This window comes from Enhydra lutris, unplaced genomic scaffold (genome assembly GCF_002288905.1).
Source record: "Enhydra lutris kenyoni isolate GAN:26980312 unplaced genomic scaffold, ASM228890v2 scaffoldscaffold66, whole genome shotgun sequence".
Classification (NCBI taxonomy): domain Eukaryota; kingdom Metazoa; phylum Chordata; class Mammalia; order Carnivora; family Mustelidae; genus Enhydra; species Enhydra lutris.
Window position 1 is genome coordinate 9,939,505 of NW_019154150.1, and position 144,179 is coordinate 10,083,683.

The 144,179-nt window shown below is 44.7% G+C and overlaps 1 protein-coding gene across 1 annotated transcript; it reads right to left on the reverse strand.

The window, feature by feature from the left end:
• Positions 1-22,591: 22,591 nt before the first annotated feature.
• On the reverse strand, positions 22,592-120,656 carry LOC111159037 (tetratricopeptide repeat and ankyrin repeat containing 1). The gene is made up of 24 exons (XM_022521406.1): positions 120,609-120,656; positions 100,636-100,767; positions 96,165-96,291; positions 92,754-92,904; positions 89,979-90,097; positions 87,163-87,246; positions 86,783-86,921; positions 83,710-83,844; positions 72,279-72,449; positions 63,895-64,056; positions 61,933-62,187; positions 60,011-60,187; positions 56,666-59,581; positions 51,268-51,467; positions 50,625-50,762; positions 46,139-46,285; positions 44,049-44,205; positions 41,206-41,294; positions 37,806-37,909; positions 37,563-37,695; positions 32,515-32,660; positions 26,300-29,349; positions 25,328-25,426; positions 22,592-23,896 (listed from the first exon to the last, which is right to left on the reverse strand). The coding sequence occupies exons 1-24, from the start codon at positions 120,629-120,631 to the stop codon at positions 23,796-23,798; spliced, it is 8,955 nt and encodes a 2,984-aa protein (XP_022377114.1). The 5' UTR covers positions 120,632-120,656; the 3' UTR covers positions 22,592-23,795.
• Between the last annotated feature and the right edge of the window lie 23,523 nt (positions 120,657-144,179).

Consider the following 144,179-nt stretch of genomic DNA (forward strand, 5'->3'; position numbering starts at 1 on the left):
AACCAAGAGTACTCACACCAAATCTTCATCAGAGTACCTATACCCAAGGACCTAGTTCCACAGATATTTTCTCCTGCTGATCTAAATTTAGAAAAAGAGAAAAACGACTCTTGCACTTTTGGTTCTATCAGACCCATTAGACAGAGATCCAGGAGACAGATGGAGCAAGAATTCTTACCTTCTGCCAGCTTTGTGTCAGAGGACCCAGAATCTCTTTGTCTGCAGCAGTCCTGGAAGTATGCAGCATCTGGTCCTGCCACCTGTACCCGAACTGTCAGGGAAGGGAAATTTTTCTACCCTTCCTTGTTCTTTTCTCTGGTCTAATAATTAAATTTACTGAGACAGATTAATGGGAGGAAAAAAACTAAACACATTCATACAGATGTCTCATATATGTGTGACCCAAAGAAGTGACCAAAGTAGGTAGCTTTTATACTTTTTAGACAATGACACAATAAATTTGTGAAGAATTGACAAGACAAAGAAGTTTGGGCTTGGGGTAGTAAATTAATAAAAAAGTAACTAGCTGTGTTTTATGCCTTCTTGGCCTTGAATTCCCCATCTCTGGCAATAAGGGTGTCTCCTTAGCTCCACGTGGAGATTCATCTCCTGCTTTCAGGTAGAGAAAACAGGGTCTGAGTGTTTTTCCTGCATCACCTCTTTCTGTTAAGTAACTTTAATTTAAAATAATCAATATTCCACTTTGACTGTTTTAGGGGGGACTGACCTGGGCCCCATTATAACTTTTCTATAAGTTCAAATTGTTAAAAATTTTAAAATATTATAAATAAAGCCAGAGTGAGGAAGGTTAGGGAAAAAAATCTTAGCATGCTGACTTACAAAAGAGTAAAGGGGGAACCAGATCTGCTCTCATGGCCACCTCTGTGTTCAGTGGTTTGGCCAAAATAGATGTCCACTTAGATGACATTAATTCATTCATACAATAAATATACACTATGTCTCAATATATTCTATGTCAACATTATGCCCTGGGGATACAAGAGTGAGCAAAATAGGCACAGTCCCCCATCTACAGAAGCCAGTAAGCTAGCTGGGGTTACAGATAAGTAAAAAGGCAATAGCAGCATACTATATGGGCATATAAAACAAGGGCTCAAATCCAGACTTTGGAGATGATGTAGTCTTCCCAAAGGGAGTAAGAGCCAAGGATAGACTAAGCAAAAAGCCAGAAAGGAAGGTGATTTGAAGCATTTGCAAGTATATATTAAAATATGTTTCATATGTTATCTGACCCTAGCGATAGTTAATGCTAAAATCTCAGCCCCTCCTGGAATCAACACTCTGATATGGCAAGCATTTGAGCAGAGCAACAATGTTCCTTTGGAGATGTCTCTCCAGGTACTGTTCAACTCTCAACAAAAGATTCACTCTTTCCCCCATCGCATGGCAGTGGGCATGGCGTTAAACCAAAAACCATCTTCCAAAAGTGACAAAGCAAGGCATTTCTGGAGCTCTGGGGATTTATCTGCAATGCCTTATAAACAGTTCCTATGACAACCACCAAACAAAGCAGTTACCTAATGTATGCCTCTCAGCTGGCTTTTGTTGACCTGCTTACTTGAGCTCATGCTCCCCTAAATGTTGCTCCCATGGAGTCTGTGCTTCAGGGGACATTTAGGGGGTTCTGTGTTGAGATGATGTTACCGAGACTTAGTGTGTGGAATGTGAAAGAACTCTAAAACAAATAGCCAGGGCTATTTGGAAAAGAGACTAATAATATAAAGTGAAAAGCTTTTGTATTAAAATAACAAATTAAATCTTGGTGAATCTGGGGGTTTTGTTGTGCACGAATCTGCATAAACTCAAGATTTGGAGATGTCCTACCTACCTGCTTTTGAAATTGCCATACTCTGTTAGAGCATACCTAGAGGAATCTTGCAGCCAGGGTACAGGACCTTGGTCTCATTTTGCTTGAAGGCACAGAGTCCTGACTCGTGGTTGGTAGAAGAAGATAAGACTGAATCACTTTTTCTACAGCAGCAATGCCATGTGAGTTTTCTTGTTAGGTACAGCATTGGGCTGGACCAACTGGGGCGAGTCTAGAAGCAATTTATACTGGTAGAACTGTATACTGTATATTGGTGGAACTAGTCAAGCAGGATCTACTCCAAGCCCTCAGAGGAGCAGAGCCTATAAAAGAACCTTGAACACCTATAAGTTGGAGGAAGGATGTTCCTCCTTTCTCTCCCAAATGTAAGGAATTGTGTGGGCTGCCTGCCTACAAGGCTATCTTGAAGAAGAGCCTTACAGACACTTCAAGTGTGATACAGCTACAATGCCAGGTACTGCCTAGATAAGATCATGAGAAATCATGCTAATATGTAGGGCCACACTCAGGTTAGCTGTGATAGACCTACAGCCCTAAATGCCCTTGTCTGAAGGGTTCCATTCCAGTGGGCTTGGAAGGTCAGCATGCCAATTATAGGCACTAAATTCTCTATGGGAACTTGTTCGGGAAAAATGTAGAGATGTGTGTGTTCTTGGGGTCTATGCTCAATCTATTCCCATGGAAAGCAACTAGAAGAAGCAGGAAGGGACCAAATATAACTGGGGATTTTAGAAAAGTAAGCTCTCTGAGCAGTTGACACAGAATTATTTGCTGTGAATGTCAACTGCCATGATGGTGACCCTTGTGCCTCATGGTCCTCACGTCCCAGCCAATCCAGACCCCTTGGCCGATCTGGGATGCACTCTTCAGCCCTACCTCCTCTTCCTCCTCTCTTGTTTTGTAGCCTTGACAACCCAGCCTCTCCCCACCCTTGGAAAAGGAGGAAGGGAAGCCTAGACAGGCCGCAGGAGGCCCATCACCCCACCCCACCTTTGCACCTTCAATCATTCATCCTTTCAAGAAATATGTATTAGGGCCTATGGTGCTGAAGAGATAAAAGTGAATAAAGCAGATAATTCCAACTCTCAAGGAAGATAACAGGATAAATTCTAATTGTGGTAAATTCTACAAGGTTAGTAAAGCAGAAAGCGATGACTGAAGGAAGGTGGGCCTCTCAGTGGCTTCTGGGCTAGTATGCTTGTGGCTGCTGAAAGCTTCAGTCCTCATCCTCCAAGGGAAGAAGAGAAGCACCTTGGGGGAGTGGGGGCGGTGTGGGGGTGGATCCCTCTGTCACTTCAGCACACTGTTGGCATCTGAGCCCTTGTTGCCAGGCAACCCAGCCATGCCACAGGCAAACTTGGCCATGAGTTTGGAACCCAAGTAAGCAAAGTCAACTTCTGCTAAGCAAGAAAGCTCTCACCCAAAGCATCTTGGCATCTGGATGCCCTTGTCCTATGAGTCCTTGAAAGAGAGAGAGCAAGAAAAGCAATTTTGAGCGGGCAGAATCAGAGGTCCCAACTCTTGGTTCATGGAAGAGGCAAGATTGAAACATCTTTTCAAAAAGAACAATGTCAACAGCAACAATGTGTAGCAGTAGACTAAGTAAATCTTGGCCAAAAAGATCATCCCCCATCTCTTTTGATTATACCTCTCCTCCTCTCAGCTGATTGACCTTGTGCTGCCCTCCCTGACCCCACCATACCTCTGGCAAATTGACACTCAGTAAGAGAGACACCTAGAAGCAGGGGCTGTCCCTGGATGCCCAAATGGCTCTGAGGTGTGGACACCTGTATTGAGCAGGAGGGATGCCTCTTCTGCCCCCATTCTGACATCCCACCAACCATGAGCATTAGGTACATTTCTTTAGCCCCAGTGGGAGAATGTGCAAACATTCTACTCAGAGAATCTCTTCTTACTGATGATCAATCCACCCTTTGTGATGAGAAATCTACTCTTAAATCTTATTGAGGATCTCTTGTATGTGACCAATTCTCTGTTGCTGTTTTCAAGATTCTCTCATTGGCTTTTGGCTTTTGACAGTTTGAATATGACATTTCTAAGTGTGATTTTTCATTTTCAGTTGTGCTTTGCAACTCCAAAATCCCAATTCATTTCCTTTTTTATAAGTTCTGTCTTTTTATCAATGTTCTCTATGTCATGAAACCTTGTTCTCCTGCTTTTCTTTAGATCTTTGTCCATGGTTTCTTTTAGCTCTTTAAGCATATTTAAGACAGATGGTTTAAATTCTTTGCCTGGTAATTCCAATATCAGGGTTTCTTTGGGGATAATTTCTATCAATTTCTCTTTTCCTATGAATAAACCACATTTAATAGCTTCTTTTCATGTCTTTTAATTTTTATGGAAAGCCATACATTTTTAATATTATAACTGGCAACTCTGGAAATCTGATCCTCTCCCCTCCTCCATATTTTTTGTTACTGCTGTTTACTATAGTTGTTCACTTAGTGAACTAATTTTATAGTCTGTAGTATTTGTCATGTGTGGCCTGAATTCTTCATTCCAGTAGTCCATTAGTGGTTACCTAATGATGAGACAGATTTCCTTAAATTCCCAGAACCACAAAGTCTCTAGTCTTTGCTGAGAAGCTCTCTGTATTGAGGTATATGTTTAACACAGCCACACACTTTACAACCCTACCTTAACCTTCACTTCCTGCTTCTTCAGAGCCTTGAGGTCAGAAGAAGGTGAATCCTTAGGACCCTCTTGAGTGGTTCCTAATAGCATGTGCACACACCTAAGCATGCATGTGGACTTCCATCCTTCCAGAAATATGTCACAACTTTTCACAGTCTTGATAGATATTTCATTACTCAGCCTTTCCTCCTAAGATTTTAGGCTAGTCCATTGTTGGCTCCACCTGTTACCTATCACCTCAAGCAGCACCAACTGAGATGTTAGCCTGTTACCTTGTAAAGGTTTTCAACAAATGCCCTTTGGGAAGCAAATTCAGCACTGGGCCAGGTCCAAGTTAGGCAAAAGAAAAACAAGCTTTTGAACCAGTCTTCCAGGAATCCAGCATACAATCAGAACAAATAATGAATTACAATTCTTTGTGAATGAGGCTGATTATGTTCCCTCTGGTACCAAGAATAGGTACTATTGGAATGGGAAGTAAAGAATGGGGCTGAGATAAGTTAAAACACCAAAAAGTTCATTATTATTACCAAGAATCAGCTGTTTTCCTTGAATAACTGTTCTCTGAGAGGCTATAAGCCTTTGGTTAATTTCCAGTTTCAAAAATGTTGATTCTCACAGATTTTGCCCATTCTGTGTTGCTTTTATAAAAGGATGGAATGTAGAGTTCCTTACTCCACTATTTTGCTGACTTCCTTACCACATTTTTGACAGATATTTTTGCAACATGTAGAATTCCATCCTGGTTTTTTTTCCCAGTACATTAGAGATGTGTCTTCTAGCTTGCATTGTTTCCAACAAGAAATATGTCATAAGTCTTATCTTTGTTCCTTTGTTCACAACGTGCCTTCCCCCCTGCCCCCGGTTATGTTTCAGAGTTTCTCTTTATCACTGATTTTAAGAAATTTCATGATAATGTGCCCTAGTGTAGTTTTCTCTGTGTGTGTGTGTGTGTGTGTGTATGTGTGTGTGTGTGTTGTTGTTGTTTTTGTTGTTGTTGTTGTTGTTGTTGCTGTAGTCGGTTTTCGGTTTAATTTGGTTTGATTTGGGGGTGTGAGTGTATGTGTGTGTGTTTACTTGAGCTGCACTGAACTTCTTGGATTTGTGGACTTATCATCAACTTGAACAATCTACATAGATTGTTCTACATACTATCTATGTAGATAGTTCTACATAGATAGATAGGTAGGTAGATAGACAGAAAGATACGCATTTGACTACTTGAATTTGTGCCAATAAAGGACTCACTGGTGCTCTATTCTTTGTTTTTTGGTATTCTTTTTCCCCTCTATGCATTTTATTTCAGATGGTTTTGATAGTTACACCTTCAGGTTCACTAATCTTTTCTTCTACAGTGTCTAATCTGCTGTTAATCCTATCCAGTGCATTTTTCATCTCACACAATATAGTTTTCATCTCTAGAAGTTCAATTCAGATCTTTTAAAATATATTTTCTGTGTCTCTATTTAATATATTCAATCTTTCCTCTAGATTCCTGTTCATATGGAGAATACCCAAAACCATCTTTTAACGTCCTCATCAACTACATCTGTCATCTGTGTTATTTCTGGGTCAGGAATGATTGATTTTTCTCCCACATGGGCTGCATTTTCCTTTTTCTTTGTCATCTTGATAATTTTTTTATTGAATGCTACATATTATGAATTTAACCTGTTGGATATTTTGCATTCTTACAAATTCTCTCAAACACTGTTTTGGGACACAGTTAAGTAACCTGAAAACAGTTTGATCCTTTCATGGTTTGCTTTTAAACTTTGTTAGGTGGGACTGGATTCATCCAGTCTAGGATTAATTTATCTCACTCCTGAGGCAAGACCTTTCTTAGTATTTTTGGGTTGCCTTATGAATTATGAGTTATTCAAAAACTCCAGTTTTGGGGGGGTTTTTTAAACTCCAGTTTTTGAGAACAGGCATTATTCCAAGCCCTGAGTGAACTTCATGCACCATCCCCTCTAATCCTTTTAACGGTTCTTCCTCTAGCCCCCAGTAGTCTCCTCACATACAGTACTAGGCTGAATACTTGATGGGCACCCTCTGCAGATCCCAAGAGTTCCCTCTCTGTGCAATTCACTTATCTCTGGCACTGTGCCCTGAGACTTCTAGCCATTTTGACTTCACCAGACTCTCAGCTCCCCCAGTTTGGGGAGACTATTTCTCTCTGCCTAGGTTCCCTTTTCATGCATCATGACCTGGGAACATCCTCCAGGAAGTAAGCTGTAGCCATCATTTGTTTCCCATTTGTTTCCCATCTCTCAAGGATCACTTTCCTGATGGCCAGAGTCTTAAGTACCATTGTGTCATTTATTTTTTTACTTTGATTTATTTCATCAGCATTTTATAATTTTCCACATATTAACCAGGCACATGCTTTATTAAATTCATACCAAGGATTTTTTTCATTTTTGATAGTGTAAGATAAACTGTATTATTTTTGTCAAGAAACATTTGTTTTTATCCATTTGTTGTTATTCTTGTTAAAGCAGAAAGGTAAATCCAGTCCCTATTACTTCATCTTTTTTTTCAATTGAAATATTGTTGACGCATAATGTTATACTAGTTTCAGGGGTACAACATACTGATTTAACAATTGTATACATTACAAAATGCTCTCCACAATGAGTATAGTTACCATAGGTCACCATACAAAGTTACTACAGTATGAATAGACACTTCACTGAAAAGTAAACACAAATGGATTTTAGAAGTCTGGAAAAGTTATCATAAACTCACTAATAATATGAGGAATGAATATTACTGGATATAACTGGATTACTGGATATAACTATTCCATTGACAAAGGTCAAAAAGTATAGTAACACATTGGTAAGTTTATAGGAAAATATATTTCTCAGACATTATAAAACGAAGAATAAATTAACCATTAGTTTATGGCAATTTGGCAAAATCTCAAATGCATGCACACTTTAACCCACCAATACCAATAGTTTCTAAGAATCTATCCTAAACACATGCTCTCATATCGTATGCAGAGATGAATGGACAACTTCATCATTGCTTATCATGGTAAGAGATCAGAAACAATCTAAACATTAATTGATATGAGACTTGTTAAGTTATATATGTGGTAATTGTTTTAAAAAAATTTAAAAAGAGGGCTGCGTGGGTGGCTCAATCAGTTAAACATCTGACCTTTGGGGCGCCTGGGTGGCTCAGTGGGTTAAAGCCCCTGCCTTCGGCTCAGGTCATGATCTCAGGGTGTTGGGATCGAGCCCAGCGTTGGGCTCTCTGCTCAGTGGGGACCCTGCTTCTCCTCTGTCTCTGCCTGCTGCTCTGCCTACTTGTGATCTCTCTCTCTGTGTCAAATAAATGGATAAAATCTAAAAAAAAAAAAAAAATCTGACCTTTGATCTCAGCCCAGGTCTTGATCTCAGGGTCGTGAGTTCAAGCCCCACATTGGGCTCCATGCTAGACATAGATCCTCTTTAAAAAAAAAAAAAAAAAAAAAAAAAGGAGGGGAGAGAGAGAGACATGTTATTATGTACTAATATATATAAAGTATGTTATTAAGTGAAAAGAGAAAGGGCAATAGTGTTTGAAGAAAAACTAAAATGTTAGGAGGAAAGAAGACTTAATATTCATAGTATCATCTTGTGCAGTTTTAATGTTTTACCTTATGTGTATAATTGTTATGTTTAGAGGTAAAAACTCAGTCAAAATTAACTAATTTCAAAATATATTATCCAAAATAGCTTTATTCAATTTAATGTTAAGTAATAAAAGAGTTTTATGAGAACCAATCTAACTGTCCAGATGTAGCACTATTTAGGGGAAATTGTGGTAGATTTTCATTAATGACCCCAGTTCTTCACTCCTCCTTATATTCACGCCCTTTGCCTTTCTTAGGTAACTTGTTCAGGGATCTCTCACTGTAGGCAGGACATAATTTCCCACTCCTGACATCCATGTGACTTGTCTTGGCCAATAAAATGACACTGAAGGAATGGGTGTAAGTTCCAAGCCTGGGCTTCAAGAGACTCTTTGTGTTTCAGTTTGTTCCTTGTTCTTCCGCTGCCTTTGTGAAAAGGACATGCCCAGCCTCACCCACTGGTCCCAAGAGGGGAATGAAAGACAGATGGAGCATATCCGTTCCAGCTAAGACTGCCTAAAGCTCAGCATGGAACAGAGACCCCAGATGACCCACAGACACATGAGCAAGCCTAGCTAAGATCAGCCAAGTTCAGCCTCATGACCTGTGAGCTCTAATAATAAATAATTGTCATTCTAAATGTTCTCTTTTTTTTAAGATTTTGTTTATTTATTTGGCAGAGATCACAAGTAGGCAGAGAGGCAGGGGGGTGGGGAGCAGGCTCCCTGTTGAGCAGAAAGCCCTATGGGGGGCCAGATCCCAGGACCCAGGGATCATGACCTGAGCTAAAGGCTTTAACCCACTGAGCCACCCAGGCACCTCTAAATGTCCTAAATATACTAAATTAAGGTGGTTTGTTACACAACGATTTCTAACCAATAGGGCTGGTGTCAAGGTGTTTTAAGTATTACCCTGGGTGATATATGGTGAGACTAGAAGCAAATTGAGAGAGAGAAAGTTGAAAGACTTTTTATGGTTTTGTTACTCACAGTTTCTCTGGGAGAAGACCGCACACCGTACAGGGTCACTCAGAGAAGCACGAAGGTTGGTCAGGAGGCAGAAGGAGAAAGGGAAACTATAGGCAAGTGCCTTTACCGTGGCTTCCAGGGGAAGGAATAGGCAAGCGGGATGACCAGGTTTAGGACTGGCCAATTTGAATAATGTCTGGAGCATCGAGGCTGTCCTTGGTTGTTCGGTTCCTGGCCCTGGGCGATCAGGGCAGCTATGTGGTAGCCCACATGTGTGGTGATCCAGATGTAAAAACCTGATAGAGTGGGGGTGGACTTAACTAATCAGGAAGGAAAACTCACCAGTCTCTAGCTAGGACCTCAAAACTGGATCAGGGAAGTATTTTTTAAAACTACAATGCCCAACGTCATAGTCCCTGTGATCTTAAGGACTTTATCATGCAGTATATGTGCTAAGAAGCAGTCAGAAGCAGCAATCCCAAAGGAAAAAGAATCAGAAAAAGGCTGCATCAATTATTGTTAATTATTGGGACTGAAAGCCCATTGGAAGTAGTCCAGTTACCATGGCTGCAGAACAGACTACCCCAAACATGGTGACTTAAAACAACATTTATTTTGCTTACAGATCTGCAGTTTATGTAGGGTTCAGTGAGATAGCTTATCTACTCCATTAGGCATCATGTAGGGCAGCTCAAAGTTTGCGAGCTGGAATCATCAGACGTGTCTAGTGACTGGGTGTCTCGTGTCGGCTGAGACCTAAGCCTGGGCTGTTGGTTGGAACACCCACAAATGGCATTTCTATATGGCTGCTTAAGCTTCCTTACAGCATGGTGGCTGGACTCTGGGAAAGAGAGCCAGAAGGAAGCCATATCACTTCTTTTGACTTAGCCTTGGAAGTAACAGGTTCTTTCTATCATATTCTTTTCCTTAAGGTAGTAACGAAGTCCCACCAGTTCAAGGGGACGGGAAATCAACCATCTCTTTTTTCTAAAGATTTTATCTATTCATTTGAGAGAGAGAGAGAGCACAAGCAGGAGGAACAGCAGAGGGAGAAGGAGAAGTAGGCTCCCCACTGAGCAGGGAGCCCAACATGGTGCTCCATCCCAGGACTCTGGGATCATGACATGAGCTGAAGGCAGACACTTAACTGCCTGAGCCACCCAGGTGCCCCAAAGTGAACCATCTCTTGGTGAGGAATGTCGAACTGCTGGTAGAGCACATGGGCTAGAAATACTTCTGTGCCCGTTTTTGGAAAACATAATCTGCCATGGGGGTGGGTGGAGAGATAAAAGCCAAAGACAATAGAGGAGTCCAGGAGAGAGAACGTGGGGGTGTCTCTTAGGTGAGAACTTGAGGAGGGTCATGAGGAAGCTGAGCTGCACAGAGCCCAAGAGAGGAAGCAAGCAGTCAGCCCCCCGGCCATGGTGGAAGCAACCGTGGGAGACATGGTAGGGCAGCTAGCAGGTTTCATGTCCCGCCTGACACTGTCCTCTTTCTTTAGAGGCATCTGAGCTAATGATGCAGTGGGGGCGGGGGCAAAGGGTGGGGGCTGATGTTTTAACAGGAGTTGAGGGATTCAGAGGTACCTGATGCTTGATCGGGTCCTGGATGGGGTGCAGGACTCAGCCTGGCTGGCGGGAGAGGGACACGGAATTGCTGCCAAGGACACGGAAGGGACAGCCATAATGTCCTTCACGTTATTCTGCACTAGCAAGGTGTGGAGCCGCACTCAGCGAGCGGGTGAGGGAAAAGCACCAGCAGGCAGCCTCCCCTCCTCACACCTGTGTTTCAACCCTGCCTAATTTTCAAGGTCACCAGGAAGACTAAGCCCACTGACAGCCATGAGGTCCCTGCCAGTCACTGGTTGCTCTGCGCAGAGACCATAATTGCTCTGTTTGGATCGCTCATGAACTTTCTTGAGGGTAAATGACTGAAGTAGCAATTCCTTCACCAGGAATAGACTGATTCCCAGTTGTCAACATGATCTTGTGAGATTAATGCCTGGGCGCACTTAGAGGAAAGGCAACCAAGATTGATAGAGGAGATGGCCCTTTTCTTGATTTGTACCTGATGGAGCTCAGAACCACCCACTCACAGCAGGAAGGCCTGCAGCCTGGGTTTCCCAAAGAAACCAGCTTCCTTTGGGCTGCAAGGGAAGTGCCTCTGTTTGAAGCTAAGACTGACACACAGCCCCAGATTCAGCCTGGAAGATATCCAGGAGCCTTGCTCTTCCCCCTGGGCTTGGGCCTCCCTGCACTCTCTACTGTCCCAGGCCCCTTCTGAGAGGCTAGGCTCAGGATGTTCTGGTTCCTCTGCAAGCTTGCCTGGCTGGCTGGGCTGTGGACAAGGCAGCACAGTGGGACAGAGAACAAAGGAGGCAGCCCTTGAAAATTCTGACAGTCCCAGACACATACGCTCGAATGCGCACTCTTGGCCCCGATTCTGTTTTAAGCTGTGAGCCAAAAATGTGTCTCATCCAGATGGGAAAATGTATCTAGAATAGCAATTGTCTGCACCCACACACCCATACACACACACACACACACACACACACACACACACACACACCATCAGCCCCACCAAATTTGGGGGCTATATATTAGGCAAGTAGTAGGTGCTCAGCTCCCAGGCCTTCCCTTCTGTTCTCCCCATCCTTCTGCCCCTCAGGGGCAACTCTCAGTTCACTATGGAAGACGACAAAGCTGGTTCAAGGACACCAAAGACTCTCTCTCTCTTTTTTTTTTAAATAGTCTTCTGATTCTTTTACTTCCTCCAAAGCATATGTCCAACTTAATTCAACAAACATTTATGGAGCCCTTACCGCAGGCCAGGCACGTGTTTACCCCTAGGACAGGCATCTAGATTCTCAGGATCCAGAGCTGCACCGTCCAATAGAACATTCTGTGGCAATGGCAATGTTTTAGACCTGTGCTGTCCGCTACAGAACCACCAGCCACATGTGGCTACAGAGCACTTGAAATGTGACTGCTGTGACTGAGGAACAGAACTTTCAGTCATATTGAATTTGTCCAATTTTAGTTTATATCACTGTATGTGATCAGTGACCTCTGGTGGACAGTGCAGACTAGGAGGCAGGAATGTACACAAAAGCCCTATTGCACCTCTGCTAAAACGCCACAGTGGAAGTGCAGAGACCCCCTGGAAAAATAGGTGAATTTCCACATGGGCGTTGTGGAAGTCTTCCTGGAGGTGGCAGCCAGGGAGAAGACGATTCAGGGAGGGAAAATAATTTCAACAGGTGAGTCTGGCTGGGAAATGGACTTGCAGGAGAAACCAGCATTGGGCAAAAATGCAGGTGCTGGGAAGTGCAGTATACACTCAGAACATTTAGGAAAGACAGAAACTTCCTTGGGGGCAAAGGAGGCTGGAAAAGCAGGGTGATGAGAGCCTGATTTACAGGCTAGTGTTTGGGTACCTCTGAGCAAGAGAACAATGTGGTCATCACGAGCTTTAGGAAGCGGGTGGTATGGCTAAGACACAAATGAGGTGAAAAGATGAGCAGCCCTGGGTGTGTGTGTGGCCGGGGGACGGGGTTCACAAACTCTCACCAATACCCGAGGGCAGGCACGGAGAGATTGAAGAAAGAGATGGGCCACTCCAGATTGGCAGGTGGCAGTTTTCACAAAGAAGGGAACCTACTTACAGGCTTGTCTTAGGCGGCTGCAAGATGAGTTGATCCCACACCTGCCACCAGAATCTTAGAAGCTTATGTAGGGGCCTTAAAGGGGCTCAGTCGTGTATAGTGTCCAGAGGATTTCAACCACACATTTCTCCCTCAAGGCTGTGTCCTTGAAAACAGCTCCCGCCATGGGAAAGGGGGTTGGAACAGACTTTCCAAGGACAGGAGAAGGGTGAGGAGCCTCCAGTTCCCCAGGTGTGGCTGGCAGGTCATCCTCTCTATGACCTCCTCCAAGAGGGTGCCATGGTCCAACTGAGAGGGAACAAAGACCTGAGTCAGGACAGAGGATGCAGCTGGGGGGTGGGGAAGTGTGAACTTGTCCTTCAATGACACTCCTAGTGCCTCCTGCTCTGTCCTGCCTCCCTAACACCCAGCTACATTTCAGTCCAAGTGGCACCTGGGTGGCTCAATGGGTTAAGCGTCTGCCTTCAGCTCAGGTCATGATCCCAGGGTCCTGGGATTGAACCCCACGTCATACTCCCTGCTCAGCGGGGAGTCTGCTTCTCCCTCTCCCTCTGCCTCTCCACCCCCACCCCATGTTCTCTCTCACTCACTCTGTTTTCTCTCTCAGATAAATATTTAATAATTAGATAAAAAGATAAAAAGATAAATTTTAAGTGGACTGTCAGAGCACGTAGTAGATGTTTAATAAATATTTGCAGAAAGATGGATGAGATTGAGCAAACTCTCAGGCTGGGTGAATGATTATAATTTAGTTTTGGGGATAAAGCCAGGTTAGAGATTCATTCTATCAGTCTCCAGATAGTTACTGTGTGCCCACTAATGGCTGCACACAGAGGCACGGGAGGTGCAGCAGTGAAACAGCCTGAGTCCTGCCCACAGGGAGGTCACAGTCACGTTGAAGGATGCAACCAGCTTCTTCTGAGACTCATGACTGAGGGGGAAGATGGCCCTTAATGGAAATTGAGACATCAGGACAAAAGGTGGTCCAAGGGGGCAGAGCATTTTGGGGGGGGGCACTGGAGTTTAGTGTACCAGTGAGACATCAAGGTGGAAAAGGTCAACACGTCCTTGGAAGAGGTGTTGAGGCAGGAAGACATGCTATGAAGCCATGAGCAAGCCAGGGAAACTGAGGCTGCAGGAATGATGGAGATATCCAAGCAGTAGTATCAGAAAAGACAAAAGGGAAACAGAAGACAGCCTCAAAGGACTGCCTTTAGGCTACCCTTCAGCCGGCCAGTCGTCCACACCTCACTCTCAACATTAAGGTCAACTATCGTTTCTCAGCCTTTTGGCTAAGATCAAAAGTAGTAACATTATGGTCAACCAGATGTCCCCTCTGCTCAGCCTACACTTCCCCATCGCAGGCTCTGCTCTCTGCAGCTGGGCAACGGGGGCTCACGGATCCAACCAAGAGCATTCTGCCTCAGGTGTTGCTCAGAAAAGCTGATGCCTTTACCTGCTGCTACAGGCTGAGTTGTATCCCCTAAAGTTCATAGGTCAAGGTCCTAACTCCCCTTACCTGAGAAGGTAGAGATAGGACCTTTTTAAAACCGGTAATTAAGCTAAATGGGTTTATTAAGGTGGGCCCTCATCTGATATGACCAGTGTCCTTAAGAAGAAATTTGGACGCAGACTCACAAAGAGGGAAGACCTTGTGAAGACACACAGAAAAAAACAGCCATTTCTGAGCCACGGAGAGAGTCTTTTGGAAAAACCAAACCCCTGGCACCTGGATCTCAGACTTCCAGCCTCCAGATCTGTGAGAAAACACATTCTGTTGTTTTAAGCCCCCTAGTCTCTGGCACTTTGTTATGGTGACCCTGTCCCTAATCTGCTGTGGGTGTGGGCTTTTCCCCTCCTGCCAGCTCCCTCCCACATGTAGAGCTTTCCCGCTGCCTCCAGCGCTCTTCGCTCTCCCCGCCCCCACACACCTGCTCCCATCCCTGCAGGAGGAGAAAGGGATTCATAGGCCCTTCACACTCAGGCTCCCACTTCATTATTTTAACTGTCTCCTGTAGAAAGGGTAGACAGAGCAGTGTTTTTCCCTTGGCAAAGACTCCTTCTCGGATACATTTGTAGATGGCAGTCCACTTGAACTACACAGCTGGGACTTAATTGCACCTGGACAACCCACCCCCACTCTGCGCAGCCTGTGCATTTTTTTTTTTCTCCTTTAAATTAAATGCAAAGGAACAGACGGGATGAGAAATTCAACCACATGTACCTTCCTCCTTTATGCCCCAGTCCCCCTACACACACACACACACACACACACACACACACACACACACGTGCTCACATGCAAGCATGCAGGTAGAGATGCTATTCTTTTCTCCTGGCCAATGTCCCTCCTGCCCAAAAGCTGTGCGCCTGGGGCCCAGACCACATTCCTGCTCCTCAGCATAGACAGCCTGACAGCTGAGCATCTCTGGAGTCGACTTGAGTTCTAACTGGACTTCTGCTGCTTTAAAATTTTTACTTGAGGACACAATTGGTTGGAATTTGAGGACACAGTTGGTTAAGAAACCGCCTTCAGCTCAGGTCATGATCCTTGAGTCCCAGGATCAAGTCCCACATCAGGCTCCCTGCTCAAGGGGGAGTCTGCTTCTCCCCACCCCCCACCGACTCTCCCTTCTCTCAGGCTCTCTCTCTCTTGCTCATTCTCTCTCTCACAAATAAATAAGTTAAATCTTAAAAAATAAATAAATAAATAACATTTTTATTGGAAAGCCCTTGATAGGAGGAAGATTAGTGTTCTTCGAGGAAAGCACCACAATTACAAACCCAGATCTCCCTGAAAACTCTGAGTCAAGTTAGATTCTTAAGAATTGAGTTTTAATGAGCCACAAGAAGTGATGATGAGGGTCAGCAATCCCAAGGACTCGGGTGTGACATCAGGCACACAAAATCCAGCACGACCACCTGGATGTCATGTAGCTCTTTTGAAGTCTCAGAGCCCTGCTGGAAGGGCTAAAGTGTTCTTCCCCTCGTTCTGACCCAGAAGCTCTGAAAAAGCTTTTAAAAAGCTGAAAAAGTCTAATCTGTAGTTCTCTTTCATCCCCTGTGAAGTCAGGAGCATTCCATGTGAGGGACTCTTCCCCTTCCTTAGATGTTGTCCCAGGGGTCCCACTCCAAGAATGTCAACATGGTGGAAAGAATCCTTGTCTTGGGGCTCACTGTCTTAACTCTCACCAGAACAACAGACTTTGTGAAGGAACACCAAAACCAGATGCTGCCACCTCCGGATTAAGTTGTCATGAGTGACCTTAAAGGGTCTCTACTATTCACAGCTGGCTGCAGATCCACTCAGCAGAATGGAGATCAGATAGGATGAGAGGCACAGGACAGAGCCAGACCTCTGTGGGATCTCTAGGGTGTCTAGAAGAGCCTCTTTTCCTACTGAATTGTCACCACCATGGGACATAGGACAGTATTGCTTTCTAAACACCTGAGAGGGGGAAGCATGTTCATCTCTTTGAGCAACAAATACTTGTCCACTGCACTTCTCCATTTTGATTTCTAAAAATAACCTTACTGTTTTCTGTGACTACAAATATAATCCAAACTAATTTTTTTTTAAATCTGGCCCTTACAGAGTACTCAGAGTCACCATCACCACCTCCACCTCCTCCATTTTGGAATTCAATTTTTATTTATTTTTACAAAGGTGGATTGAATAGTAGAGCCTCCTTTTCAGCTTGAGTTTTCAGTGAGCAATTGATTTTTGCCGTATTTCCATGCCAGCCCATTTAGCCCTTTTTAAAAACTGAAATGTATTTAGCCATGTTCCTGCTGAATACTGGCGTTGTCTCCAATTTTGCACTGTCCCAGATGCTCCTGATGTTAGGAGGAATGCTGGCAATAAACATATAATTGAATATGTTTCAATCTGAAGAAGGAAGGAAATTCAGACACATGGTATGACATGGGTGAAGCTTGAGGACTTGATTCGAAGTGAAGTAAGCCAATTGCAAAAAGACAAATATTACAGGAATCCACTTATATGCACCACCTAGAGTACTCAAAATTGTAGAGACGGGAAGTGGAATGGTGGCTGCCAGAGGCTGAGGAGACGGGATATAGGGAAGTATGGTTCAATGGGTAGAGAGTTTCAGTTAAATTTCTGAAGATTGGTCATACAACAACGTGAATATAACTTAACACTACTGAGCCGTACACACAAAGGTTTAAGATTGGAAATTGTATGTTAGGTAAATCTTAACCACAATTAAAATAATAATAATAAATAATTTCTTAAATTCCCCCACAAAAAAATGGGAATGCCAAGTCTAAAGGTGATTCCAGTTGTCATTTTAAATAGATATTAGCAAAGTGCCTCTTGAAGGGCTGTACTGGTCTTATTTCCACCGCAGCATGTGAGACACCCATCTCCCACAATCTCTCCGACACAGGCATTGCCAATCTGTTCTCCATCATGATTTGGTAATGGCAGACGGGACAGAAAGAGGGCATAAATTCACACTCCCCTTGAAGTGTAACAAAAGAATGTTCTTCTGTTTAGCCCATCTCAACACTTGAGGGGCCACAAAGTAAATTTGGGTTGCAGCGTTCTACAGGGTAGGTGTAGATCTCGTTGGATGCCTCCGGAATCTCCGGAGTTATTCTAGTTCTTCCCCATCCCATCCCACTCCCTCACCTTAAAATCATGACTCCAAATATCACGGACTGGCCTACATATTTTCCTGAAACAGCTGTCCCACAGAATCACTAAAACTTGGGTTAAAAATAGCCTCAGTCTCTAAAAGAAGGTTGAGTCCCTGGAAACAAAGCCCACTTAGAAATGTCCCCACCTCCGTAAAAGGCACACAAAAGCTGACCCACCTGTGTCCCTAGAGCTAGTCTCTACTCGTGACCACCCCTTCCTGCCCTGGACACAAATCCCTGCCTAAAATCTTTTCCCATTCTTGGTCCGTCTATGGAAGAAAAACAGGGAACAAGGGAGGATAGTGCAATTATAAACAAGCTACAAGCTCATGTCCTTATTTCCATATTATAAATGCCCAAATGGGCTCAGAGACTTTAAATAACATGTCTGAATTCCCACAACAAGTATAAGAAGCCAAATTTCAATCTTATGTATCACTTCAAAGATACTGCAGTAACAATACCCTGCTTCCCCAGTGCAACCAATCCCCCTAAAAGGTCCTATCAGGCATTCAGGTCCCATCACCACTGAAGAGGATCAGATGATGTGTCCTAGGAAGAAAACAGAGAATTCTGAATAGGGCTAGAATTCTGTAGCACCAGGAGACATTTTGAGACAACAACCCACCTAAAGAACGCCCGGTACCTTGTTGATGGCCTCTCCCTCCCCCTTAGCAAGTGGGGAGACACATTTTCCTAGGTGGTGGGTGGGAGTGAGGATCAGCTGTCTACTTTTGTTGGCAGATCTGGTTTCTCTGCTGTGGTAAGGACTGGAAGTTTATCAGGTTAAACAGGAAAGCTTCCCATGGGCTCTTAACCTCTGAGCTGTTATGGAGGTTGCCAGGTGCGGAGATGGCCTCTGGCTGCCCACTTGACCTTGCACTCTAAGGTCACAATCTCCAAAGCATATTTAGAATGACAAGATCAGACAAAGCCATCCTCAGTTGCTCAGGAAAGATATTTGTGGGGGAAGGAAGGGTAGCTACTTGCTGCCTTGGTTTACCCATCCTCTGAATCATAAACTTAAAGATGATCCCCAGGACACACATGTCTAGCAATTAAACGGTATTGATCCAGGAGGGCTGTCAGGGCATCCCAGACCCCAGATCAGCCAGGTGGAGAAGGCCAGGGATAATTCAGTGTGTGTGTGTGTGTGCATGTGTATGTGTGAGAGAGAGAGAGAGACAGAGATTGAGATGTTAAGCATTAAGATAGTTATTATGGCAGGAGAATCTGTGGATCCTGGATTCCTATCCTGCAAGGACCCTGCAAAGACAGATGCATGAGGAGAAAAGCAGAGGCTGCCAGATCTCTTAAAGGCCAGACCCAGATCAGACAATGCCACTTCTGCTGTAATCTATTGGCCAAAGCAAGTCACAAGGGGAAGGGAAACAGACTCCACCTCTTGATGGGCAGAATGACACATGCATGCAAGGACAGGAAGAAATAGGCAATAGCCATCTTTGAAATCTACCTACCATACTCCCCAACTCTTAGCTGTGAATTTGTGACTGTTCTCTCCATATATTCCACCCCCTTTTCCAAGGGAGTAGCTAGGACTCCTCAGTTCAGGAGTGACACAGGGGCCAGGGGATGCCTTGACCAGTAGGGACCTATACTCACATTCATCACAATACAATGGGGAGGTGGGAAAACTTCAGGGATGATGGTTGAGTATTTCATCTACAGATCCTGCACCAGATGTCCCAGAGCTCCTACCCTCACCAAGCTCAGCTCGGAAGAAGAAAAGTCACCCATCAACACAGAACCCCTGCCAGCTTGGAAAGAGTGTGTCAGTGGTGGCCACTATGAACTGAAGGAGAAAGGGCTCTCATCCTTTCACCCATGCCATGTAGACCTCCCAAGATTTGAGACCTCAAGGAAGCAAAAGGTCCCCCAGTAATGACTGGGTTGAATTTCCCACCAAAAACGGCTCGGAGTAGGATTTTAATTACTTTAAATAAAATGTGACATTTCTTGTATAACTGAAATTCATGTGTACTGCATTATTGCTAAATCATGAAATCCCAGGATTACCAAAGCCATACTAAAATCAGCTGGAAACACAGGAGACTCATGTTCAATGTCATTTGCATTCAAATATCCAAGTGAAATACCTCTCATATACATATTGGGCAAAACCTGGAAGTTGCTTTGCTAGGATTCTAACATTGAGTGTTTATAGCCTTGGTCTTTTTCCTATGTCCTGGGAGTGATCTCCCCATCCAAGCCTGGAAAATCCTTTATGTAAGCTCCAGAGAGAGGGCAGAGTGTAAGACTTGTCCATCTCTTGGCCTCATCCCTCTCACATCCCCACAAGCCATGTGTCCATCAGGCAAGCACTGGCTCAACCCCTTGAGAGAAGCCCAGGAGACCTCAAGTCATGAAATCAGAGAAATGAACAGCTGACACACTCCAGCTAGCAGGAGACCTTAATGACAGCCAGGACCTTAAGCACTACTATGCCTTCCTCCTGTGCTGAGAGCGGGTGTGACATAAGCTGTAAATTGTATGAGTAATTACATGAGTTCCATGAGCAGGTGCTCTTGCTATGATCAGTGCTGGCCAGAATGCTCAGCGAACCTGGAGCTCATTTTGAGCTACAAGTGACCACTCTGAGGAAACTGAGGCAGGCCAGCAAGGGAAAGGTAGACACGATATCTATAGCCCTTGGTTTGGAGGTAGGGGATGAAATGGGATTCAGTATATGAATTTCAGTACTCAGGGTGAAGGACAGGTGCACTCAGAAGAGAGTAAAGCCAGCAGCTTTGGGGGCTGTGCTGAGCTTTGCTACCCTCTGGGAATGACTTTGGGCAGCTGCTCTGTCCTGTTCTTAGCGGTCAGAGGCCAGGCTTCCCTGAGTGGCGGCAGGAGAAGACACATTGGTTTCTTGGCCAGACATTCCACTTTCCTATAGGAAGACCCCAGTGCCAGAAACCAAGTGAGAAGTTGAAGTGGGTGAGCTGTGTCAATGCCCAGGGGCCAATCAGCACACTCTATGTCCTGATACTGGGCAGGGGTGATGGGCTCCAGAAAGAACCGCTGATGTTTGCTATTGATCCCAGTGCCTGAGTCCTCCATGGAGAGATGGCTGGCTGGCCTCCAAAAACCCAGTCCAGGTCTCAGCCCTGCCTCAGACAGGCTCTTTGACCTGGGGTAAGGTACATCACCTGGACCTGTTTCTCCACCAACCATCTGAGGTGTCGGCTTCCATATCAGGGCCATTCCTTCTTCCAACCATTGGAAAACTGAACCCATGTCCCCAGAGAGAATCTGAGGAGAACAAGGGCTCTCAACTAAGAACAGTCAGGCCAAATCTTGTGTGTGTTGGGAGGAGCCAACCAGCCCTTCCCTCAGCAGTCCTCCAGGGCCCTAAATACCATTCTGAATGGTTAATGCTGCCTACAAAGAAGTGGAATTAATGTCTGACACAGGTCAGAAAGCAGCTGATCCTTCACAATGAGGTTTTGGGAGGTGGAAATTCCCTGAGAATTCACCCTCTTGATGGGGGAGAGAGACACTAGCTATGTACATGCTTGTCCAGCAGCTGGGTACCTGGGTGTCAGCAGCGGGGGTGGGTGGTAGATAGGGTGGACCACAAGGCAGGCCGGTGGGGGTGATCATGACAAAGCTCCAGCCTGGGGGAACTCCTCGTGCAGGAGAGAGTTAACACAGCCGGCCTGACTGCTCTCTTATGAAAGGCCTGCTTACGAGGCTGCCCCTTGGCTGGTGTCTGGGAACTTGAATTTCTGGAGGGTTCTTGCCATCTCCAGAAGTAATAACCATGGCTCAAAGTACTCATACTGTTTGTACAAACAATGTAGTTTATGCCAAACACCTGCTTTCCTTCTGTGATGCTATGACTCTGATATATTCTAGGCAGAAGATGCCTACATGACCAGCCCCCATTAAAAACCTGAGCGCTGAGTCTCTAATAATTTTTGATTGGAAACAATTCATGTGCATTGTCACACTCATCGATGGAGGAACTAAGTGTGTCCTGTGTGAGTCCACTAGGAGAGGACCCTCAGATGCCTGTACCTGGTATCTGCCCCCAGACTCGGCCCACATGCCTTTTCCCTTTGTGGATGGTGCTTGGCATGCTTTGGCTATAATAAATCAGAGCCATGAATACAGCCCCATACTGAGGCCTGTGAGCCTTCCTTCGGAATTACCAAACCTGAAAGTAGTCTTGGGGGTCATACAGCCCCTGTCCTGGATTTCCAGGCAAGGCCAGGACACCAAAGCCCCTGCTACTGGGATGGCCTGCAGATTGAGGTCATTGGTGGGAATTAATGACCCTGTTGCTGATTCCCATTCCTCCCAAACTCCACACCCACACGATAAGCTGCACTACAAATTGAGGAGATGGATTCTTAGAAGTGGTTCTCTCCAAGGAGTTCTATCAGACAGTGTTGGTATAGAAGATAGCAGACTTATCTGGCCCAGTTATAAGCCTCCTGGACCTTGAAGTATAGGATCAGAGGACACTTTGTTTCCTGAGACTTGGCTGTCCTGCTCACTCAACATAAGCAAACCCCGATATCACAAAACCAAGACCTGAAGGTGCGCAAACCCATGGCAACAACCTACAGAACCACTGGGCATTGGGGCACAAAGGGCTCTTGGACCATTTGACTCCCCCAAAGAGGAAACTGAGGCCCACGGGGCTATATAAATGCAGCTGCCACCCCATACAATATGCATTGCTATCACGGCTGCTTTTCCACATCTACATCTCCCTCTCACAGCAGACTCTGAGCCCACATATAGGCGCCCACATATAGGCACTCAGTGATCTGACCCACCCCAGGTTACACTGCTCAGTAAGGGTGGGAGAGGATTCAGCTCTGGGCCTCCGGCCTCCCTGGGCTATGTTCTTGTTGGTGGCAGTCCCAAGAGGCAACCCTGAAGAAACTCCTTACAGTCCACATCCCAAATGTTCAGGAGGCACAGGCAAGCCCTCAAGAGACACCGAAACCAGCCATGAGTCCCCGTGGAGAGAGAGGACTGCATTTCAGAAGGCACAGCAAGCTTCCACCGGGGTCGGCATCAACCAGCTGACCAGAGAGAACCAGTGCCGGGGTTTACCCTTCACTCTCTAAGTGGAGATCAGAAATAAGTAAATGGCTCCAGGTAAGAGAAACAATTTAACTTTATAAAAATGTGATAATACAGTAAGAGTTGATTGGGTTTTTTTCCTTTTTTTTCTGGCAAGTGAAGTTTATAAAAAAACACCTGGAATAAAAATTAGAAACATAACCTAATAAAAATTAGAAACAAGGAAATAGAGTCATTTAGAAAGACAATAAAGAGAAAACAATAAGCAGCAAAAGCAGCAGCAAAATGGGGAGAAGGTTGGCTCCGTTGTGCAGACAGAGCAATGAAGGACCAACATAACCCAAGCTGTCCCAGCAGGCTGAGCTGGGGGGCAGGGGAGGGGTGGCAGTGACCAGGAGCGGCATAAAGGCCTCCAGAATGGGACCACACTGATGGCCGCTGGCTCAGTGGGGGCTGGGGCTGAAGCAGTAGCCTCCTTCACTCAAGAAAAAGAGACACACGTAGGGCCACATACAAATACTTTTTGGAATGTCTGCACCATAGCCAAGGCAGAGTTAGGACCACCTTGGAGAGGCAGGCTGAGAAACCCCCCCACCCCCGCAACATTCCCCAGGCTTGCCTCCTAGGGCAGAAGTCCCGAGGCTCCCACCCACAGGATGCGGGAGGAGCTCTGGACTACATTCTGAGGTAGTCTAACCGTGACTTGCACAGGGAGCTGAAAATGATCACCAAAAAATGGGGAGAAGGAGGGCAGAAAAGACGCACAGACAGAAGGGGCTAATACACATAACAGAAGGGACCTTGCTCTTGCTACAAGTAGGTTCACAGATGACCAGAGGGTGTGGCAGGGGTCACAAGTGGCCAGCGTTGGGCCCACAGGGACCCTGGGCACACGCAGCTCTTAAACTACTTGACGCTGCAGCTGTGTCCCGAGGAGGGATCTCCCAGCCCAGAGCAGCGCCAACTCTGAGGTGAGGGGTGTCCCTTGCTGATGACTCACATCACAATGGTGATGCACCAGAGAACCTCAGAACTTTGGGGTGAGGCATCCCAAGGTGATTTCCACTATGACTCCTCTCATCTGAACAAATTCTAGGGAGAACACTGCTAGACTTACAGGAGAGAGAGTGATCAGATCAAAGCCACCAGTGAGAGAAATAACGAGAACAAAAAATCAAAAGTGTTGCTAGACACCCCTACTTTTTTAAACTAATTTACATTCCTTTTCTCATCTGCCCCAGCACTCAGAATTCTAAGTCAAGATGGAATGTTCTGAAGGCTTAAGAGGCAGCAACTGTGCAGACGTTAGTATTTTCTCTGCTTTCCACATTTCCGCGGACGCCTTCGAGGACGGAGCTCACCAAAGTCTTCCACTTCATTTTCATAATCATCTTCCTGAACAATACCTGTTTCAAAAGGAAAAAATATGTGTTGTGATGAGCACTGAGTGTTATACACAACTAATGAATCGTAGAACACTACATCAAAAACTAATGATGTTGGCTAACTGAACATAAAAAAAAATGGAAACAAAGTACAGAATAGTGATTTCTTTTTTCACTCCACTATTAAATATAACATACTAGGAAAACCTGACATCTCTGTAATCGTTTTAAAATTAAATTGGGAAAAAAGCCTGATTCAGAGCCCAAGTGAACACCCTTCTCTAGAATTAAGTTCTTACACAGGCTGGTTCCTCTGCCCTCACTTCAGAGACCCTTTAAATGGCAAAGAAATCAAATAAAACCTAAAGACAACCACAAACTTGAGTTGCTATACCAGTTGTCTTCCTTATGAAACAATCATAAAGGGCGCCTGGGTGGTTCAGTAGGTTAGGCCTCTGCCTTCGGCTCAGGTTCCTGGGATCAAGCCCTACATCGGGCTCTCTGCTCAGGGGAGAGCCTGCTCTCCCACCCCACCATCTCTCTGCCTATCTCTGCCTACTTGTGATCTCTCTCTCTGTCAAATAAATAAATAAACTGCCTACTTGTGATCTCTCTCTCTGTCAAATAAATAAATAAAATCTTTAAAAAAAAAAACAATCATAAAAATCATAGTCCTGGTAGGCGCTATATTCTAAAGATTTTTTACTGCCATAGATATTTGTGCTACGTCCCTTCTAGTTTTTCCCAGCTCTGGGGTCAGGATTTTCCAGTAGTATAACGGATTAGGAGGACCCAGAGAAGAGAATTTTGGGACACATGAAATACATAGAGTAAGAAGAAATAAAACCCGGCCAGGAGCAGGCAACAATTGGGATGGGCAAGAGGTAAGACCTCCTAGTTGATAAAGAATTTGTCAAGATAATTCTCACTGTCAGGAGAGAAACTTGACTCACTCCATATAAGCCCTTAACCCTCTATGGGAAGATGAATGCAAGTTTCTCTAATAATTTTGTTTGCTTTGTTCACAAATGTATTTGTTTTATAACCCCATGTCCCAAACAGTGCTGATACATACTAGATAGTCAATAAATATTCACTGTCCTACATGAATGATTGACACAGGCAGGCATATGTACCAAGAGAAGACTTTTCAATACTTTGTCTATCCTTGGGAGTCACTGTACTGCACGTGAGTAGTGACTGAATGTCATCGATAACAGCTCACGAGTGGCAAGAGGTTGTCGAAAAAGCAAATAAAGGGACACCTCACAGTCAGATGGGGACACTCGGATTCTATGTTGCTAATAATCTGACTGACTGGGGGCAATGCTCCTGGACAGTGACTGGCCACCACTGACATCATAGGCAAGCCCATGGCATACTGACCCGGGAGTCAGCAGAATCAAGAATTACAACACCCAGAGCATCACCCTGGGATAAAGGGCTGCTTACCTTCCTCCTTTAAGCGGAGTTCTGTCTTCATCAGCCACTCCCGTGCATCCCTGACTGAAGGAATCAGAACATCGACCAGCCGAGCCATCACTTCCTCTGCTACAGGAACCAAAGAACAAGGGCTCTGAGTGATGGGGCTACGGCAGAGACCAGACTATTCAGTACTAGAGCCAAGGCCCCCACCTCCCAAGAGCCTGTCTCTGTGTTTCCCCAGAGGGGCGCAATGGGATAAGGACCCACAGCCACCTCCTGCTGGCACAAACATAAACTACAATTAAATGCTAGCCTGACACCATCACCTGTGTGCCTATAGAGATTCCCAAGAACAAACCTCTTAAGGAGGCTTTGTTCAACATGTCACTAAACCTTAAACTGGAGTGTCTGGATTATAGAATAAGTTTTAAACATCTAATTTCACTAGTTTTATACACAATGTGACTTCCACTCAGTGTTGCTAAGAAATAGCTAATAAGGAAGTTAGAGGAAATCTGATTCAAAGGCCACACAAGAATTCTTATTGTTAAAGATTCATACTGGTATGGTTTAAGAACCCTCCTAAAAGGAAGACACTAGCTACACACCTCCGGATCTTAGTCAAGGGTTCAGCACAGAGTAGGTGTTCAAGAAACAGTCACTGATGAACAGATCGAAAGCTTACAGAGTTTCCTCAAGACTGAACGCTCTCCCTATATCCTTGCCACAGAACTAGTTAGCCAGCCCTTTTTCTTGTCTGTAGTGCCGAGGAAACCATCCTGGCCCAAGATAATCACAGTGTTTTAACTGGGGGCCAGGGGGCTCAAAGAATGGGGTTTTGCTGTAATTTGAAAACACGTGTTCCTCACTTGCGTCTCTGCCAACGCCAAGTTCTGTCATCCCCGGGACAGACCTCGCCAAAGGACTTGACTCTGACCTGTGTTCTCAAAGCCTGGGTTCTACCAGCACCTGGGCCCCCATTTCTGAAGACCCCCTTACCGCCAGCCCAGGCCTTGCGCCTGTAGAGGTCCTCCACCGTATCGGAAACCTTCTTGATGTTCTCCTGGACCTTCCTCTGCAGCATGTGGCTCTGCTCTTTGGAGCCCAAGTGACTGCGGATCCACATGCTCTGCTCAATGTCCTGTACCACCAGCTTGCCTTCAACAATGGCCGGGTCCACCTTCTCCCGGAAAAATTCGGAATACTTCTGGTAGGCCACCTGCTGCCTCTGATGACCTTCTAGGTGGATGTGCTGCTCGTAAGACTCACTATTCCTCTCCCGACCCTCCGGGTCTCCCAGCTCGGCCCCGGAAATGGCCACCACCTCTGAAGCCTCTCCCTCAAATGCCTTCCCAGGGCTGAAATAGTTGTCGGGACCTCGGGTGAACTTCACCCCACACAGGTCGCACTGGGTCCTGTCGACGTCGGCCTTCTTGAAGTTCCCGGCCCCAGGCTCCCTGGTCTCCTCCCGGAAGCACTCGGCCTGTGCACTCACCCTTCTCCTCCAGCTGATGCACAGGGACACCACAAGGCAGGCCCTCCTCAGCTTCCGCTGGATGGAAGCCTTCCGCTGCTTCTGGGAAAGGATGGCAGCAAGGAGGGGGTCCCGGTCTTCCAAGGCCAGCTCATCCGTCTCATCCTGACCGAACTCACACTCTGGCTCAGCAAAGTAGTCCACGGAGTCCACACAGAGCAGGCGGCTCAGTTTCACCTCCTCGTGATAGAGGCCGCGTACCATGGACCCCTTGGCATGCACGCTGTCCCACCGCCAGTGGCAGTCCATGAGGTACTCTTCGTCCCGTTCAGAGAGCAGGTCCTGCAGCGCCTCAGCCACAGACTTCACGTTGACTGACGTTAGCACCCGCTTGACCACCTTCAGGAGCCTCTCAGGAACCTGGTCCGGGCGGTCCATGCTCATCAGCTGCAGCCTCTTCTGGATCTCCTGGAAGTGGCGGTACAGAAGAGGTTTGCAGTACGGCTGCAGAAGCTCCTCGGCATTCACCAGCATCACCAGGCACAGCACCAGGGTCCGCTCTGCCTCTCCAGACACCACATAGTCTATCTCACCAAAGGCATCAAGCAAGACATTGAAGTTCACATTCTCATAGCCACAGAGCACCTTGACGAGGTAGGAGAGGTGGAACCGGAAATCCTGAATGGCTCTTGTCACGTCCTTGGGTTTGTATTCCTGAATGATGGAGAACACGTCCCCGAGCTCCCTTTCCTTCTTGCTGAACAGGAACTCCCAGTAGTGCAAGAGTGCAATGTAGCTCTTGGGGAGGCACAGGATGGCATTCTTCCAGAGGCGGGCCAGGACCACCGCACAGTGGACAAATTGGAACTCTAACAGGGCCACCGTGTTCCCGATGCTGGGGATGAGCGGTTCTTTGCACCTCTTGACCAGGACATTCATGAAGCGGAAAAAGAGCCTCTTGTAGTCTTCTGGGTTCCTGTATACATAGAACTGGTCAATGCAGTTCTCCAGCAGCCGGATGAAGCAAAGGTGGGTCTTCTCAGTATTCTCATCATACTTGTTGGGTGCCAACATGCCGAATTTTCCTTCTATTCCCTTCATCTTGCTGCCTCTCCCCCTGCCCCTTTCCTCTTTTTCAGCCTCTAGAGCTTTGAGTTCCCTGTTGTAGTTGTCCTCCTCCTGGTGGAGAAGCTTTTCAAACTCCTCCGGATAGTTGGAGGAGACAAGGAAAGCCTGCATGGCACTCAGCCACAAGTCTGTGGACTCCCGGCGGCTTCGTGCCCTTTCATTTTGAAACAGGAAATGGATGTACTCTTTCAGAGCAGATCTGCAGGATCGAAAGGATTTGTAATTTGGTTTGAGGATTTCTTTGCATGCCATGGGGTTTTCTGACAACACTCTCTGATGGAAATGTTTAGGGAAGATGACATTCAGGAAGGATTTACAAAGGCCATACATATCTGTAGGCAAAATATAACTAATTTCTTCAAGTTCTTCTGCTAAGATTTTAGGGAATACTTTTTTGGCTTCCAAAAACAACCCACTGATGGCCACCAGGTGCATTTTTGACTGAACCAAACACTTGGCCTCACAACGCCGCAGAGGCCTGTGGAAATCTTTACAGTTTTCATCCTCACATTTCAAGCCTACAATAAACCTCATGCAGACCCCTGGGTAGGTCTTCCCAAGCAGGCTCTGTGTGATCTGACACAGCCTGCCCAAAAGGTGTTTGTTGAGGGCTAATTTCACTTGGTCAGTCATTATCAAGAAATAGTCTTTAGTTTTCTTTTCCCTCAAGTTCAAATCCAGGTCAAAAATTATTTTTAATATGGGTCCAGGGTCGTTCTGAGCTATCTGGCAATACTTGGCATCCACCTGAGAAATTCCAAAAAACTCAAAGCAAGACTTGACCATCTCCTTCTCCGCATTGTTGGTCACTCTTTTGAGGGCCCTGACAAGATTGAGGAGGACTTCTAGGCCTCCCGGAGCCAGGGCCAGGACCTTCTCAGCCTCGGCCTCACACTGGCTGGCAGCTTCGTAGAGCGCCTCTACCACTCCAGCTGAGTGATTGAGTGTGTCAAACTTGAAGAAGGCATCCTTGAGCTTTTGAAAGTCTCTCAGGATTACACCCTGGAGGAACTGGGCCTCAGCGATGCCAGACAACTGATTGGTTTGATAGCAGAGGTCAAGGGCTTCTCTCAGAATGGCCTTGGTGTGCTCTACATCTGAATCCCTGGCCACATTGAGGCGGGCAGCCCCCAGCAGACAGGAGGCCTGGAAGTCCTTGTCGGCAGTGAGCCTGGCGGCCTCCAACAGGCAGCCATGTTGTTTCATCAGCAAGGCAGCCTCTTCTCTCCGACCCTCCCTGTTCAGCAGGTCTGCAGCTTCTGCCAGCCGTCCGCGAGACTTCAGGAACACCAGCTGGTCTTCTGTGTCTAGCTTCGAGAGGACAGCCATCATCTCCTTGATCTTATTTGCACTCAGGTACTTTGCTGCCGCTTCCAGGTAAAACTGACTGGCAGAATAAGACAGCTTGGATATGGGAAGGGTCTTGGCCCTTAGCATTTCTTCATACCTACAATGACAGACAACACAAATGTCAACTCATTACCACCCAATAGAAAGTGTTCTCCAAAATACAGCAGTCAGTTAACTACAATTCCCACATATAGATATAAATTACAAAATAGGACCTAAACCAAACAGCATCTTTACAAAGCTTCATTTCACACGGATAGAATTAATTCTTTATTCTCCAAAGGAACCAAGCATTAGTATACTTAATTAATGAAACATAATAAAGTTGCAACCTAAACAAATGGAAGTTAGGTCTCAAAGTCAATTTGAGGGACAACAATTATGCATAATCAAAATTATCCCTAAAAAAAAAAAAAACCTTAAACTTTCATAAAAACATGATAATCATTTTGGGTCTACAAATTCCATTGAGTCTGAGACAGGACTAATGAGAAAGAATGAAGACAGAGACTGCACACATTCCAGCAGGACATTAACCTTCCTCTTATTACCCAAACTGTGATTTTTCTCTTCTACAGGTATGCATGTGGTTGAGTTAGAGTGAGATTAATGAGGCTCTGAATGCTCCCCTTTATTCTGCTGATCAAAGTCAATATATCCCACTCTACAGTCCCACAGTTTTCAAGGCACTGGAACAATCCAATAAAACATGTTTGCTTTTGAACTCTCATTAGATAAAATCCATCTCATCACAACCAGGAAAGTGCCCGGGTGCCTTATGATGCCCCAGAGTTATGCTATAAACATGAGATTTCCTAGTAGAACAGGTTTCCCATGAGGGGTGTAAATAAAGATGAAGAAAGGGAGTATACTTTACATGTGAGCATTGGCTGATGGAGTAAGGAGTAGTTTTAGCAAGTATAAAGAACTACCCAGGTATTTTCTTTTCAAATTTAAAGTGTCCTTAAAACACTTTGAGTCAGGCCAGGTAGCAATTGAATTCTACACCCAGTATGCATGGTGGTCAAAAGACACTCAAATAGATCTAGTGTGAGGCTTCAATTAATACTCAGATTACACTTAGATCTCAACTCAACACATCATTAGAAACTCTCTGTTGTATACCTCAATAAAGCTGAAAAAAATAAAGAAAAAAGATGTTTCTAGGGAAAATCTGTGACTATTTAAGGTTCTTCTGGAAAACTGAGGACAGAAGGTTAAATAACTAATTAAAAGTTTCTTTTCGCTTTAAAAAAAAAAAAAGCTCTCAGTCGGTTTTGTCACGTCATATGATCTCACAAGGGAATTGGCCTGGTCAATTACTCCCACCACCACTGCATAGCCCCCTGATAACTGGGTACCCAATAAATGTCACAGCTGGCATCCTATTATGGACTGATAGTTTGTGTCCCTTAAAATTCATACATTCAGGCCCCAACTCCCAGTATGGTTGTATTTGGAGATGGAATCTCTAAGGAAGTAGCTAAGGTTATATGAGGTTACAGGGGTGGTGCCCTGATTCAACAGAAGTAGTGTCCTTAGAAGAAGACTCCAGAGAGGGTCACCTGGGTGGCTAAGTTGTTTGGGCATCTGACTCTTGGTTTAGGCTTGGGTCATCTTAGGGTCATGGGATCCAGCCCCACATCAGGCTCCGTGCTCAGCAGGGGGGCCTGCTTGAAGATTCTCTCTCTCCCTCTGCCCCTCCCCTCACCCATGCACACAAAAATAAATTAATTTTTTTTTAAAAGAAGACGATACCAGAGAGTGAGTTCTCTTGTGTTCTCGTCTCTTCAAGAGCCAAGGAAAGGCTGCATGGGGACACAGGGAGAAGTCAGCAATCTGCAAGCCAGGGAAAGAGCTCTTAGCAGTAGCCCAGCTGGTCAGAGCCTTGATCTGAGACTTCTAGCCTCCAAAAGTAGAAGAAAATAAATTTCTGTCGTTTAAACCACCCAATGTATGGCATTTCATTACAGTAGCCTGAGCTGACTAATACACAGCCATTACATATATCCCATATATAATGGTACCAAAGACCTGGATAGAAGAATATGCTCATTTACCAGCCATGGCCCTGAACGCTTACTTTCCATTTCCAAAAATTAAAAAAAAAAAAAAACTCAAGGTACTGAGTACCTTTATTGAGGTACTGGTTGCACAAGTATATTAATTTTGTGAGAATTATGTGTACCTTTTTGAATATATATTATACTTTAATAAAAGCTGACTTAGAAAATAAAAATCTGAAGTTTTGAACATCTAGGTCAGATATGTTCATTTTGTCATGTGTATAATTTGGTAGAAAGCAAAAAAAAAAAAAAAAAAAAAAACCAACCCACACCCTATTTTCCCAGGAGCTGAGAGAGGACTCAAACTCCTGCTCAACAGAAATGCAGACTAGCAGACTCTGATTCTAGCCGTCCCATACACCAGGAAGACCTCCTAGGGGGCATCAACAGCATGCTGTTTCTATATTCCTTGTCAACCATGAACCCCACCATCTCCACTTCACCTTTGGAATATGAACTGGGCTAAAGGCTCAAGAAGGCCTCGGGTGGGTCAAGTATAAAACTTATGAGGGTATGTGTTCACACATTTCATACACATAGGTATGAGTGCATGGCTGAGGATCTGCCAGTAGATTGTAGTGAAGCAAAATCCTGACGGCCCACTAGTGCTCTTACCTTTATCTATCCAGTCAGCAAAACTGTGAACTCAGCAGGTAAAGGTGGAGAGGACAGAACCATCATTAAGCACCATGTGTGTTATGTACACACCTGTAACAAACCGTTCATCTTCTTCTACCCCCTCTCCTCATCACACAGTGTCGAAGCTTATGAAAAGAGTAGAGTATAGGAAATATACATATACTAAGAGTGCATATACTAAATTCACTGCAATGGCTGTCAATGAGGAGAGAACCAGAATGAAGACTGGCCATGAAGAGAAAGAGGATAAACAAACTAAAACCAATGATGGGTTTGCTGTGAAAAGAAGATTATATTCCACTCTTTTTCCTCCCACACTTCCCATTCAGCTCCTCGGTTAATCCTTTAGGCTTGGCTCTTGCCTTCAAGGAGCTCTAGCTCCGATTGATGCTCTCCAAGGAGCATCCAGTACTGATGCCACCACTCAAGTGGAAGAAGGACGATTTTGGCAAGCCACTTGAGAAGAGCAGGATAACACCATTCAGGGCAGGCTGACCCAGTGGGGCAGTGGGAGGGAGGGAGCAGGGTGGAGGAAGGGAGAGAATAAAACTACCTACTTTTCCACTGCGATAGCAGCTTCTTCAAAGAGCTCCTCTTGGCAGTACATTTTAAGTGCTAGATCGAATTCCTGAATCTGCTCAAAGCATCTGAAAGCATCTTTGTAGCACTGGCTTCGCTTATAGAAGCAGGCAGCATCTCTTATCTAGGACAGAGTAAAACATACTCTTAGAGTATTCATAGCATAACTTTTTATCTTAAAAATAAGCCAACATCATGAATAATAATTTCTGCAGTTTGTTAGGATCCAGCGAAAACACTAAGACATAGATAATATTAGGAAAACAAATCTGATACAGAGAGAAAAACAAAGTTAAATCCCAACCTCACACCACACACAAATTTAACCTTCAGATAGGTCAAAGATCTAAATATGAGAGCTATTAGAAGAAAATGTATGAGAATATCTTTGTGACCCTGAGGTAAAGAAAGTCTTCAACAAAACCCAAAACACTCAAACTTCAGGGGAAAAACTGATGGATTCAATTACATCACACCTGTTGAACAAAGGGCATCTGAAATAAAGTTAACAGAGAAAAGGCAAACACCAACACCTAGATCAGCATTGTCAAATAAATCTTGCCATGAAGATGGAAATGTTCTACATCTATGCTAGCCAATATGGTAGCCACTAGCCACATGTGAATAGTGAGCACATGAAATGTGGATAGCATAACTGAGGAACCAAATTTTTTATTTCATTTCATTTTCATCAGTTTTAACCTTATTTTTCACCTGTGGCTAATGGCTACTATATTACACTGGACAGGTGTAGAACATTAAATGAATTCCTACAACCACAAGAAAAAGACTCCTGGAAACCCAAAAGAAAACTAGGTAAAGGATATAAAGTGGCAGGTCATGGTGGGGGGAAACTTGAATGACTAACAAATCAATAAAGATGCTCAACCACACTAATAAAGAAATGCAAATTGAAACCACAGTGAGATCCACCCATGAAGTTTGCCAAAATTAGAAAAATCAGAACCCACTGAATGTGGTCAAGAAGGTGGGACACCTGGAATCCCAATGCACAAACTGGCACAACTGTTCTAGAAAGAAAAGTGGCTTCCACCTTCACTTAGTGAAATTAAGTACATGCATACTCTAGGGCCAGCAAGGCCCATTCAAGCTGTACCCAGGACCAGAAGGAGGTGCAGTGCTGTATGTGGCAGCCAGAAGTTGGTGGCAACTTGGACGTTCACCACTAGGGAAATGTATAAGTCAAATGCAGGGATGTCCATTGAAGAAAACTATCAGGGTTCCAAAACCTGGCCAGACCTTAACACTAAAGTAGGGCATGGAAAATGTAAAAAAACAAAACAAAGCAAAACAAAGCAGAAAAATATGCCATTTAAACAAGCTTAAAATATGTATGTGTAGAAAAATTACTATCTGCTCTTCAATTATGCATGCAAATGGGGGTTCCACATTAAATGCACTGGAATGGCTGCCAGTGAGGAGAGAATGGGAACGGACACCAGCCATGAAGAGGAAGAGGATGAACAGAAAAAAACCACCAGTGGGTTTGCTGTGGACACAAAATTATATCCCACTCTTCCTCCCACAGTTCCACCAGCCCCTCGGACAATCCTTTATGCTTGGCTCTCCCAATGTTTCTCCAAATTCCCTTCCCATCACCTCTACCACCCTCATGGCAATCCAAGCCATATCCTTCAGCCTCAGCCACTGCTCCCCACTGGCCTGTCCACTTCTACTCTTGCTGCCTACAGACCTCTACCCAGAGCATCCAAACAATGAGCTCCATGTTGCTCCTGCAGTCAGAAACTTCCACTGGCTCCTTGTCACATATGAACAAAATCCAGTCCCTACCACGGATGTTGAGGCCCTACCTGATTTGCTCCTGCCACCCTCTCTGGCTCATTTTACCACTTCTACCCACTCACTCTGCTCTGCCCAACCAGCTGTTCCCTGCTGTTCTTCAAGCTCTCCCACATGTTCCCACCTTGGTGGGCTCTTGCCTGCAAGGATGCTTTGGCCTGCGATGCCCTGAAGCAGTTCTCCCAGTCTCTGCTCAAAAGGCAGCTCCCTTAACTACAGAGAACAAACTGAGGATTGCTGGAAGGAGGTTGGTGGGGGATGGGCTTGATGGGGGATGGCTATTAAGGAGGGCACTTGTGATGATGGGCACTGGGTGTTATACGTAAATAACGAACCAGTGAACTCATCTCCTAAAACCAATATTGAATTGCATGTCAACTAACTAGAATTTAAATTTTAAAAAAAGAACAAAAAAAGGCAGCTCTCTGCCCTCCCCCTGCCTAAAACAGCAGCACCTGACACCTCTGTCCCCTCACCTAGTTACCTAGCCTCATCAGCCCTGGCATCTCCTATGCTAGTCTGTCAAGTCTGTCATCCCTCTACCCCACAAGGAAGGAAGGGAAGCTCTCTCAAGGCAGGGGCCCCTCTGCTGCCACCTGCTGGCCACTGAGCACCCACAGTGCCCGGCACCCAGTAAGGGCCCATCTCTTTGTTGAATATTTCATTTCGTAATTCTAACTAGCGGTACCTGACGTCCAAAGAGAAAACAAAATCCAAGTGAAACAAGACAAAACACATATACCAGGCCCTTTAATAAATCTTAGCTGGCTTTTATTTTTCTAGACAATCTACACCAAGTGCCAAAATACAAAGAAGATTCAGGTATGAGGTTCTTTTGTGTCCAGAGACCTAACAGAGCAGGGAGCATCTAGGCCCATCTCAGCCACAAGAATACAATCCCAGAACCAGAGCACCTACCACCCCATCTCTCGTCCTCTCCTGACAATGCTGATTACTCAGAAGGAAAACCCCAAGTGGGAATGCACGCCCTTGTAGGTGCCAAGAATATGCCCAACCAGAGAGAGAGCCCCGGGATGGCTCAAAGAAATTCCCCTGCTCTGCACACTCTGCTCCCGAAGGGAGGGGTCCCCACCTGCCATCCTGAGCAAGGGCCTTAGGAGGTTTCCAGGGAAACCATGTTACTCTCAGGAGAGAGGCAAGAAGCAGGTGACACAAAGGAATCCCTGGGGGGGAAAAAAAGGCTTGCACCTCCAGGGCCCCGTCACAAAACATTTGTTTGTGGGGGTAGCACACATGTGGGAGCTGGGAATACGGAGGAGATTTGGTCTGAGGATGTTGATAAAGGCTGCTGCCAAACTGATCAACTTGAACCATGCTGGTTAGTTTGGTGGGAGGACCGCATGACGCTGGCTCAGGTTGGACCCCCTTCCAGGGAGGAGCCTAGGCAAAGAAAGGAATGAGACCGTCCCCTGGGTGGGGCTTGAAGCTGTTAGAACACATGGGGGAGAGGAAAGAGAAGTCCTGCCACCAGAGGTTAAGCCCGTGGAAAGGGAAGGAAACAAGGAAGCTGTGTTTCCAGGAGCAGGATGGCCTCCACATTTTGAAGGCACTGAAGTCCCTAGGAAAGGAACATAAGCTGTACTTATGGCCTCTTGGTCCCCATGCCTCCTACTTTCTGAGGAAGAGCTTGCCAGGCTGGGGGAGGCAGGTGGGCAGTGTGAGTAAGGAGGAAATCTCTGACTCAGTCATGGCAGGTGCTGGTGGGTAAAAAGGGGAAGAAAAGGCTTAGGCTGCTTCCTTGTAGCTGTCACCACTTGGGGTCCAGGTGGTGGCATGGGAGACGGAAGGGTTGGCAGCTAGGGAATGTGGTAAGGTTGGAGGCAACCCTAGTTTCTAGAATCTTGGGACCCAAACTCCCACCCACCCTGAAATCCCTATATCCCATCCCCATCTCCCACAGCCTAACAAGTCACATCCCCTTATAAACATGGGGCAGGGCAGGCAGTACCAGGAGGGCCTTATGGTCTTTAAACAGACTTGGGGCCACACTTCAAAGTCCTCAGCAGGTGTCACCCCCACTCCACCCAGTATCCAGGGTGCTCTGAGGATCCAGGAGCTAATACATTTCACAGAGAGATGTGGAAACCTACCCGCTCCTAGAGAGACATAAAGCCCCTACAGCAGGGGGGTGGGGGGAATGCAGCAGCCCCAGCTGGGCTTTCTAGAGCACAGGTTTTCAAGCCACCAAGCTCTACACCTCCAGTCCCTCACAACTGGTACACTGGAAATTAATCCTGTGGGGTATAGCATGGTGGCTATAGATAACACTGTCTTGTCTGTTTGAAAGTTACTAAGAGAATAGATCTTAAAAGATCTCATCACAAGAAAAAAAAACTTTGTAATTCTGTATAGTGATGAATGTTAAAGAAACTTACTACAGTGATCATCTCACAAAACATCCATATATCAAATCACTGTGTTGTACCCCTCTCACCGATAGCATTTTACATGCCAATTATAGCTCAACGATAAAAAAGACAAAGGAATCGCTTAAAAAAATCATCACCACTTGCACGTTATGGCAATGCCAAAGTGCTGTAACAGTCTCTCACTGGTTACTTTCATCTTCAGTGTTAATCTCATTGCAGACAAATAAAAATTTGTGGCCTGCCACCAGCCTGCCAGCCACTCCGTGAGTAGCTATGTTTTAGACTGTGCTTTCTGCAATGATGGAAATATTCTGTAACAATGAGCACTTGAAGTGTGGCTAGTGAGACTGAGGAACTGTATTTGTAATTTTATTACATTCTAATTAACTTAAATTATAAATTAAATAGTGACACGTAGCTAGTGGCTGCCAGATTGGTTGGCACAGATCTAGAGCAACTGCTGAGAACACGGAAAAACCGCCATGTCCATGCCAGGCCATTCACGCAGGCAGACTCCAGACCGAACGTGGAGGACAGGAAGGCAGGAATATCCCAAAACCCACCTCCCCTCTGATTTGAAGAGCTGGCCTCTCTGTGATTAATATCAGGTGGAAACATCCACACAGGTGTGGACATGCATGCGCACACACATCTTTGGAGCTATGTAAATGCTCCGGCAAGTGGAGAGAGAATGGCTGCCCTACAGTCCTCAGAGCCGACCTTTCCCTCTTGCGAGGCCTGGAGCCCTTCCCTGACACAAGCAGGGGCTGAGGGAGCCCAGTTCTCCCAGCGGCAGCACGGGGCTGGGTCCATACCTTCCCCAGCCTCTCACACAGCTGGGCGGACAGCTGGAACTCCTTGGCGTAGCTCAGGCACTTAAGAGACAGCTTTGGCTCCTTGCATTCCAGATAGGTCTTGGCCAGTTCCAAGTACTCCACCTGCTTCTCCCTGAAGGAGGGAGAGAAAACAGAGTACCACCGAATGGTGACCTAGCCCCAGCAGATCCCACCAGCTGATCTCACCAGAGCAGCCCTGAGATGACCCCCGGGGACTCTTACTTGGGGCTGACTTTCTTGGATTTCATGTTCAGGGCAGTGTTGTGGGCCAGCGCCAGCTTCTCCTTCTCAAATGCACCTCCTTTTTGGTAACACTTGGCTGCGACCTAAAACGGGCAAAAAGTCTTGATTCCCAGCAAGGGAATGGAGGTGACATACAGAACAAGGGTTAAAGCATATGTGCCATGTTTGCGCTGACAAGGCAATGAGTCTCACTCCAGCCATGCCTGAGGCAGAGGAGCAGGAATGTGCTGATGAGCTTAAAAAAAAAAAAAAGAAAAGAAAAAAAAGGCCCCACAGGCTAAAACCCAGTAATGTTACCAGCAAATACTTTCCACTCAAAGGTTCCTTTTGAACACGCCCAGAGAGGTTCCTGGGTGGCTCAGTCGATTAAGCATCTGCCTTTGCCTCAGGTCATGATCTCAGGGTCCTGGGATGGAGTCCGGCATTGGGCTCCCTATTCAGCAGGAATCCTGCTTCTCTTCCTCCCTCTGTCCCTCCATCCCCACTCACGTGCACATGCGTGCACTCTCTCTCTCAGATAAATAAAATCTTGAAAGTGCCCAGAATCCATGGAAAAGCAATACGGGATATATTTTTATAAGCTGCCATAATTAACACCCTCACTTAATCTTCCAGTATCCATGTGTGAGAAGTTTCATCCTTCTCATTGTATACATGGAGCCATGGGCCTAAAGTCACCCAGTGGCTCTTCTGGGCCCCACACAGGTTTTCTCTAGTCAGTAACTACAATGGCTAACCAACCGTGTTGGTAGAACAGCCGCAGCACAGAAATGGGGGTAGAGATGGGGACAGAGATGATGTCACCACACATTCCAGAAGATAACTGGCTAGATCCCTGGCTCATGCAGGTCTGTGTTGAGCAAGTAGAAGGTGGGCAGACGGGCATCACAGGAATGTTGACTGGACCCCCATTCCTGCCAGCAGAAAGCTGTTCTTCTAAAGCAGGAATACTGACGCCATGTCTCAAAGCACAGGCTGGAGGACAGAAAGTCACACTTGGTCCAGCATGTAAAGATTAGGTCTCAGTGTGGGCAGGGGAAAGATTAAGTAGAGAATATGACATCTTGTTCCCTTGGGCTCTTTGCTTCAGCTTCCCCAGCCTCATGGACCTCCTTACATTCCCATGACCTGTGCCACACTCTTTCCCACCACAGGACCTTAGCACATGCTAGTCCTTCTGACTGAAATGCTCTTCCACTCCTTCTCTGCCCAGTTAACTTCATCCATCCTATAGGCCTCAGTTCTAGGCTCCTACTTAGAGCAACCTTCCCTGGCCTCCCTGTCCAGAACAGGTGGTTCTAGAGGCAGCTAGTCTCTCCCATGTGATACCTACAACAACTAGAGCTGGACACCCTTCTGAGTGTCTGTCCGGCTCACCATCACATCCCTGCAACCTAAACACAATGTTTGGCCCACAGTTCAACAGGAATTTATTGAATGAATCTCAAGTGATTGCCATTTGTATGGTGGTTCTGGAATGTTCACTGACAGGCAGCCAAAAACTCAATAAATCCCCTGAGTCCTGAAGTCCCTTACTGGAGTCAAAATAAAATCAGGTGAGGAGAAGGCTTTTTATAACATTCTCATCTGTGCCAACTCCCATAGAAAGATTTTAGACTCAAACCTTCAAAAGGCTTTTTTAAAGAGATAAAGAATTGGAAACCCATGCAACATGTCTGGGTTAACACCAACAGTGTTCTGAAGGGAATAAAGGGAAAGGCTATCTAGTTTTCCAATTTCATATCCATACCTGCTGCCATTCTATCCCCCCCCTTCCCTCCCCAAAAAGGATCTTGGTTTTATAACAGCAGCCAAGTTATAACAGCAGCCAAGATGGGCAGTGAATAAAGTTTCAGAGCTCTGTCAACCTCCAGCCCGTAAATACTACAGACTTATGGAAATAATTTGCCGACACATTCAAACACACAACAACGTGCATTCTGTTTTCTCACCCCTTGGGACTGGTTGCAAGGTGGCGACAGTCCTTCTGTCCTCCCTGTATCCACCCACGCCCCTTTACTGTGTAATTCTGCAGCTTCTCCCAACAAGACTGCTGCCTATGTCCCCTCCCTTCAGATCTGGGCTGTGACTTGCTCTGGCCAACAGAACGTAGCAGAAGCGACACAGGGCCAGCTCCGAGGCCAGGTGTCAGGGGGCCCCCTGTGCTCCTCTGCCCTTTGAACGCTGCTGGGGCATCAGGTGAACAAGCCCAGGCTCGCCCGCTGGAGGAGGAATCACGTGAATCAGGAGCCCCATTCACCCCCATCATCTGAGCCAAGAGCCCACCAAGCCCCGGAAGTAGACCTACTTGCTGACTGGTTACAGAGTTCAGACATGAGTCCCCTGGCTGAGACTACAGAAGCCATTCCGCTAAACTCAGCTGTTGGTTAACCACCTGCAGCACTCTCTCCTCCCTCCCTTGCATGATGGCAGGACCTCCCTCCCATGAAGGGCTGAAACTGCAGGATGGGACTGCTCTCCCAGACAGCCTCACAACAGGCATGGCATGTGACCCAGTACCAAGCAGTGAGATGTAAAGAGAAGTCCACAGGGGACTTCATGATCAAGAAAAGAGACCTACGAGAAGAAAAGCCCTGCCTGGGATGCTGCCCAGGGGAACGGGCAGCTTGGCACTGCGTCAGTCATTAGGTTATCAGACGAGCCGCAGGTGACACAAGGAAGAACTGGAAGGAGACAGGGCTCATGATGAGTTTGTTGAGCTGGAATGTCTGTGCCTGGCAGGTAGAGACTTCGTCACCACCGTGTCCTGGGAAACACACATGCCATGGAACTGTGGGATGTGTAGGGATGCGGATGGTTGGGAGAGGGATGGGGCTCTTCGCACTGGTTTCACTATTTCCAGAGGACCGGCAGAGGGAACGCTGGCTGGAAGAAGGCTGTGCAAGCTCACTAGGGTGGCCTGTGGCTGAGACTGGTCAACTCAGTCTAGAGTTAAGGCTTAATCCCTGCTCACCAGACTCAGCTTGGGAGTCAAGTCCATGTCGAATCAATTTGAAAAACAAATGACCAATCTGTGACTATTTTTAAAATGCAGTGGGATGGCAGCAAAAATGTTTAAACACAGAGCACAGGAGGGAAAGAAAATAAGCAGAAGGCTCTGTCAACGGGCCAGAGGCCGTGACCCTCCATTTTCGTGGCAGTCCAGCTGGCGCTCCGCCACAGTGAAGGGTTATCACGCTTGCCCTGCAGAAGGAGCTGGACAGGGAGCTCTCCTCATCGCAGGGTGGCCAGATGTTTCTGAAGAAGCAGCACAAGCACCACAGCCTTCACCCTCTCCTGGTGACAAGCATGATGGTAGAAAACCAGCCTGTGAGGCCAGATGAGGTCACCAGTCACAAAGACTTCCCTCTCCCCTTACCTTCCAGCACTGGTGCTTCGCGTAATACTCTCCTTGCGCGATCCACTCCTCAGGTGTGGATGTCTTAACAAACATGCTGTCATCCAAGTCTAAAATGAAAAAAGAAGAGTGGGTTTGCTTCTCTGAGTGTTTATTCCCTTAAACTTGTCATTATGGACTGAAGTTTGCCCCCTTCCCCCACCAAAAAAATGTGTACATTGAAGCCCTACACCTCAATGTTTCAGAATGGCTTTAAAATTGTGATGATGTTATAACAAAGCCATTCAAGTGAATCCTAGTCCAATCTATGTTCTTACGAGACGAGGAGATTAACACACTCAGAAAGAAACACCAGGGGCTCACACGGAAGAAAAGCCGTCTACAAGCCAAGGAGAGGGGCCTCAGAAGAAACCAAATCTGCTGACACCTTGATCATGGCCGTCTTGCCTCCAGTACTGTAAGACAATACGCTTTATTACAGCAGCCCAGGCAAACAAATACCTGTATTGTCTTGCCAGGATTCATTTTAAGATGGATTTTAGCTTACCAAGCCAGGTCGCTGTGGGCTTTGGAAGGAGGAGTCAGGGATAAGAAAGGACATTGCTCAGTTTTTGAACTTCTGTCTACCTTCCTCTCCTATGGTGACAGATTAGAAGACAAAATATTCTAATTCCTCCTAGAAAATCCAAAGCCATGTGGCTCTTAGCAAACTCCCACCAGGGGTTTTAGCAAGGAACAAGGTGATAGGGTTCTGCAGTATTTTCAAACGTGCAGACTTTGCCCTCAGGGTAAGCAATGTGACACATCCCCATTGGTGGACACAGACTGTCACAACCACCAGCTGTCAGGCCCTTCTGTTGTCCCACTAGCCTGTTGGCGACTAGACCAGTCACCCCTCCTGCAGCTCCCCTGAGCATCTAAAGCTGTGGTCAGCCCTCTCTGCAGTTTCTCAGCCTCGGCTGCAAGAAGGACGTGGAAATCTGACTACCAGCATGAAATTCAGTCAAATCTGGGCTGAAGGGGTCCAGGATACCCCGGCCCATGGATATCAAGGTAGGCAACCAGGCAGAAACGCCAGCTTCCTTTGGAGGGCGCAAAACCCTCCTTGTCGGCCATCTGCCGTGCACTGTGTGCAAAGATGACTTTGCAGCGTCTTGTCCTGACTCTGTGCGTGCTATCTGTGCTGGTGACATTCTGTCCTCACAGGGAGCTCCCCAGTATCTCCGCATAGGGCAGGTGAATGCTACCAGCATGATGATAAAGATACCCAAGTTACACAGTTGCAATGCTCATCCCCAGCTCCCCCTGCACAGCGGTAACAGATTTTCTCACAGACTTTATCATGTGCAACTTATAACCCACCTAAGACTCTCCTTTTTCTGGTGTTCTTAACACTACCAAGACAGAAAATAAATTGTGACCTTGTTTCATTCGGAATCTTTAAATGCAAGAAAATTGTCTATTTTGATGATCTCTTATAACAGGTACCAGAACCTACTTTGGGGATGGAAGGAGTAGGCACCACAGGGAAGATTAAGAATGACCACAGCAAGCCAGCACCACGCCCCCCACCCCAAAGCTTTTTGTTGAAGAAGTGAAGGCCCAGGGTGAGGAAGTAGGCCTGGACAAGGTCACATGGCTGCACAGGTGGAAAGTTCTAATAAGAAGCTAGGGTTTCTCCATTCCAAGACTTCAAATTTCCCCCTTACACCTAACAGGGCCGAGGAACAGAACAGCTAAGCCTGGACCCAGGCTGAGCCATTGGCTGCAACCAGAAATAGTCTCCATAAAATTGGCCAGAAAATGCTCAGGAAAACAGCAGACCTCTGCACAGTGGCTGAGCCCTGCACTTTCCCCCATCCACAGAGAAATTAAGTGCGGCCTGGAGGAGCCAACTTAACAGCTAACTCATAAAGACAACAATTTTCTCCTTTATGAAGGGCTGATGACTTCTGTGCGAGTTATCCTATCAGGAGATCTTCACTCCATTTTTTAATTAGCCAGTCTCTGGAAGTGATCAACACAACACACAATATTGGTTTGGCTTTTTAAACATTGCAAACAGCACAGAAGGGCAAAAGGGGAAAAGTAAAAGTGTCCCTATATCCTCAACAACCCGCACTCACCAGTCCTAGGACCAGAGCAGCCACCGTGAACAGTTCCTCACTAATGGACACTTAGGTCGTTTTAATTGCTTATAATTACAAGTACGGCTGTGAGGAACACTCAATGTGCATGTATCTTTGAGATTTTACACAAGAACATCTCTAGGATAGGTTCCTGGAAACAGGAATTGCTGGGTCACTTTTAACCCAGCACAATTTTCTTTGATAGATATTGCCAGTCAACTCTCCAAAGACTGTAGCAATTTGTGTTCCCCCAACAAAGCCTATTTCCTCTCAACCTCGCCCAGGACCCTCACTTTTTTTTTTTTTTTTTTTTTTTTTTTTTTTTTTTAAAGGAGGCTCCACACACAACATGGAGCTTGAACTTATGACCCTAAGATCAAGAGTCAAGATGCACTACTGACTAAGCCAGCCAGGCCCCCGCCATGACCCTCATTTTTAAAAGGCCAATAAAAGATCTTCCCTGAAGGAGTTAACCTCCCCCCCATCCCATTACAGCCACACTGTCCCACACACCTTAGCAGTAAATACAAGCTCTCATATCTCCAAAGAATGTGGGAAGAAAAGAAAGCACTTTCCAAAACCTATATCCTTTATACCTCACCATAAGAAGTTGAGAGTAACATGTCTTGTTTTATTTTGTTTTGTTTTGTTTTGTCTGGGGGTGGGGAGGTTATTATTTAAATGAGAGTAACATGCTTTGTATCCAAAATCCAGAATAGCTTAATGAGATCTTACCTTTATTTTCATCTGTCTTTACAACTTGGACAAAATTTCTTCTCATGAAATATTTGAAAGCGGGAGCCCGCTTCTCTGGGTTTTCATCAAAGATCCAGAGGTTAACCCGGGCCCGTGTAATAGCAGTATACAGCTGCTTCAGCTCTCCATTGAGGAGCTAAATTGAGGACAAAGACAGAGAGCATTTGTCTACAGCTTCAATGTGATACACTTCAATGGGCTTACTCATTTTGGTGAAATACAGAAACCAAATTTAAGTATAGCAGAAGCATGAGCGGGACAGGAGGCTCACTGTGGCCACAGCAAAGATAAGCAAAGCTCCAGCAAGGGAGGTACAACATTAGCACAGGACTGCCCTTATCTGCTGTAATTTTATATTTTGAAATAATCATAGGTTCATAGGAAGGTAATATAGAATGGTCCCATGTGCCTTTTACTCAATTTATCCCAATGGCTACATCTTACACAATTACTGTAACTTATTTTTACAAATTAAGCCCGTCATATACTTCTATGACCACTATCATTAGTACAAAATTACTCATGACCTATGCCATGATTGAGGGCTGCAGATATCAGGGGGTTATGACTTGAACACGGGGAAGCCCTACTCGATTAAGTAATGCACATTTCAAAACAACAGTGGGTTTGTGGCTACCTAGAGGTTTGCATAGCTAGGCAGTGATTTTAACATTTATTTCTGTAGAGCCTTCTAGGCATTTACTGAAATAACCTGATAACTGCTATTCTGTTTGTTTTGCACTTTGTAAAAGACATAAAACCAGGGCAGTAATTTCTCCCCAAAGTTTTTCATTTTACTCGTTCAGTTTTCACTCTCTCAAGGTTCCAACAACCTCCATCAGTTAAGAACTCTAAAGAACTGCTCAGTTTTGGCCTTCTTCTCAGTGAGGCAGCTGCAATGTGAAGGGAAAGGAAGCTGGGTCCCTTCACAGTGTAGTGGAGAAAAATCTGTCACCCCAAAATGTGGACTGCCATCTCTTTGGCATGCGGATTATCTTAGGCTGACTATTTTTAAGAAACAAAAGGTTCACAAAGAACCTCTGACCTTCCCCCTGACTGCCTAAGAGAATTTAGACAGAGAACCTGCTCCAGTAAGGGAGCAATCACCCTAGATAACTGTCGTATGCATGAACTAGTGGTACTAAACAGGAAGCACCATAGCAAAATCTGTTTGTGTGAACTCCTCTCTGGGTCCCATTGTTTCTGGAGGCCCAGCAAACATTTGCTTACCAAACATTCATCTTTTTCATATTCTTGTGAATTGCTTTCTTTCCCTTTGAAGCCCTAGATCCCTGGCCCCTTCTCCTTGGTTCGGGATGACATAAATACCTCATTTTGCCTGTTTTTGGAATCTCATGTTTAAGTTGATTCCCTGTACATACATAATTAAACTTCATTTTCCCTTCTTAACCTTTTTAAAAGATTTTATGTATTTATTTGAGAGAGAGACACCATGAGTGAGAGAGCAGAAGCAGTGGGCACAGCAGAGGGAGAGAGAAGCAGACTCCCTGCTGAGCAGGGAACCAGATGCAGGGCTCGATCCCAAGACATGACCTGAGCCAAAAGCAGATGTTTCACCAAATGAGCCATCCAGGTGCCCCTAAATTTTATTTCCTTCTGTGAATCTGTTTCATATCAATTTAATTTTCAGACCAGCTAAAGGAATCTTAAAAGATAGAGAAAAATTTTTTCCTCCCCAACAACAGTCAAGCCTGGTATACAAGTCTCCATGAACTACTATCCTGGACTTCACAGCTGAGTTCCCTGTCAGCAACTTCAAAATTTCTGGAGAGTTGAGTTCCAGAGGTCAATAGTAGGTACAACCCTCCCTCTTTCACTTTCAGATAGTGCCCCACCCATCAAGCCCCACTCTGCTAAGAAAACAGAGACTGAGATCCCTGCCATGCCTACTACCATCCTCCACTCCCTGGTGCTGATGCACAAGAAAGCCAGGCAAGTACCAGGCTCTATTTTTAACCTCGTTTTCTCATCCAAACCTTGTTTTCTGACCACCCTCCCACCCCAACAACCCTGTCAAATAAGCACATAGACAAATGGCAGAAAATCACCTTGTACATTTCTGGATTCACCATGAGAGACCGACCCTGGGAGGAGCTCGGTTTATCCAAGGGCACTTCAATCAGTGGTCGGTTTTCCTGTCTGGAGTCAGATGATGAAGGCGTAAAAGAAGAAATGATCTTCCACTCCTTGTAAGCCTGAACAACAATGACAAATTAAAAACCAATAGAATATGCCCTTCAGCTGTACACATAGCCTCATGGTGAATTAAACCCCTTTTCCTGGCTTGGGGGTCCCCAGCCCAGCTGTAAGGAGGGGGCCATCCTATAGCCTCAGTTGAGGGGACCTCAGGTGGCACAGGGAGGGAAAGGGGAAGCTACCACGGAAACTCTCCCAGACACCTGGCCAAGATGGCTGAGAAGCCAGGCACACACACCCACTTCCAAGAGGAATGCTATAACACCCAGAAAGTTTCTTGCTTAAAGAATTTCAGCAAGCAGTATGGAGGGAAGAACCCAGTGTCCTTCACCCCTTTCACAATGTGTGAGAGATGCCACTTAGTGTGAGCTGTTAAGACATATATATGACAAAACTTTCTAACTAAATTATTTACTCAAGGATGGAACAAAATTCAGGATCTATGAAGTACAGTGTGCATAGGAGACTGAGAACAGACAGAACACATTTTTATCTCTGTTCTTTCACTCCTTAGCTATGTGATCCCAAACAAATTGTTTATTTATTTCCTCCGCATCTCCTTTTCTTGCTCTCTAAAATGGGGATGACAAAACTATCCAAGTTTGTTTGGAAATAAAAGGAGATAATCAATGTCAAGTGTCTAATATAAACCTTGACAAATAGTTGGTATTTTAGCCATGTGTCCCTTTATCTAAACTCAACCACAAAACTACAGTGACTATGTAGACCAGAAGTTAGCAAGTTTTTTTTCCAAAAAGGTCAGAGGATAAAAATTTCAGGTTTCATGGGCCATGTGGTCTCTCTCACAACTACTCAACTCTGTTATTATCATGCAAAAGAAGCCATTGTCAATTATGTAGATGAATGGGCATGTGTGTCCCAGTAAAATGTTATTTTTCAACACCAAAACTGAATTTAATGTAACTTTCATGTGTCGTGTAACATTATTTTCCCTCAATTTTTTTTAACCATTTAAAAATGTAAAAACCACTGTTAGCCCACGGGCCATACAAAAGTAGGCAGTGGGCTGGATTTGGCTCGGGACCATGGTTGGCAGACCCTGGGAAAGCTAAAATGCTCAGAAAACATGCAGTATTTAGAAGGCAGAATTCCTATGAAATTTCAGATTTCATACTTAATTATATCCTGTGAGAGTAGCTAGTTAACTCCCCTCAGCCTTTACTTTTCCACATATAAAATGGTGCTCCTTGCCACCCATGTATCTTCTCAAGAATAATGAAAACATGGAGTGAATACAGTTCATGACCTCCTTTAAGTCACCCCATAACTTAAACTAATAAGTATCAGGTTAAATGCTTTAAGCACTAATTTGTTTAATATTAATGAAATTATTATTACATTAAAATTATTTTGATATTAAAAATATAAACACTGTCTATTAAATAAGGATGGTTATGCTACTAACCAATTATGGAATTAATCACCGTATTCTGAAAAGAGATGGGAATCATGTAATCATTGAAGTAGTTGGGAGTTTAAAAAAAAAAAAAAAAGCTTTCAGGACACATTTATGACTGCCCTCTTTGTAAAGCCGTTCACACCCTGAATTTCTGGCCAAGGAAGGCAGGCAAAAGACAGAAGCATTTTGATATTTGCAAGGCTCTCCTGGCAGACAGCATGAGGTGCAGACCAGCCAACCTTGGGAGGGCTAGTAAAGCACACACAATGTATTTTAAAACTGCTGAATGAGAAGGAAAAACCACTCGTACGGCCCAGGACTAACCTGTTTCCAGGAATAAAACACACTGTACTTTGAAGACAGAGCCTCTGAGGAGTGAGTATGTGTATTTGTAGCAAGAATACAGGCCTACGGCACCTGACAATAAACGCATGTAAGTCTTCCAGCTTCTTCTACTGGGACTGATCATTGTGCAGGTCACCTTGGTGGGGCCTGTTCTCTAAGTGATTAACCCATAAAAGCTGTGGTTTTCCAAGTCCCTCCTATCCATTTCACACAGGAGTATGAAGGAAAGGACTCCCCCCTGGGAGTCCTTACACTGGGATTGAGTGTAAATGGCAAGAACCCTTCTAAGTCCCCACAGGAGGAATGTTTGGGGGTGACTGGAAGAAAGACTGCTGCTCCCCCAAATGAAGCCAAATGCTAGAAGAGAAGGATCTGGTGTAACCATTCCTTGGTCCCTTCCCCATCTCAGGAGATGGCCCTGGCAACTATGTAGTTGAAAGGGAGCAACAAATCCTCTGAAGAGAAGAATCACACACCAAGGCAACAAGAACACCCCCACACACATGTGCAGAGAGTGTCTGCCAGAAACATAAGCCGAGGGTGGAAGAAGAGGCCAGGGGTGGGGAGAAGAGATCTCCACTGTCCCCCGTGTCAAATACAATTATTATGCAGCAGCCTACAGCCAGTCACCCCAAAGGAAACCCCACATGAGGAGCTAGACCTCAGGTGACTGAAGACTTAGGTGATCCCTGTCTCTCCTCTGCTTTAATTAAAGCACTTCCTCTCATTTAGAAATGAGATGTCTTTTGGTCTTGACTCTGTTGATGATAAAGGCAGGGTGTACTTTGTGTCGGGGAAAATGCATAATGACATTCCTCAGGAATGGAGAAGCACCACACAAGGAGTCTTTTTGGAAGTCTTATTGTGCACGTGGGATGAAGTGGATGTTACTGAAAGATTCCACTTGTGATTATTTTAATTTTATGCAACAAACTGAGCCATTGGTTGGGAGCACAGGGTCAAGATATCTGGGTCTTCGCCATTTCCATGATCAGGGTGAGACAAATAACTGTATTTTTCTTTCACAAACAGAATCGACCACAAGTTACAGATCCGTAAGTCCAGAGTTCCTCGGGCTTCTTACTGGCACAAGCATACAACTGGCAGTTAATAAAGGACAGGAACAACAAAGTCTTACCCCTTCCTCTTTCAGCACAGCCTCGGTCCAACCATGACCAATGGATGTATTATGAGAAAAAAGAGTTAGTTCTCAGAGAATAAAAATGGTTCCAGGATTAATGAAAGTGCATCTGATTTCATTAGCAAAAGTCAATAGAAAAGGAATGCACTTAAGGTATGGCAATAATATACTCATCGTGGAAGGTTCTGGAAGCCAGTTTGCATGCGGGGCTTTAAAAGGAAATGAGTACAGAAGGAAGATCACGAAACTGAGAAATCAGAGCATCTGAGTTGGTCTCCAGGCTCTGGCATCTACACTATGACTATGGGCAAATTACTTAATTTCCATGCCCTCAGCTTTATCTGTAGAATGAGGGTAACGGAAATATATACAATCTCAGAGGGTTAGTAGAGGATGAAGGGAAACAAAGCATTGGAAGAGGACTTTATAAACCATGAAGTACCCATAGGAATACTAGTCAGAGGTATCATCAGGGTAATCCTATTTTTTGAAAGACCAGAAAAAAAAAAAATCAGGACTCCATTTAAAATAGTCAGTTCTGGGCAGGTTTTAAGGGGTCAAAGCTAACGGTGCTTCTCACCTAAGTATGAACCACAGCCCCTTCAAGCATGCACCATGTGCAGTGGGAAGTCTGCAACAGGAACCAGGACACAGTCAGCTAAGTGCCCAGAGGAGACCTCCCAGCACAGTCAGCAGCCAGCCTGAGCCCCCACCTAAAGACAGTGGTGAAAAAGGAACCAGTGGCTCGAGTTGGTGACTCTATCCATAATGTACTGAGCTTGGGAAGAAAGACCATCCCAAGGACTCAGGAGCCAAGTCAAAGCGGTGGGCTGGCACGGAGGTCCTGGGGGTCGATCCAGGGATGCTTTCACTGCCATGGTCTGCATGGGCCGCAAGCAGTGGTGAAGCCATGCCAGAAGGGAGCTCCCAGGTGGGGCAGCTGTCCTCATCCCCCACATTACCTGATCCAGTGGCCAGGAACCAAGCCTCATTTGTCTTCCCGGAGTTTTCTCTTTCTATGAACTGAACTTGCCCAGTTCTGTCCTCATAGGATGGACACTGCTAACCTTGCCTTCATTTGCAAAGCTCTCCTTAGAGCTCACTCCAACTGGAGCATCCTTGGGAGTCAAGGATAACAGAGCTAGTGAACACTGGCAGCTGGCACTCGGGTACCAGGCATTTAGAAGAAAGAGAGAGCAGGGCAGGGCATGGGAGAACCAGCCCATGACACACTGGGAAACCACCCACCGCCACTGACAAAACCCATATCCAAGCACACAAAGCCCCCACCGAATGGATGATGCTCCAGAACGGAAACAGGTACCTGTGACAAACTCACTTCTACTCAGCTCCACGTTCTCTTTCCCAGAGCGGAAGTGTAGCTCATACATATATGCATGCACAGCGTGGAAAAGAATTCAGCATAACATACCTCAGAGTCAGTGAAAAAGTTGTAAAGGAGGACATCGTCAAATTCTAAACCTTTTGCTTCATACACGGTTAGCACAAGGGCTAACCCCAGCTCTTCTGGAATTTTCTCTTTTGCCATTTCATTAGCTACAAGGATTACCTGGGGGGAAAGAAAGAAGAAGAAAGTAGGAAAGAGAAAACATCATGTTCTACAACGAGGGATCTGGAAAAGCTCAGCCAACTTCTGTGGGAGGCAAATAACATCTTTTTTTTTTTTAAGATTTTATTTATTTATTTGACAGACAGAGATCACAAGTAGGCAGAGGGCAGGCAGAGAGAGAGGGGGAGGAAGGCTCCCCGCCAAGCAGAGGGTCTGACACGGGGCTGGATCCAGAACTCCAGGATCATGACCCGAGCCGAAGGCAGAGGCTTTAACCCACTGAGTCACCCAGGCGCCCCAGGTAACAGCTTTAAAAAGAAGTGGCTGGCCTGGATTTGGTCCACCAGCTGAAATATTAACAATTGCTCCCTCACTGGGGCTGAAATTTACCCATTCTGGCAGAGGCCCTACTGAACTCTACACCGCGGAATAATTCAGCCTCCCAAGTCTTTTTTCAACCACAAACTGCCTTTTATTTCACAACACGCAATCCCAAGAAGCTCACCTGGTGGGCTCCGAATTCAATAGGCTGGGTTTTCCTTTTGTTCCCTCGTAGCAAAATTGCCAAGTCACTAACACTGCAAGACTCCAGGACTGTTGGTTTGGGACCATCAAAGAGGCCAGAATCCCTGGGGAGGCGATCAAAAGATTCCGGGAAATAAAACTGAAGTAAATCCACCACCCCAGATGCCAGATTGAGGATTCCTGAGATAAAACAGAAAACACAGGTCAGATATGGAGCAACACGATGACAACATGGCTGGGGGGTTTCTGGGTGCTTTTGTGTTTTTTTTTTTTAATTTTATTTTTTATAAAAATATATTTTTATCCCCAGGGGTACAGGTCTGTGAATCGCCCAGTTTACACACTTCATAGCACTCACCATAGCACATACCCTCCCCAATGTCCATAACCCCAACCCCCCTCTCCCAACCCCCTCCCCCCAGCAGCCCTCAGTTTGTTTTGTGAGATTAAGAGTCACCTATGGTTTGTCTCCCTCCCAATCCCATCTTGTTTCATTTACTCTTCTCCTACCCCCTTAACCCCCCATGTTGCATCTCCTCTCCCTCATATCAGGGAGATCATATGATAGTTGTCTTTCTCCGATTGACTTATTTCGCTAAGCATGATACCCTCTAGTTCCATCCACGTCGTCGCAAATGGCAAGATTTCATTTCTTTTGATGGCTGGCTTTTGTGCTTTTTTTGTGGGGTTTTTTTTTAATTTGGGCTTTTTTTTTTCTTGAGAAACAATATTGGTCCTGATAGTATGGATAATTGCAAGTCAGTTTCTAGTTCCCATTAGATTATCACTTTGGCTCTGGTTAGTATTACTCCAGGTACAGGGCATGAAGGCAGAGATATGTTGCTATGGTTTTGTTGGACCTCGCTCCCGACCTACACTCATTTTAGAAAAAATTACTTCATAAAGAAAAATCAAGGCAGAAATATAATTTAAATAATTAGAGCTGTTAGAATGCTAATACAAGGGGCTGGCATAGATGGTAAGAAAACAAAAATTATTAGGACCCTTTCGTTGGAGCTTGGAGCCGGAGAGACATTGCCATGGTAACAGCAGTGCTGAATGTTAGGTGGGGGCCGAAGGCAAGGCCTCCATCACTCTCGCACTGGGTTTATATGCAGCTGAGAGATCTAGCCTGAGAAAAATGGTGGAGCTGGAGAAAGGATTTTGTGAAGAGTTTTCTCCCTGGATCCTGTTGCTTATCTAAGCTCTGAGTAACGTGGCCAGTCACATAGACTGAACACTACCACCATGAGACAGGCACCTTCATAAAAATATCCCATTTAATCATCAGGACTGCTCAGCGATATAGATCAGACAATCCCACCTTTACAAGCAGAGACTCCAACATCTAAGAAGTTAGTAAAAACCTCCAAGTGATAGGATTTGAAGTTGAACTGAGCACAGAGCATCCTGGGTCTCTCTCCATGGTTCACTTTGTGCCATGTGCCCTTTGCATGATGGCAGGTAGAACATCGTGTTCTTGGTAGAACCCCATGAAATGGGCCTATGTGTCCCCACTGCTATAACCAAACAATAAGGAGAAATTTTACTTCCCAGTAGTAATATTATTAGATGTATACAGTTGGGAGCACAAGTGGAATTTGCTTAACTGAAGCAAATCAGCTGCCACTGAGGTTCCCTCCTCTTTAAAAGCTAGCAAAGGCCAGAGGTATATATTAGTGGGAGAATCAGAAAAAGGCACAGAAGTATTGACTACAGTGATGAATGGGAATCCACAGAAATGCCCTTCCCGAGAAACTAGATGAATAATTTTTAAATGAGCCTACCCAAAGAATAAAAGATGGTCCCACCATAAAAAGGATTGAAACTCTGACGCCTCCTACAACGTGGAGGAGCCCTAAAAACTTTATGTTAATCACTTAGCCAGACACAAAAGGCCACATATTGTATGATTCCTGTTACATGAAATGTTGTATTTCATGACAATGGGCAAATCCACAGAGACAGAAAGTAGGGGATGAGGGGGAATGAGGAGTGACTGCTAATGGTATAGGGTTTCTTTTTGGAGTGATGAAAATTCTGGAATTGGGTAATGGTAACGGTTGCACAGCCTTGTGAACATATTAAAACCACTAAACTGCATATTTTAAGCAGGTAGTTGTTATGTTATGTGAATCTTAATTTTAAAAAAAGAAAAAAAAGGGGAAATATTCCCTAAACATAGTACATATTCACTACATAATCAATAAATACATGTGTGTGATAAAAGCATTTAATGTATATAAAGAAAAAAGATCAAAAGGAAATGAAAAAAAAAAATGTTAGCCACAAATGGCCCTACATGTAGCTTGTACATTTTTTTTTTTTTAACACTTTAGGTGTTCTATGAAGTCTCTAAAATCTAGTACATACGATTTGGGCTTTTTCTGGTTCTATACACAGAAGTATATATACATAGTTTTCCCTCCATTCCAAGATGGGGTTTATGTAGTCATTGTCCTAATGGGTTACTTAGCAAAAACATCAAAAATCCCCAAATCCCAGGAACAACTCTTTCTGCCATGCTCTTTCTTGCCTATCAGAAAGGCCGCTGGCCCCAGACCAGTGGCACTGAACCAAGAGGTCAGTCGGAAAGAGGGGCTCATTCAACTTCTCATGCCAAATCCTTCTACTGGATCCAACAACAGAAAAGGGGGTGCCACTGGAGCCACGTCCTGAGGACAGAAAGAGTGAGTTATGTGCCTCAGTCACCCGGCCCACACACAGTGCCAGGCAAGGGAGCTCAATAAACGTCTTAACAGATGAACAAGGGCCAGGGTTCTATTTCCTATTAAGAGAATCATTACTTTGTGCCAACTCTTGCTACACAATCCAAGTCCCACGTATAAGAGCAAGGAAGAACAACAAGTTGAACTGTTCAGATGCAGCGAGATCCTGTGGGGTTTTTTTCCTTTGTTTTCTTTTTTTTTTTTTCAAATGCACCATCAGTGAGGAATTCCAGAGACCTGGAAAGCTGGGCTGAGTTGTAGGATATAGCTACACTCTGGGGGGCCACCTGCCTTCTAATCATTTTCTGACTCCTGAGCTAAACAAATCAGAGTTTTAATCTCATGTTACAATGTGTGTGGGGAGAGGGTGCTTTGCATGTATTTTCTCTTTCCACCAAACCAAAGCCTACCTGAGCCGTATCTAGAAAAAGAGCATCTATCAAAAGCCTACAATAAACATCAGACTTAAATGGCAAAATGGTAAAAATAGTCCCATTAACTGCAGAAATAACACACAGATGCCTGTTAAAGCTTGTGTTTAAGGTCCCGGAAAATTAAATAGAACAGGAAACAATGAATGATAAATATAGAAAAGAAGATAAAGACTGACCCTATCTGCAGAAAAATGCCATAATCTAAAAGTTAGAATGTTCAACATGATTGTTAGATTGACCAGATCAACATATAAAAACCAATAGCATTCCTCTATACCAGTAATAACCGATAAAAAATGTAAAAAAAAGAGGGGGGGCAGCCATGATAGTTACAGAAAGTATAAGATCCCCAGTACAAATATAACAGCTGTGTAAAATGTCTGGGGAAAATTATAAAATAGTACTGAAAGCACTAAAAGAAGACCTGAATAGAGAAATACACTAACGTCATGGTTCAGAAATCCCAAAGATGTAAAGATGTGAATTCTTCCCAAAGAGCAATAAATTCAATGAAATTCCAATTAAAAGTACAAAGAGTCAGAGAATCTGATAACTATGGCAAATGTGACATCATGCTAACAGTGCAAGAAGAGACAAATGAGACAAATCAAGGGAAAAAGTAAGCCCAGAAACAGAGTCCAAAATATAAAAGAAAAGCACCTTACAAATCAGAGGCAAGGATGCGCCAAGCAGTGAATGGCATCAGCACAACTGATTCTCCATATGGAAAAAAGTAAAATTAGATCTGAGAAGGGTTAGTTTAATAAAGACAATGTCACACCACACATACACTTTAAATAGATTAAATTTAGTTATTTAAATTTACCTAAATTTAAATACCTGCCTACATATAAAAAGCAAAACTGAAAAACATTAGAAAATTATTAAGGAGACTCTCTTAATAACTCCAGATCAGAAAAATTTCTTAAGACACCAAAGAGCAAATCGTAAAAGTAAACATTCGTAAGTTAAAATTTAAAGTATCTTCCTACTAAAGAACACCATTATTTATATGCCATTTTACTTTAACAAAGAAAAACAAGCCCTGCAATTTTTTATAATCAACAAAGGATAAGAAGGCAAAAATTCATAGGGAATTCTTAAAAAATCAGTAAGAAAAACAACTCATTAAAAAGGTAGGCAAAGGAGAACAGGCAATTCACGGAATACAGAATCGCCGGTAAACACATAAAAAGACACCACATCTCAAGAAAATGGAAATTCAAACTACACCAGATGTCATTTCACACCCATCCCAAGAGCAAAGTAAGAGGATATAACATAGATCCGAAGAGATTTGCTCAGGAAGGTTCGCTCCAGCATTATATGTCACAGTGAAAAACTGTCGGGAGCCTACCCTTCATTACTGGAAAATGAGTAACAAACTGGTACAGCCCTAAAATGGAATGCTAACGCTAATTAGAAATGCAGGGTCTCGAGTACCAAATCATCAATATGCAGAAATCCCAACATGTAACATGAAGCAAAAATACAAAGTGGCAGAAAGATATGTCTGGCATGATCCCATTAAATAAAGTTTCTAAGCATGTAAAATGGTACTCTTATTGCTCATGGACACATGCAGGACACAGGAGGTGAATGGGTGAGCATTATAAACCTAAAGGAAGGATTCTGGCATGGCTGTTCTGTTTTTCAAACACTGCGTGCCTCAGTGTCCTCTGTAAAATGGGAAGGCTGCCTACCCAGCAGGGTCATTGTGAAGATGAAGTAGGGGGGGTCTACATAGGCTGCCTAGCATCTCGCTTGGCACAGAGAAGGGGCACAACTGAGGTTCATGTTAAAAGCCTTTGCATATGTGCCATCTCCCACCATGCTCTAGCCCTTTTTTTTTTTTTTTGGCTTCTCCTTGGGAGAAAAGCTGCTTTGGGAATTAATCTAATCAACATATCGCTTTATGTGCCACAAGACCGTGCTTCCGAAGTGCTTTACCATAAGTTCCCAAGCACTTTAAATGTTCCCCTGTAATGTTTTCATGTCATGGCAAGCTCCCTAAGATGTAATTTCCACTTGACCACAGCTTGAATTATCAACCTCCGAATGAGGAGCAGCAGAAACCATAAGACTTCTTGTTCGTGGGTGCATTTCCCACAAACTCCGAGATACTCTCCTTACTTCAGCTACAAAAGCCTAACAAAATAGTGCCAGATGGTGCCCAAGCACCTTCCTCGCAGGGAAGCACAAAGCCCGAACATACCCGAATGGGACCTGTAATTCTGGTACAGCTGGTGGATCTTCTTGGGCTTCCGGACGGCACACTGCTTGTCCACGGTGTTTCGGCTGGCGTAGTGGAACAGAGAGCGCAGGTCGCTGAAGCGGAAGGCCACGCCCTTCATGATGCTCTGGGCCGTGTCTCCCGTGAGGAACATGGCATTGGGGTCATTGATACATTTCATTAGCAGTGTCAGCTCGGCTTGGGTGAAGTCCTGAATCTCATCGCCATAGAGTTCATGGATGGACCACGGGAGCACCTTGAGCTTCGAAAGCCTCCGGGACAGGTTATACAGAACATCTTCTTCATCGAAATAACCTTTCTGAGACCTGATCTGCTGGTACAGGCAGAAGAGACTGTAGATCTCGCTCCGGTCTTCCTTGAAATTGGGGGACCGCTTCCTCCCTAATTTCTTATACGCTTCTTCTGTGAGCCACCCCTGGGGGCAGCTGAGGGCCTCAAAAGACCCCTTCAGAAAAGATTTTATTTCTTTCCAAATCAGTGCAGGGTTGTAGGAGGTTTTCCCTTTGATCATTTTCGGCCATATTTCATTGGCAAATACCTCAAATGTCACATACACCCGGGGGTCACTCTCACACATACGTGTTTCTGGAGCTTTATCCTCCTCACCATTGTCCCCATCAGCCTCGGCTTCCTCCTCATCCTCCTGCCAGTTGGGAATGGTCAACTCTTCCTGTGTGGACCACCCCACGATGGCTCTTTTCAAGCTGCCATCTTCATTTCTCAGAAAAAATGGTTTGGGCAGAGAAGCATCAAGCAGGAGAAGCAGCTGCTTGGAAGTGATGAAGAGAGGAAAGTTCTCGTCCCTTAAGTCCTGAAGTTTGTGGACATTGGGTTCCAGTGGTTTGTAGTGACTGGTGGCCTTGGTAGACTTGGAAAGCTCGATGAAATTCCTCTGCACCTCCTGACACAGGACGTGGTTCTTGGTCACGAAGATCTGATGTAAATGCTCCAGCTGGTGGGGTTGCTCCGCAGCACACACTTCGGCTGCCTGCCCGGGCTCCCCCGGCTCTCCACTGGGTCCTCCTGCACAGGCTTCACTATCCTGATCCTCATCTATGCTGTCCACTGTTTCCACTTCCATGGAACCTTCCTCTTCCTCCTCCTCCACTTCCTCCTCCTTGTCCACTTCTTCCGTACGGGGACCTTCCTTTCCGGACTCCACTTCCAGCCTTCTCTTCAGCCATATCTGCTTGGCCAGCAGCGGGCTTCCAGCCTGCTCGGCCTTCTCCCAGTAACTGTGGAATTTCTTCCACAGCCTGTACAAGCAGCAGGTGGTCTTCCCAGTGCCACTCCGCCCAATGAGGATGATGGGCTCCAGCGGCCTGGGGTTGAGGTCAATCACGGCATACTCTAGCTCACCCACCCTAAAGGGGTACTCCACCGTCACTGTTGTGTCGTTGAGGATGTTGGAAGCCATGCTATTACTGAAGCTGTGGAACTTCATGATGTTGTATTCCGTCTCCACTGCGCTGGCCGGAGGGAAATACTCCGGGTTCGCATGCTCCCGGTTCTTCTCAGCCTCCGTGTCCTCCACATAGAAGCGAGGTATGCGCTTTTGGATCTTCACGTTGGCTGACAGCTGGCCTTGGTGGATGCCCTTCAGCTTCTTCCGCAGGACACAGGACAGGCCCCGGTTGTAGGCACTACAGATGGCCCTGATGGAGTCCGACAGCTTACAGTGGTCCAAGACGATGTCCCAGATCCGGATGATTTCTGTATAGACCCGACCCGACTTCTCCGGGCTGTGCAGGTTCCGCTCTGCGGCAGCGATGATCTTCTCTGGGTTCTCACTGCACCGAGGGGAGAAGTCAATGGCCAGCTCCCACAGCATGCGGGCCCCCTTGTCCAGCTTGGCCTCGAAGAGCTGGATGCTTCCCTTCAGGTGCTTCAGCCGCTTCTGCAGCCCCTGCGTCCACTCGCCATTCCCCAGCTGCTGAATAGCTAGGATGATTTTTTTCTTCATGACCTTTGTCATGACCTTACTAGACAGCTTTTTCAGCATTTCTGAGGTGCACTCAATCTCCCACGTCATGTTCTCGAAGTCCTGGAGGCAGTCCTCGATATCCTGCGTGTTCCAGCTGTCCGGATCATCTCTGCCCTCGCTCCCTCTGTGGCCAGCAGGAATGAACTGTGAGGCCTCGAGGCCTGCCTGCGCACGTGCCCCCCCTGCCTCAAGGACACTGTGCTGGTTCCCACTTGAGTCAGAGCCTTGAGCCCCCAGGGCTCGCTGGAGCTCATCTTTCTTTACTTCGGTTCCAACACCCGTCTGAAGAGGCTCAGAGTCCTGAGGACAGTCCTTGGGGAGGGATGTATCCAATTCAACCTGCTGAATTAAATCCGTGATGTCCTGTACCAGGCGGTCTCTCAGAGAGCAGGGCCTGACAGCTCCAGGCTCCTCCCTCATCTCCTGCACATCCGGGAGAGCCTCCCAGCTGTCGGGGACCACGGCTCCTTCAGGCAGGGCCCTGGCAGGGATGCTGCACGGCAGTGACTTGGATGAACCCTGGGACTTGAGCTGAGATGTGTGGCCAGGGGCAGTGGGCCTCGGGAGCTTCCCTGGGTGGGCAGCAGGGTCCTGCCGGTTCCTCCGTTTGCTCTCCATCAGAGCTTTGTTCCAGGCCAAGAGCAGAGCGTCATTCTTCTTGATCCGGTGCCTTGCGTCTTTGCCTTCTTTGTTCTTCAAGTTGAAGTTGATGTCGAACTTCACCAGCAGGTCTATCAGCTTCTTCATGCGCCTCAGCTTGCCCTTCTGGAAGATGATATGCATCAGCGTGTTCCCGTTGCTGTCCTGGCTGTTGGGGTTGAGGTAGCAAAATTCAGTGGGGTTGGACCAGAAGAGATCCAACAGGTGGCTGAGGAAGTTAAAACCGATGTCAGCTGGAAGACACAAACAAAACACTGTGAGTCCTAAGCCGCTCTTTCCAGGGAACAGAGACCTCTGGGTTTGGAGAGATGCCAGCCAGGGGCATCTCAGAACACCACACCTCCCCAAGTACTCAATAACCCTGTGGTTGAAAATCAGGGACAATTTGCTCCCAAGGGGTATGTGGCCACATCTGGGGGACAGCCAACTTTGAAACTTAAGACTCCTCCTAAGTCAACCCACCCAGACCATTCACTGTGATGGCTGCTCCTTCTCACCCAGCTACGGGTCGGAGGCCAGGGGATAATGGGTGGACCTGACCAAGAAACAGCCCTTTTTCAGATCGTTGGTTTTCCCAATAAGAAAGATGAAAAAGCATAGCATTGGTTCTACTATCCAGCTTCCTCTTCAAGGAACAGACTGCTTAAAAAATAAAGGCTTACCTTTAATGTCCAAAAAGATGTGGAGTGCTGCATGCAAAGGAGTATCACCTTCTGTGAGGGAGATTCTGCGGGGGTCTGCACCCTTGGTCAAAAGAAGAAACGCCAGCTCGAAGTCTTCATGTTTCAGGCACGTGACAATTGGCGTCTCCTGACTGTCGTGGAGACCCTCAGGCAAGGCTGAGAAGACAGAGGAAAAGGGCACAACCCCGTGAGGGATGTACCCTGTGACAAGGGACTGCCTGGCTCACCTGAGGAAGAGAGGATGACTTCTGCCATGTGCTCCGAGAGAAGAGCTGATGCCGACCCGACTTCCGAGGTGAAGGCTTCCTAGAGCCCTCAGAGTGAAAGCCCAACTGTTTCCGGTGTCCCGTTCATGGGCCGGACCTTTCCACTCTCCTGCTCCCCTCTGTGTCCCCAGGCCCCATCTTCAGCACTGCCCGGGAGTGGGGACAGGGCCCTGGAACAATAGAAACCCCAGTCCCTGTCCAACACCCTACCAGACACATAGTGAGTGATCAGGATATAAGCATGGCTTCCTACATCCTTTGCCCACCTACCCTCAAATGGCATCTTCCCTAACACCTCTCCACCCCCAACATCAGCTTCCCTTTAGCTCAGTCCATGCCTCCCCTCTACGCTGCAGTCTCCCAGACCTGCATCTCTGCAATCCACACACCCCCGCACAGCAGCTGCACATTCACTCTGTCCCTGGTCCCCGGCACCCGACTGCAGGCAGGCGCTTCATAAGTGCCAGCCGACACAGCAATAAAACAGGAAGTCCATGACAGCCACAGTTTCCAGCCAAAGGTAGTAACATTTCCCTCGAGGAATGGTTTTGAAGAAATATACTACAGGAGGCATTCCATCTACCTCTTGGAACCTGTGGGAACAGTCAATGCCCAAAGGCTTTGTATGGCCCTTTGAGAGCTAAGGACCAAGAAAGGGCATTCCCTCTTAAACAGCCGAACAAGCAGAAAACCACACCGCCACAGTGCTCTTCCAAGAACCTGCATGCATGAGCTCATTTAACATTCAAAACATCCCTGAAAGAAACGGACTGTTATTCCCATTTTATAAACAAGGAGATGCCTGAGACCACACAACTAGTAGTGGCATGAGTAGGGGGGTGGGAAATGGGGGCAGGAGGTAGTTGGGGTTTCCAAATCAGTTATAAAATAAAACCCAGTCCAGGGCACCTGGGTGGCTCAGTCGGTTAAGAATCTGCCTTCAGCTCAGGTCATGATCTTGTATTCCTGGGATCGAATCCCGCATGGGGCTCCCCCGCTGGAGTATGCTTCTCCCTCTCCCTCTGCCCTTCCCTCCTCTCATGATCTCTCTCTGTCTCTCTCAAACAAGTAATAAAATCTTTACAAACTAAATTTTTTAAAAAATAAATAAATAATACCCAATCGGGCAAGGCGCTGGCTCTTTCCAGACATACCTCCAGCCAAATGTGATTGCGCTGATCACAGCGGCAAATGTTTCTGCCAAACCAATTATTTAGCGGTTTCTTTACAAAGAAGCACCTCAAATCCTAATCCGCTGATTAGAAAAGAATGCTGGAGAGTTAATAGGGACACACGAAGCATACTGAGTACAGGGAAAAGTCTAGCTGGCAGTCACAGTTGAGAGGAAAGGATCCTGTGTGCCACATCCAGGGCCAAGGGCCACCCCCCACACACACACCTGAGGTTTCTCACACAAGGCAGAAGAAAAGACAATGATGACTAGTGTTCCCAAGGACGCAGAACTACAGGGCCAGCACCCACTGACAGGGCACTAACCTGTCGCTGTGCAAAATGAGAAGCTGTGGAAGAAGACAATGGGCCAGAATTTAAAGCAGTCTCCAAAGTCAAGTGAAAGACCCAGGACCAGTGGCACCCAAGGGACAAGTCTCCAGGGCTCCCTGCAAGCATTCTCACCTCCACTGTCAATGAGGCAGCCCATGAGCTGCATCCTCCGAGGGTCCCAGGTGCTGAGGCGGGGGATGACGGTGCAGAGGTCAAGGTCTGAGAAGTTGCAGCCTTTGATGAGGCAGTCTCCCAGCGGTGGCTCCCCACTTACTTTGCGGGTCAGCAACAGAAGCACTTCCGGCCATTTCTGTTTCTCCAGTAAAAACTTGATGAAGGTGTTGGCGCAATCACGGTTAATGTCACAGACCAGGTCAGGAGGAATTTCTTTTAAAAATAAGAATACACCACACTCCCAAAAAGGTTCATATGATTCCTGTCCCCAGATACCACCCAACACCTTTAGGCATAATTAACAAGAATTGTCGGTCAGTATGTTAAACCTCTGGGGAAAATACAAGCAAGTAAGTACCTTGGACAGCTACTCAACCACTGGTAAATGTCAGTATAAGCTCTGGCCATGTGACCTTCTGGGAGGGTCAGAAATACTTTAAGGAGAGTAGAGACTGGCCCGGGAAAAGAGCAGAATTGACTGTGTCTTGGAAGAATACGTGAGTTCAGAGCATTCTACTGAGATCAGAAGGACAAGAACCTGGCTTAAGTTTTGCACAATACTAATGGAGAGTGTGCACTGAAATACAGGGAGACACTATAGAATAATTAAAAAGTTGAGAGTCATCAGGTAGTGGTGAGAGGATGGTCTAATCCTAATTCTTAAGTTCATATCATAATATGCTAGGTATTTCCATCTGATATCTAATGTACACAGACAGGATCATCGTTATCCCTGTTCATGATGCTGGTATATCCTATAGATGAAAAACTTCTAGAAGAGGTCCTCAGTAAGTAAATTGCCAGATTTGGCAAATAAAAATAGATGTCAGTTAAATTTGAATTTCACGTAAACAACAAATAAAATTTTAGTATAGCTCATGCAATAATTGGGACATACTTATACTATATTCACTGTTTATTCGAAGTTATAATGCAACCAGCATTCTATAATTTGTCTGGCAACCCTACCAGTAAGAAAGCAGGAAGGAAGAGAAGGGAAGAAATCAAGAGTTAACCTATATAAGAGCAATTTTATTTGCCTTTGCTGGTTTTTGCTTTCCACCATGTTCTAGGATTTCTAACAAGAATATTCATTTTGATGTTTAATATTTAATGTGAAAACCAGAAAAACAATTTTGTGTGAAGGACCCTGGATTAAGTGCTCCACACCCAACATCTCAGCAGATAAGTACCCTAGCTAATGCAAGAGTGAAGGAACTAAAGCTTAAGAAGTTAAATAATTGGCCCATCGTCCCAGATCTGCCAAGTGGTAGAATTAAGATGAAAATGTAAAACTCCAAGCCTTAAACACTAAGATCTGCTGCATCCCCTGAAGAGCACTTTTGTTCCACTGGCCACTCCTTCCAGCATTCTCTGGAAAATCAAGAAATCTCAGCTCTTTGAATGGTCCCAGTGAGTACGTTACAGCCCATACTATGGCCAATTTGAAAATACCAAAATACCAAATTTCACCTACTTAGGGTTTCTAGAATCTTCCCTAAGTATTATCTAAAATGTGTCATCTTAAGTTCTTTTCTAGAAAACTTTCCTCATTTCCCCATAGTGGAAAAAAAAATTAACATCCAGTTCCACAAGAACTTCATATACCAACATTAGCCAAGATCTATGGAAGAGAGAAATATCCAGGGTATTTTAAAAAGGACTGTATGTGCAAAAGTAATTCTAGCAGAATACATGAAAAACCAGGCACAGAGACAGACACTAGGGGTGGGATTTAGGTACTCCCGTTCAGGGTGGATGATCCAGACTTTCCACTGAATAACGTTTGGTGCTGTTGAATGTTTTACACATAGCTCATCACTTTTACTTGTTTGTTTAACTGTTTTTCAAGATATTAGCAAAGGGTTCTAATGGGCATAAATCATCTTCGGCACACTTGAATGTTGGGAGAAAAGTTACCTTGCAGAGAAGAAAGAAGGCGCAAGAACCTCTGAACTACTTCTTGCTTCAGAAAGTTTTTATGCAGTAGCCGGTTTCCTGAGTTCATGTACTTCACCAGCTGCTCAGAGGCCTTCCGGAAAATGTCGGTCTCACTAACAGGTCCATCACCATTGTTCAGTCCTGCAAAGCAAGCAGGTGATGCTTCTGAAGACAAAGACCACAGCCGTGGGAGATTGCAAAAATCACCTTGGTTCTCCACCCTCTCTGTGGATACCCTTGCTTTGCCCAGTGACTTTGGGTCTCCTTCCATTGAGAAGTGAAACCTATTTTCTTCCTCCCCCTGCCCCAGCTTCCAGACTTGGTATGACGGATAGAAGAGAGTCATGAGATTTCTGTCCTTGTTCTGAGGTGGGACCTCAAGAGGGCTGGCTTAGTTCTACTCCCTCTCTTGAGACCCTGGCCTATGCCATGTGCACTGGTCCAGTTTCAACTTCAGGGGGACAAGAAACCGCATAGAACAAACAGGAATCGGTCCGCTTGTCCAAACTGAGGGTGCATAGATATGACAGAGCCTGGCCAAGATCAGCAAGGCCACAGCCACTGGGAGGAATTCAGTTAAAGCTATGAAAACAGCCCAGCCTAAACAGCTGGTCTGCAGATCGGGAGCGGAAGAAATGCTTGTTGTTTAAAGTGACTAAATTCTGGGAGCAGTCTGTCATACAGCAATAGACAACTGACAGAAGCATCGAAGGAAGTGACAGCAAGAGGAGAGCTTAGCACCACAGTGACATCCAACCACATGCCAGCCACCTATATGTCCTAGGGGCTAGCAGGAAAACCCAAGAGGAAAGAGCCACCTCTCTGGCCGAAGAAGGGAAGACAATATCCCCTTGGTTCAGTTAATTTGAGAAAGTAGTCATGATTAGAAAAAAAAAAAAACCTGATAGAATGTTGAAATGGGCAGATATTTTCTTTGGTATCAGGTGATACACTCAAAAAGCACTGTTGCTCAAAACAAAATCTTACTGAGCACAATAGGGGAGCAAAAATTGAAAAATAGATAAATAAATAAAATAAAAGAGATGGACTATTTGAAAATGAGGAAAAAGTGAAAAGCATCCTATCTTCATCGGGGTTTCCAGCAGTGATTGTGTGGAAGTGGTTTCCCAAGGAAGTGACAGGTAGGAAGCAGACTGGGGGGAAAGGGAGGAAGCCAGGTAGCCTCGCCTGATCCCACAGGGGAGCTCTGGAGAGAGTGCCCCTCCCAGCTGTCCCCACCCAAGGACTTTCAAACTCTCGATCTATCACTGGCTACAGGCTATCCTTGGAGGACGTGAGTTCTCAGGTGCTTCTAGCTTAGAAGGTCCCCAGCAAAACTGGCCCTATATGATGTTCCCTGTGAGAGGAAGCCTTAGGTGCTGGCTTCCCAAAGTGAAGGCACCCCCATGTTGGGCACACACAACAGTGGTGAAAGGGATCTAGGGGATTCAAGCAGAGCTCCAGCATCATCTGCTGTGCCTTCTCACACACACCTGCCTCACCTTTCAACAATTCAAGTCAGAACACCAGACTCTCTCTCTCTCTCTCACACACACACACACACACACACACTGACGTCAGGGACAAATGCTCATTGCCCTCTACTCAAGAGACCTTGAGGTGTCAGAGAGAAGCAAGACCCACTTTAGCACCATCCTCCAGAGAAAAAGAAAGGGAAGCCACCTAGCAAAAGAAGACCTACGTCACCTCAGCTAGAAGCCCAGAAAATGTCTATGCGCTCTGACAGTGACTCGGCCCTCCCACCTTCTTCCTAAAATACCTACGAACACACAGTAATGGTGAAAACTCACAGTACAGAGAAATACGACCCTTGGAAAAGGAGCAACTTCCTTCACTAGCATGTGTTACTTGTCCCCCACCCTCATGCCATTAAAATCTTTTCTAGAACATCATTCTTCAACTAGGAAAATTATAAGTCACTTGACACTGAACAGAAACAGACTAAGCTGACCAATGCAGATCATTATATGCAGTTGTATAATAAACGCATGGTTATGTGGTTCAGAATAGTTAAGCAATGGGTCAGAGAAAGTTCCACATGTCAGGAAAGAAACCAGAGAGTGATATAAACAATGTAAAGACATATAAAAGGAAAGGTGCTGGCGATGGTATCCCTCGGTAGATGTGGGCGACTTATTTATTACTCTGAGTTTGTCTGGTTTTCTTCTAAGTTTCCTATAAGCTTAGTAAGAGACAAAAAAAAAAGTCAGAGGGGCGCCTGGGTGGCTCAGTTGGTTAGGCGGCTGCCTTCAGCTCAGGTCACGATCCCAGGGTCCTGGAATCGAGCCCTGCATCAGGTTCTTTGCTCAGTGAGCGGCCTGTTTCTCCCCTGCCTCCCATTCCCCCTGCTGTGCTTGCATGCTCTCTCTCTCTCTCTCTCTCTCTCTCTGTGTCAAATAAATAAATAAATAAAAGAAACATCAGAATATAAAGTCGCTTATGTATTATAATCACAGATTGCTTTTTTTTTAATTTTTTTTAAAGATTTTATTTAATCATTTGAGAGAGAGAGCATGAGAGGATGAGAGAGAGGATGAGAGGAGAGAGGTCAGTGGGAGAAGCAGACTCCCTGCTGAGCAGGGAGCCCGATGCGGGACTCGATCCCGGGACTCCAGAATCATGACCTGAGCTGAAGGCAGTTGCCCAACCAACTGAGCCACCCAGGCGCCCCTATCACAGATTGTTTTTTAAAAGATGACTTTGTAAGTGCTAAACGCCACCAACAAAAAGACTGCATAAAATGTGCTAAAGTATAATTACAATAAATTTTTGTTTTTACATAAAACTATGCTTTTACAAATTTTCTACAATAATATTCCTTTCCTATATTTTGTAATTTTTTTAAAGAAAACGTTGCTTTTATAATAAGGAAAAAGTATCATGAGCATCCTTTAGGTGGATTCTGGACGCCTGTATTTGCTGAAAACAAGGCACCGTTTCGGTGCTGAGGGATGGTAAAATGACAAATCAGGGCCTCTGAGTCCCAGGCTCTGTGGGGAAAATCAACACAGACGGAAGGTTCCAGTGTCCTCCGAGTGCTGTGTCTGAGGTGCCTGCATGAGTACAAAGCAGAAAGCAGCCGGGTCCCACTGGAGCTTGAGAGACAAGGCCTCAGAGGCCTGGAATGGTCCTCACCCTGAGTGATCAGAGATTATGAACCCTGAGAAGGAAGGCTCCAATCCCGTTCTTGAACCGGAGAACGGAGAAACAGCAGCCAGAGAGGGGGACATGCTGCCACCTAGTGGTGGCCATGAGAAGCAGGTAAAAGCAGCTAAGAGTTTTCACTTTCCACCCAACTGCAGTCCAGAAGCAGATGATCCTCCTTATGACAAATCCTCAGAAGGTCAGTAGTAGGGACACCTCGGTGGCTCAGCCGGTTAAGCATCCAACTCTTGGTTTCAGCTCAGGTCATGGTCTCAGGGTTGTGGGATCAAGATCTGCGCCGGGCTCTGCACTCAGCACAGAATCTGCTTGAGAGTCTCTCTCCCTCTCTCTCCACCCCTCCCCCCATGCTCTCTCTAAAATAATAAATAAATAAATCTTTAAAAAAAAAATGGTCAGTAGTAGCCTAATGCTCTATCACAGATCTTATGTCATTCTCATTTCACCTTATCAGGGAGGCATTTTCTCATCCCATATCCTCACAAGAAGGGTGAGTACAGTACAATCAAGTGTTTTGAGAAAGAGAGAGATGATATTCACATAACTTTTATTACTGTAGATTGTTATAATTGTTCTATTTTATTCTACTATTTATACTGTTGTTAATCTCCCACTGGGCATGATTTATAAATCAAACCTTATGGGATGTACGCATAGGAAAAACAGTACATACAGGGTTTGGCACCATCTGCAGTTTCAGGCGTCCACAGGGAGGCTTGGAAGTATCCCCTGCAGATAAGGGGGACTGCTGTATATAGTCCTGACTGCTTAGGGGTAAAGCCTTGCTCCTTCAAGTGGGCTCGGCCTTCCCCAGGTACTCTGCAAGAGCCGCAGAATCTCAGATCCCGCCCTGAACCTGCTAACTCAAAACCTCCATTTTAACAGGCTCCCAAATGGTTCCTGTTAACATTGGGAAGCTCTGGTTTAGAGAACAACGGAAATCTTCAGCAAGACCCTTCATTTCTCACCTCGGTGCAAAAGCCACCTTCTCCAAAGTCATCGCCACCATAATCATCAAAATGTTGCACGGCAACACTCAGGATGAGCCAGGGGTGAGAGCATCCTTTATCCTAGTCTTTAAGTTAGAATGCTGTTTGTCTGGGTACAAAAAGCTAACATCTTTATGGTGCTTTACCTGGGGCCACAGATGTAAAAAACAAAATCATTCAGTCCATGGACTCAGGTCAGGAACAAGGGTACCCAACTCCCCAATAGTAACTCTTCCCAAAGACAGTGTGCTTCCATCAAGCCCATTAATGCGTGAGGATGGGGAGGGATTAAAGTCTGTAAAATCTTCATTTTTATGACTGGAAATCTATCTTTATGCCCATGGCTCCTGGTCCTCCCTTTGCCTGTCTTCTCAATTGCTACACTGGTTAAAAAGACCACGCTAGGGTCTCCTGGGTGGCTCAGTCAGTTAAGTGTGTGCCTTCAGCTCAGGTCATGATCCCAGGGTCCTGGGATCGAGCCCCCATCGGGCTCCCTGCTCGGTGGGAAACCTGCTTCTTCCTCTCCCACTCCCCCTGCTTGTGTTCCCTCTCTTGCTGTCTCTCTCTCTGTCAAATAAATAAAATCTTTAAAAAAAAAAAAAAAGAAAGAAAGAAAAAGAAAAAGGGACCGTGCTAGGGCTAAAGTCTAAAACTACACTATCCATTACAGTGGCCACTAACTTAATTATGTAAAATTAAAATGAATTAAGTAAAATTAGAATTTCAATTCTCCTGTTGCATGAGTCCTACCCTTTTCAAGTGCTCAAAAATAGGTGACCAGAGGCTACCCTATGAGACAGAGTAGATATAGAATATTTACATCAGTACTGAAAATTTTATTGCATGGTCCTCGTTTACAAAGATTCCCCAGCTCCATCTCACGTTTTAAAGTTTGTACCACTGGCAAAAATCTTAGAAACAAAATGTACATATACAACTCTATGTCCGTATGGATACACAAAGTGACCGTGATATTAAGCACAGATGTCATATTCCAATACTGGTGTCTATAAGGGTACCATGACTAGGAGTCTTTGGGAAATGCACTACCAGAAGATGCCAACTTGCTAGCCCTGCCTGATAACTGGTCATCCTCCACTTGTTCAATTTTTATCAGTTTCTTTTGCTTTTTTTGACTCCGTGTTTCCCTACAGTCTTTCAATATTCTTCTAGCATGGCAAGGAAAAATTCACAGTCGATGGTCTGGAAAACTTTAATCAAATTTCCAATAAGCTTACCAATGAGTATCAGGGGCTGTGGGCTTCACTGCATTCACTGCCATCACAAACTACCCAGTGAGCCAAAAGACAGGCTTGGAATGAGGCACATTCCTCTTGAATGTGCCTTTCTTCCCAAGTGAGCATAACTGAATTCTAGTAAGGAGAAAGGGAACCAGATACTTTTCTACTGAGTCTCTTCTTCTGGTTTCACCACAAATATAGTTAGTGAAGGTAGAGAGAGAGGAAAGGAGAGTGGGACCCTGTCTCAGAAACTGAGCTGTTTTTAGGATTAGCAGATATCCAAAGATTCTATTATGTCCCCCCAAAAAAATAAAAATAAAATAAAGAAAAACTTTAAAAACTAAACAAATGCATGACTTATGTTAAAGCCTATTAACATTAGACATAGCATACACAAAACACATATACAGTATTCTAAGAATTAAGGTTAGAACTAATTGCAAACAAAAAAATTAAATGTAAGAGAAAAACCTGCAAACAAGTCAGCCATTTCCCACCATTAACTGATGGTCCTTTTTTGTTGTTACACTAAAACCTGGAAATTCACTGGCAAAGAAATCTGTTCAGTTAGTTTCAATTTCTCAAACAGTAGAACCCAATCTGAAGCTGAGATTACAGGCATAAACTCTCAGAAAGCATTTCACAGTGATTTATTAATTATACTACCTCACAGAAGAAATCGCAAGTCCTTGATATAGTGGTCTTTTAAAAACTAAATATGATATGTCACGGCTTTTTAAAAAAAATCCATGAAAAACAGAGGACTCTACAAATACACTTTGTTCCCCTCATTTCAGTGATCTCATGGAAACAACAAACGATATTTTAAATAAGTAAATGAAAATGAAAACATAGATGGGGCAATGAGGGGGTCAGGGACGTTAAATGAAAAGCAGCATCTCCCCCATATGAAACTCTCCTGAGCAAGGCAACTGCGATGATCCCCACCTGTCCAACTGCCTCCCACTCCAACACACACACCCAATGGGCTGCCTTCACCTTGCCACCGGTTTACCCACTCCAGGGGCGGGGGAGTGTTTCTGGGGAAATGCATCCAAGTAACTTCAATAAACACCCTAATTGTCTATTAAGTATTAATCAGTGCAGTCCTTCACACATGCACATAAACCATCCGAAGGTCAGAAGATAATTAAAGAAAAGCAATAGTACAAAAGAGAAACAAGAAAACGAAACTACTCACCCCCAAAGGAAAATATAATTCAGGGAAGAGAGGAGAACATTCTTTTAGGAAAAAAAAAATACTCAATATTCTTAAATGCCATTCAAGAAGAGGTGGCAAATATAAAACAAGCAAAAGCTGCCATAGATTAGGAAAAAAATCAGAAAACAAGAGTTCTTAGAAATTAAAACTGAGTTTCCAAATTTAAAAATGCAATGGGCAAGCTGAGTTGTAAAAGGAAAAGCTGTAGACCAAGTTAAAGACCTGAAAAGAAAAAGAACCTAGAAAACAGTAGGGAAAAGTAGAGAGACATGTTAAAAATTCAGGAAGCTCTCCCATTTAATCCTTGCAGCGGAAGAGAACAAAATGATGGGAGATAAATTTCCCTGAGATAAGAAAGTTAGATTGAGAGGGGCCAGGAAGAGCCAAGCGAAAAGAATGTGTAAGGACCCACACCGAGAAACTTCCCAGGGACATTTCAAAGCTCGAAGGACAGAGAAAACCTTAGAAGGGAAAATAAATGAGACTGACATCAGACTTCTAACCAGTAGCAAATGGAGGTTAGAATACAAAGACACAGTGTCCTCATGGTTGTGAGGAACGAGGCTTTACAGCATATTTCATAAGTCTAAGATCCCGTGCATTGTCTGACACATCAGGAACGGCTGCACCAAAGTAACCCATCACCAATGGTGAAACACATTCCAGTTTTAAACATGTGAAAATGTGGGGAGAGACTGCAATTTAGAATCAATGAAATACAATGCCTAAATTCGAAAATAAAATGCCTCTAATCAAGGACAATGTAAAGACATCTTCGAAAACTCTGTAAGTCCATGCCTCTTCCAGTAAAAACTTTCTTGAGTAGGTATGCTAACAGATCAAGAGAGAGTCTGAACAGACAACAACAGCCGCACAGTCCTACATGAGTAGCATTTACACACACACACACACACACACACACACACACACTGGGGCTGAAGTCTAAATAAAAAGTCTAAATAAGGTCCAAACAGTATATATGCGTACATACGTGTATACACACACGGTCCGTTAAACTGGGATGCTTAAATGGTATCACATTGAAATAGCAAAGTTATCAGGACGTCTGCTGGTTCTTTCCCATGGGTTCTGCTATGCTACCAGTTGTAGAACACAATTTACATAACCATTTACATAATTATACCACTGCCACGTAACTACCATTTACTGGTTTTTCCTTTCTACAATTCATCTATGGATGAGGCCCAGAAAACTTAGAGCTAAGAAACAGATGTACATGACACAAATGACATTACTGGGCACAATCCAACAATTGGCGTGAACTTGTTGCATTTCACCCTATACAGCAGCCAGTCAATAGATGCTGTCCCCAAGTGATAAACCATATCTATTCCAGACATATGAATGTATTTTAAATTATTGGTTGTAATTGCTTCTTGAGGAGTAGGCTCGATTTTTGGGAGCCCCTCTTCCATATGACTTTTTTCCTTTTTTCACCAACCATGTGCACGCATGGAAAAAAAATCACCGAAACCGCCCAAAGGCAGACCTAGCAACTTTATCAGGATGTCACAGACACTCTCTAAATAAGAGTTTTCTTTGTCTTTCAAAAAAAAAAAAAAAAAAAGCAAACAAGTTTTCCAAAGACTAGGGATTTCACTTCCATCCTCATAGACTAAGAAAGTATAAACTGATTTGTGTCTAATGCCACAGGACCGTTTTACCACCCCCCCCCCAAAAAAAAAGTTATTTCACAAGAAGCTGTACCTGATAGGTCCTTAGAACATGCGGCCAGCTTTGCCAAGTGACTGTTGATTTTCTCAAGGGCTTTGAAGTTCTTATTCCTCTTGAGGACATCCATGGCAGAGCGGGACTGTCTATCCAGCAGGGTAGGGTCGGCCCCAAAGCGCAGAAGCATCTGCACATCCTCTGTTTGTCCTAGAGTGGGCCAGAAGGAGAAAGGGGGGCTGTCATGGTTCCTTCCATAAGGAGACGTCCCCATGAGTGCTCTTCCTCCCAGTTCCCTGCCCAAGCAGCCTGGGGCAAGGGAATCAGTGTCCCACTGCTCGTAGAATCTAAACCGCTGGTTTTGGGCAACCCACCCAACTCCCGGAAGCAAGGAGTCCTGTGTGGAGTGGGTAGGACAATAGCTTTGAAGAGGTTCAGAAGTGCGCTCCTCTCTACCTTTCTCCCCTCTCCCTGGCAACAAGCAAGGAGAGGGGGAATCTAGTTACTAGGCAACAGTTACAGCTGTAAGGATAACAGCAAGCTGTGACTTCAGATTTCTTTATTCCCTAGAGAGGAAACAGAATATTCTTCCAGAAGGAAAAAAAAAAAAAGCCTGTCTGGGGCTCGGAGAAGAAAGTGGCAATTGCTTTCGCATCAGGGTCTTTTTGTTGTCACTGTTTGTACCCTCCCAGGCCCAACCCTCTGGCTGCCAGCTCCATTTGCTGCTTTGATGGATCTATTTGCCAAGCATCAAGGTGTCTCCATGATCACAGATGCAACAGCCTTCCAAATGGAACAGGTGTATCCCTGGGGGTACAAAGACTGATGTGGGCACAGAGAGTTCAGCAAATCAATGCCTGATCCCCAACTTCCTACCCATGCTTTCCTAAAATCCACCGCCCAGACGGCGCATCTCTACTCCAGGTATCATCCTGTTCGTGGCACTCTCCTTTCCCATCTCCCTAGTCACAACTGCCCTTCTCTCATTTTAAAAAAACGAAACAAAATCAGAAAGCCAAAGTTTTAACCCACAGAGTATCTGACTGAGGCAGGCAGAATTCTAAGGCGATCCCCAAGATTCCCAACCCCTAGTGCACAAACACCTTTTCCCCAGTTACTCAATCAAATATGAATCTAAATGTGATGAGACTTTGCAAATGTAATCAAGGTCCCTAAGCAGTTGACCTTAGGATAGGGAGAGTCCCCTGACCTCATCACATGAACCATAAAGGTCAGAGGTCTAGAGGTCAGGAAGAGGGCAAAGATTTAAAATATAAGAGGGAATTGATGCCTAAGAAATTCTCCCCTGCTGGCTTTGAAGAGAGAGGGAGCCACATGACAAGGAATGTGTGTGGCCTGGAGAAGCCGAGAGCAGTCTCCGGCTGACAGCCAGCAGGAAACCAGGGCCTCATTCCTACAACCGGACGGAACGAGATTCTGCCACGACCATGTGAGCTTGAAAGAAGGTCCACCACTCCAGATGAGAACACAGCCTCTATCAGGACCTTTGATTTCAGCCACAGGAGACACTGAGCACAAAACTCTGTCACATCATTTCAGACTACTGACCTAGAGAACTGTGAGCTGGTAAATGGGTGTGGTTTTGAGCCGCTAAGTTTATGGTGATTTGCCAAGGATCACAGAGAACTAATTACTAATTAATGTATTGCCCCAAAGGTGGTGGAAATTCCTGACTTCCAGAGTATCCACTGAAGGGAAAATTAGGTGCCTGCCAAGCCCCTTTTAAAAGGCACGACAGGGGCACCTGGGTGACTCCGTCAGTTAAGCGTCCAACTCTTGATCTCCAGCTCTGGTCATGATCTCAGTGTCTTGGGATCAAGGCTCCCTGCTCAGCAAGGAGTCTGCTTCTCCCTCTCCTTCTGCCCCTCCCCTTACTCTAGTGCTCTCCTCCCTCTCTCTCTCTCTCAAATAAATAAATCTCTAAAAAATAGAACAACAAAATAAAAGGTACTATAATCTACCCTCCTTTCACTGCCCTCCAAAATTATTATTTTCATCTTTAATAATTAATTACAGAAGATTTTAATATATTTCTGTTGCTTTGATATCTGTAGTAATAATTTTTTTAAGATTTTATTTATTTATTTGACAGACAGAGATCACAAGTAGGCAGAGAGGCAGTCAGAGAGAGAGAGGAGGAAGCAGTCTCCCTGCTGACCAGAGAGCCTGATGAGGGACTCGATCCCAGGACCCTGAGATGACGACCCAAGTCAAAGGCAGAGGCTCAACCCACTGAGCTACCCAGGCGCCCCTGTAGTAATAATTTTGTAATAATTAAATCTAAAAAAATTTAAACCCTAAAGTCTTAAATCACAGAATTTTTTTTAATTTAAAGCTATACAAACACTTTTGTTCCAGAAGAAGTTTACTAGATGACTAATAAGACTTTCAAGCATAAACTATGAGAGTAAACTTCTTTCTGAGAAGTAAACTAGAAATAAGATCCCCAAAACAGCAAGGTACAATTTGATATTTTTGGCTATTAAAGAGCTCGTCCATAGTTTTTTAAATAGATGTTAGAGATTATCAAGTTGCTGTAGTATGTATTTTCTATTATATGCCACTAAAGGATATAACAGTTTTATTTTAAAATATCTGTGTACACAATTCTGAAAATTACCTTTTCTTACATATTTTGACTCACAGGTAAAAAAAATTCTACATGTCAATGTTAAAACATGTAAAGAGGTATACAGGTTTTCAAAATTCTTGAAGATAAGGAAGCAACATTGAAAACCATACTAGACTTTTTTTTTTAATTTACTAGCATCCATTATGCCTTTTCCTGATAACAACACCTCAGTTTTCCTTTAAGAAAGCACCTTTCCCCCCCACTTGCCAGCCTACCTGATTTGATGGGCAGAAACACATTCAATCACCATGACATCCTCCACCACTGCCCCAGCCAGAGCTCAGGGGAACTGGGACGGGATAAACATCTGACCAGAACCTGACCAATCAGATCATTCCATTCTCTCGCTCTGCCCCAGCCCCAAATCCAGGGGTGAGCACCTGATCAGGATCTAGCCAATTAGATCATCCCATCCTTCTGGTGTTACTGATTGGTTCACCGAGGGCATGTGACCAAAATCAAGTCACAGAGACTCATTCCTAGGACTTTAACTGAAATTCTGAGTAGAGATATTCTCTTTGGCTGTGACTGACAAACAGGCATAAGATAAACCTAATATCAGATGGCTTCCACTGCAAAAGAGCCTGCCTAAGAATGAACCTAACACAGAAGAAAGCAGAGCTGGAAGACAGGGCAGATTCTTGAAGACGCCTCAAGAGCACCTGGAGCAAACTCTGGACCGTTGAGTCACATGAGCCAATAAATGCCCTATTTTGCTTAAACCAGTTTGAGTGTCTGTCGCTTGTACCAAGTTAGATGCAACCACCGACCTGGCCTCATGTCAGTTCCAGAAGGTGATTATTTCTAGGCTTTGGGTCCTGTTGCTGGGCTCTGGTAATTCCCTAAGACTGAACCCCCGGGCCTCCCAAAGCACACGGATCCGGAACCAGGAGGACCATCATAACAACCTCCGCCCACCAAAACTCCAACAGAATGGATGATTTCAGAGGCTCTATGATGCTGCAATTATTTTAAACGATGGATTTGGAATTCGAGCCACATTAAAGTATCTGGAGAGTTCCTGACTCTCCATATATCAGAAAAGTATTCAAGATGGAGATAATCTCATACACTGTTGGGGCAACCTTTATGGGGTTCAAATTAAAAATAGTTCCAAAAGTCAAATACGCCCCAATATGCTAACAACATCCTAAAACTGTACATAAATTTTTACTTATACATTATGGAATATTTGTGGGGGAAAAATCATAAGATATGGGTAAATTGGTTTCTCAGGTGAAAGGACAGAGACTATCAATGTATAGTTTTTGTGTATGTGAATTTGTGATTTGTGATTTTGTGAATGTAATCTGTTTAAATTTTAAATAAAATGAGATTATCCAAACAAATAAAATGTGTAATTTTTTGAACAAGCAATCTCTCAACTAGGAAATAATCCTATAGATACATTCCCATCAGTTCACAAAGATGTATATAGGAAAATATTCTCTGAGCATTGTTTTTGGTAGCAAAATAACTGAAACCAATTAATCATCCATCAGTGCGGTATAGTCAAGTCAGAGAATACTGTGAGCTGTTTAAAAAAATGAAATAGTTATGCAGGTAGTATTAGGGAAAGATGGCCAAGATTATTGCTCAAGGGAAAAGCAAGTTGCTGAATAGAATGCAGAGTATGTGCACATTCATATTTAAAAGAGGAATAGAAAAATTGGCAAGACTCACCAAAAAATGCTTGGTAGACTTTGTGAAAGAGAATTTACTTTTTATCACGTATCTTTTTAAAGTTTTTGAATACTTTCTTTTTTTACTAAGATCATGGCTTTCAAATTCTTTTTATTTTTTTGGCTTTAAACTTTTTTTGATAGAATAAATTCATAAATGCATAAAATTCATTCTTTTAAAGTGTACAATTTAGTGGGTTTCAGTATATTTATGAAGTCGTGTAATCATCACCACTATCTAATTCCAGAACATTTTATCACTCCAAAAAGAAACCTTATATGCACTGGCAGTCGCTCCACATTTCCTCCTGCCCCACCTCCAGGGCAACCAGTGATCTGATTCTCTAAATGAGATCATACAATATGTGACCTTGATGACCAGTTTCTTTCCCTCAGCATAACACTTCAAGGTGCATCCATGTTGTAGCGTGTGTCAGTATTTTGTTCTTTTTTATGGCTGAATGATATTGTATTATCTGGATGACCCGTGTTTTGTTTGTCCATTCAGCAGCTGGAGATTTGGGTTGTCTGCACGGTTTTAGTTGTTACGAGTAATACTGCTATGAACATTCATGTACAAGTTTTTGATTGAGTATGTTTTCATTTCTGTGAGGCATGTACCTAGGAATAACATTGCTGAATCGTATAGTACCTATTTGAATTCCTGCCAGACTTTTTTCCAAAACAGATGCACCATTTTTTCATTCCCACCAGCAATAGGTCCCAAATTTTCCACATCCTTGTCAATACTTGCTGCTGTCCATCTTTTTTTTTTTTTATTTCAGCCATTTTGGTGTGGAGTGTATTTCTGATTTTTAAACTAGTTTTTGAAAAGTGATTCAAAGAAGTTTATATGAAAGGGTGCCTGAGTGGCTCAGTCAGTTAAGCATCTGCCTTAGGCTCAGGTCATGATCCTAGGGTCCTGGGATCTAACCCTGCATCGGGCTCCCACCTCAGCAGGGAGCCTGCTTCTCTCTCTCCCACTCTCCCTGCTTATGCTCCCTCCCTCTCTCTCAAATGAATAAATAAAATCTTAAAAAAAAAAAAAAAAAAAAACTTATACGAACAATGAGACCAGTAGAATAGAACAGAAAGTGCCTATATAAGCACCAGAAAAAAAATACAACTCTTTAACTTGGATGTTCAGAAGGTTTTTTTAAACTCTGACTCCAAATACAGGAGCAATAAATCAATAGATTGACAAATTTGACTACATAAAAAGAAAATATTTGCATGACAAAAAAGCCCAACATCAGAAGACAAGTGAATAAACGGGGGTGGGGGAGAGATTCATGACTTACACCACAGACAAAGAGCTAATGAACAAAGAATTCTTAAAAATTGAAGACAAAGGATCAAAAACTCTATAGAAAAATGAGGAACAGACATGAACAAATAACTTAGCAAAAAATAGATATGAAAATGGTTCTCAAATATATTTTTAAAAGGCCAAATTCACACATAAAGTAATTAGAGAAATGCAATTAAAACAAACTTGAGATACCAATTCATTCCTCTCAGACCAGAAGAAACTTAGAAATATAACAAAATTCTTTTGGTGAGACTGTGGGCAAAGAGGCACTCTTCTATATTACAGGTAGTTGTACAAATTGGTACCATCCTTCTGGATGAAGATTTGACAACATCTAACAGAACTACATATGCATTCATGCATATGAACTAATATCGAGTGATTTCCAGAGCATACTGTTAATGAAAAAGATTCTGTGTCAAGCAGAATCTATAGAATGGGACCCTCCACGTAAAAAAGGAGGTGTAAGAAAACACACATGTGTCTGCTCATTACTACAAAAGGAATCCAGGAAGAAAAGCCTAAAAAAAAAGAAAAGGGGCGCCTGGGTGGCTCAGTGGGTTAAACCCTCTGCCTTCGGCTCAGGTCATGATCTCAGGTTCCTGAAAAGGGGCACCTGGGTGGCTCAGTGGGTTAAAGCCTCTGCCTTCGGCTCAGGTCATGATCTCAGGGTCCTGAAAAGGGGCACCTGGGTGGCTCAGTGGGTTAAAGCCTCTGCCTTCGGCTCAGGTCATGATCTCAGGGTCCTGCTCTGCCTTCGGCTCAGGTCATGATCTCAGGTTCCTGAAAAGGGGCACCTGGGTGGCTCAGTGGGTTAAAGCCTCTGCCTTCGGCTCAGGTCATGATCTCAGGGTCCTGAAAAGGGGCACCTGGGTGGCTCAGTGGGTTAAAGCCTCTGCCTTCGGCTCAGGTCATGATCTCAGGGTCCTGGGGATCAAGCCCCTCATTGGGCTCTCTGCTCAGCAGGGAGCCTGCTTCTCTTCCTCTCTCTCTGCCTGCCTCTCTGCCTACTTGTGATCTCTGTCAAATAAATAAATAAAATCTTAATTAAAAAAAAAGGAAAAGAAAAGAAAGAAAGAAGGAAACTGATCACCTACAGAGGATTAATGAGAAAGGGGCAGAAAAAGGGGGGAAATGGGAAATGGGAACTCAGGGGGTCAAGGAGGAGGAAGAAGTGACACTTCTCTGAGTATATCTTTCTGCAAAGTTCAGAACCCTAGAACCATAGTAATGTTTCACATATGTGCCTTTCAATTACCAAAATAAAAACAAAACCAAACAGGATGTGAGGAGAACTCTAAAATGGAATGCAAAGCCTGAAAAAAATATACCTGAGTGTACTACAAATGAGCAAAATAACCATATTAAATAGGGTGGGGAGGAAAAGAACTTAGTGTCTTGACTAGATCCTATAAAACTGAAGACAAAAAGAACTGAACACAAACATAAAATGAACATAAAACAAACATACATCTAATTAGTAGATGTGTTTCTCAAAGGGACATGGGTTAGTAAGTCTGAAACTCATAAAACTGAACAAGGAAGTAAATATATTATAGATGAGAGATGTTACACATTCTAAAAGGCTAAATGACCGTGGTGTTGGACCAGAATCAGAGGTATCAGCATAAACTCATGGTTTTTAATACAGAGACACAGTAATACAATGTGTGTATCCAGGGGTTAGTATATGAACATATATTTCCTACCTCCGTCTGCTGAGAAGGCACAGAAATAATGACACTCCAGTAATAATGATCCCTCCAAGTAGTAGACCTTGTTTTCTACACCATTCTCTAACCAAAGGAAATGGGGGTCCTTGGAGAAATAGTTGATTCGAGAGGACACAGAAAATTCAAGATGAGCCTGAAGCAACTTGTGATGTCTGAAAGTAAGGAAGCGCTCAAAAAAAAAAAAAAAAAAAAAAAGATGGGGCTTGTCAAAGGATCACAGGAGCCAATCAGAAGAAAGGAGTGCCTAATGGCCAAAGATGGAGCAATTCCAGCAACCAGAGATTTTATCCCATAGGATACATATCCATGAGTCCATACATACATACATACAGAGAAGGGACAGCTCTTCATTACAACTGAATTCCAAGTAATAAATGTAGAAGGAAAGGAGAAAATAAAAATCAACATTAATCAAAGATCACGGTGATAGCTGATGCTAAGATCCACCAATAAATATAAAATTAGTGTGCAAAATTTTGAAGAGAAGCAGGGTATTTAAATAGCCTCAAAGTATCTCCTCCAAGATAATTAACCACTAGAAAGGAAAGATGGTAACTTTACAATAGAGAAATCCCATAGATCCCACCTTAACCAACTAATCGAGGTTAACATCACAGGACATACTGGCATGATGAACTCCTCAATATAATGTGGAGAAGACCACAAACTCATTTCGGTTGTATCCTTAGTAAAAATGCTTAATTTTATTCCAGTCACGAGAAAGGCATCAAACAAACTCAAACTGATAGGCCACCTACAACAAAACTGATACTCTTCAAAAGGGTCAAATGTATGGAAAACTAAGGAACTGTCAAAGACTGGAGCGGACTTGGGAGCCCTGACAAGTAAATGCTGTGTGGGTCTCCTAACCGACAAATAACATTAGTGAAAACAAGGACGAAATTCACAAGACGTCTGTGTGTTCGTTGGTAGCATTTTGTCAATGTTAATTTCTGGATTTTTTAAGGGGAGTGGGGTGAGGATATACAGAAACTCTTTGAACTATTTTTGCATCTTTTCTGTATGTCTAAAATTAGTTCAAATCGAAGATTTAAAAAAAAAAAAAAAAAGGTGAGCTTCCCTGATGAAAGAGAGGCAGAGGACGTGGGTAGTGAGAGAGAGGTGGAATTCAAAGGAGGGGAATCAGCCTATAAGGGTCTATAAGAAGGCTCGTCTGGCAGCAGCTGCGGTGGAGGAGAGCAGCCCATGTTACACCTGCATGAAGAAAGGGCCATCTCTTGACTTCTCAGGTTCATTCTCCCATGTTTCAGAAAGTCAGGAAGGTTTCTGCATTTGTAAGAAACAGTATTAAGGTGTGCTGTCCAGTATGGCAGCCACGAGGCACAGAGGTGCTACTGAGCACTTGAGATGTGGCTAGTCCACATGGAGATATGCTAGCAGAGTATAACACATGCTGGATTTCAAAGACTTAGCACAAAACCAAAACACAGAATGTAAAATGTCTCCATACTTTTTAAGTTAATTACACAGGGCAATGATAATATGTTGACTAGAGGGATTAAATAAAATATACTGCTAAAATTAATTTCACCTATTTTGCTTTCCTTTTTCATAGGACTACCAGAAAATTTTAAATGTTGTATGTTGCTCTCATGATACTTGTACTGGAAAACTCTTGTTTAAGTCCCAGGAAATGGATGCTTGCCAAGTTATTGATGCGTAGGTTTAGAATCCAAGGCTTTGCATGCATCTACTATACACAAATACTGCTCAAACCACCTGAATTTCAGGAGACTTGGAATTGTGTTTCTTTGCAAACTGAAGAGTTTTGTCTGGAAATTGTTTTTCTTGGACATTTTTGGGCTGGGGATGTGTAAAGAGAGCACAGTGATTGGAGGCACAGATTTTAACCATAAATTACGAGGCCAATGATAGCTTTATCAATGATAGCTTTATCAATAGCTAAATGATAGCTACTATCATTTAGCACTGAGGTGTGCTGGAACCGGCTCACACCAGTCCATGAGGGCCAACTGTTAAATATCCAGAAATGTTACAAGATGGTTGGTAAACACTGCCATCATTAACAACTAACTTATTCAAACTTACAAGAAACAAATCACGTTAAAAACAAAACTCATCACTTCTTAATTATTTTACTATGCTTTGCTATTGTCTATGATGAAGTTTCTTTACATCTACTTTAACGTGGATCTGTATGGTAAAAATACAATATAATGCTATGCTACTGCACCTGTCCCAGCCCCATGTTCAATGACATCACATTAATAGCTTGAAATCAACCATGGTGGGAGTATTTACACCAAGGAAACTGGGAAACCTCACACTTTAGGGCTTTTTGAAGACCCAGTTGTCAAACATTTGCCAGGATACCACAGTCTCTCAGAGGGTACTAAAATTCAAGGGATATCAGAAAGACAGACAGTAACAAGTGTTGACAAGGATTTAGGAAAATTAGAACCTTTGTGCTTTGCCAGTGGGAGTATAAAATGGTGCAGCCACTTTGGAAAACAGTCTGGCTGTTTCTCAAGAGTTTAAATATAGAATTACCATGAGATCCAGCAATACCACTCCTAAGTATCTACCTGAGAAAAATGAAAATATATTCATATATGCAAAAGTTCACAGCAGTGTTATTCTTAAAAGCTGAACAAATGTCCACCCACTGGTGAATCGATAAATAAATGTGGTTTATCTATACACTGGGATATTATTTGGTAGTAATAAGAAAGGAAGCACTGACACACGCTACAGTGAGGTTGAAACTTGAAAGCATGCTCAGTGAAAGAAGCCAGTCACAAGACTGTATGATTCCATTTATACGCAATGTCCAGAAAAGGCAAGTCCATGGACACAGAAGACAGATTAGTGGTTGCTTAGGGCTGGAGAGAGTGGGGAAATGGGGAGTGACTGCTAGTGGAGACGAGGTTTCTTTTGAAGATGATGAAAATGTTTTAAAAATTGATTGTGGTGATGGTTGCATAACTCTACAAATGTACTAAAAACATGCAATTGGATGCTTTAAACAGGTGAATTATATGGCATACGAATTATATTTCAATAAAGCTCAAAGCAGTATCTGTAGCTCACCCTTTCTCTGTTTGCCCAAATGTGAATTCTGGGACCCAGTCCAGTAGGGAATGACATTAGAGAAACACACCTCACTGCACTCCTCTGGACATGCTGAGGACACAAAACTCTAAGTTCCCAGGACCAGCAGGCCAGGGGGCCCCAACCAGACACCTCTGGGCTCTGTCTAGTCCACAAGTGTGTTTAATTTTGGCAGATATTTTATAATCATGAGTTGTCTTCTTTTTTAAAAAAATCCATCTTTCGAACGTCTTCTGCCATCAGAAGATGGTGGCAAGGCCTAGTTCCCATGATGGGCAGGAGTCTGTGGCCATACTGAGCCAAATTCCCCAGCCCTCCTTTTTATCTCCCTTCCCCCAGGGCTGGGAGTCCGCTACTATTCATCATCACCACAGATACCCTAACATTTTTATACAACAAAATGTGCTATCTCTACGGGTTTCCAGAAAGGTGAGAAGCATCAGAGAGCCTGGTGGGTGGGAGGACACACAGCCTTCCTGTTTCATAGGCTAGCAAGGTATGTCTGGGTCAAAAGAACCAGCTTGTCCTCGTACATGCGAGCTTCACTCTTCCGCGTGGCCTCCCTGGCCCTGATAAGTACGCAAGATGAAATCCTTGCGTTAGATTCTACCGTGGCCAAGAAACAGGACCACGTCTGTGGTCTGGTTCAGTGTCTCTCTGGTAACTAGCACAGATCTGGCCTAAACTAAAGCACTTAGTAGCTGCATGATGAGGAAGGGAACAAGTGCAGCCAGAAGCCCCTGTCCTTGAGACATCCAATCCCATGGAAGCCACCGAAGTGGAAAGAGCATGTGGAACCCCGCCATCCTTCCTTCTCTTGTCCCCCATCCTTCCTGCAAACAGCCTGCCCTCCCTGTGATGCTTCGTTCGAGGTAAGGTTTAGCCCTGAGCCTGTCCCAGGATGGATGGGTAATACGTGTGCTCGATTGCGTGGGCTCTCTAATGCCTGAGGTCATCCAGCCCACAGCACACCCTCCAGCTTGGGGCTGCTCCTTACGTTTGATGAGGTATCCAGGGTAGGGGGCCGCGGCGACGACGTGGAGGACTGTGCAGCCATCCTCGTCCTTCTGGTTGATGCGGCCTTTCCACTCGGGCTTGTGGTCCATTAACCACCTAAAAAGATGGTTTTCCTCTGCAGGGAATTAAAATGAGTGACTGATGTTATTTTCTGCAGACAGAAAATCAGTAAAGCACATTGATGTGTAGTACCCTGAGGGAACCAAACGGGGAATCCCACACACATTTGGCACTCATCACAAATAGGTTCTGGAGACACAGAGTTTGTAAACTAAAAGGATGGGTTATAGAAAGTTATTCATAATTAACTTTAGTCAGGTTCCCTAGGAGCAGAGCCTGAGGCAGGGATTCTTGTACATGTGAGTTGTTGACAGGTAGCTCAGGAAAAAGAGAGTGAGGGAAGCAGGACAGAGCAGAGGCAGGAGGCAAGCAGAGATGTGGTCTCAGCTGAGTCGGCCTCAGCCTGATCCCACAGGGAGCTCTGGAGTATGAACCACCCACAGTGTTGACACACCATGAGGCAGGGCCTTTTGTATTGCATGGAAGTCAAGAGCTACAAACACCTCTAGGGAGGGGGGTGAGGTTGAGGGAGAACCTCTGTAGGAAGTGGTTCTTATTGGCAAAAAGCAGTGCTCTGGCGAAGGAGGTAGCTATGAAGCAGCAGGTGGGGAGGGGTTACTGGTGGTAAAGAGGCTCTAGGCCGGGCACCAACGGCACCCATGTCAGGAATCAGGTCAATATCTGAAAAGATTACCCTGCTCATTACTCTCAATAGGACATATATTTAAAAATTATTTTCTCAGGGGCGCCTGGGTGGCTCAGTAGGTTAAGCCTCTGCCTTCAGCTCAGGTCATGATCCCAGGGTCCTGGGATCAAGCCCCGCATCGGGCTCTCTGCTCAGCAGGGAGCCTGCCTCCCCCTCTCTCTCTGCCTGCCTCTCTGCCTACTTGTGATCTCTGTCCGTCAGATAAATAAATAAAATCTTTTAAAAAAAATTTTTTTAAATAAAAAAAACAAAAAATAAATAAAAAAATTATTTTCCCAGGCTCCTTCCTTGTAGGTCCTGGGCTCAAGGAAAGTGTCACGTTTCTGCCAACTCTGTGGATGCCATTTGTCACTATGTCAGAGTTTTCCTCTGAGAAAAAAATCAGGGATAAAGTTAAACACCTGATCCCACTGATTCCTGCCTGTACCCCCAGAGCTAAGGTAAAGAGCAGACACAGTAGGGAATCATGACTTTCACAACTAGAGACACACTGCTCTGGGTTCATGATTCCTACTTGAAAACTGGGAGCATTGGCTCGGATTCCTTTTAATCAGACTTTACTTTTAAATCTTTAATCCACCAATCGCTGTGTGAGAATAAAATGTCTTATTGACTCCCCAGTAGGAAATAGATAACAGCAGGACAAAAGTGGTTAAAGTGAAGCCTCTGCCCAGGGCTTGAAGCCCCTGGCCATGCCCCTCACTCCTTCATTCCTGAGAAGGCAATCCAGCCCAATGGTTAAGAGGAAGACAGTCTAGGGGCGCCTGGGTGGCTCAGTGGGTTAAGCCTCTGCCTTCAACTCAGGCCATGATCTCAGGGTCCTGGGATTGAGCCATGCATCAGGCTGTCTGCTCAGCAGGGAGCCTGCTTCCCCCTCTCTCTCTGCCTGCCTCTCTGCCTACTTGTGATCTCTCTCTGTCAAATAAATAAATAAAATCTTAAAAAAAAAAAAAAAAAGAGGAAGACTGTCTAGAAAATTCTCTTGGCCCCTTCTGGCTCTAAAACAGTATGGGTACATGTCCAACACTTATGCTATACATGCTTGGAAAAGAAAAACAAGCTTTTTTACCTAACATGCATATGTGTTAATGAAAAAATTTTAATATTTTAAAATTTAAATCTTATTGCCAGGTGGTGAACCCTTAAAAAAGAAAAAAGAATTTTATGAACATCAGCGTCCTTTAGAAGAACCACAAGCAGTATGTCTTGGCAAGAACCGGGGGTTCCCTTGGTATCAGCACCCAGCACCAGCACTAGCACCACGCCAGTTAGCCTTCTGGTTAGAGAGAAAATGAACTTGAACAAGCGGGAAGGAGCACCTGTGCCTTCATTAGCAGGAAGAAACTCCACAGCCTCAGGGAGCTCTGCCCAGCCAAGGCTGTCTGTCCCAAGTCCCCTGCTTGGGTCTCAGGGCTCGTCTGCTGCCAGCATCTGTCTAGGAACACAGAATCCTTTCAACTTGGGCCCTGTAGCTTACCAGGTCCCAGACAAAATGAAAACAATGTTGTTGAAGGACATCTTGGCTCTTTCCACAGTTTGGTTATTGTGGCCATTGCTGCTATGAACATTGGGGTACATATGGCCCTTCTTTTCACCACATCTGTATCTTTAGGGTAAATACCCAGTAGTGCAATAAACCCTTCAACGGATAAAGGGATAAAGAAGATGTGGTCCGTATACACAATGGAATAGTATGCCTCCATCAGAAAGGATGAATACCCAACTTTTGTATCAACATGGACGGGACTGAAAGAGATTATGCTGAGTGAAATAAGTCAAGCAGAGAGAGTCTATGATCATACGGTTTCACTTACTTGTGGAGTATAAGGAATAACACAGAGGACACGGGGAGATGGAGAGAAGTGAGTTGGGGGAAATCGGCAGGGGAGACAAACCATGAGAGACTATGGACTCTGAGAAACAAACTGAGGGTTTCAGAGGGGAAGGGGCCAGGGGCATGGGTGAGCCTGGTGGTAGGTATTAAGGAGGGCACAGATTGTATGGAGCACTGGGTGTGGTGCATAAACAATGAATCTTGGAACACTGCATCAAACACTAATGGTGCATTTTATAGTGACTTACATAACTACAATAAAAATTTTAAAAAGATAATGCTGCTTCCCTGCTGTCTTCATGCATTTGAATAATCAGACTATTTGTGTATTCAAATCATATGAATATTCCACCTTCCGGTGGCTGAATTCTGGTTTCTCATGAGCTCAGCAGAGCACAGGAGCTCAGGGCTGGGAGGGCGGCCTGGGCAGTGCATTACTGGGAGAATACTCACTTGCTTGGATACAGAGTCTCATGAGGGCGTGGAGAGGGTATGGTCCTATCGTCTCAATACTTGCACCAATGCAAATCAGCCACTGTACTAACTTGGGCACCTGTTCCATCTTCTCATAAAGTCCCATGAAGACGTATTTCTAGAGGAGAAAAACACACAGGAAGAATCCTGGAAGTCACTCCGTCAATATGAGACGTCAAACTCCTTCATTCATAAAGTTCAGGGTCAGTAAAACCTGGGTAGCCGAAACCCAAGCCTGAGATGATTATAAATAATAAATTTGTGGTGAGACAGCTGAGGTCCCCTTAGACAAGGTGAGGTCCCAAATACAAGCCTGAGTGGCTGGACTTGAAGCCGTACAATTTCAGAAGCCACCGTACCTCAAACAGACTCTTCAGTGATAACTCTGGGACCTGGATATTTCTTGGTAGCCGGTCTTTTCTCGCCGACAAAAGTAGGAATGACTGATGAGAAGGGAGAAAAAAGAAAAAGCTGGAATAATCATGTTCTCCACATAGGTTATTAGAGCAAAAGTTATCTTTGGGGTTAAAATAAACAAACCAAAAAACAAAGCAAAATCCCCTCCTGCCCCACCTCTCTTTTTAAGCTGCCTGCCAAGCTTTACAGCCTGATCTATACTCGAAGTCCCTCTGCCCAGCCAGTGCCCTGTTCCTATTGAGAACTCAGCTCTCTCCACATTTCCTCACAGCCTGCTGAGGATGGCACATTGTGCAGCATTGCTCAGAGTACAGTGTGTTTAAAAAAAAAAAAAAATAGTGATTCCCTGCAAAGTTCTTAAAGCTTACTTAGCAAGCAAAAGAATCCAATCCTTTACACATAGCTCATTCCAGCTGATTCTTCAGCGCTTTGGTGTCTCATAAGCACCAAGGGTTTGGGGTCCGTTAGACTCCTGTGTGCTCGTGAGAGCCAACTGCAATTCAAAATTCCCAATGCTATGACTTGTAGCTCTATTAGTGACTTCAAATTGGTCATGGAGACAGTATTGACACTACAGAAATTGACAAACTTTTTTTTTTTTTTCTCAGAAAACCAGTTGTTAAACCACGGACGCTATCTAACATCACTGAAGAAACTGACTCCCGCAATGTCTAAGTGATTTTTCCAAGTCACACAGACAGCCTGTCCTACTGAGATCATCCAGGTGTGCCAACAGGTCTCAGGGCTCCAGACTCTGGTATGGCCACGATGGGAGACCCAGACTCAGCCTCAGCCTCTGCCATGTATGCGCCTGCTAGTGGACGTGGGACCACAGGAACCGAGCCTTTGGCCACATCTGGATTCCAGGTTTTCAGCCTGATGATCACTCTTTACTGCTCACCCTGAGTAGACGGCAGTATCAAAAGGAGGTGCTCTTGGGGCTCCTGGGTGGCTCAGTCGTTAAGAGTCTGCCTTCGGCTCGGGTCATGATCCAGGGTCTTGGGTTCAAGGTCCCCATCAGGCTCCCTACTCAGCAGGAAGCCTGCTTCTCCCTCTCCCGCTCCCCCTGCTTGTGTTCCCTCTCTCACTCTCTCTCTCTGTCAAATAAATAAATAAAATGTTTTCAAAAAAATTACATGCTCAGGGTTCTGACAATTCTGATTGCTGACCTGTTTTGTTGTTGTTGTTGTTGTGTTGTTGTTGTTGTTATAAGATGTCTCTAATTCCAGTCTGTGAAAAAATGATTGGGGCCCCACAGCTGGAATACTGGGCCAAGTGGACCTGCCACTGGGCTGTATTCTTGGGTCTCTCCTTGCCTGCCTTCTTTCTCTAGACCTTTTAATATAGGAGTGAGCTTCAGGGAACTCATTGTTGGACTTTAGGGGATTTCCCACGAACCTCCTGAAACTCTACCCATAACTGTGTGTGCATACGAAGAGAACCCCATTGATTTCATTAGATTTGCAATGGAATCCACGAGCTTTTTAAAAGTTGAAGACTTCTATATTCTAAAATCCTTTGCCCTGCCTGGCTCTAGAGGCCTTTTGGGTTGCCCTTGCTTTTGGTGACTTTTCAGGACTGCCCAGCTTCAGAAAGCCCAGCAGGCCTTTCCTGACTGAACTGCCTCGCTTGGCCAGCCCTTTCCATGCGCTCTGAGAGCCCAGCATCATGACAGCTACTATTCAGTGGGCATGGAGCACACGCCAGCTATGGTAACACTCCGTTAGCTCAGTGCCTGGCTCATGGTAAGCCCTTGATAAACATTAGCTAATATTATTATTAGGTGTTCTTGGTCCATTAGTTCTCATCCTCACCAAAACCCTGAGGGAGTAGGTTTATATCTTGCAAGTTACAGATGAGGAAATGAGGCTCAGAAGGGAAGTAATTAGCTCAAAATAGAAAGTGGAAGATTATGACTTGAGGAGGCATCTGTGTGATACTGAAGCCCAGGATTTCAGTCCACTCTGCTCCTCCAGTCCCTGGATTCCCAGCCCTGGTGTGGCTCCTGTGGCCTCACTGTTATCTATGGGCAGCAGTCCCTTAAAGGTACACAGAAGCAAGGCACCTGGGTGGCTCAGTCGGTTAAGCGCCTCTCTTCGACTCAGGTCATGATCCCAGGGTCCTGGGACTGAACCCCACATGGGGCTCTCTGCTCAGCTGGGAGCCTGCTTCTCCCTCTCCTTCTGCTCCTCCTCGCCCCCACCCCACCCTACCCCCTACTCACACACACTCCTGCGAGCTCGCTCTCTCTCTCTCTCTCTCATTCTCTCATGCATGAACATGCTCTCTCTCAAATAAATAAATAAATCTTTAAAAAAAAATTTTTTAATTGAAAAAAAAAGCCACACAGAAGTGCTCAGAGCAACACAGGCAGGTCTTCTGGGCCAATACTAGCAAATGCAGTATAAAAAAGATGATGCAGATAAAAGGAAATTGTTCATTTTCCTCATTCCACATTATCATTAGCACCTGAACTTGACACTTCTGTGATGACAGTGAAGACACAGAACATGGTGTGAGGGCAATAAACATTAGGTGTTCTAATATGTTTCCTATTTAAAAAAAAAAAAAAAAACAGAAACTGGCTAATTAATATCCCTCAGTGACTTTCCATCTTTAACGATGGTGCAGCTAAAAGTTATTTGGGCATCAAAATAAATGGATAATAAATTACAATCCCCTCCCCAATGCAGGCAAAAAGAATCCATTTAACTAAGAATGTACTTTTCCCACAAGAGAGCCATCTTCTTTTACTTACATGCCATAATCCTTTCTTTGCCAACTTTTCTATTACAGATTGCCACACTTGTGTTGAGAATCCAGTAGTAAAAATATGATCAAAACAGGGCAAGAAACTTTGCAAAACAATGGGGTCACCTGAAAGAAAATTCCATAGTTTAGGAATTTTAACCCTGGCAGAGTCTAGAACATTTGGGAAAAGGTCCTCCAATTAAGACCACAAATAGACAAACAGAAAATTTAAAATATCAGAAAGAGAGGCATTTTCAAAGTTAAAGTCCTCTATAATGGAACAAAGTGGCAATCCCTTTAGGTTCATCTATAAAGTCAATGCCCCAAGAGTCAGGTGGTGTGATGTGAGCTAACAGTCACTTAGCTCTTCCATATACCAAGCCCAGTGATATGTGTTAATATTTAATCCCTCAAACAACCAACAAGGCATTGGCCTATGATCTCTGATTATAGAGGAGGAAATAGAAACTCCAAAGAAGTTAAAAAAATAAAAAAATGAAACGCCTCACGTCCTTTAAGAAAGATGTGATAAATATTATTTTCACCCAACCGATGAGAAATGATGACAAATGAGGTCAGGCTTCATGGCATATCACGCAGCTAGTTAATGACAAAAACAAAGACGGGGACCCAGATCTATCAACTCTCTTAGTCAATACACATTCTTCTAACCTAGTGGCCCATTGCATCTCATGATCCCCCAAAACACATCTCTCAAACTCATGAATGAGGTCATCCAAGGAGCAAGGGCAGGTCCCAGAAAAACACAGCACCTCCTCTAGGATCATCAACAAAAATAAGTAAATAACAAAACAAATAGATGTTGCACAAAAAGATACAGAATTTCCATAAATATATTTTTCAAACTTTAGAAATTGGGCATACATTTACATTCCAAATAGTAATACTTTGGTATAAAATTATGGGATGCATTACCCTTAGAAGTCCTATGAAGTACCCCCTCTCAAGATGGCGGCAGAGCGGAAACTATCCAGATTTCTTAAGGGAGCAGTCACCCAGAAATAAGCAGTGACTTTACAAAGATGCAGAGAAAACATGAGGGATGGTAGGGAACAGGCCTATCCATCAGACTCAGAGGAAAGGGAAGCAAGCTTGGTCACTGCCAGCAAAAGGCTGACTGGAAAGCTGGGACCCATCAGCATTTGTCCGGGATCTTCTACTTCTCTGACCAAGGGACTCAGCTGTGCCCCACCTCCAACCCCTTCCCACTGCCTGCCTGATATGGCTCTCACCACCCCCCACCCCATCTCCCAAACTTGCCCAAATTTAGAATACTGGCCACAGACCACAATAGCTGCTTTCCCACAATCACAGTGGGAACAGTTGAATCTCTAACAGCTGAATCAATTTCCCCACCTCTGAAAGCCGAGGCCATTTTTCCTGCAATTCTAACATGTGCTGTTTTTCACATTCTAACATCTCTAGAATCGGGACATGTGTGACAATTGATTTTGTCTCTCAGTGGGCACTGGTACAATTTTAAACACAATCGAACACCATATTTGAAAACAATGGCCTACATTGGCAGGACTTTAGACCATAAAAGATAAGCAGGAGAGAGCTCCTTTGTCACTGGCAAGGAGTATATTACACTGTGTTCTATGGTTTTCTGTTTTTGCCTAACCCAACCCGCTGACAAAGCCAGCTCACCCACCAGGTCATTAGAGTAATAACTCAAGGCAGTGGCACGAAAGGCCCCCAGTGCAGCTCTCCTACACTGAGTGCCCAGGTCCTCCATGGCCGTGAGCATGGCAGGTGAGACCCTGAGCACCACGTCCACTTCCACAGGACCCTCTGTTAGCAGTTGGTTGGACAGTGAGGTATTCCGGCCCAGCGTCTCTAACAAGACAACACAAAGTCAGGACAGCACTGACATCCTGTTCTGCAACTTAGACAGGACACAGTGACATTCTTGCTTTGCAGCCTTTGCAGAAATGACTTCTGCAAAACGTTCTAAAAGAAGACAATTATCCGCAATGCACTTGTCACTATGACGGGTAAGGAGCGGTTAAAACATAAGCCCTTAGATGTCAGCAAAAAAAGACCATCTGTGCTTGATATTAACTTAATAGGTAGATACATGACCAAAGTCCTGATCGGCACAACTCAGCACACACTGATTGCTTAAGATTTGTGGGACTATCTTTTTGTGGAAAAAAAAGAGCTCATAAAAACTCCTAAACTTAGAAACTCCAGAGCAACCCACTCGGGCCCCTCCCCCCAAGGAGCTTTGTACAATCCCTCAGTGAACTCTGCTCTGCTGCCCATCACTCTTCGTCTGGTCTCCCTCTTCATTCTTCCAAGTGTTGTGACCAAGAACCGCAGCACTAAAGGCAGAGAATTCCTGAAAATAACTCCATCAGCTCTTCCACGGTATTTTTATAGCAAAGAGGAATATTTCTCGGTGTATTGGAGAAACACATGCAAATATCACAGAAAAGAGCACAAATCACATGAAATCAGTAGCGTAGAGAGGGAAAGATCTGTAAGTAGCAATATGGAAGACTGAGGTCTGATCAGCAGCGCTTTAAGTGGTTTCTGCAAAAGGATTTTATTGCTTTTACAAGGACATGAGCCGCCAAAGCTTCCAAAATGCTTTCTAATGTGAAAATCAGTTCCATTCAAATGACATAAATCAGCTACAAAGAAACAGCCTAGAATTATCTCCCCAGGATCCATTCGAATAAAATAACAAAGATTTAAAAAAAAAAAAAAAAAGGAAAGAAAGAACAAACAAAGTCTCCCCCCAGTTCCGACTTACTGCCCATGGTGGTGAAGACTCCCACAAGGAAATCAGCAACCTGAATCTGGTCCGGAGTGCCTTGCAGAAGTCGCAGACCCTCGAAAAACATGCGAGCTGCTTCGTAAGGTTGGAGCAAACGCAGCAAGGCGTAACCAGCTCGGTAGTATCCCTGGGACAGAAGAAAAGCAAAATCATAACTTGCCCATCTCTTCCAACCAGCTACTAAACGGAAAGGCAAGATCGATGACCTGGGGAAATGGACTGTAGAGGTTTCACTTCTATGTAAACACAGATTTCTAACAAGCACTAGACACAGCATTCCCACGTTACGTTGCGTGCCACATTTTTCCTGTCATTTTTTAACTGCCAAGAAAATAATGACTTTCAAATCCATGACTTATACAGCATCTAATACATGACATGGAGCGAAGGAAGCAGGCCTGGTTCCAATTACATGTGTGGCTTATTTATTCATGCCTCAAATCACAGTCCAGGCAAGAAGAGAATGAAAAAAATCCTGTGATGACAGTGTTCCAGAAAAGAATGAGATTGTCATGTAAACACAGAAGTTGTTCCCTGCTTCTTTCAATCAAAGTAAACACAATTTCCACTGGGTATGTAGCCAGGGGGGAAAAAAAAATGAAAATGCTAATGACAAGCATTGAGATGTGTTGAGCTCCCCATTGTAGGCAATGTACACCAAAGCAAACATTTTTTTCTCTCTGGAGAGGAAAATTACAATGAGTTAACAGAGGAAAACGGTTTAGTTTTGCCTCATACAACTGAGTACTTCGAGTAGGAACAAAGTGATACTGCCTTTCCCCTCTTAGATTCTCTAAAGGAATCCACACCAGGACCTACCAAGACAAATTCTAAGATAACGAAAGGTGTTCACCAACCGGCTTCATTAAAAAAAAGCAAGCACTTAAAAACCTCACTTAACACCAAATCTCTGATTATTTATCGATTTGCTTTCACCTTCATTTGAAAGTCTAAAACCTTAGATAACAACCAGAAAAAAGGGGTGGGAGAAGGTGGGGCTTTTTTCCCCCATCTGGTAAGCTGGATACAGAATTCCCCACTTCCTTACCCTCCTCAGATTTAAGTTTCTTTCATCTTTTATTTTGGTGGGGGGATGAAGGGGATCAGAATATGCCATTCCAAAATATGACGCTTTGGCATAAGGGTTATCTTGAGCCCAGGGCATTTGAGATTCAACAGATGTAGAGAAAGAAGCCTTCCTGGAGCTTCCCTTATCTGACTAAAAGCAGAAGGTCTAGGAAACAAGGATTGCCATAAATCCCCTCTCCCAGGAAATTTTTATGGCCATGAAGAAGACGGAAATTGGCACTGAGCGGGACCAGCACAGCTAAGTGCTAAGATAGCCCTGATCTCCCTCCCATTAGGTTCCCCCATGTGGTGTATTCCCACAGTCCACAGCCCCAGAAGTCTAAACCCCTTTCCTTTGTCCTACCCAACTCCACAGTTTTTTTGCTCTTTAGTAAAAGAGCTCTAGGAGCACAGCTCTGTCAGTTTTAAGCCCCTGACTCTTGATTTCGGCTCAGCTTATTAACTCAGAGTCATGGGATCGAGCCTCTAGTAGGGCTCCACGGTCAGTGCCAAGTCTGCTTATCCCTCTCTCTCTGCTCCTCCCCTCTCCCGTCCCTCTCTGTCTCTCTTTACCCCTAAAATAAATAAATAAAATCTTTTTTTTAAATGTATATGAGCTCTCAGGCCTACCTGCTTCTCTTGGGGTCTTTCCTAGAAAGACCCCTGTGTCATGTAAAAATTAACAGGAAATAAAATTTGTATGTTTTTCTCTTGTTAATTTATCTCTTGTCAGTCATATTTGCAGGGTCCCAGCCACCGAATCAAAAGAAGGTAGACAGAAAGCACTCTTCCTCCCCTACAGAGACATCTTGGGGAAGATAGGAGGTGGGAAAGAATGGGAAAAGAAGGAGACACCCAGGAGTAAGAATGGGGGGTGGGTCCTGGTCACTGTGCTGCTGGGGACTGCTGCAGGTCTGGCCCCTCAAGGAAGTCTGTCCACCACTTGAGGGATGTGCGCATGCCCCAACTCTTCTCCCCAACCAGTTGGGGGATGGGGAAAATCCTAAAACGCCTCTGGGGAGATTTCCTCAGGAATGCTTTCCCATTTTCAAAATTACTCAATAATTCCTAAAGTATCCACCCTCCAATAGAAGACGCTTAAGGTAAAATAGACAAATCCCTCCCTCGAGGATGTAGAATCCAGAATCTGTAGGTCAAAGCCCCTCACCACTTCCCACTGTTCTGCTTCTAGCAACAGTTCACAAAATGCAGACCCCTGAGAAAATAATGCAAACTCCTATTTACCGAGTGCCAACAACTTGAACCAAGGTCTCCTAATCCTTGAAGCAACTCTAGGATTCAGGTAGCATCTCCCTCAACAATTGGGAGAAGGAAGCCTTAAAGAGGGAAAAGGAGCTCCTCCCAGCTGCAGAAACCAGTCCCCAGCAGAGCGCTAGGGAGAAAGGGCTGTGCTCTTCCCACCTTGGGGCCTGACTATAAATGGTCTATATCACTAATGTGATATTTAGTTGTATGGGCCTCCAGCGGCTTCTGAATGACAACTCTGTTATGGTCTCTGATTCTGCTTTCCGTCCTCTCCCCAACTGGAAAATGAGTTACTTAAGAACTGGGATGGTGTCATCCTGTCCTTTTGTTTGCCTCGAGGTGCAAAGAACGGGGAGGCGCCTTGCAGAGTGGGCAGGGACAGCATTCCAGCTGAGAACAAACTATCAAATAGCCATTCATTGACCTTTGCTAACTAACACCACAGAGGGGCTGACTGGCCTCCCAAACCTCCTCGGTCCCTCCAACAGGGCTGATTTCCACGTAAGAAGTTCTTCCTGAAGAATCCAGAAAGCTGTGTCCCCCCAGCAACAAAGCATTGCTAAATCGAAACTTGCAAATATCGAAGATCACTTCAGCCTCCAAGCCATGATGTAACTACATCAGAACACCACAAGCTCCCCCGACAAGGGCATTTCCACACGTGGCCACCAGCATTGCTAGTCTTCTCCAGATGGGCTTCCCATGCCCTATGGGCATCTGTCTACAGTGCAAAGAGTTGAATGCAAAGCTCTTCTCACGTTTCCGTTTTATTATTTTATTGTTTTTTAAGGATTTTTTTATATTTGTTTGACAGAGACACAGCGAGAGAGGGAACACAGGCAGGGGGAGTGGGAGAGGGAGAAGCAGGCTTCCTGCTGAGCAGGGACCCTGAGGCAGGGCTCCATCCCAGGACCCTGGGACCAGGACCTGAGCCAAAGGCAGACACTTAACAACAGAGCCACCCAGGTGCCCCTCACGTTCACATTTGAAAAAGAAGGGAGGAGAGAAGGTGGGTGAGAGGAAGATAGGCAGGGCTCCCAGCTGTCACCATACCTTCACATAGGTTGGATCCCACTGGAGACATTCCTTGGCTGCCACAAAGGCCTCATTCCATTTCCCAAGGCTATAAAATGCATTGGATTTGTTGCAAAGCAGCACAGCCAGCTCCCTGGGGGGAACCCTGTCAGAAAGAACAGACCGGCGGTCAGTAAAGCTACCTTTCCGCAAAGACAGAAAACCACCCTTGAAGGCCACAATGCGGGGCCTGGCTGCCACCATCGCCAGTTAATGTCCCAATTTACACTTACTATGCCTGGTCCCCCAGCCCCCTCGAAAACCCAGGGCATTTGCAAAGTGTAAGTCTATCCTTCCTCCCTCCCACATCCTCTGCTCCTTTTCAGGACAAATGTTCTCTCAACACCTCGGTTCTACCTCTGCCTGATCTCCACAGATTTTTTCATTGTTTTAGAGACCACTTTGGTGAAGATACCATGAAAATAGGAACCATCCTAAGGATGGAGAGGATGGGAGTTCCCACAGAGCATCAGCAGAGTCCAAACATGGACTGGGGCAGTGTAGGGTGAGCTCCTCCACATGCATGTCCATGCTGGATGGATGCAGATCTTCTCACGGGAAAGGCCTTTCAGAACATGGGACTGCACCGTCCGCACGGACCTACCGTGACATGTGCAGAATGAGCAACCATTGTAGTGAAGGACCAGAGTGCAAAAGGGGATCTTACACCCTGGGTCTAATCCACACTGTCCAATATGGTAGCCACTGACCATGTGTAGCTATTCATGTTTAATCTAATTTAATTTAAATGAAATTTAAAATTCAGTCCTTTAGCTGTATTAGCCACATTCCAAGTACTTGATAGCCACATTCTATATTACAGAACATCTTCATCATCAGAGAAGGTCCTATCAGATGGGGCTAGCCAAGTATTTGAAGGTCATAAATCAAGTTCCCAAAGTGTTCCATAAAATATGTTCTATCTTCCTACTCCACAATAACTGGTTCAAATTTAGAACTATAGGAAGTGTGTCAGGGAAGAGTGAGCCAGGACAGCATCCCTGCCCACTCCTACCTCAGCATTCATCCCGTGCCGTAAGAGGCATGATTCCAAGTCGAGTCCGCACCCCTGAACTTGGTCAGCCCTCAGAAGAATGGGCTGCAGGTAGGAGGTCTGTGAAGGCCCTGGGAGCAGAGTCCATGGGCAGGAACTCCAGGGTCCTGGTACCCACGGAGTGGACCAAAGGGGAGGGAAAGACTCTGGGTGGGTAAAGCCCGTGACCCCACAGACTCCTGTCTGGGTGGTGGGCGCAGATGGAGGGGAGCCACAGGACGGCCCTCTAAAGCATATCATGGCAGGTCCTTCTTTCCTGGGTCTAGGCATAATATGATCATGTTGGTACCAAACCACATCAAAATTTGAAGACAAATGCAAAGTGTACCATGCTGTGTTAAAGCCCAGGTGTCATTGAATTCAAGCCACGTGTGTGGGGAAAAAAACAGGTTTATACTTCTTTTTTATTGACTATTTTAATTGCAAAAGCACTACAAATCACTATAGAAAAGTTAGGTGATGCAGGTAAGCATAAATAAAAAGCAAACTAAAAATCAGCTCTACTACGGCCTCATCTTCAGTGTTTTGCGTTTCCAGTTTCTATCAATAGCCATCTTTCCCTCTAGGTGAAGGGACGAGGGCCCATAAGCACAGGAAGGAGCAGTGGGGCAGCCAGGGGTGACTGGCAAGGAAACTATCCCTGTAGGTGTCCAGCCCACAGACCCTGAGGCCCGGACTGCCATCCCCAGCTGCAGTGAGCACCGTCTGCCACTAGGGGCTCCCAGTGCCCTGTTCTCCAGATTTGCCCTCAGCTTAATGGGAGCTGCCCTCTCCCCAGGAAGTTATGACCCTGTTGTGGACTCAATTGTACCCCTCCATCCGTATGTTGAAGCCCTGCCAGCCAGTGTGATGGTATTTGGAAATGGGGCCTTTGGGGAGGTAATTAGGTTTAGTTGAGGTCATGAAGAGGGGCCCTTGTAATAATATTAGTGCCCTTATATGAAGAGACCCCAGAGAACCTCCTCTCTCCCTCTTTCTCTCTCTCTCTCTCTCCACCCTGTGAGGAAACAGTGAGAAGGTAGCCATCTGCAAGCCAGGAAGAGAGCTCTCACCAGAATCTCAATTGGCCGGCACCTTGATTTCAGACTTACCAGCCTCCAGAACTTCGAGAAATAACTTCCTGTTGTTGACTCTGCCCAGTCAATGGCATTTTGTTATGGCAGCCTAAGATGACTAATACAACTCCACTCCTTAGGACAACTCCTAAGGGCCAGACAGCCTACAACAGATGGCTGACTGACATAAGAAACAAAAGGTCAGCTCCCTTGCCCCAAAGTGGGACCAGTTGTGCAGTACAGCTCATGTTCCAGAATGCCGCAGGGCATCAGGCTGAAGCTGCCCCCAGGTGACACATCATCCCTACCTGGAGCCTTCCCCTGCCCCATCCTGCTTCCCTCTGTCCCCTCCTCCTGAGAGCACTTGCACCTAAATCCCTATGTCATCTGTCAGGTGCAGGAAAGCAGACAGCAGCTGTGTCAGGAAGGTCATGAAAGACAATATACAAGGGTCCAGACAGAAGTCCCATTAGCGGCCCCACAGTGAGGGGTCAGTCCACAGCCATAACCACTGCGCAGCATATCCTCTTTAAGAAAGGCAGATGCTATTGGCGCCTGGGTGGCTCAATCGGTTAAGCATCTGCCTTTGGCTCAGGTCATGATCCTGGGGTCCTGGAATCAAGCCCCATGTGGGGTTCTCTGCTCAGACAGGAATCTGTTTCTCCCTCCACCCCTCCCCACTCGTGCTCTTTCACTCACTCTCTCAAATAAATAAATTCTTTTTAAAAAAAAGAAAGAAAGAAAGTCAGATGCCTTGCACTCTAGGCCCAGCCTTGACACAGTTCTGATCTGAGCCAGGAGAGGCAGAATTACAGGCCCAAACCAATGACACTCAACTCTCACATCAGCTAGAGTGTAGACACCAAGGTGATAGAAGGTAAGAAGTAGAAGGAGTGATTCTGTGATTCCATTCAGTGGCATTTCCTAGCACAAGTTCAGGCTGCATGCCCCCCACAAATGACAACCTCTATTGCAGCTGTTCCCAAAGCATGGTGTGGGAACCCCTGGGGTTTCCTAAGACCATTTCAGGTGGTCTACAAGGTCAAAGACTTTCACCATAGTACAGGCTGAATCATGGTTCCTAAATATTATTACCTTTTATTGGCAAAAACAAAAACAAAAACCCTTTGCAGATGTGATCAATTTCTAGATCTTGGGGGGAGACTATCCTGGATTAGGATTCAGTCACAAGGGTCCCTGTCAGAGCGAGACAGGGGGAGACAGGATACAGAACAGGAGACCATGATACAACACAAAAGCCCACTGGAAGGATGCACTTTGAACATGAAGGAAGGTGCCACAAGCCAAGGCGTGCAGACAGCCACCCAAAGCAGAAAGAGGCAAGGAAATGGATTTTCCTCTGCACAAGACCAGCCCTGCCAACACCTCACTTTTAGCTTTGCAAGACTCATTTCAGACTTTCAACCTCCAAAACTGTAAGATAATAGATATATACTATGTTAAGCCACTACATTGTAGTAATTGGGTACAGTGGTAACAATGAATAAAGACATTATGTGCCTTTTCCACACATTCTCTCACATGTATTCCAGGAATCTTCCAGGGGCTACACGATGTGTGATATCCCAAAGAACTGAACGTGAAGCAGATAGGAGACGTCAGATGTCTTCTATTGAGAAAGAGCTCGGCAAAAAGGAAAAATGCGCCACTCTTCTCACGAAGCTTCTGGTTTTGGAAAACCTACTTATTTTTCATCAAAATACATGACTGAGTTTGACATGAAATGAGTTTCTTATTGAAATTTTAAGTAGGTGATTGAATACATATTTTAAACTTATCTCAGGTTTAAGTTCAAATCCAGGCTATACTGATAGCTTCAGCTTACATAAACAAAAGGTCTTAAGGGTCCCCCATAATTGTTAAGCATGTCATGGTACTAAAATGTTTGGGTACAGGCGACTTGAAGCTGAAGGGCAGGGGAAGAGATGAGCCTGAGCTCCCCGGAGGTATGCACTGTTGGGGGAGGGGGGACGGCTCAGAGAACCAGGAAAACAAAATAAATGACAGAAGGGGAGGTTGGGGCCTCGAATCATCCCAGGAACGCTGATTCCCATCACCAGACAAAAGGCGAAGTTGTGCAACTGCCCCCTGTGTTTCACTTTCTATTTCCCCATTACTTAGTATTCTCCGTGCAGTTTCTGAGCTCCCAGTACGGAGCAGATACATAGGAAGCGGGAGGGGGAGGGGGGAGAAGAAAACAGAAACTAGGCGGTGTGATAAGGAACAGGAAGAAAACCTAAGTGACAGAGGGAGTTTCTTTTTACTGAAAAAACACAAACAAAACCCAGAACCAAAGGTGGGCGTGAATCCCAGCACTTACCCCCACTGGTATAACTGTAGGAGGATCTGGATGGCTTCATCGTACTTTCTGATGGCCAGGGAGAAGTTGCCGTTCTTCAGGACCTGGTTGCCAGACTCTTTCAGCAGCTGGGCATAAGCTGTGGGGTCCATCCTGCGAGGAGACGGAGGTAAGGCTCACTGCCTGCCCCGGCTTGGGGCCGTCTCCCTTCACATCTGCATTGCTAGGAGTCTACAGAGGCCGTCTGTGTGCTCTGGCCCCACCCACCTGCCGAGAGCACATCCTGACAACGCCCCTCACCACCAGGGGACCAGACAGGGCTTCTGATGAGACCATTTCTTCCTCAGTTCTTTTCTGACCTGGGAGGCAGCGGCCAGAGCCGTCCCGTGGACTCTGTGTTAATGATCAGCCAGGCCCTGAGGGGAGAGGAGGCTGCCAAGCAGGAGACAAGTCGCACTTCGCCGGTAGCGTGCTCCCCAGAAGCGGCAGCCATCCCCCAAACGGGCACTATTGCTCCTTTCTCATTTACCCATACAGCCAGGAGGAGACATCGTCCCCGTGGTTCAGATGAGGAAACTGAGGCTCGCAGAGCGTCAGTCACTCTGCCCAAGCATCTATCTGCTAATGGCATTCCCCGGTTCTGACCTCACGTCCAAGTTTCTGCTCGTGACACCTGCATCACATCACCCACCAGTACCAAAACTCAGTGGGTGGTCCTTCCATTCCCTTGGGAAGGGGAAAAGAGAGGGGAAGGACAGTTCTAAAGACCTCCATATTCGAGGGGCTAGGACACAAGGCTAGGACACAATCGCTGTCTCTCCTGTTCTCCTTCCTTCCTAAAACACTATAAAATAAGCCTCAGAGTATTTGTCCCTCAGATTGCTTCTTGCAGGTCATGACTTCTTGTCTTACTCATTCTGTAGCCTCACAGACTAGCATATAACAGGCACTTAAATATTTGTGGCATAACAGGGGTGCCTGGGTGGCTCAGTGGATTAAGCCTTTGCCTTCGGCTCAGGTCCATGATCCCAGGGTCCTGGGATGGAGCCCCACATCAGGCTCTCTGCTCAGCAGGGAGCCTGCTTCTCCCTCTCTATCTGCCTGTCTCTCTGCCTACTTGTGATTTCTCTCTGTGTCAAATAAATAAATAAATAAAATCTTTAAAAATAATATTTGTGGCGTAACAGATGTGAAGGCAGGACCCAGAAGGTTGACTGTTCCTGATTCTCTCTGGGATGGCCTGGAGAGTCGGAGACAAGTGCCCAGGGCCCTACCTGCCCGTGGAGCCCAGGAGTGTTTGCTGGGCAAAGGTAGTAGAAAGGAGGGTATCTAGGGAAGCCTTGAGAAGCAGCGCCAAGCAGAGGAAATCTGGACTCAGAAGAGATGCCCCTTGGGATCTCCTCCTCCCAGGGTGGGCAGTGGGGAAGGGGAGTCTGAAATATGAATGAGGACAATTCAGGGGTTTACATGGGCCATATACCTGGGAGTGAGGGGTCATACAATCTATAGGGGGGGTATTATTGACTTTAGGTAATGACTCTTTTTATTTTTATCACTTTAAATCTTGGTGAGGGGTTTTGGGACAGGGAAAGCAGATCCAACGAGATGTAAGTGGTGGCCTATTTTAAACCCATATGAGCTTATCAAGGATGGGGTTTTGGAACGGCATTACGTCCCTCAGCCAGAACTGAATCTGAATGAGGCTCATGGTTCCTAAACAAGTCAGAGTACAAAATTCCACCTATACCTGCCATTAAATCACCTCTCAATTTCATGACTCGAATTTACATAAGATGACTGAGTTGAACATGAAAAAATGTTCAAGAGTTGATTGGCTACAGATAAAAATATGTTTCTCTTCTGAGTGTTGTCAGCTGTCTGTCCAGTTTTTTACACTGGCCATGACCAAACAACTAGGAAAAAGAAATCACCATTAACAACTAACAAAGATTAGTGTGCCTCTTTTGGGCCCCCTGCTCAGCGGGGAGCCTGCTTCTCCCTCTCCCTCTGCCACTTCCCCTTCTTGTGCTCTCCTACTCTCTCCCTCCCTCTCTCTCTCAAATAAATTTATAAATAAAATCTTTTAAAAAATAATATGCCTCTTTTAATTTTTTTATAACGTAATCTCTATGCTCAAGGTAGAGCTCGAACTCATGAGCCCAAGGTCAAGATTTGCATACTCTACCATCTGAAGCAGACTAACACCCCAATATGCCTCTTTTAGAAATACTTTTCCACTGCAAGAAAAGGCTGAATTTGTCCTAAATGTGTAAGGCCCTAAACACAAAATCCACACAGAAATACAAGTAATTTCTAAGTATGTGGAGAGTGGATAAGCAGGGTCTGCCTCACTGGTGAGCAAAGAAATGAAGAATTACAACAGCAACGTATCACTGGAAAATACTTCCAAAAATGACCCCTAATTTTGGGGGCTGTTATATGCTGCTTACAGGGGAAATATACCACATCGTGGATAGATTTAGACTCCTGGATGTTTGCCACAGTGAAAAAGTGGAAATAACCCTAAATATCCTATAACTCATAATGGATTTGAATTGGTTATAGAATAGCCATGTGGTAGAACACCACAGAGCTATTTCAAAAATCATGTTGTAAAAGAATATTTAATGATTGGCTAAGTTAGTAAATGAAAAGTACATAATTAGGTGTATAATCCCAAATTGAAATTTTTTAAGGATTTTATTTATTTAGTTGAGAGAACATGAGAGAGAGAGAGCCCAAGCAGGGGCAGAGGGAGAGGGAAAAGCAGATTCCCCACTGAGCAGGGAGCCCAATGCAGGGCTTGATCCCAGGACCCCCAGATCATGACCTGAGCCAAAGGCAGACACTTAACCAACTGAACCATCCAAGCACCCCCCAAATTGAATTTTAAACACATATAATATATTGAAAATATGCCAAAATGTTAACTAACAGCCACACCATTGGGATTAGGCAGGTTTTTAATTTTCTTTCTTATGCTTTTCTGAATTTTCAGCTGTTTGACAATGGACAACATTAATAATCAGAACATAAATGTTATTAAAGTGAGGGTTTAATTGAAGAACTCAATTAAAGAACTCTTTAAGGGCTTAACTGAAGAACTCAAACACAAAACATTTCCACTGTATTTACAAATACAATAAAAACTATCCAAGTCAGAATTTGGGGCTTTTTCATACTCCTCTAGACACCAAGAGTGAGTTCTTAATGTTAGGTGAGCAAACATCAAAGGCATTCCTTCACTTGTTTCTGCTTTTTCTTGGTAAAATCACGTCACAGGAAATAGGGGGATTGCCAACCACCCAGAAGGCTTTTTGTTTCTTAATAGGAATTATTGGCAGTCACATTCTCATTATAGGAAAGAATGCTTTACATCTCTTCCTTAGAACACAGAGGACTCAGTTGTCAAAACTTTTCTTTTTTTAACAACTGGTCCATCTATTTATAAGATGAAATTGTTGAATACAAGTGGTAATGACAATGTGCTTGACGGCCAATAGGTACTGAGCACCTACTATGCGCTTTATGTCAATCATCCCACTCTATTCTTACAAGAAAGCCCATGAAGTAGTCATGATTGTCCCTTCTTGACATACAGGAAAACTGGGGCTACTTGCCACAGAAGGTGGTGGCGCTAAAATTCAAACCCAGGTGGTGTGACTTTAAACTATACCCTGGGAGCACTTGGGTGGCTCCATCTGTTATGCGTCTGCCTTCCGCTCAGGTCATGATCCCATGGTCCTGGGATGGAGCCCCATATCGGGCTCTCGGGCTCCCTGCTCGGTGGGAAGCCTGCTTCTCCCTCTCCCAATTTCCCTGCTTGTGTTGCCTCTCTCGCGTTCTCTGTCAAATAAATAAAATCTTTAAAAAAAAAAAAATAAATAAACAAAAAAACTATACTCTGAAAGGCCAAGACAGAGGCTCACAGGTCAGCACCCAGTCAGTCCCCAAGGCATGTGATGATTTGGCCGGTACCCAGCACTCACTTCCAGTTTTGTCAGTGGTATGAAAGCTAAGAGTAGATATGGTTTTACAGCTGTGTTGCTGGCTTTCAGTCACTTTCGCTGTGTCCCTATCAGAATTAGGGGTCTGGTTGGGGGGAGGCCTCATGCCCAAGGAAGTCAGAAGCAAGAAAAACACAAATGCACCCATTAGATTTCGAAACAAGAGACACAAACTGAGCAGACTCAGGTTGTTCAGTTTCAGATTGTTGTGGCTTTTATTGCTTGTGTATAAACACATGAAATTCTGTAACTGACTTATAGGAAAAGAGTGAAACCTGCAAACAGGGATGGGGTTGAGGCCACTAAAATGGACAAGGGAGGCTTCACCTTCATACATGATCTGAGTGCTACTCGAAATCTTCATAGAAAATTCACTTTCCTTGTTTTGAGGGGTTTTTTCTCCTTTTTTATTAAAATCCTTTCAAAAGACCCCAAAAGCTGTCAATGATCTAAGATGAACTCTGGAATCCTGAGGATAGAGATAGTTCCAAACTGAGACCAGGGAAAACAGTTCTGATAACTGACTCCTTCTTACTCCCCACAGGGGAGAAGGCAGCCACAGATGGTATGGGATAAAAATCCAAAGTCAGAAGGCACCTGGTGGCTCAGTTAAGCACCTGACTCTTGGTTTCAGCTTAGGTCTTGATCTCAGGGTTGTGAGTTCAAGCCCCATGTCAGGTTCTGTGCTGAGCAGGGAGCCTACTTAAAGAAAGAAAAAAGAAAAGAAAAGAAAAAAGAAAAGAAAGGAAAGGAAAGGAAAGGAAAGGAAAGGAAAGGAAAGGAAAGGAAAGGAAAGGAAAAGAAAAGAAAAGAAAAGAGAAATCCAAAGTCAGAACTCATTCTGGGGACTCCAAATTGTTTTCTTTGCCTTTCTTTTTTCCTGAGGGAATGGGTGTAAATGTGGAAGAAGCATAGAGGTTTTCTTAAGAAACTCACATTTTTTTTCAAAAGACCTGTGGAAAAGCATGAAGTGTTGGGCCCAAGCTTTTCCTACTTGGGTGTTTTAAATAGAACAAGAAAGACCAGACCATTGTGTTGCCTCCCCTCCCCCAATCTAAGCTGTCTCACCAGCCTGCCCTAACCGACCAAAGCCCAGCTCAGTGGCCTGCCATAAACCCTGGGTTGTACCAATCTAGCCAGTCCCCTTAATCTACCAACTTTAAATTATTCCACCTCAATTTATAGCCTCATTTACCCCCAACTACATGTACACCCAAGTCAAGACGGTGATCTGAAAACCAGTTGACTAGTCCAGCTCCAAACTGCCCTTGTAAAATTTATATCCTAAAAGCCATATTCCCAAAAAAAAGTAAACACCATAAGTAACTATCTTCCTAATATGTAGGGTCTCTTGATTGCTTTTAAATCTATGCCCCTTTTGATGAAATTTTCACTTACTCACCCAACATATTTCTGCCTCTCAAGAGGATCTAGAACTTTCAAAATATTCCAACTTTAATAGTGACAGAGAATTTACCCTGTGCTAGGCACTGTCCTGGGCATCGGGGGTTTGATGGTGAAAGGACCACCACTATCCCACCCTCAAGAAGTGTATTGTCTGTGAGGGAGATGAACATTAAATAAATAATCACACAAATATTATAGCTGATGGAATTTTCTTCTGGAGCAGAAAAAGTAGAGAGTATAAGAAAGCACATAAAAGGAGCATATAACTTTAGAACGTGGGGGCAAACAGGTCTCACTTGAAAGTGACATTTAAGCCAAGATCCAAAAAATGAGTAGTTGGCCCAGTGAAGAGTAGGGCAAGGGGAACGGTATATGCAAAGTCCCTGAGCTTCACAGTTCAAGAAGTGCCACGGGGTAGGGAACAGAAGTAAGGCTGGGGAGGCGGTAATGGCTGCCAGGAGATGGACAACCTGGGACCATGAAGGCCATCCGAGGGCTCTAGAATTCATCTTAAATGCAACTGGGAAAGCAGCACTGTCCATTACAACTTTCTATGATGACAGGAATCTTCTGCTCTATACTATCCAATACAGTAGCCACTAGCCACGTGCGGCTATTACACCTTTGAAATGTGGCTGGTCCAACTGAAGAACTGAATTGTTTATTTAATTTTCACCAACTTTAATGAATACAGCCACAGGTGACCCGTGGCTGCCATGTTGGACAGTACAGAGGTAGAGGGTTGTGAGCGGGGGATTAATAAAAACTAACTGCCTCATGCTGGCTGCAGGCAAGATGGAGAGAAACGGGCCACTGTAAGACACAGTCAGGAGGCAGACAGACTCCATGGGAGGAAATCACCGGGAACGTCAACACCAAAGTTTTAGTCAAATCTGACCTTGCATTACAGAAATAGAAGCTCCGGTTTCAAACATAAATACATGTAATGTTGAATTATCTTCTACACACACACAGCCTAGCCCCTGAGGAGAGCCATTCTGAGGACACTGAATCAGATGGTATCTGATCTGTGAAGCACACAATTTAGGGAAATACACAAAAGCCTAAAGATGGGTCATCTGTGACAATCAGGGTTGTACCACGTAGAAATATATTCTGTAGTGGAAAAAAAGAAGTACCTAGAGAAAATTTTCTCTACCACTTTAAAATGTTTTTATACGGGCATCTGAGTGGCTCAGTAGGTTAAGCATCTGCTTCGGCTCAGATTAGAATCCCAGAGTCCTGGGATCGAGCCTCGAGTCAGGTTCCTTGCTCAGTGGAGAGATTGCTTCTCCGTCTCCTTCTGCCACTCCCCCTGTTTGTGCTCTTTCGCTCCCTCTAATAAATAAATAAATTTTTAAAAAAATAAATAAAATGTTTTTATAAAACTTACTAATTTTTAAAGGATGATACTAATGTGAGAGCAGGCAGGCCAGCAGAACAAAACAGAATACCCAGAAACAAATACATTCTATGAAAAAATTCCACATGTGATAAAGATGACTTTTTAATGGATAGGAAAAGAATGAATCGGTTTGGTACAACGGGCTATATATCTGGAACGTAGTAGCCCAAACAGGAAACACACACACCCCTCGCAAAAATGTCTGTGCCCCAAAGCCCAGAACCTGTGAATGCAAAAGGGGCTCTGTAGATGTAATTAAGATTACAGGCCTTTGGATAAGGATATCATCCTGGATTCCCTGGGAGAACACAGCCTGATCATATGAACACTGAAAAGCAGACAACCTTCTCTGGCTGGAGTCAAGAAGATGCTGGAAGAAGGCAAGAGAGATGCAGCAGAAAATGTGAAACTTGAGAACCTCCAGACTCATCACTGACTGCCTCGACGATGGAGAGGCAATTTCAAGAGGAAGGCAGGTGGCCCTGGAACCTGAGAGAGGCCCTTGCGTGACAGTCAATGAGGGCCCAGGGCCCTCAACGCTACTGCTGCGAGGAGCTGGGTGCCGCCAACAATGTGAATGAGCCTAGAAGGTACTTCTTCGCAGATCCATCCAGGAAGAGCCCAGCCAGCCAACACCTTGACTTCAGCCTTGTGGAACCTGCCCAGTTAACCCAGACTTCTGACCTCCCAACTGTGACCTAATTCATTTATGTGGCCACTAAGACTGTGGTCATTTGTTATGGCAGCAACAGAAAACCAATACAGATTGTGTAATAAACGGCACAGCAACATACAGAAACTTAAAAATAGTATGATGAGCAAAAGAAGCCAGACTCCAAAGAATGTCTACTGTGTGGTTCCACTTGGATGAAGTTCTAGAACTGGCAAATCTCAGAAAGCAGAACAGTGTTGCCTAGGGAGGGAAGGCTATTGACTGGAAAGGGGCATGATTGCACTTTTATGGAGAATGAGAATGTTCTATATTAAAGCTCACTGAACAGTACACGTAAAATCGGTACCTTTCATTACTTGCAAATATCTCACTTTTTTAAAAACCATTGAGAGAAGGAAACCATAAAGGCAGTGAGAGAAAATGTAGGTACAAATTTTAGATCATCTGCAACAACTTTAGGAGGAAATTTGAGAATACTGAACCAAGTGACACATACATACAGCCTCTGACCCAGCAATTCCATTTATTGAAACCAATCTTACAGACGGATTGCACACACCGGAAAGGGAAAATGTACAAGATTATTGACTTGCCAAGTTGTAATTATAAAAACTAGGACCAACATAAATGCCCATTAGCAGGAGATTGGTTTCATAAATTGTAGCGTAGCCCCCACAACAAAGTCTTACAAAAGTGAAAAATAAAAATAGAAAAAAAAAAACAAAGAATGAAGATGTTTTCTATGTACTGATCTGGGATAATCTCCAAAATATATTTGAAAAAAAAAATGCAGAATAGCATGTATACCACCTTACCTTTTGTACAAGTTTAAAAAAAAAATAGAGGGAAGAGTTGAATAAGAATTTATATTCGCATTTGCCTACATGTGCATAAAGAAGTTCCAGAAGGAAAAAAAGTTCTGGAAGGATCCACCAGAAATAAAATTATTTACCTTTATTGGGAGATGGGGCAGAGGGCTGAGTAGGGAGACCTACTCTCTCCTTTCCATGGAAACCTTTTATATTTTTGGATTCTTGAATTTGATAAATTAAAAAAAGTTTTAATGCAATGAAAAACACTGTATGTAATCTTCACACTCAAGAAGGCCATTCTAATGATAGCAAAAGCAGAAACCATAGACAAGAATTCATTAAAAATTAAAAGCTCTCAGGCGCCTGGGTGGCTCAGTGGGTTAAAGCCTCTGCCTTCGGCTCAGGTCATGATCCCAGAATCCTGGGATCAAGCCCTGCATCGGGCTCTCTGTGCCGCAGGGAGCCTGCTTCCCTTCCTCTCTCTCTCTCTGTGCTTCTCTGCCTACTTGTGATCTCTGTCTATCAAATAAATAAATAAAATCTTTAAAAAAAAATTAAAAGCTCTTGTACATCAAAAAGCCCCCAAAACACCCAGAGTCAGTGAGATGATGGGTGGAGAGTCACACATAGAGCTGATGGCCAGGTAAAGTGGGGGTCGTCTGTCTAGGGGGAAAAATGCACATACTTCCCCGCTAGTTCACTAAATGGGTGTGTATTCTACAAACATGTTTCTTTCACGTACCTGAGAATATTAACTGCCTTTCCCTTTGTGAAAGCAGAACTGCGATACTGATCCAAAAGTCTGATAAGTGGAGACCTTTATACAAAGAAAGGTATGGCTGACTGCAGACCACGATACAGTTGTTAAAACCATGAAGCTGATCCAAGTAAGAGGAAGCCATGTCAAGATGCACAACAAATGTGGATAAAGCAACCTGGAGACCAATTTGTAGAGGTACTTGGGGAGCTTAAGGGTGTGTGTGTGGGGGGGGGGGGGGTATGTGGGTGTGGGAGTGTGTGTATGTGTGTACACACTTGACCTACTGAAAGAATTTCTGGAAGGCCTTAAGAAGCAAACAAGAGCGGGAGAGCAGGTCTCCCCATTCCCCAACAATGACAGAATGAACTTCTGTTGAGGTAAGTCACCCAGGACGTGGTCATTTGTTCTTGTAGCCCTAGGAAATGAAGGTGACACCTCTCTGAATATGCTCAGAGAACCATATGCATAGAAAGGACTTAATAAAGTGAGGCCTTTATTATCAGAAAGACCTCACTTTATTAAGAACTAAAATTTCTGGAGCAAGGAAGCCAAGGCTCAAAGGTTCAGGGGCCTGACCACAGTCCCACTGTAGTGAGCACCAGAGCTGAAACCCAGGCTGACTTCCCAGCCTCCACCTTGGCCCCACGGTCCACAGCACTGTTCGTGGGCAGGAAAGCAGAAACCAAAAGCCAAGTCTTGCCCCTGGTCTGCGAAGGTTCTGGTTAATGGTACTGGCCGTGACGACCTCTGTAGGTTATTTGAGTGTAATTCCTGCAACATTTACAGAACCTTTGCTTTGTTTACCCAGCAAAGAGAAAATATTTGGTCAAAAACACAGGCCTAGTATTGGCCTGTTTTGACAGGGGTTCCCTGAAATTAAGAGTCAGTTAAACCGCTACAGCTGAGAAAATCTGAGCTTCCGGGCCTTCCTTGGATGAGAAGTGGGAAAGGGTCAGCACTGTAGCATCTGAAAATGGCCCCAAGCTTCCCCTACTGTGATGGTTCCTTTGAAAAGGAGGGCCCGCCTCCTGCTTACAGGCCCTCATAAACCCTTACCAGCTGGGCAGTCATCAGGGTGAGCACGCTCTGGGACGGCTGCTCTGCTCAGCTCTCCACAGAGGCCTGAGGGGAGGTGTGAGGTGCACAGAGGTAGGCCCCAGGGCACCCCCCACATGCTCTCTGTGCCAGACCTGCGGGCCAGAGTTTCCTGACAGAACACTTCCCTGGGACTTTTGAGTCAGAACTTTGGGAAGAGCCTCCTCTGGTAGTGGCAGCTGACGTAAGAGGCTCCAGAGGGGTACAGACTTACCCCCCACCCTCAGAAGAAGCCACTCTGGACTGAGAACATATAATACCTATACCCAGAGAGAGCAGAAGAGGGATTCCCTCCACATTCCCCTGCCTCTGAGCCCCAGCTACTTCCCTATCCCTTCCCTAGTTACTAAAGATATCAGCAACCTTCTAGAACTTTCCTCCTTTTACCTAAACAATTTGAGTTTTTATTTGCATCACTGGAAAGAAGGAAATGAGAGCGGCTTGCCCATTTCATCCTTCTCTGCAGGTTCACATTAGACAAAGGTCTATATCAGGGGTGTCCTACGCCCGCCCCACCCCAGACATCTCCACTCAGAGTAATCCTTCCTGCAGGGCCTAACAAGGCCTCAGACTCCTCCCCCCAGCATTCACTCTAGGTGGCTCACATCCATGCCCTAAATGAATCCTACGTGCCATTCCCAGTTGCACACCAAAGATTTGGGCCAAAAATCAACTTGTCCATCCAAACACAAACCCCGGAAGTGCGGTAACTAGGAAACAACAAGCTGAAGACCAGGCAACTGGTCCCCACCTCTCCTTCACCTTCATCATCCCTAAGAAGCACCCAGGCCCCAGAACAGCCGTCTCCAAGTCTGATTTGCACACACCCTCTAGAGACAGCTTCCCCATTGGTCTGGGTTACTACAGTGTTTGCCTTGTGATCTTCCCCCAGCCTCCCCCAGCTCCAGCTCAGCCTCCTCACCACCATTGGCGAGATGGTCCCCAAATCCATCCAGGAGCTCCCATCCCACCTCCTCTCGGGCATCATTCCCATGAAAGTTCCCAAAGGTTTCAGACCCTGTGTGCAGCTTTTATAAGGTTTAAAACTGTGAGTTATGGTCTACTGCCCTCGACATACATCTCCCACATAGCCTTTATGCTTCGCACCCAGTGCTAGGTTTTTCTGCTTTCCCCTGCAGACCAGACTCTTCAGGCAGAAACTAAGTCTTACCAAGTCTTATTATGCCTGCAATCAAGGGCTCAGCATTGTTAAATGAATAAATGACTTTCTGGCTATTTCTTTACTCATCAGATTAAGCTGGAGGAATGGGAAAGGAAGAAAGGTTCTGGAGTTTAATTTGAACTAGACAATTTCACTCCTGGTTTCAGATTTCTGACCATCTCCTAGAAAGCCAAGAATGTCAGCTGTTCCCTTGGAGAAGGACACACATTTAATAAAAAGCCAACCACCTAAAGGACAAACAAGAGACAACCAGATAAGTCCAACCAAAATCTGCAAAGCTGTTGGCTTCTTGGGGAAAACAAATTTATAAGCATCTGCTGCAAATTCAACAGACAAAACACAGGGCCATATATTCCCATGTGAAATTATATTCCTGGAAATTCAGAAATACTGAAAGCAAAGAAATCCTATAGATCAGTGGTTCCTAGACTTTTGGAACTGACAAACAAATATTTATGCACACAGAAAAGAAACTGAAGGGTCCCAAGGGGTCTGGGTGGCTCAGTCAGTTAAGTCTCCAACTCTTGATTTTGGCTCAGGTCATGATCTCAGGGTCCCGAGATAGGGACCAGCACCAGGCTCTGTGCTCAGTTTGAGATTCAATCTCCCTTTTCCTCTGCCCTTCCCCCCAGCTCACACATACACACAATCTCTCTCTCTAAAAAAAAAAAAAAAAAGAGAGAGAGAGAGAGAGAGAAAGAAAATGAAGAGAACCTAAATAGACTTGCCAACTCTTTATTTTACCAAATAAGAACACTTTTTAAAAGATTTTATTTATTTGACAGAGAGAGACAGCGAGAGAGAGAACACAAGCCAGGGGAGTGTGAGAGGGAGAAGCAGCTTCCCGCTGAACAGGAGGGAGCCCTATGTGGGACTCGATCCCAGGACCCTGGGATCAGAACTTGAGCCCAAGGCAGAAGCTTAACAACTGAGCCACCCAGGGATCCCAAGAACATTTTTTTTAAAAGCGTACCATCAGGGGACTCCTGGCCGGCTCAGTCACTAGAGCATGTGACTCTTGATCTCAGAGTCATGATTTCAAGCCCCACACTGGGCACAGTTTATTTTAAATTTTTTTAAGATTTTTGTTATTTATTCATTTGAGAGAAATACAGAGGCCGAGACAGAGAGAGCACAAGCAGGAGAAGAGGCAGAGTGAGAGGAAGAAGCAGACTCCCCGCTGAGCTGGGAGCCTGACATGGGGCCGGATCCTAGGACCTGGAGATCAGGACCTGGCGATCATGACCTGAGCCAAAGGCAGACGCCCAACTACCTGAGCCACCCAGGTGCCCCAATTTAAAAAAAATTTTAAAAGGCTTACCATCTACTGCCCCCATAATTTCACAAAAGAGGGGATTTTTTTAATTGCCCCCCCCAAAAAAGGAGAAAGAATGTAAACTCAGACTAAAGAATGCCATTCTTGCAAAAGGATGAACCAAGAGCCTTCCAGTACATTGTAGCTTTGGATGGTGTGCAGATAGAATGAGCTTGGAGAGCAGACATTCCAAATTCCTAAAATCACATCAGGTTCCTGGAAGGTACTCAAGAAATATTGCTAAGGGCAAAGATGGATCAATTACAACTCCTAGTTCTGAAGTGGGGTCCCAATCACTTGACCTCCCTCCCAGCTGGGAGCCCGTGATGGGCATGACTTCTCCTCAGTGTGTGCACAGACTAGCACCCTTCCATTTTGCTATTTGCATGAGAGTAATCTGAGGCAACCGTGTAATAACAGCTGAAATTTACTGAGAACTTATGATGTGCCAGGCCCTGTGCTAAGCCCTTCTTGGGCATTTTCTCATGGAACATCCCTAACAATGCTAGTGAGGGAGGTATGATTTTTACCCCAATAGTACAGGTCAGGAAACCGCTTTCATCAAGGGGAAGGGACTTCTCCAAGCAAGGTACAAATGCAAGTCTGATACCAAAATCTCTGTTCACAACTCTTTAGAGAAGATGGATGTAGAAAGGGTGAGAGTGATTGGAGGAAAACAGAAGGGATGGCCTTCAAAATTAAAATCAAGTTCAGGGACACCTGGCTGGCTCAGTCAGTACAGCAGGTGACTCCTGATCTCAGTTGCAAGTTCGAGCCCCACATTGGGATACAGATTACTTAAGAATAAAATCTAAAAAAATAAATAAATAAAGTCTCTATAAAAGCAAACCTGAAGGAAACTGAAAAGTGAGCATTCCACACTCTGCCTGAGGAAGGTAAGCATCAGCCAGCACAGGTCACTCACAAATCCTGACTCTGACTCAGGGTCTGTGCTAAATCCAGGCTCCCCAACAACTGCCACATTTCCCCTCAGTTAGCTTTCCCACTCTCTCTTCGAGCCCCTGGGAGCTAGAGATGGTTGTGAAGTCAAGGGAGCCCCCAGTGAGGACACAGGGCCCTCCTATGACAGCCCTTGGAAAATGGTGCTTTCTCATTCAAAGGAGAATTTGGAGTTTGATTACAAGAAGCCCTGTCATCTTCTCCTTCAGATCTACCCCCAAGCCTATCTTTAATCATTTAAATGCTAGTTTATGGCCCCCATTAGACCTCCCACCTTCAAAACCACAGTTGTCTGCTTCCGCCTCAATCTGGAAGGCAAGACAAAGCCAGCAGAGGGTTAGAACACCATCCACTGCAGCCTGGGGAAGGGCCCAGAGGTGCCCAGGAGCTCCCCATAAACAAAACAGTCTCCCCCAGGCAGGGACCCTGAAAGGCACACCTGGTGAAGGGAGGTCCCTTAGCAGTGCTAGGAGGATCTGAGTTCTAGTCTCACCTCTAACGCCCTTTGACAGATTCCTGAAACACAGGGAACTTGAACTTGGCCTTGAAAAAAGTATGAATTTTGGCCAACCTGAACAATTATTCATCCACAGTCTCAGCCTTCTAAATAAAACAGAGTTACACACACACACACACACACACACACACACACACACACATACACTCTTCATCTTAGCTTTCCAGTATTCTCCAACCCAATATGCCTACCATGTTGTAGCCACATAACCCTAAATTCTTCTGGCTCCCTCCCTCTCATATGCTTCTGCAGTGCTGAAGCTAATGCCAGAAAGAGAATATAAAGATATGAGTGTGTCCTCCTCGTATGAGAAATGCCAAAAATGTGAGATTGAGTCAAACTTTACCTATTTGAGGCCCGGTACCACATAAGCCTAGGAAAACAGGGACAGCACCACCTCTATGACTGGACTCTCTGTTTCCTCCGTTGGTCAACACTCATGAGCTGCCTAATGCATGCCGTAACGCTGCAGGATGCCTGGGATGCATGGATGAGTGCAACCGACCAAAACATGGCTGCCCAGAAGCTTACATTCCGGTGCAGGGACGTCTGTAAAATGGGGATTGCTCATAGTCCTTCCACAACAATCACCAAAGAGAATATCTGAAACATACCCTATGTAAATCCTGGCTCCACTTCAACTGTTATTATTATTATTACTATTATTATATCAATCTTTAGAGTCTAAGCCCTTTTGCTTACTGTTATTCATGATAAGAAGCTGTTTCTTTTACCTGGACTGTCTCTCTCTCCCTCCTGGCACCCCTTGGTCTGCCCACTGGAAGTTCTCTCCGTCTGCCCAGACATGGTTCAACACTAACCTGCCCTACTTCCTCCTGGGAAGGATTCAGGAGCTGGCAACTGTCATAGTGTGTCTGTCTACATCTCCACGGATGCCTCCTCACGGGTCTGCCTGGCATGAACTTTGTTCTAGTGTCACAAGAAGCACCTCTGGCTCATATCTTTACGTCCTCCAGAGGCCAACGGAGGGCCCTCAGTCTATGAGGAGAACTGACTTGGACAGTGAAGAGCAAAAAGAGGGGAGAATAGGTAAGACCCTGAGGGGAGAAGAAAGGGCCTATCAGAGAGAAAGTCTGAGGGCCAGACTATAAGGACTCTTGGTCCCTGGCCAATAAGTTTAGACTTGAGTGAGCCCTCAAAAGTACCAATTTTTGAGCCTCCAGGGAGAGTGGACCCCAAAGGACAGAAGATGAGCTGGCCCAAAGGTGAGGAGCCCTGGAGGCCACAGCTGAATATGAAGCTCATTCCCGTTCAAGGCTGTGAGCCAAGTGTTCCTGTCACAGGGAGTGAAACTGCCCAGTATGACACTAATTCTCTGTATTTCCTGTATTGTGTCATGCTGGCCTGGCTTCCCCCAAAATATCATCAGCATTTCCCAGGGTTAGCAATCTTGTTCCCTTTCTGAATGCTATCCATTGATAGGAGGACCCAGTGCTTCAAAATAAAAACATCTCACATCCCAGTCTAAGTGGTGTTAGAACTTTAACACAGACACAGCCAAATTTAGACGTGGCCTGCTTCTGAAAGACAGAGCGTCCCATCAGCTTGCCAGGCTCACAAAAGCTCAGGTAAACACGTCATGGTGAGTGCAGGTGGACACTGATAGTGACCAGGCAAAAGATGGAGTCAGTTCAGGTAAACTGGGTCCAAGGTACCACAGGTAAGGCTCAGTCAGCTTTCCAGATATTCAACAAGAACAAGGAAACAAGACACTGCTTACATATGAATGTTGAGACCAAGAAAAATGTCTGGTCAGGCAGAATGGACAACCACACTGACCAAAAGAACACTGCTCTTGGTTTGGGCACTGTGACATTTTGGGGTCCCAACATGTCTGTTTACCTGGTTCAATCCTTTTAAGTTTAAACCTGAACGTTCCCCCCACCACTGCCACTGTCCCCATCATCAATCTCTGCTTTAACTTGAAGTGTCATCTTGGCTAAGGAAACCGTCCGTTTCCCCAAGTTCCTCTTTCTTGTAAAGATTTGTTATAACAAGGAATTGATGGCTGTAAGAACTTCAGGCTTCCCCCCAAGGAAACTTGTTACCAAAGCCATGAGCCCATGTGTCACTGACTGGAAAACCAGAGGCAAGCCAGTGTCAGCTCCACTTCCCCAACTGGAAAGGCAAAGGAGAGCTTAGTCCTCAAGGTCAAATGAAACAATGCCATACTCTCTACAATGGCCGGAGGCCCACACCCCAACCTCCACTCCAGTTCTTAAAAACATCCAGAGGGTCACTTTACCTTCCTCAAAAACAGGACCTTCAGGCTCCACTTTAGCTACTAAAAAATCTGCAGTAGTGTATGATCTCTCTTACATGCAGAATCTTTAAAAAAAAAAAAAATCTCATAGATACAGAGAATAGATCGGAGGTTGCCAGAGGTGGGTAAGGAGGATGGGAGAAATGGTTTCTATTTATCAAATAGAAAATTCAAAAAAGAACATAACTGATCTGACTTTGCATACCTTACTCTGGAGAAAAGACTTTCATTTATTTTATTTTTGTTTTCCATCATCCAATTAACTCTTAACACGCATATGTACAAAATGCTGTTACCCATTCTATGAACAGAAAAGGATTCACAGGTGTCTAAGACATGGTCTCCACCTTCAATACAATTTTAAATCTTATTTGACAATTAGTGAGGCTATACAGGTAGCATATGATAAATGCCAAAATATAAGGAAAGCCCTTAAAATAGTGACTAGGATATGGCAGATATTCGCCAAATGTTTTGACAAAAAAAGTATATGTGTAAAATGATTTTTAAAGCATTTGTCTTTGGTAGCTAGAGAGGATAAAAGGAAGGTGGTACTATAGTCCGGAAAACTCCTCTGTGACATTTTTCTAGTGACAGCTAAGTCTATGAGATGAAAGATGGGGCCATACCTTAAGTGAACCTAACATTAAAAAAATAAATAAATAAATAAAGTCAGCAGCTATAGACCCAAAAAGAGGGAGAGGGGCAGTGATCCCGAGAGATGGGAAATAAATGAGGGGTAATCTTGGGGTGCCTGGGTGGCTTAGTCAGTTAAGCTTCAGACTCTTGATTTCGTGATCTCAGAGTCGTGAGATCGAGCCCTGTGACAAGCTCAAACTTGGCAGGGAATCAGCTTGAGATTCTCTCTCCCTTGGCCCCTTCCCCCTGTGCTCTGTCTCTCTCCCAAATAAATAAACAAATCTTTCACAAATAAGTAAAAAAATAAATGAGGGGGGAACCTTATAATTGTCACAATTTACTGCCAGTAAATCATTTCTTGAGCCTAGCACATGCAGGGGGAATCTAAGCAAAAAGAAGGGGGGAGTGGCCATCATTCCAAGAAACAAAAATAAAATAATAAGACAGTACGTGTCATAGAAATGGGTCTTTGGTGATGCCTAGGTGGCTCAGTCGGTTAAGCGTCTGCCTTCGGCTCAGGTCATGATCTCAGGGTCTGGGATCAAGTCCCACATAGGGCTCTTTGCTCAGCAAGGAGGCTGCTTCTCCCTCTGCCTGGCTCTGCCCCTGCTTGTGCTTTCTCTCTCTGTGTCTCTCTTTCTCTGACAAATAAATAAATAAAATCTTAAAAAAAAAAAAGAAAGAAAGAAAGAAAGAAAGAAAGAAAAGAAAAAAAAATGGGTCTTTGGCAGGAACCCAGGAAAACAGAACTCATCAGCAAAAAGAAGTTTGAGAATTCAGCAAGGTCAAAGTCTTTGTTTGGTCCCTGAGAGCTATGGGTGGGAAAACAAGACAGCAGGTGTCTAATCCCAGAGCTACCCTTATTTAGCTGTAATGACTTATGGGAGATGGGCTTCAGTTTCTCCACCTATAAAATGTTCACGGCCCTGCTCCTAACACTGCAGTTGTGGAATTCTGAGCAGAGACTTTAAGAAACCTCTTTTGAATTCATGAATCCAGAGTTTGTGGCAGCTGGCATCACTCTCCTTCCTTTTTCCTCCAGCACCCTAAAAAAGGCCTAAGGCCAAGGAGCCATTATGTCCCTATCACTCCAAAACTTCTACAAGGCCCCACTGGCGTCCATACCAGGTGGCCAGCTCTGCGTGGACAGACAGATGGACCTAGATTAACTAAAAGCATCCCTTGGTCTGCCTTTGTAGATGCTACTGGGGGGAACCACACAGTCATTTCCTATGGTACTCTCATTACCCAAGCATGAATTTCCTTTACCTGGTAGGAATCTCAGCCTCCTTCATCTCTCTTACACCAACTCCCCCCTTCCAAAGTTGCATCCTCAGTGAAATGCTGATGCTTTCCTCAGCCTCTCTTGGGGTGTCCCAAAGAAAGCTTGCAGTTGCCACCTAAAACTGATTAGTCGATCACAATATCAAGTTCATGGATTATGACTAGTTTTTTTAAACAACAGAAAATAGAGTAGAATAGAAAATATCATTGTGCTTCATCCTGTAGAGAGAATAAATACTATAAAGCCCTTGTTGCAATTTTATACTTATGAGAGTAGGTGTGGGTCTCTCTTGTGGGTCTGGTTTAAAAAGAAGAAGGAGAAGGAGAAGAAGAAAGAAAAGACAAATCAAGGAAACCCACATCCTGAGGCAGTGGAATTCTATTCTGGGGGTGAATACCACACACTCCTATCCTACCTCCAGCCCTTGGGGAGGACGCAAGAACAGCAAAGGTTACTTAGAACTCAAAAGCCAATCCTATAAGTCTACAAAACAGACCAGCATGGAAAACAGTAAAAACAAACTTCTGACTCTCCTACAAGGTAGGATTTTCATTAAGGTACAAAACAGGATGCTCAACCAAAGACCAAGCCATCCGGGTAAAAGCTTTGCCTCATAAAGGTGCTTGGACGGGGGAGGCTCAGCACCAGGCAGCGGAAGGGCGGGGGGCGGAGGGAGGAGGGGGGAGAAACCTGGTCACTGGGAATCCTTAGCTCCTAGCTCTTTCTCCCCGCCTAAGGACTGCGTAGGCCAACAGCAACTGGGCCGAGGACTAGAGACCTCTGGAGCCCCCTTCTCTCCCAATCTTTTCAAAATTTTTCTCTTTATTTTTCACACTGCATATCTCCCTAGAAATTGTTCCTGGGAAGCACGAAAGCTCGCAGGCTCCCAGAAACGCCTCCAGCTGGGAGCGGAGCTGGCCCGCGCTGTTCAGCCCCGCTGGGGACTCCCAGAGGGGCTCGCGGAGAGGTGGGCGGAGTGCGCCGCACGCCTACTCGCTCGGAGCCCACGACTGCAAAGGCTTGCAAGCAGAACCCTCCACTTCTCTGCCGCGGGGCCCCGCTGCTACCCCGCCCCTACACTCCTTTAGCAGAGTATCGAGGACTGGACAGCCCCTTTCTGGCAAGCCCAGCTTGCGACCGCTCGGGCTGGGGACGAGGCCTGCCCAGGGCTGAAATCCCGAACCTCCCCCTGCCCGGCAGCGGCCAGCGCTGTCCAAGTTCCCGCAAATCCCGCCCCGAGCCCGGACCTGCCAGCCCTAGTGCGTGCCCCGGGGGCGCGTCCGCTGGCCCGCTCCTCGCCACCTGCTAGCGGCCCCGGGGTCCCGCGCGGGAGGTGGGAGGTGGGCCCGGGAGCCGCAGCTTCGGTGCAGGGGTGGGGACCGGGCAGGCCGCGCGCCGCCGCAGTCCTGTCGCAGCGCGTGCCCTCGTCCCCCGGGGCCCGGAAGGCCGGAGCCGCCCCCCGCGCGCGCCCCCGCGCAACAGGCCCAGATCGGCCCTTGGATGACTGCGGGGCCCGCGGGGCCCACGGGGACGATCGCTCGCTCTCCTCCTCGGGGGTCGCCAGCCCCCTCGCGCCGCCGCTTCCCGCCGGGAAGAGGCGCGGGGCCCGGCAGGCCAGAGGCGCCCCCCGCGTTTCCCGCGCCGCTACGCACCTAGCTGCCCGCGGGTCCCACATGGCCCCGGCCGCCGCCGCCGCCGCCGCCGCCTCAGGGTCTGCTTCCCACGGGCAGGGCGCGGCGGAAGGCGCGGAAACCCGAAAGCTGCGGCCCTGGGCGCGGGCGGCGGGAGATGCGGCCGCGCGGGGCCCCTGCTGGCGGTGGCGCGGCTCCCCGGACGTGCCGGGCGGGCGGGGGCGCGGGGACCCCGGAGCCCCGGCTGTGTGCAGCCGCAGCCCTATTCCAAGTTTCCACGTAGTTGCGAGAGCCCGAAAACTGTCACGTGCACGTCGCCGCTGGGTGGGAGGGCGTGTTTGTCACCGTGTTCAAAAGAGGCGTTTCGATGTCTCCCATCATGCGTGAGAGTGCTCCAATGGGGTGGCTCCCGGCTGCCTTTGAAAAACGAGTGCTTCGTCGAGCCGACTGTCACGACGGACCGAGTGCACACACACGACCCTGCGACACATTTGGGTCCCTGAGGTTTCATAGGCTGGGCCCACCGCGATGGTGGGGGGAACAGAGGTCAGCTGAGGGCCCCGGGCTTACCTCTTCTCTTCCCTCCCGTCCCTCCAACAAAGAAACTAGAGACACCTGCGGTGGTCAACCAGTACTGTGTCCCACTCCGCAGTCGCCTCGGGCTGTCACTTCCTGGCCATCTAGCACTTACTGTGTGCTCGGGCCTCCGTTCTGGGGACACTGGGTATTCAGGTGGAAGAGGCCAGCGAGGCCCTGACGTCTTGACACTCACAGCCACGTTCAAGGTGCTCGCAGAGGAGTGAGCCTCTCCCCACGGGTGGAATTCCAGGGAAGCTCCTGGAAGGGCAGTGATGACTGAAAGAGTTGGGGACAGTTAGGAGGACCTCAGGCTGCCATTTCGCCTCCGCAGGCTGTGCATCCTCTCATCTACCACTCGGGTTTGGCCCCCAGCTTGTCTGGTACCAGGATCACTTTCCCATACACTGAGGATTTGACCCAATCGGAGAGCAAAGCCCACGGGTCCTCTCAAGGGACAAGGCTTTGGCCTAAACTACCTCCTGGCAACTCTCTCACCCATTGAGAGCCACCACATGGGGCAGTTCTGTGCCGGGGAGGAGAACACCACAGAGCTTTCCGAGAAGGGCAGTACAGCTTCCGATGAGGCAGGGAGGAATTGGCGACACATGGAAACACTGAACGCCTACAACCCGTGTCCTTCTCTGCGCTGCTTACTCTGAGTCAAAAACTGGCCTGTCAGTCTAGCTAGTGGTCTCTCTGCTTCTAGAGTCTGGTTCCTCCCATTTCTTCTGTCCATTAATCATCCCCAAATGTCACATTGCATCATTTCCAGTTCGAAATCCTTCAGTGGCGCCCCCATTGCCTACTACAGATCAGGCTGGGTAGTTGGGCATTTGGGACTCTTCACAATTTTGCCCTACCCTTCCACTCTTAGCTTCCTTACACACAGACTACTCCAGTGGTTCCCAAAGCTGGCTGCACGTAGGAATCATATAGGCATCACACAGGGTCTTTTAAAAAGCCTGATGTCTGATTCCTACTCCAAGATAGTCTGATATAATTGATATGGGGTGTGACATGGGTGCTCAGATCTTTGAAAGCTCCTCAGGTGATGATAAGATAAAGCAAAGTTTGGGAAATACTTCTAGTCTCCAAATACTTGGAGCCACTTCCCATTTCCCAGACATCATTGGTCTTTTCACTTTGAAACTTGACCCACCCTTTCTCTAATTTTTTTCTCAATATCTCGCAGTTCTATATTTAGGAAAGGCCCATGCCACCTCTTCTGGCTTGGCTCTTCTTTTTATCCAACTTCAAGGAGTCTCTGCTTCCAGAAGACTTTCAGATGGTTCCATGAAGGAGAGCAAGTCAAGAAGTTGGTGAGGGTGCAGTAGGTTAAGAAGGTGCCTCTAAACTTTCACTCTTTGACCAGTGTTCTCAAGCACCTTAGAATCTTTTTGTCCTACTTCTTCCTCTGGATCTTTCATCATGGTTCTCAAAACAATCACATCATCTCAAAACAGTCCTCAAAACAGTCACCTTTCTTTTTAAAATCATTTCTTTTCTTTCTGATTTTTTAATATTTTTATCGAAATTATACATTCTCACAATTAAAAGTGCAGTCCCCCCTCACACCTGATTTATTCTGCAGAGGCAACCAATTTTACTCCTGTTAGCTAATGATTCTATTGGCTCTGTTCCCACCCTCTAAATAACACTGCTACTTCTTGTTGAGTAGTTCTGCCCCTGCCCCCAGTCTTATGGATCATCAGGTAATTCTTTTTTAGATTGTGCTTGTCTGAAAAAAATTCATCCTTGATGTAGTTTGGCTGGGTATAAAATTCTAGGTTGGAAATTATTTTCCTTCAGGATTTTGAAGCTATTACTCTAGTACCACTGTTCAAAATCTGAACATATCCAATTACCCACCTTACGTGACCACTTTTAAATTTCTGGCAATCTGAAAAATCTTTTTCCCCCCAAGTGTTCTGAAATTACACAATGATATACTTTGATGTGGGTCTATTCATCTATTCCATTATATACTGGGTGAGATCTTTCATTCTTGACACTCAAGGTATGTAGTTCTGAGAAACGATCTTGAATAATTTTGTTGATTGTTTCTTCTGCTCCATTTTCCCCATTCTCTTTTTTGGAAATCCTGTTATTCAAAAACTGAATTTCCAGGATTGGCTCCTGTGTGTTTCCCAGATGTTCAGATCACTTAGTTGGTTTTCTTTTTCTTTTTTGCTAAAAGATTTCCTCAACTTTGTCTTCTGATTCTTCTTAATGAGTTGGGTTTTTTTAAATTTCTGATAGCATACTTTGTTATACTGATATAACATTGTATGTTAACTAACTGGAATTAAAATAAAAACATATATTCCTTGTCTTACAGTTTTGACATTGAAGCCATGTGAATATTTAACATAATTGAAAACTTACATCTAATTTTTTAAGTAGGCTCCATGCCCCATGTGGAATCCAAAGTAGGGCTTGAACTCATCACCCTGAGATCAAGACCTGAACTGAGATCAAGAGTTGGATGCTTAACTGAGTAAGCCACTCAAGTGCCCCAACTTAAATCTGATTTTTAAAAAAAGTAGTTCTGGGGCGCCTGGGTGGCTCAGTTGGTTAAGCAACTGCCTTTAGCTCAGGTCATGATCCTGGAGTCCCAGGATCAAGTCCCACATCAGGCTCCCAGCTCCACAGGGAGTTTGCTTCTCCCTCTGACCTTCTCCCCTCTCATGCTCTCTCTCTCTCTCTCTCAAATAAATAAATAAAATCTTTAAAAAAAAAAAAAGTAGTTCTTAAAATTGAAAACATACTGGAACAACTGAACTTTACTGTATATCAGGTGGGTAGCACAACCACATAAAAATTATTTCAAGTTCCAATATTGATATGTTTTTAAAACATTTATCTAAAAATGTTACTGGGTGATATTTTTATTACTCAGGCTGTGTAGAAATTAGAATAAGCAAATAATTAATTATGAAATGTTCTCCAGAACCAAGACTTCCAGTGTAAGAGCAAAGAAATACAAATATAAAATCAAAAAAGCTAAGGAAAATTCCTGTGATCTGAGAACTGAACTGGAAATATCACTATGAACTTGTGATTTATTTCCTCACTCTGTTCATTCTATCCATCCTTGATGTGATGCAGTATTGCTGGATTGAATAATAGTGTGCACTCCAGCACCCACAAGGTGATCTCTAAATATCCTTCCTTTCCATAAGGAACAAGGACTCATTAAAAAAAAAAAAATCACTAATTCCATGTTGGGGGCAGAGAAGTATAAGTTGAGACAGGGAAATTTTGTTATTCCAGAAAGCAAAGAAGCTACCAGAGGGTAATGGGGTTATGTAGAACAATCCAGAAACTGACTTCTAGATGGTTCCATTGTTCACACATGGGAAATTTAAACATTTTTTAAGTCATGTTTTTAAATCTATCCTTCTTTCTGCATTTATTAGCTAGAGTTTTTCAGTGAAAAAGAACTTTACAGAATGTCCAATGGAAAAAAGACAGTCTCTTCAACAAATGGTGTTGGGAAAATTGGACAGCCACATGCAGAAAAATGAAGGTGGACCATTTCCTTACACCACACATGAAAATAGGCTCAAAATGGATGAAAGACCTCAACGTGAGAAAGGAATCCATCAAAATCCTTTAAGAGAACACAGGCAGCAACCTCTTTGACCTCAGCCGCAGCAAATTCTTCCTGGGAACATCACCAAAGGCAAGGGAAGCAAGGGCAAAAATGAACTATTGGGACTTCATCAAGATCAAAAGCTTCTGCACGGCAAAGGAAACAGTCATCAAAACCAAAAGACAACTGACAGAATGGGAGAAGATATTTGCAAATGACATATAAAATAAAGGGCTAGTATCCAAAATCTATAAAGAACTTACCAAACCCAGGGCGCCTGGGTGGCTCAGTGGGTTAAAGCCTCTGCCTTTGGCTCAGGTCATGATCCCAGGGTCCTGGGATCGAACCCCACATCGGGCTCTCTGCTCAGCGGTGAGCCTGCTTCCCCCCTCTCACTCTGCCTGCCTCTCTGCCTACTTGTGATCTCTGTCTGTCAAATAAATAAATAAAATCTTAAAAAAAAAAAAAGAACTTACTAAACTCAACACCCAAAGAACAAATAATCCAATCAAGAAATGGGCAGAGGACATGAACAGACATTTCTGCAAAGACAACATCCAGATGGCCAACAGACACATGAAAAAGTGCTCCACGCCACTTGGCATTAGGAAAATACAAATCAAAACCACAATGAGATACCACCTCACATCAGTCAGAATGGCTAAAATTAACAAGTCAGGGAATGACAGATGCTGGCGAGGATGCGAAGAAGGGGAACCCTCCTACACTGTTGGTGGGAATGTAAGCTGGTGCAACCACTCTGGAAAATTGCATGGATGTTCCTCAAAAAGTTGAAAATATAGCTACCCTATGACCCAGCAATCGCATTTCTGGATATTTACCCTAAAGATACAAATGTAGTGATCCAAAGGGGCATGTGCACTTGAATGTTTAAGCAGCAATGTCCACAATAGCCAAACTATGTAAAGAACCAAGATGATGTCCATCAACAGATGAATGGATAAAGAAAATGTGATATATATATATATATAGATATATATAGATATAGATATATATATATATAATGGAATACTATGCAACCATCAAAAGAAATGAAATCTTGTCATTTGCGACAACGTGGATGGAACTAGAGGGTATTATGCTTAGCAAAATAAGTCAATCAGAGAAAGACAATTATCATATGATCTCCCTGATATGAGGAAGTTGAGAGGCAACATGTAGGGGTTGGGGGGTAGGAAAATAATAAATGAAACAAGATGGAATTGGGAGGGAGACAAACCATAAGAGACTTTTAATCTCACAAAACAAACCGAGGGTTGCCAGGGAGAGGTGGGTAGGGAGAGGATGCTTGGGTTATGTACATTGGGGAAGGTATGTGCTATGGTGAGTGCTGTGAAGTGTGTAAACCTGGCGATTCACAGAGCTGTACCCCTGAGGCTAATAATACATTATATGTTAATTTTAAATTTTTTTAAAAAGAGAACTTTCCATCTACAATCATTTGGTTGCCCTGTAAAACCTTCATATAGAAAAAGCAGAGTAAATGCTTATTCTCCCCCTTTATTGACCAGCTTTCAGAATAAAGAGTTGGTACACTAGTAACTAACAAATTTTTTTTTTCATGAACTCTCATGAATTTCTAAAAAGATTTCATGTACTTTAATCATTACAATCATTTTTCTTCTTAAGGCTCTAAGTTCCCATATTTAAACAGTAGGAGCCCCTCTACCAGTGATCACCAGTGGTAGTAAAACCACTGGAGAAACGATGAATCTGGCTATTTCTTCTTAACCCCACTTGTCAGTCCTAACATCACTAAAACTAGGACAGCAAGACATTATATGCCTCCTGCTGTGTTGCAAAAGGAAGAACACAGCAACTCAGAGAAGAATTTTTGTCTCCCAAAATTGAATCTGAACCTAAGATGGTCTGTAAATTAGAAGTGTTAAACCAAGGATCCGTGGGTAAAGTTTGGGTCTGTGAATCTGAACAAGAACCAAATTATCATCTTGATTTTCTTTAACCTTTAACTGAAACTGAGCATTGTCTTCAATTATGAATACAGGCAAATGCAAACAAAAAATAAAAGTACAATAAAACCAGTACATAAGGCTTTGTTGACAGTAAAGTCAAAGATTCTTTCCTATCCCGTTACCATTGTTGTGTACACCTCAAAATATTGTTTTGTTTATACCTACTTCATAATTTATGCTAATTAGTATACCTGCTGCAAGGTCTTGCTATTTAATGTATTAATCAAGAAGATATTATATCACAAATTAGTTTTGTTAATATTTTGAGAATTATAGTGCAAAGTAAATGGTTTTCTTTGTAATCTTATGCACTTTATTTTATGTATTTAAAAATATTATCCTAAGAGGGATGCCTGGGTGGCTCAGTTGGTTAAGGATCTGCCTTTGGCTTGGGCCATGACCCTGACTTGTGCTCTCTTCTCAGTGGGGAGTCTGCTTCTCGCTCTTCCACTCCCTCTGCCCCTCTCCCCCAGTTCGTGTTTTCTCTCTCTCTCTCTCCCTCCCCCTCTTTCTCTCTCTTCTGTCTCAAATAAATAAATAAAATCTTAAAAACAATATATTATCCTAAGAGGGGATCGATGGACATTGTCAAATTTCCAAAGGGGTCGTGACCAATAAAAGATAAAGAATCCCTGCTCTGGATCTCTCAACCAGTTAATGGGATGCACAGAGGATAGAGAAACATGTTACAAGGACACATTGAGGATGCAATCAACCAAATCCACCACGTGGAAAATTCTACAGGGAAAATGACTTCTTCTCTTCAACCAAAAATGATGGTATAACAACACAGAGAGAGAATGAAGAAACAGTAATTATAAGAGAGTGTAAGGGACTTAGGGACATATCAACCAAATGCAACATGTTAGCCTGGTTTGAGTCCTGATTCTAACAAACCAATTGAAAAGTAAATCTTTGAATCAATCTGGGAAATATGACACAGACTGTGTGTTATGATAACATTAAGGAATTATTTATTATTAATTTTTCTGGGTATGATAATGATATTGTGGTTGCTTTTTAAACGCCTTTCTCTATTAGAGATACACACTAAGTATCTCTTTTTTTAATTCCTCTCTCTTTTTTAATCAGCAAACTAATATACTGTCTGGTATTTGGTTTAAAATATTCAAGTAAAACAGTGTTGCCTGGGTGGCTCAGTTGTTAAGCAACTGCTTAATGACTCAGCTCAGGTCATGATCCCAGGGTCCTGGGATTGAGTCCCACATCGAGCTCCCTGCTCAGTGGGAAGCCTGCTTCTTCTTCTCCCACTCCCCCTGTTTGTGTTCCTCTCTCACTGTGTCTCTCTCTGTCAAATAAATAAATTAAATCTTTAAAAAATATATTCAAGTAAAACAAACAAAAAAAACTGGAGGTATAGATGAAACAAGATTAGCAAAATATTGATAATTATTGAAGCCTGGTTATGGGTTTTATGGGAGTTTGTTATGTTATTCTCTCTACTGTTGTGAAGTTGGAAGTTTTTCCATATAGAAGAGTTTAAAAAGAGAGAGAGATGGATTAAAAGCTGATTGGAAATTCAGATCATGGGAGTGTGATTATTAGGTTGCAAGCAGTCAGTGGCGGCCTCTGGGATAAAGAATCTCTGACATCAGGGTCTTTGGGTTTTCCCTCTGGGCCTGGTCAGATTATTCAAGCTGCTTTCCAGAAGGTGAAGGTCTGGCTGTCTGTGTTATGGGCACCTAAAGGAGGTATGGGAGTTAGATCCTCAATGTCCAGTATACACGCGTCGACTGCTTGCGATGCTGTGGTATATTTATCTTCAAATTTGCCCGATGACCCCCAGTCCTGAGACCTGCCTTTCTGCCTCCTCAGGGAGCAAAGCTCCTGTCAGGTGAGGAAGGGGTAATGGGCAGCTATGCTGAGTTGGGGTGGGATCTCGGGATCCTGTACTTCTTAAATAGACATTCAGCCAAACTTCCTTATCCCATTCATTGGTCCTACTTCCAAAAATATCTGGTGCCAGTAGTTTCTGAGACTTTTGGTGATTCTGTTGTGCCTTGGTTTCCCCTCTGCCAGCTCACCATCATTTCTCTTGTGTCTGCTGTCATTTCCCATTTTTTCTGGTAGATTTCCAGCACCAAGCTTCTACTGCTGTTGTATTCTCTCCTGTTCTCTCTCTCCATATGCCCTTTAAAAACCTCTTTACTATAATTTCAGTAGGGCTTCAGGAGGCAATAAGACCATATATTTGTGCTCTGTCCACTATTGTCCTCTAAGATTCTTTCTAAATGGTTGAAAGTTCTGTCTTTTGAAGAACAGGCTGCATAGCACTGCTTCTCCCATCCCACACCCCTGCTCTCAAGCACGGCTATGCTTTTGCTCTGTGACACTGTATATCCCTTCTTTATGGTCTTAGATTGCAAAGCCAGATCAAAGGGTGAGTCATCTGCACAACTGTTCATTTCACCTCTAAGGAGCCCCAAAACATTGGAGTCCCAAAGATGGGAAAGGTTATATCTACCCAAACTCTGGGGAGAGTTTTATATGGAATTTTAATGAATATTTGGAAACACCATTTGGTTTGGGCTTTGGGGTCAGGAAGGGTGGAGAATGACCCCAAGGACAAGTTCACGAACAGTAGATGGTCATTGAACTGTTTTTCCAAGGATGGCAGATCCTGCTAAGTGTAGGACTCAGCTTGTACTAAGCTGAGTATGTGAAGGGTCAAGTCAGAGATAAATTCTCCAGCCCACAGAGGGAGGCTGACATTCCAGCAGGGTCTTCCTCCTCTGTCTTTGTCCTTGCACTCTCCAGTCTGCCCTCTGTGGATAGGTTGAACGTGGATTTAAGCTTCATGAACTTGAATGTTCAAATGTCTCCCTTGGTTTGGGAAGTTCTCATTCCCAAATAGATTCAGCCCAAAGAGATCTTCTCCAGACCCATTACAATGAAACGGTTCAAAGTCAGAGAGATAATTTTTAAAGAAGCAAGAGAAAAAAAACTCCTCTTACACTAGGGAACCCCCATAAGGCTATCACTGACAGATTTCTGAGCAGAAACCTGGCAGACCAGGAGAGAGCGGGACAATATACTGAATGAAGGTGCTGAAAGAAAAGACTGCAAACCAAGAATACTTTTATCTGGCAAAGCTGTGCTTAGCAACAGAGGAGCGATTAAGACTTTCCCAGGAAAACAAAAACTGAGGGAGTTCACCACCACTAGACCTGCCTTTTAACAAAGGCTGGTAAGAGCTTTTCAAGGATGCTAAATACTAATATGAAAACAGAGGCACCCAGGTGGCTCAGTTAAGTGTCTGCCTTCCGCTCAGGTCATGATCCCATGGTCCTGGGATCAAGCCCTGCATCAGGCTCCCTGCTCAGTGGGGAGTCTGCTTCTCCCCCTTCCTGCTCATGCTCTCTCTATCTCTGTCTCTCTCAAATAAATAAATAAAATATTTAAAAATAGTAATATGAAAACATATAAAAATATTTAATAAAGTGGGGCACCTGGGTGGCTCAGTGGGTTGAGCCTCTGCCTTCGGCTTAGTTCGTGATCTCGGGATGCTGGGATCAAGTCCCACATCAGGCTCTCTGCTCGGCAGGGAGCCTGTTTCCTCCAATCTCTCTCTCCCTGACTGCCTCTCTGCCTACTTGTGATCTCTGTTTGTCAAATAAATAAATAAATTATTTTAAATATATATATATATATATGTATATGTGTATATATACATATATATAAAATAAAGTAAGTATGTAATCAAATTCAGAATACCCTAATGATGTAATATGGTGGTGTCTTAATCATTTAATTCTAGTATAAAGACAAAGGAACAAAGGTATTTAAAATAAATATAGCTTGGGATGCCTGGGTGGCTCAGCTGGTTAAGCCACTGTCTTTGGCTCAGGTCATGATCTCAGGGTTCTGGGATTGAGTCCCACATCAGTCTCCTTGCTCAGCTGGGAGCCTGCTTCTCCCTCTCCCTGCCACTACCCCTGCTTGTGCTCACTCCCTCTCTGCTTGTGCTCACTCCGATTTAAAAATAAATAAATAATAAATAAATAAATAAATAATATTATTTATTAATAAATAGATAATAATAAATAAATAAATAAAATAGATATAGCTACAATAATTTGTGAATGGATACATGATATAAAGAGATGTAAATTGTGACATGAAAAACATCAAATGAGATGAGGGGATTAAAAGGGTTTTGTTTTTGTATGCAATCCAGGTTTAATTGTTATCAGCTCAGACCATCCCGTGTAAGCTTCATGGTAACCACAAAGCAAAAACCCACAGTAGATACACAAAAGATAAAGAGAAGGGAATCAAGATATACCACTATGAAAAATAATGAATTCCGCCCCAAAAAAAAAAACCATAAGAGAGGAAGAAAAGAAAAAGGAACTTCACAGCCAGAAAACATTAAATAAGATGGCAAGTTCTTACTTATCAATAATTATTTTAAATATTAATTGATTAAATTCTCCAAGCAAAACACATAGAGTGGCTGAATGGATTAAAAAACAAGATCCTGCCTCCAAGAAACTGCCTAGAGGAGACTCACTTCAGCTTTAAAGACATGCATAGCCTCAAAGTGAAGAGATGGAAAAAGATATTCCCTACAAATGGAAACCGAAAGAGAGTAGGGATAGCTATACTTGTATCAGACAAAATGGACTTTAAGCAACTAAATAACAAAAAGCAAATCATCTGATTTAAAAATGGGCACTCCCTAAACAAATAACTAAGGGTACTCCCATGTTTACTGCATTATTCATAGTAGCCAAGATATAGAAACCACCTGTGTGTCTAATGATGGATGAACGGGGAAGAAAATGCAATATATACCAAGAGACACAGACAATGGACCATTACTCAGGCAGGCACGAGAAAGAAGGAAATCTTGCCATTTGCAACAACATGGGTGAACCAGACGACATTATGCTAAATGAAATAAGCCACACAGAAAAAGATAAAAACTATACGATTTCACATATGTGGAACCAAAAAAAGAAGGAAAGAAAGTAAAAGAAAATAGAAAAGAAAAGCTGAACTCATAGAAGGAGAAAATGGAAAGGTGATTACCAGTCTGAGGGTTGGGGAGATGGGGAGATGCTAGTCAAAGAGCACAAGCCTTCAGTTATAAGACAAATATGTTCTGGAGACACACTAGACATGCAGCATGGTGACCATAGGTAACAATACTGTATGGTACACTTGAAATTTGCTAAGAAAATAGATCTTAAACATTCTCACACCATACACACGCACACACACACACGGTAACCGTGTAAGGAGATGGATGTATTAATTGTGGTAATCAACTCACAAAGAATACGTACATCATCAAATTATCAACTTGTACCCTTAAATGTATATGATTTTATTTGTCAAGTGTACCTCAATAAAACTGGAGAAACGAAAAGAATATTAACTTGAAAGAGCAGGAAAATGACCTGGCAAGAGTGTCCGTGGGTCTCTCCCTCCCAGTCTATGGTTTGCCCTTACTATAATGCCTTGAAGGTCAGACTCTTTTTCCATAGGGATTTCTGTTTCTCACAGGTGGGCTGGTTGCTGAAAGAATGACAAGCTCTTCTCCCTTGAAAGTATCCAATAACCCATTCAATGGCCTTAAAGAACTGAACACTGCAATCTGGGAACTTGGGCCGACCAGAATCATCAATGTCGAAAAACGTCGATGTGAACAAATGACTATTGAGTCTTTAGTGGCCCCAATGACCATTATATCAAGGGAAGGTATGGACCCAAACCCATGTGCCCAGAGAGCTAACCACCTAAGAAGGACAAATATTTAGATAAATGATCAGGGACATAGAGTGTATAAGCAAATATCAGCTGAATTTTTTTAAAAGGAAAACTCACCTTATGCCAAATTTTCATTCAACATTTAGGTAGTACTATTTTTTAAAGTATGATAATGCAAGTTGTTCTCAAAAGAGTCCTCTAAGAGGGGGATTAATGATCTTCATTTTTCAGGAAGGAAAACTAAAGAAAATAAAGGTCAAGCAGTTTGTTGTACAACTAGTTGGTCGGGGGCTAAGACTAGAAAACACAGATGAGCCTGGACTGGGCTTGGCTGTGCTTCTTGGACGCTGAGCTTGGTCAGCCCTGGATTCTGGGCTGAAGCAAGACGTCATTGAGATCACTGGGGTCATTACTCATTCACTGCCCATTGTATATGACCAGAGGCTGACAGGTCTACACAAGAAAAACCACTCAGAAATAAATTGTTTTCCATCTCAACGTCAGCAGAGCTAATTATCACTCTCTGTAACATTCTGAGAATATCAATCAAGTGTGTCACATATGACACTAATCTATCCTGGTAACATAGGAGGAGGGCAGTGTGGACTATGGACCATCCAATCTCGAGACAAACAGATATATACACCCGCACTCAGATGCCCACACCCACATAGAGAATTGCACAATCTCACACACACCAAGAATAAACCAGTGAAAATGCTCATTTGAAACACAAACATATGATACTTTGGTTTCCCAATTCTTTTTTAAGAAGGGGAGGAGGAGAGCAAGGAGAGAGGGGCAGAGGGAGAAGGAGAGAGAGAATCTTAAGCAGGCTCCACACCCAGCACAGAGCCCAACGTGGTGCTCGATCTTACCACCCTGAGATCATGACCTCAGAGGGAAAGCAAGAGTCAGACCCCTAACCGACTGAGCCACCCAGGCGCCCTTTGGTTTCCGCACTTTGATCCAGCACAACTATTCACGTCTGAACCAATCGATGTTCCATCCAAACCCTGCCCACAGCAGGAGCTGCCCTTCTCACCTTCTAAGCGAGCCCTGACGAAAGCGTGTATACCAATTACCTAGGAGTACCCTTCATACTCACACTGCTGACTACTGACTCTCCAGGCATCGATGGGCTAATCCTGGAGCCTCCCACTCTCTTGGAACTGTGGTTCTCAACCAAGGGTGATTTTCCTCTCAGGGGACACTTGGCAACATCTGGAGACATTTCCGATTATCGTAACTTAGTGTAAGTGGGGAAAGGGGGCTGCTGGCACTGACTTGGCAGAGGCCAGAAATGCTGCTGAACATCCTACAAGGCACAGGTCAGTCCCCCACAGCAAAAAATTACTCAGCCCCAAATGCCATTAGTGCCAAGATTGGGAAAGCTCGCCCTGGAGGAAGCCGGGGGCAATTGTCCTGTCCCTAACAGCTTGCTAGTAAACCAACTTGGGCCATTTCCTCTGTGATAACCAGCTATGGTTTGTCTCATAAGACCCAAACCCCGGCCACAGCTGCTCAGACCAGGATGGGCAGGTGTTTACCATCTAATGCGGACTAGCTGGTTTTCACTGAGGCAAGGTGATGAGATAGCTGTCCTAAAAGGGGCTACAGTGATTTTCTGGACCTGAATTTTCCAGACTCAGCAGTTTAAACTAGAGGTCAGGGATGCCCAGGGGGCTCAGTCGTTTAAGTGTCTGCCTTAGGCTCAGGTCATGATCACAGGGATAGAGTCCCGCATTGAGTCCCACATTGAGCTCCTTGCTCTCAGCGGGGAGCCTGCTTCTCCCTCTGCCTGCTGCTCCCCCTGCTTGTGCTCTCTCTCTCTCCCCCTGACAAATAAATAAACAAAATCTTTAAAAAATAAATAAATAAATTGGAGGTCAGAGAGTGCCTGGTAGCAGAAGGAAAAGATGAAAAATATTGAGGGAGAAGAGCCATCTGGGTCATAAAGGCCAGAGTCCACCAAAGGCATCAGGCAGAGAAAGAGATGGGCAGAGAGAAAGGGGCTGGTTGTCAATGCAGCAGGAGTAGTGGGAACAGATGCACAGACCAGGGTATTTACTAGATGTTCAGTAAAATCTAGCTAGAGTAAGCGAGAACAAAACTAGCCCAAAGAAACATCCACCTCATGCCCCAACTGCAGGAGGCCTGGCTAAAAAGTGGTTTCTGCAAACCTGTCTTCCCTTCCTGGTCACCACCTGTGACCTGATGAGATATCCTGCTGTGGGTTGAATTATAACACACTCCCCACCCCAACAAATGTTCAAGAGTTCACCCCCGTAACTCAGAACATGACCTTAGCTGGAAATGGGGCTGTTGCAGATGGAATTGGGTGAAAGGAAGTCACACGGGAGTTAACCCTGATCCAATAGGACTGAGGTCCTTATGAGAAGATGGCCATATGAAGGCACAGAGATGGGGAGAATGCTGTGTGGGGTGGAAGCAGAGATCAGAACGATGGGTGTCAAGCCGAGGATGGCCAGCTGTCACCAGAAGCTAGAGAGAGGCATGGGACAGATTCTCCCTCAGAACCCTCAGAAGGAAGCAATCCTGTTGACACATTGATTTGGTCGGACCTCTAGTCCACAGAACTGTAAGAGAATAAGTCTCTGCTCTTCTAACTCACCCAATTGGTGGCCCTTTGTTAAGCAGATGCAGCCTATGAATACAGGCTTCATTACCTGAGGTGCCCCGAGTACTTCTCTGATCCTAACACTTCACCCTGGCCAAGGGCTTTAGATGACTCCAGGATTCAGGCTCTTCTCTGACCCTCTTGGATATGAGGAGCCCACTGGCCCAAAACAACATGCCCTTCCTCTGAGACCATGATCTGGGTCATAATTCCTAACCCAAATTGCTCCAAGCCTGCTTACAGGGTCTGCCCAGGCCTGGTTCTTGAGTCTGTCCTTCCAAGAGTGTACAAAGCTTCCAGTGTCCACCCAAGGGGATGGTCAAGGAGTGGCTGTTGGGCAGGAGCGTGGAGAGCTGCCAACAGAACTGAGCTTGTGGGCTGGGGTGTCCACCCACGTATGCATTTCATCCCACGGGTCAGAGACGAAAACAGGAGGAGGAAGAGAGCAGGCTGTGGGCTGTGCATCTCTGTTTGTACCTGCTCCCCACAGTAGTTGGGGTGGACTTACTGCTCTCACATTCCCAGGCCAGGAATACCGTCCGAGGAATGGGCACTTTCTTCACCACTCTCTGTTTCTTACATAGGTCTAGGAATGAACTGCCACCTTCCTCCTCCTCCTTTGCTCTGACTCATCTCTCTGCAGAGGGTGCAACCTCTGGGTAACCCTCTATATGCACAATCTTGGTGGCTGATTCACTCCCGCCCCCATCCCTCACTCCTTTGCCTCACCACCTCGAAGAAGGGGATCTGCACCAGGCTTCCTAAGAACCTTGGCCCACACCTGTAGCAGGGCAGAATGTCAAAGCAGAGGTCCTAAATTTGGCTGCCTACAGAGACCAGGCAAGAATCAAAAGGGAGTGTACCTGGCCAAGTATAAGTACCAAGGGGGGAGGTAAGGTCTGCCACAAACCAGGACAGCCAGCCTCCTTCTACTGAAGTGGTTTCAGCTGGTGGTTGCCATAGAGAAGGTGGTTCTGATGTGAAAAATCTCTTGGTTTTGTTTTGTTTTGTTTTCTGGTGGAAACCAGAAATCTTGATTTTATTGTATGAAGAAGTTCCCACCAAATAAAACCCAACCATAGACAAGCCAGATAGGACAACCCAGTTTATTGCCACTAATACAACTCAACACCCACACCACAAGTAGTTATCAGGCTGAGGTTAGCTGGGAGTTCCCCCACGTGTGGTTTGCCCTGCCCTCCCTGAACTCCGGGTGGTTTGAGGAACTAATGATGCTTTCACGTATTGTTATTTGGCAGCCCGATCCAGCCTTGGTATCCACCCTCTTCCATCTGGTTAAACCCCCAGAGTCCCTAGATGACTCATCTCTCTCATCACCTCCCATGTGAACGCCTGGACTGACCCATCCCCCCAGCCCAGCTTCTCCATTTGCAGCACTTCCTGCCCCTGCTCCATACTCCTGTCTCAGTTTCAGCCCATACCACTTGGCTTTGTAACTGTTTACTTGTCATCTACCACTAGACCATAAGCGCCTCCAAGTCTACGGTTTTATCTTGTTTATTCTGTGTTCCCAGCACCCTGGCACTTAGCTGACTTGCCTGAAGAGTGAATGAGTAAACAATACGTATCAGTGATGAGAGCGGTGTCGTGAAGCTGCTGGATATACAGTTGACCCTTGAACGGCACCATCTGAACTGTGTTGGTCCACTTTTATGTAGATCATTTTTGATAAATACAGTACAGCACTCTAAATGTATTTTCTCTACCTTATGATTTTCTTTTCTGAAAAAAATATTTTATTTATTTATTTGAGAGAACAAGAGAGCACAAGCAGGGGGATTGGCAGCGGGTGTGGGGGAGGGGAAGGAGAAGCAGACTCCTTGCTGAGCAAGGGGCCCAAGGTGTTGGGGGGGTTGGCTGGGAATGGGGTGCCATCCCAAAGTCCTGGGATCACAACCTGAGCCAAAGGCAGACGTTTAACTGACTGAGCCACCCAGGCCCCCTTCTCATGATTTTCTTAACTGTATTTTCTTTTCTCTGCCTTACTTTACCACAGGAACAGAGGATGTAATCCATATAACATACAAATATGCGTTAATGTACTGTTGATGTTACCGGTAAGGCCAACAGTAGGCTATTAGTAGTTAAGTTTGGGGGAGCCAAAATTTAAAGGCAGATTTTCAACAGGGAAAAGTGGGTACCCCTAACCCCTGCATTGTTCAAGGGTCGACAGTAGTTCCAAAGTGGTATTTGCGACAATCAGTTCATCACCATCATGAGAACTTAGGAAAGAGGCAAAATAATGCTCAGCAGAAGGGCCAAGGACTGGGAAACAGATTTTCATTGGAGAGGAGGAAGAGGAGGAGCGGGGGAAAGAAAAAAAAAAAAAAAACACAATCCCTGTAATGAAACTAAAGGCTCGAAGGGCAGAAAAGCCTGGTGGGCTCTCAAGGTGAGAATGTAGGGGCAGTAAGGCGACGGATGAAATAAAGCAGCTGTGATGGAGGGGTCTTAAAAGGGAGCTGTAGGGCGCGGGGCAAATGAGGCGGTGGGCGATAAGAATTAGAAAGTGCTTGCAGCACCCTTCTGACAGCCACCGTGAGAGGTGCCACACTCGGAAAGGGTTTCCTTTCTTTGGGTGCGAGGCTCCTGGCTGATTGTCCCCCCCCCCCCCCCCCCCCCCCCCGCTTCCTTCCTGGAGGGACTAGGCCAGCCGGCAGCCCTCCTGTCATTTCGGTATGCGCCCCCGCGCGGCAGGAGCGTGCAATTACATCAACCACGCGGCGGGCTCCGGCTTCACCTCCAGGCGGGTGGAACCCTGCTCAAGCCCGGCACGTTTATAGATCCAGTAACTTCAATAACATTTAAATATCAAACAGATTTCTCTTTACATCCGCTGAGGTCAAGCAAAAGGAAGGCCGTACATACTCATTTCACAATCCATCATGCCCCTTCCTGATGCTTATTCCTTGTCTTGTGTTTGCCTCCCACCCAGTCTGTCCCAAAGGATTTAGGGGACAGAGGTTTACCCACCTTTGCTTCCCCACAGAACCTTACACACTGCAGGTGTTTTAAGGGGAAAAAAAAACTCTCCTTAGTGCATCTATATGCAGATGATATAACAAGTTTGTTTAAAGCTCCAAAAACAAATGAAATAAGCCAGACACAAACGGACAAATATTATATGATTCCACTTAGAGAGGCCCCTAGAATACTCAAATTTGTAAGGACAGAAAGTACAGTACTGGCTGAAAGGGGCTGAGGGGAAAGGGGGAAGGGTAGTTGTTGTTTAATGGGTGTAGAATTTCTGTTTGAAATGATTAAAAAGTTTGTGTATTTTATTATTAATATATCATATATTTTGAAATGGCCAAAATAGAAAATTCTGTATTATGTGTAATTTACCACAATAGAGAAATGAAAGAAATATCCTCTAGCTCTATCAATATCAAGCGAAACAGAATTTAGATCAAAAAAGCATTAGAGAGGGGCGCCTGGGTCGCTCAATGGGTTAAAGCCTCTGCCTTCGGCTCAGGTCACAATCTCAGGGTCCTGGGATGGAGCCCCGCATCGGGCTCTCTGCTCAGCAGGGAGCCTGCTTCCCCCTCTCTCTCTGCCTGCCTCTGTCTACTTGTGATCTCTCTCTGTCAAATAAATAAATAAAATCTTTACCAAAAAAAAAAAAAGCATTAGAGAAGGCCATTTCACTATGACAAAACGTTCAAGTCATCAGGACAAATTAGCTATATTAAATGTGTATATTAATATTATTAATATTGATATTAATAATATCAATATTATTATATATCATGTTAATGTTAATATTATATATTAAATGTGTAAATAACGGCCCTCATATGTGTAAAGCAAGAGGTGTCATGTTAATTAATATTAACATGATATATAATTTAACCCACTGAACCACCCAGGTGCCCCAACATTATTTTTTAAAAGCAAGTGTTACTTCTGTAAAAATCAGAATTGTGGCTGTATCTAAGAGGGAAGGGCAGCACTATAATTGGAAATGAACATGTGAGTTGGGGATGGAGATGCTGGCGTAGACATTTAGGGTTTTGACAAAATGTCATTGTATGGCCTGGATGGGTATTTACTTTATAGCAATTCATTAAGATATATATTTGTGTTTATGCACCTTTCTGTATATGGATTCTATTTCACAATTTTTAAATTTTTTAATGAATTAGTGAAGCACCCCTTCAAAGTACTGTGGGAAAATAATTTCACACCTAGAAATCTATACCTCGCTCCATTAGCTATCAATATTGAGAACTAGGGGGGCGCCTGGGTGGCTCAGTGGGTTAAAGCCTCTACCTTCCGCTCAGGTCATGATTCCAGGGTCCAGGGAGGAGCCCCACATCGGGCTCTCTGCTCAGCAGGGAGCCTGCTTCCTCCTCTCTCTCTGCCTGTCTCTCTGCCTACTTGTGCTCTCTGTCTGTCAAATAAATAAGTAAAATCTTAAAAAAAAAAAAAAAAGATTGAGAACTAGGGGCACCTGGGTGGTGCAGTTAGTTCAGCTTCTGACTCTTGGCTCCAGTTCAGGTCATGATCTCGGGGGTGAGATCGAGTTCCACATCAGGCTCCACACTCAGTGGGGAGTCTACTTAAGACTCCCTCTCTCTCTGCCCTCTCACCCCACTTGTGCTCTCTCTCAAATAAATAAATAAATCTTTAAAAGAAAGATTGAGAACTAAAACCATTTTTATACCTGCAAACATTCAGAGATAAAATAGTTTGTCTACTATTTAGCCTTTGTAAAGGAGAGAATCAAAGATGTTGGCCAAGAAATCAAATGTAAGATGTATGTAGAAAACAAGAAATGACAGAACTAACCTTGCTAATTTAATGAAAATAAATCCTGGGATGATAGCTTGCAGCAGATTTTGAAAGAAGTCTGTCCAAATTAAAACAGGTCAGTCATCTCCAAAGAGATGTCCTTAAGAAGAATCCTAGAATAGGCTCTGCACTATTTAGAATGAAAAAGAAACTATCAGTGGCTGTGATGAAAAAGTCTTTTTCTTCTCCCAGGGAGAGGGAAGGGCAACAAAAAAGTCCAAGAACATGGGAAAGTTATGATCCATATTTGAAGCAAACTAAAATATGGTATGAATTTGAGCAACCGGGACTCCATTTGATGATTTGCTAGGAACATTGTCCTTTGAGGAGTCCAGGGTTGTGACATTATAAGGATAAGAGAAAATGTAACTAATCATATGTCATAGCAATCGATTATTTACTAATTTAAAGCTTGTATCATCACCTAGGGGCCAGGCGTGGGGAATAGTTCTGATTCCTGAACAGAATGTAAAATGTCTCAACCTTGACCATGTAAATACCAAAGTGGGGTCCTCTAATTCTAACCCCAGTCTGGATGGCCAGAGGCACTAGGAGGTAGAGGTGGGAGGAGGGATGGAAGCCCGGATGGGGCAGAGCCAAGAGAAGCTGGTGGAAATTGACAGAGGAAAAACAAATAGTTTCAGAATAGCATATGAATTTGCAAGAGTAACCACTGGAACAAAAACCAATAATACAAGGGGAAAAGTGAGGCAAGAGGAAAGAAAGGAGCAATGGGGTGATACGGATTCTCCACGTTCTTCTTTATCATAACAGGCAATAAGGAGACAATGTCGACAGTGGAATAGTTGATTTTATAATATACAGAGATTCATATGAAACCAAAAGACCCAATATAAGAAACGCCTACAAGTGGTAATTACTAGAGCGTCGCAATGAAGGGGGAGAGAAGTGGCTGGGGGCACCAAAGCTTTTTATCATGCCTTTTGGCATTTTCTGGTTTGTTCTTAACCATCGCTAGGGCTGAGTATGCAGAGCAAAAGGGAGTATTTGGTGAGGAGGTGTTCTTTCTCTCCGCACGCTTGCCACGGACGTGTTCATGCCTGCTGCCCAGCACCGCTCATTAAGGAGGCCCCTGTTGCCAGGGAAACCAGCTTTTTACTGATACCAGAGATAATGCGGAAGCCTGCTATTCACCAACCAACCTTCCTCTTGAGCCACGCCACCTTCCTGGACTATCTCTTGCCTCTGTGTGATGCTGTGCAGCTATAGGAAGCTCACACCTGCTCTCTCTCACTTCCCTCTTTGTGGCCAGCCACACTGGCTAGGGGGCTGCACCAGTCAGCATGAACTTGACCAGCTGCCTTTGTTTTGTTACAAGCAAACCTGCTCATTTGGAATGACTAGCGGTTGTTTTTTAAATGACATACATTTTACATTATTTTTTAAATGATATACATACAGAGAATAGTGTAAAACCACATTACTTTTTTTTTTCCAGCTGAATTCACTGACCCCAGGGGCAGAGGGGGAGGTCAGAGTGAGGACATTTTTCTGATACTAATTATGCTCAGGTATAAAGAACAGACAGTAATGCACTGATCTTAAGTATACTGTTTCATGAGGGTTTTTAAAAATATTTCATTCATTTAGTTGAGAGAGAGACAGCGAGAAAGTGCGTGAGAGGGGAGAAGGTCAGAGGGAGAAACAGACTCCCCATGGAGCTGGGATCCCATGTGGGACTCGATCCTGGGACTCCGGGATCATGACCTGAGCCCACAACAGTTGCTTAACCAACTGAGGCACCCAGGTGCCCCATGAGTTTTGATAAATGCATACACCTGTAGAACCACCACCCCAGTCAAGATATAGGATACTTTCATCAACCTGCTAAGTTCCTTTTTGGACTGTTTTAGTCAATAACACACACACACACACACACACACACACACACACACACACACACGCCTCACTTCCACCTCCTACCCTCTCAGCATCCCACTCACCCCCTCAAGGCTCTGATTTCTATCACCGTAGTATCACCATCATTTGGATTCGTTCTTAACCTTCATATAAGCAATTATGTTTCCTTTGGCATCTGGTATCTTTTGCTCAGAATAGTGTTTTGACATTCATCCATGTTGTTATGCGTATGGGTATTGTTCCAGGTCAGTATTCCATTGTATGAATAGAACCCAATTTGTTTATCTCTTTCTTATTGATGGACATTTGGTTTATTGCCGGATTTTCATTATTATGACTCCAACTACTATAAATATTCCTTAGCAATTCACATAGTTTTCCTCTCTTGAGTAAATACTTAGGAGTAAAATTGCTGAGTCATGGGATAGGCTTATGTTTATAGAGTAGTAAAACTTGATTCTTTTTTTAAATTGTGGTAGAATTGGGGCACCTGGGTGACTCAGTGGATTGAGCCTCTGCCTTCAGCTCGGGTCATGGTCTGGGGATCCTGGGATCCAGCTCCGCATCAGGCTTTATGCTCAGTGGGGAGCCCGCTTCCCTCTGTCTCTGCCTGCCTCTCTGCCTACTTGTAATCTCTCTCTCTCTCTCTCTCTCTGTCAAATAAATAAATAAAATCTTTAAAAAAAAAAGAATTTAAAGATAACGCAAAAGTTACCATCTTAACTGTTTTTTAAGGATACAGTTCAGCGGTATTAAGTACATTCACCTTTTTCTGCGGCCATCACCACTGTCCAACTCCAGAGCTCCTTTCATGTGGCAAAACTGGAACCCTGGACCCATTAAATATCCCCTCAGCCTCTGGCCACCACCTTTCCACTTCCCGTCTCCATGAGTTTGACACACAAAGTGTCAAAATTTGACACTCTAGTAGAATCGAACATTATCTGACCTCCTGTGATCAGCTTATTTCACTTAGCATGATGTTCTCGGGGTTCACTGATGCTGGAGCACATGTCCGAATTTCCTTCCTTTTTAAAACTGAACAACATTCCGCTATATGTATATTGCTCATTTTGCTTATGCATTCATCCATCATTTCCCTCTTTGGGCTACAGTGAATAGCGCTGTTATGAACTTGAACATACAAATATCTCTCCAAGTCCCAGTTTCTGCTTCTCTGGAATATACACTCAGAAGCAGAATTGCTGGATTGTATCATATTTCTATTTCTAATGTGCTGATGGACTGCCATACTATCTTATGTAGGGATTAGACCATTTTATATTCTCACCAACAGCACGCAAAGATTCCAATTTCTCCACATCCTTGCCGACAGTTATCTTCTGTTTCTTTTTAGAGTAGCCCTCCTGGTGGGTATAAATTATAATTCATTTTTAAAAATCTTTTTATTATGGAATTTTCAAACACACACAAAGGATGAGAGACCTCTAGGGGCCCACACACAAGTTTTAAGACTTACTGTCATTTGATGGCAGCCACAAAGGGCATACATTCTCGAAAGCAGGTGAGAGAGTAGAGGCAAGTGAAGATCTCTTTGGAACCACCAACTCAGGACAGTGTTTTGCAGGTTGTTGGCCAATAAGTCTGGGTTACTAGTGTCTAGTCTCTCTGCCTGTGTTCAAGAGATGGGTTAAGGGCACCTGGGAGTCTCAGTCGGTTAAGGGACTGCCTTTGGTGCAGGTCATGATCCCGGGGTCCTGGGATCAAGTCCCGTGTCGGGCTCCCTGCTCAGCGGGGAGTCTGCTTCTCCTTCTCCCTCCCCTTGCTGGTACTCAATGTCTTTCTCTCTCCCCCTCTTTCTCTCAAATAAATAGTTGAAATCTTAAAAAAGAGAGAGAGATGGGTTAATAGTCGAGCATAGTTCATAAAGGAGCTGTAGAAAGACGCTACAATCAAGGGGCCATAAAGAAACCCTCACCATCATCCTTCATATTCCAACTAACCAATGGTTTCCTTTTTACAGGAGACGGAGGCTCTGATTTGCCTCAGTGACCCATGTCATCCACCAGGGGGAGACTAAACAAGATGCTGTAGGTACCTGGCAATCCGACAGCCCTAGTCAGTTCATGCCTAGTTGCCTGGAAACTGGAGGAACCCAAGCCAAGCACAAAAGCCAAAACTCCATCAAGCCACTGGTTGGCCCTTGATTGACTGACACATTCATGCTTGAAGAAAGAGCCAGTATCCTTTTGAATAGGAAACTCCTGGAATGAGTCCCTTGAGCATTTGCAAGAAGAAGTTAGCTGTCCCTGAGCTGGGATTTGCCTTTTCCCTGCCAGAAAATTATGGGATCGGGAATGGCAGTTACCCATGATATTAACGTATTTTCT

Bases quoted from the DNA above. Each gene is read 5' to 3' on its own strand.
- LOC111159037 (XM_022521406.1), bottom strand. From the start codon at position 120,631: ATGTGGGACCCGCGGGCAGCTAG. The intron at 62,188-63,894 runs GTAACTTTTCTC...TATTTTTAAAAG, and splicing joins CCTTCTTTCTTCTCTGCAAG to AAATTCCTCCTGACCTGGTC. The intron at 32,661-37,562 runs GTATGGACCCAG...ACTCTGTCCTAG, and splicing joins TGTGTGAGAGGCTGGGGAAG to ATAAGAGATGCTGCCTGCTT.